Here is a 144,179-nt window from a genome sequence, read left to right on the forward strand (position 1 = left end):
ACCTCTTTTGCATGGCTGCCACTTCCCCAGGACTTCTCCGGTGTCTTCACCTGGAGGGCAGCGGCCTTTAATCTCTTCTTTATGGCCGCCACCCATCCAGGACTTTTCCGGTGTCTTCTTACTTTGGCAGGTCTTCTGTGCTGCCAAAGGGCTCCACTGGCTGTTGCATTAGCCCCCTCTAGAAAGAGCCCAGCGCCACTACCGCCTGCACTGGCCAGCCATCTTGGTGCACCCAAATGAAGCCACAGTGAGTACATCTGCTCCTACTGATGCTGCGCAACAAGTTGGAACTACCTATCTCTACAATGGCGGATTTGTGAGGTAATACGGTAACTTTCTCAGTAACCTAAACCCCAAAAGTACCTATCTTGGAACAAAAGCAACCTAATAAAACAAACCCAAGTCTAAATTCATCCACTACCCTGAGTTATGCCTTCCCAAAAATCCATTATAGAGAACAGCAGAAAAGTGGTCCTAAATGAGAGTGTCAGAATAAACTGACATTTGGAAATTCAGATTACTTCCAAAACCTATTTATTTGTTTTTTCCATGAAATTTGGAATGCAGCACGAGCGACAGTTCTACCCGCCCATGCTAAATTTCAGCACAGTACCTCCGATAACTTTGGAGGTGTAGCCCCTTAAACACCATGCCCTTCCTCGGGAGTTCTCTATGGGAGAATTCAGTTTTTTTAAATTCAGCCTTAATATAAGGGCACGACTGTGCCCTTATAATATACATAGTGACACGGAAACTTATACACAGACAGACATATACAGTTACAAAGACATATACAGGTACACAGAACATATAGTTACACAGACACATGTATACAGTTACAGACACATATAGTAACAGTGATACATATATACAGACATATTTATATATATATACAGTAACTCAGACATACATATTGTTTCAGACACAAAACTACAGTTACAGATACATATAAACAGTTACATAGACACATATATACAGTTACACAGATACACCAGTTGTCTTCTGATTCTGATGCCCTCAGCCAGACTGCTGCTGCATAACTACACTCAGGTGATAGTTTAACATGTGTTTCTGGCATACCTTTACTCAGTCTGTCTCAGTCTCTGGTCTATAACTACCTGTACAATTATCTGCCTCAGGTTACTTTACTGCCCGTTGCTACTCCAGCTTAACTCTCTGCAGCCACCATGTTTCTTACTTAAGCTCCTACTATCTTGAGCTTATGTCTTGGGGGGCATCTAAGTACTTGTGAGAATATAAAACTCTATGGAAATGGCAGCTGCTATAGGTGAAGACCTCTCTAGCTTGATTCTAGGAATTCATGTGGTTTCCTAGGTGAGCCCTAACAGTATGAATGTATAGCAGGAACATATTATCACACCTCTGCAGGCCTAGAACAAGGGTCCAGCCTGGGAGTTACCAGTAATTAATAATAATTAATTACCTGTCCTGTGTTTTCTTATCTTGTGCTTCTCCTCCAGGTCCAAGCTTTGCTCCTGTGGTGTCAGCAGAGGCAGGTGACTCAACTTGTTTCTTTAGTATATGTTTTGTGGTAAAGATGACCTCACAGTTGTCCCAAGTAGACGTTTGGACTGAAGGTGACCTTCTAATAGTCCAGCAATGTAGTATGCTTGGCTGTTGACCTCACATTTTGTTCATTGGAGAAGGCCCACCTGGAAAAAGTTAGAGGTGTGATAATATGTTCCTGCTATACATTATACATGCACATATACAGGTAGTTTTGCCTAAGTAAAATGTCCATACCTAACATAAATATTTTACTTCACCCTATCTTGAGTAAATGTTTTGTGGTAAAGACAACTTCACAGTTGTCCTGAGGTGAAATTACGGGTGAATAATTCATAAATGAATATTGCTTGGCTGTTGACCTCACATATTGTTGGATGGAATGGTCCCACTTGGACAAACCTAGAGTTTTAATAATGTTCCTGCGATGCAGTAAAATGCATATATATCACATTACACCTCTCTCTGTTTGCAGGTTGATTTAACACCGATACTGGAATTAGGCAAAAGAGATTTTGTAGTATAAGATTGGGGACAAAACGCCAAATCACAAATAGTCACATTTCCCACCTCAATCCAAAAGTGTCTTTAAACACCCACAGGTCTCATGTTTGGGAAATGTGAGTGCAATGCTGTTTAGGACTTTGACACCGAAGCCCAATATCTACATAAAAACAGGGAGAGTGAACCCAATAAATATCCTGCACAGAAAAGAGACAGAAAGGAACTAATGGCACTAAAAAATAAAGGCAAATCACTGCAGCCCACTAGAAAAAACATGGTGTTTTTAAAAAAAGAAAGTTACACACATATGTAATTATGCAGACATATACACAGACACAAATATACAGTTTCAGAAACCTATATACACATACACATTTATACAGTTACACTGAAACAAACATAGGTACAGACATACAGCATATACAGTTACATAAAAACATGTACAAACACATAAACAGTATACAGTTACACAAAAACATATACAGACAGATATGTACAGTTACACAGACACATATATACTGTAGGTACACAGAAACATTTATCCAGTGACACAGGCACATACACAGATATATATATATATATATATATATATATATATATATATATATATATACTGTATATATATATTCCTTAGACAAAAAACCTTACGGTTTCACATGTCCCATTAAGGATTCTTAGACATGATCTGAAATTTCACAAAACCTACTGAATTTTTGCCACTTAAACTAAAAAAAAAAATGAAATTCTGATCACCTTAATGGAAGTGTTCCTTGCGCAAAAAAATATGGTATGCCATCACACCCTGTGGTTAACTGCAGATTCAGTACTCTCACAGAGTGAAATTGCTGTCACTCACAAAATGGTGTAAATGCTAATTCACAAAATTGTGTGCTTATTGGAATACACACATGCAGTCTATGTAGCGAATTTAGACTTGGGTTTGTTTTATTCGGTAGCTATTATTCAGGGTATGGCCCCCCAAAAAATCAACAACTAGCAGCGCGCTTTGGACACCCAGTACTGGTTGTGCTAAATACATGGGACAAACGACATAGGGTCCTCCATATTAAGCACAACCAGCACCAGGCTTTTTAGAACCAGTCCTGGTTGCCAAAATACAGGAGGACAAAAGATGTAGGGGGCCCCCGTATTCAGCGTAACCAGAAATGGGCTTTGAGTCGGTCCTGGAAATACAGGTGAAAAATATGCAAAGGGTCCATATGTATTTACCAGAGATAGCACCAAACTTTTTCTAGCGGGGGCTAATTCCACAGCAAGGAAAGCGCTTTTACTGGGACCCCCGGCCGAAGCATCAACAATGACCGCTAGTCAGCCCCCAGGCCGGGAATGCCTGGGGACTTCCTCCAATAAAGGGTTCACCCTCTCCAGGGCACCCCAAGCCCAGGCTGGTGGGTGCCGGGTTGATTATGTAATGTTTAGTGCATAAGAAAGATATAATTTATTGTCTTTTACAGAAGCACTACAGGCCCCAGCAAGTCTTCCCCACATGCTGGTACTTAGAGAACCACAAGTACCAACAAGCACGGCATAAAGAGCTCCGCTGATACCTATAGTATCCCTGTAAAAGAAATTTATAGAAAAAACACAGACACCGATTGTTTTAAAATTTTATTTTTCTGTACGATCACCTGGGGGATGGCAGCCTTTAAGCTCTTTTGCATGGCTGCCACTTCCCCAGGACTTCTCCGGTGTCTTCACCTGGAGGGCGGCGGCCTTTAAGCTCTTCTTTAAGGCCGCCACCCATCCAGGACTTTCCCGGTGTCTTCTTTCTTTGGCAGGTCTTCTGTGCTGCCAAAGGGCTCCCCTGGCTGTTGCATTAGCCCCCTCTAGAAAGAGCCCAGCGCCACTACCGCCTGCACTGGCCAGCCATCTTGGTGCACCCAAGAGAAGCCACAGTGAGTACATCTGCTCCTACTGATGCTGCGCAACAAGTTGGAACTACCTATCTCTACAATGGCGGATTTGTGAGGTAATACGGTAACTTTCTCAGTAACTTAAACCCCAAAAGTACCTATCTTGGAACAAAAGCAACCTAATAAAACAAACCCAAGTCTAAATTCATCCACTACCCTCAGTTATGCCTTCCCAAAAATCCATTATAGAGAACAGCAGAAAAGTGGTCCTAATTGAGAGTGTCAGAAAAAACTGACATTTGGAAATTCAGATTACTTCCAAAACCTATTTATTTATGTTTTTCCATGAAATTTGGAATGCAGCACGAGCGACAGTTCTACCCGCCCATGCTAAATTTCAGCACAGTACCTCCGATAACTTTGGAGGTGTAGCCCCTTAAACACCATGCCCTTCCTCGGGAGTTCTCTATGGGAGAATTCAGTTTTTTTAAATTCAGCCTTAATATAAGGGCACGACTGTGCCCTTATAATATACATAGTGACACGGAAACTTATACACAGACAGACATATACAGTTACAAAGACATATACAGGTACACAGAACATATAGTTACACAGACACATGTATACAGTTACAGACACATATAGTTACAGTGATACATATATACAGACATATTTATATATATATATACAGTAACTCAGACATACATATTGTTACAGACACATAACTACAGTTACAGATACATATAAACTGTTACATAGACACATATATATATACAGTTACACAGATACACCAGTTGTCTTCTGATTCTGATGCCCTCAGCCAGACAGCTGCTACATAACTACACTCAGGTGATAGTTTAACATGTGTTCCTGGCATACCTTTACTCAGTCTGTCTCAGTCTCTGGTCTATAACTACCTGTACAATTATCTGCCTCAGGTTACTTTACTGCCCGTTGCTACTCCAGCTTAACTCTCTGCAGCCACCTCGTTTCTTACTTAAGCTCCTACTATCTTGAGCTTATGTCTTGCGGGGCATCTAAGTACTTGTGAGAATATAAAACTCTATGGAAATGGCAGCTGCTATAGGTGAAGACCTCTCTAGCTTGATTCTAGGAATTCATGTGGTTTCCTAGGTGAGCCCTAACAGTATGAATGTATAGCAGGAACATATTATCACACCTCTGCAGGCCTAGAACAAGGGTCCAGCCTGGGAGTTACCAGTAATTAATAATAATTAATTACCTGTCCTGTGTTTTCTTATCTTCTGCTTCTCCTCCAGGTCCAAGCTTTGCTCCTGTGGTGTCAGCAGAGGCAGGTGACTCAACTTGTTTCTTTAGTATATGTTTTGTGGTAAAGATGACCTCACAGTTGTCCCAAGTAGACGTTTGGACTGAAGGTGACCTTCTAATAGTCCAGCAATGTAGTATGCTTGGCTGTTGACCTCACATTTTGTTCATTGGAGAAGGCCCACCTGGAAAAAGTTAGAGGTGTGATAATATGTTCCTGCTATACATTATACATGCACATATACAGGTAGTTTTGCCTAAGTAAAATGTCCATACCTAACATAAATATTTTACTTCACCCTATCTTGAGTAAATGTTTTGTGGTAAAGACAACTTCACAGTTGTCCTGAGGTGAAATTACAGGTGAATAATTCATAAATGAATATTGCTTGGGTGTTGACCTCACATATTGTTGGATGGAATGGTCCCACTTGGACAAACCTAGAGTTTTAATAATGTTCCTGCGATGTAGTAAAATGCATATATATATCACATTACACCTCTCTCTGTTTGCAGGTTGATTTAACACCGATACTGGAATTAGGCAAAAGAGATTTTGTAGTATAAGATTGGGGACAAAACACCAAATCACAAATAGTCACATTTCCCACCTCAATCCAAAAGTGTCTTTAAACACCCACAGGTCTCATGTTTGGGAAATGTGAGTGCAATGCTGTTTAGGACTTTGACACCGAAGCCCAATATCTACATAAAAACAGGGAGAGTGAACCCAATAAATATCCTGCACAGAAAAGAGACAGAAAGGAACTAATGGCACTAAAAAATAAAGGCAAATCACTGCAGCCCACTAGAAAAAACATGGTGTTTTTTAAAAAAGAAAGTTACACACATATGTAATTATGCAGACATATACACAGACACAAATATACAGTTTCAGAAACCTATATACACATACACATTTATACAGTTACACTGAAACAAATATAGGTACAGACATACAGCATATACAGTTACATAAAAACATGTACAAACACATAAACAGTATACAGTTACACAAAAACATATACAGACAGATATTTACAGTTACACAGACACATATATACTGTAGGTACACAGAAACATTTATCCAGTGACACATGCACATACACAGATATATATATATATATATATATATATATATATATATATATATACTGTATATATATATTCCTTAGACAAAAAACCTTACGGTTTCACATGTCCCATTAAGGATTCTTAGACATGATCTGAAATTTCACAAAACCTACTGAATTTTTGCCACTTAAACTAAAAAAAAAATGAAATTCTGATCACCTTAATGGAAGTGTTCCTTGCGCAAAAAAATATGGTATGCCATCACACCCTGTGGTTAACTGCAGATTCAGTACTCTCACAGAGTGAAATTGCTGTCACTCACAAAATGGTGTAAATGCTAATTCACAAAATTGTGTGCTTATTGGAATACACACATGCAGTCTATGTAGCGAATTTAGACTTGGGGTTTGTTTTATTCGGTAGCTATTATTCAGGGTATGGCCCCCCAAAAAATCAACAACTAGCAGCGCGCTTTGGACACCCAGTACTGGTTGTGCTAAATACATGGGACAAACGACATAGGGTCCTCCATATTAAGCACAACCAGCACCAGGCTTTTTAGAACCAGTCCTGGTTGTCAAAATACAGGAGGACAAAAGATGTAGGGGGCCCCCGTATTCAGCGTAGCAAGAAATGGGCTTTGAGTCGGTCCTGGAAATACAGGTGAAAAATATGCGAAGGGTCCATATGTATTTACCAGAGATAGCACCAAACTTTTTCTAGCGGGGGCTAATTCCACAGCAAGGAAAGCGCTTTTACTGGGACCCCCGGCCGAAGCATCAACAATGACCGCTAGTCAGCCCCCAGGCCGGGAATGCCTGGGGACTTCCTCCAATAAAGGGTTCCCCCTCTCCAGGGCACCCCAAGCCCAGGCTGGTGGGTGCCGGGTTGATTATGTAATGTTTAGTGCATAAAAAAGATATAATTTATTGTCTTTTACAGAAGCACTACAGGCCCCAGCAAGTCTTCCCCACATGCTGGTACTTAGAGAACCACAAGTACCAACAAGCACGGCATAAAGAGCTCCGCTGATACCTATAGTATCCCTGTAAAAGAAATTTATAGAAAAAACACAGACACCGATTGTTTTAAAATTTTATTTTTCTGTACCATCACCTGGGGGATGGCAGCCTTTAACCTCTTTTGCATGGCTGCCACTTCCCCAGGACTTCTCCGGTGTCTTCACCTGGAGGGCAGCGGCCTTTAATCTCTTCTTTATGGCCGCCACCCATCCAGGACTTTTCCGGTGTCTTCTTACTTTGGCAGGTCTTCTGTGCTGCCAAAGGGCTCCACTGGCTGTTGCATTAGCCCCCTCTAGAAAGAGCCCAGCGCCACTACCGCCTGCACTGGCCAGCCATCTTGGTGCACCCAAATGAAGCCACAGTGAGTACATCTGCTCCTACTGATGCTGCGCAACAAGTTGGAACTACCTATCTCTACAATGGCGGATTTGTGAGGTAATACGGTAACTTTCTCAGTAACCTAAACCCCAAAAGTACCTATCTTGGAACAAAAGCAACCTAATAAAACAAACCCAAGTCTAAATTCATCCACTACCCTGAGTTATGCCTTCCCAAAAATCCATTATAGAGAACAGCAGAAAAGTGGTCCTAAATGAGAGTGTCAGAATAAACTGACATTTGGAAATTCAGATTACTTCCAAAACCTATTTATTTGTTTTTTCCATGAAATTTGGAATGCAGCACGAGCGACAGTTCTACGCGCCCATGCTAAATTTCAGCACAGTACCTCCGATAACTTTGGAGGTGTAGCCCCTTAAACACCATGCCCTTCCTCGGGAGTTCTCTATGGGAGAATTCAGTTTTTTTAAATTCAGCCTTAATATAAGGGCACGACTGTGCCCTTATAATATACATAGTGACACGAAAACTTATACACAGACAGACATATACAGTTACAAAGACATATACAGGTACACAGAACATATAGTTACACAGACACATGTATACAGTTACAGACACATATAGTAACAGTGATACATATATACAGACATATTTATATATATATACAGTAACTCAGACATACATATTGTTTCAGACACAAAACTACAGTTACAGATACATATAAACAGTTACATAGACACATATATACAGTTACACAGATACACCAGTTGTCTTCTGATTCTGATGCCCTCAGCCAGACTGCTGCTGCATAACTACACTCAGGTGATAGTTTAACATGTGTTTCTGGCATACCTTTACTCAGTCTGTCTCAGTCTCTGGTCTATAACTACCTGTACAATTATCTGCCTCAGGTTACTTTACTGCCCGTTGCTACTCCAGCTTAACTCTCTGCAGCCACCATGTTTCTTACTTAAGCTCCTACTATCTTGAGCTTATGTCTTGGGGGGCATCTAAGTACTTGTGAGAATATAAAACTCTATGGAAATGGCAGCTGCTATAGGTGAAGACCTCTCTAGCTTGATTCTAGGAATTCATGTGGTTTCCTAGGTGAGCCCTAACAGTATGAATGTATAGCAGGAACATATTATCACACCTCTGCAGGCCTAGAACAAGGGTCCAGCCTGGGAGTTACCAGTAATTAATAATAATTAATTACCTGTCCTGTGTTTTCTTATCTTGTGCTTCTCCTCCAGGTCCAAGCTTTGCTCCTGTGGTGTCAGCAGAGGCAGGTGACTCAACTTGTTTCTTTAGTATATGTTTTGTGGTAAAGATGACCTCACAGTTGTCCCAAGTAGACGTTTGGACTGAAGGTGACCTTCTAATAGTCCAGCAATGTAGTATGCTTGGCTTTTGACCTCACATTTTGTTCATTGGAGAAGGCCCACCTGGAAAAAGTTAGAGGTGTGATAATATGTTCCTGCTATACATTATACATGCACATATACAGGTAGTTTTGCCTAAGTAAAATGTCCATACCTAACATAAATATTTTACTTCACCCTATCTTGAGTAAATGTTTTGTGGTAAAGACAACTTCACAGTTGTCCTGAGGTGAAATTACGGGTGAATAATTCATAAATGAATATTGCTTGGCTGTTGACCTCACATATTGTTGGATGGAATGGTCCCACTTGGACAAACCTAGAGTTTTAATAATGTTCCTGCGATGCAGTAAAATGCATATATATCACATTACACCTCTCTCTGTTTGCAGGTTGATTTAACACCGATACTGGAATTAGGCAAAAGAGATTTTGTAGTATAAGATTGGGGACAAAACGCCAAATCACAAATAGTCACATTTCCCACCTCAATCCAAAAGTGTCTTTAAACACCCACAGGTCTCATGTTTGGGAAATGTGAGTGCAATGCTGTTTAGGACTTTGACACCGAAGCCCAATATCTACATAAAAACAGGGAGAGTGAACCCAATAAATATCCTGCACAGAAAAGAGACAGAAAGGAACTAATGGCACTAAAAAATAAAGGCAAATCACTGCAGCCCACTAGAAAAAACATGGTGTTTTTAAAAAAAGAAAGTTACACACATATGTAATTATGCAGACATATACACAGACACAAATATACAGTTTCAGAAACCTATATACACATACACATTTATACAGTTACACTGAAACAAACATAGGTACAGACATACAGCATATACAGTTACATAAAAACATGTACAAACACATAAACAGTATACAGTTACACAAAAACATATACAGACAGATATGTACAGTTACACAGACACATATATACTGTAGGTACACAGAAACATTTATCCAGTGACACAGGCACATACACAGATATATATATATATATATATATATATATATATACTGTATATATATATTCCTTAGACAAAAAACCTTACGGTTTCACATGTCCCATTAAGGATTCTTAGACATGATCTGAAATTTCACAAAACCTACTGAATTTTTGCCACTTAAACTAAAAAAAAAAATGAAATTCTGATCACCTTAATGGAAGTGTTCCTTGCGCAAAAAAATATGGTATGCCATCACACCCTGTGGTTAACTGCAGATTCAGTACTCTCACAGAGTGAAATTGCTGTCACTCACAAAATGGTGTAAATGCTAATTCACAAAATTGTGTGCTTATTGGAATACACACATGCAGTCTATGTAGCGAATTTAGACTTGGGTTTGTTTTATTCGGTAGCTATTATTCAGGGTATGGCCCCCCAAAAAATCAACAACTAGCAGCGCGCTTTGGACACCCAGTACTGGTTGTGCTAAATACATGGGACAAACGACATAGGGTCCTCCATATTAAGCACAACCAGCACCAGGCTTTTTAGAACCAGTCCTGGTTGCCAAAATACAGGAGGACAAAAGATGTAGGGGGCCCCCGTATTCAGCGTAACCAGAAATGGGCTTTGAGTCGGTCCTGGAAATACAGGTGAAAAATATGCAAAGGGTCCATATGTATTTACCAGAGATAGCACCAAACTTTTTCTAGCGGGGGCTAATTCCACAGCAAGGAAAGCGCTTTTACTGGGACCCCCGGCCGAAGCATCAACAATGACCGCTAGTCAGCCCCCAGGCCGGGAATGCCTGGGGACTTCCTCCAATAAAGGGTTCACCCTCTCCAGGGCACCCCAAGCCCAGGCTGGTGGGTGCCGGGTTGATTATGTAATGTTTAGTGCATAAGAAAGATATAATTTATTGTCTTTTACAGAAGCACTACAGGCCCCAGCAAGTCTTCCCCACATGCTGGTACTTAGAGAACCACAAGTACCAACAAGCACGGCATAAAGAGCTCCGCTGATACCTATAGTATCCCTGTAAAAGAAATTTATAGAAAAAACACAGACACCGATTGTTTTAAAATTTTATTTTTCTGTACGATCACCTGGGGGATGGCAGCCTTTAAGCTCTTTTGCATGGCTGCCACTTCCCCAGGACTTCTCCGGTGTCTTCACCTGGAGGGCGGCGGCCTTTAAGCTCTTCTTTAAGGCCGCCACCCATCCAGGACTTTCCCGGTGTCTTCTTTCTTTGGCAGGTCTTCTGTGCTGCCAAAGGGCTCCCCTGGCTGTTGCATTAGCCCCCTCTAGAAAGAGCCCAGCGCCACTACCGCCTGCACTGGCCAGCCATCTTGGTGCACCCAAGAGAAGCCACAGTGAGTACATCTGCTCCTACTGATGCTGCGCAACAAGTTGGAACTACCTATCTCTACAATGGCGGATTTGTGAGGTAATACGGTAACTTTCTCAGTAACTTAAACCCCAAAAGTACCTATCTTGGAACAAAAGCAACCTAATAAAACAAACCCAAGTCTAAATTCATCCACTACCCTCAGTTATGCCTTCCCAAAAATCCATTATAGAGAACAGCAGAAAAGTGGTCCTAATTGAGAGTGTCAGAAAAAACTGACATTTGGAAATTCAGATTACTTCCAAAACCTATTTATTTATGTTTTTCCATGAAATTTGGAATGCAGCACGAGCGACAGTTCTACCCGCCCATGCTAAATTTCAGCACAGTACCTCCGATAACTTTGGAGGTGTAGCCCCTTAAACACCATGCCCTTCCTCGGGAGTTCTCTATGGGAGAATTCAGTTTTTTTAAATTCAGCCTTAATATAAGGGCACGACTGTGCCCTTATAATATACATAGTGACACGGAAACTTATACACAGACAGACATATACAGTTACAAAGACATATACAGGTACACAGAACATATAGTTACACAGACACATGTATACAGTTACAGACACATATAGTTACAGTGATACATATATACAGACATATTTATATATATATATACAGTAACTCAGACATACATATTGTTACAGACACATAACTACAGTTACAGATACATATAAACTGTTACATAGACACATATATATATACAGTTACACAGATACACCAGTTGTCTTCTGATTCTGATGCCCTCAGCCAGACAGCTGCTACATAACTACACTCAGGTGATAGTTTAACATGTGTTCCTGGCATACCTTTACTCAGTCTGTCTCAGTCTCTGGTCTATAACTACCTGTACAATTATCTGCCTCAGGTTACTTTACTGCCCGTTGCTACTCCAGCTTAACTCTCTGCAGCCACCTCGTTTCTTACTTAAGCTCCTACTATCTTGAGCTTATGTCTTGCGGGGCATCTAAGTACTTGTGAGAATATAAAACTCTATGGAAATGGCAGCTGCTATAGGTGAAGACCTCTCTAGCTTGATTCTAGGAATTCATGTGGTTTCCTAGGTGAGCCCTAACAGTATGAATGTATAGCAGGAACATATTATCACACCTCTGCAGGCCTAGAACAAGGGTCCAGCCTGGGAGTTACCAGTAATTAATAATAATTAATTACCTGTCCTGTGTTTTCTTATCTTCTGCTTCTCCTCCAGGTCCAAGCTTTGCTCCTGTGGTGTCAGCAGAGGCAGGTGACTCAACTTGTTTCTTTAGTATATGTTTTGTGGTAAAGATGACCTCACAGTTGTCCCAAGTAGACGTTTGGACTGAAGGTGACCTTCTAATAGTCCAGCAATGTAGTATGCTTGGCTGTTGACCTCACATTTTGTTCATTGGAGAAGGCCCACCTGGAAAAAGTTAGAGGTGTGATAATATGTTCCTGCTATACATTATACATGCACATATACAGGTAGTTTTGCCTAAGTAAAATGTCCATACCTAACATAAATATTTTACTTCACCCTATCTTGAGTAAATGTTTTGTGGTAAAGACAACTTCACAGTTGTCCTGAGGTGAAATTACAGGTGAATAATTCATAAATGAATATTGCTTGGGTGTTGACCTCACATATTGTTGGATGGAATGGTCCCACTTGGACAAACCTAGAGTTTTAATAATGTTCCTGCGATGTAGTAAAATGCATATATATATCACATTACACCTCTCTCTGTTTGCAGGTTGATTTAACACCGATACTGGAATTAGGCAAAAGAGATTTTGTAGTATAAGATTGGGGACAAAACGCCAAATCACAAATAGTCACATTTCCCACCTCAATCCAAAAGTGTCTTTAAACACCCACAGGTCTCATGTTTGGGAAATGTGAGTGCAATGCTGTTTAGGACTTTGACACCGAAGCCCAATATCTACATAAAAACAGGGAGAGTGAACCCAATAAATATCCTGCACAGAAAAGAGACAGAAAGGAACTAATGGCACTAAAAAATAAAGGCAAATCACTGCAGCCCACTAGAAAAAACATGGTGTTTTTTAAAAAAGAAAGTTACACACATATGTAATTATGCAGACATATACACAGACACAAATATACAGTTTCAGAAACCTATATACACATACACATTTATACAGTTACACTGAAACAAATATAGGTACAGACATACAGCATATACAGTTACATAAAAACATGTACAAACACATAAACAGTATACAGTTACACAAAAACATATACAGACAGATATGTACAGTTACACAGACACATATATACTGTAGGTACACAGAAACATTTATCCAGTGACACAGGCACATACACAGATATATATATATATATATATATATATATATATACTGTATATATATATTCCTTAGACAAAAAACCTTACGGTTTCACATGTCCCATTAAGGATTCTTAGACATGATCTGAAATTTCACAAAACCTACTGAATTTTTGCCACTTAAACTAAAAAAAAAATGAAATTCTGATCACCTTAATGGAAGTGTTCCTTGCGCAAAAAAATATGGTATGCCATCACACCCTGTGGTTAACTGCAGATTCAGTACTCTCACAGAGTGAAATTGCTGTCACTCACAAAATGGTGTAAATGCTAATTCACAAAATTGTGTGCTTATTGGAATACACACATGCAGTCTATGTAGCGAATTTAGACTTGGGGTTTGTTTTATTCGGTAGCTATTATTCAGGGTATGGCCCCCCAAAAAATCAACAACTAGCAGCGCGCTTTGGACACCCAGTACTGGTTGTGCTAAATACATGGGACAAACGACATAGGGTCCTCCATATTAAGCACAACCAGCACCAGGCTTTTTAGAACCAGTCCTGGTTGCCAAAATACAGGAGGACAAAAGATGTAGGGGGCCCCCGTATTCAGCGTAACCAGAAATGGGCTTTGAGTCGGTCCTGGAAATACAGGTGAAAAATATGCGAAGGGTCCATATGTATTTACCAGAGATAGCACCAAACTTTTTCTAGCGGGGGCTAATTCCACAGCAAGGAAAGCGCTTTTACTGGGACCCCCGGCCGAAGCATCAACAATGACCGCTAGTCAGCCCCCAGGCAGGGAATGCCTGGGGACTTCCTCCAATAAAGGGTTCCCCCTCTCCAGGGCACCCCAAGCCCAGGCTGGTGGGTGCCGGGTTGATTATGTAATGTTTAGTGCATAAAAAATATATAATTTATTGTCTTTTACAGAAGCACTACAGGCCCCAGCAAGTCTTCCCCACATGCTGGTACTTAGAGAACCACAAGTACCAACAAGCACGGTATAAAGAGCTCCGCTGATACCTATAGTATCCCTGTAAAAGAAATTTATAGAAAAAACACAGACACCGATTGTTTTAAAATGTTATTTTTCTGTACCATCACCTGGGGGATGGCAGCCTTTAAGCTCTTTTGCATGGCTGCCACTTCCCCAGGACTTCTCCGGTGTCTTCACCTGGAGGGCGGCAGCCTTTAAGCTCTTCTTTATGGCCGCCACCCATCCAGGACTTTCCCGGTGTCTTCTTTCTTTGGCAGGTCTTCTGTGCTGCCAAAGGGCTCCCCTGGCTGTTGCATTAGCCCCCTCTAGAAAGAGCCCAGCGCCACTACCGCCTGCACTGGCCAGCCATCTTGGTGCACCCAAGTGAAGCCACAGTGAGTACATCTGTTCCTACTGATGCTGCGCAACAAGTTGGAACTACCTATCTCTACAATGGCGGATTTGTGAGGTAATACGGTAACTTTCTCAGTAACTTAAACCCCAAAAGTACCTATCTTGGAACAAAAGCAACCTAATAAAACAAACCCAAGTCAAAATTCATCCACTACCCTCAGTTATGCCTTCCCAAAAATCCATTATAGAGAACAGCAGAAAAGTGGTCCTAATTGAGAGTGTCAGAAAAAACTGACATTTGGAAATTCAGATTACTTCCAAAACCTATTTATTTATGTTTTTCCATGAAATTTGGAATGCAGCACGAGCGACAGTTCTACCCGCCCATGCTAAATTTCAGCACAGTACCTCCGATAACTTTGGAGGTGTAGCCCCTTAAACACCATGCCCTTCCTCGGGAGTTCTCTATGGGAGAATTCAGTTTTTTTAAATTCAGCCTTAATATAAGGGCACGACTGTGCCCTTATAATATACATAGTGACACGGAAACTTATACACAGACAGACATATACAGTTACAAAGACATATACAGGTACACAGAACATATAGTTACACAGACACATGTATACAGTTACAGACACATATAGTTACAGTGATACATATATACAGACATATTTATATATATATATACAGTAACTCAGACATACATATTGTTACAGACACATAACTACAGTTACAGATACATATAAACTGTTACATAGACACATATATATACAGTTACACAGATACACCAGTTGTCTTCTGATTCTGATGCCCTCAGCCAGACAGCTGCTACATAACTACACTCAGGTGATAGTTTAACATGTGTTCCTGGCATACCTTTACTCAGTCTGTCTCAGTCTCTGGTCTATAACTACCTGTACAATTATCTGCCTCAGGTTACTTTACTGCCCGTTGCTACTCCAGCTTAACTCTCTGCAGCCACCTCGTTTCTTACTTAAGCTCCTACTATCTTGAGCTTATGTCTTGCGGGGCATCTAAGTACTTGTGAGAATATAAAACTCTATGGAAATGGCAGCTGCTATAGGTGAAGACCTCTCTAGCTTGATTCTAGGAATTCATGTGGTTTCCTAGGTGAGCCCTAACAGTATGAATGTATAGCAGGAACATATTATCACACCTCTGCAGGCCTAGAACAAGGGTCCAGCCTGGGAGTTACCAGTAATTAATAATAATTAATTACCTGTCCTGTGTTTTCTTATCTTCTGCTTCTCCTCCAGGTCCAAGCTTTGCTCCTGTGGTGTCAGCAGAGGCAGGTGACTCAACTTGTTTCTTTAGTATATGTTTTGTGGTAAAGATGACCTCACAGTTGTCCCAAGTAGACGTTTGGACTGAAGGTGACCTTCTAATAGTCCAGCAATGTAGTATGCTTGGCTGTTGACCTCACATTTTGTTCATTGGAGAAGGCCCACCTGGAAAAAGTTAGAGGTGTGATAATATGTTCCTGCTATACATTATACATGCACATATACAGGTAGTTTTGCCTAAGTAAAATGTCCATACCTAACATAAATATTTTACTTCACCCTATCTTGAGTAAATGTTTTGTGGTAAAGACAACTTCACAGTTGTCCTGAGGTGAAATTACAGGTGAATAATTCATAAATGAATATTGCTTGGGTGTTGACCTCACATATTGTTGGATGGAATGGTCCCACTTGGACAAACCTAGAGTTTTAATAATGTTCCTGCGATGTAGTAAAATGCATATATATATCACATTACACCTCTCTCTGTTTGCAGGTTGATTTAACACCGATACTGGAATTAGGCAAAAGAGATTTTGTAGTATAAGATTGGGGACAAAACGCCAAATCACAAATAGTCACATTTCCCACCTCAATCCAAAAGTGTCTTTAAACACCCACAGGTCTCATGTTTGGGAAATGTGAGTGCAATGCTGTTTAGGACTTTGACACCGAAGCCCAATATCTACATAAAAACAGGGAGAGTGAACCCAATAAATATCCTGCACAGAAAAGAGACAGAAAGGAACTAATGGCACTAAAAAATAAAGGCAAATCACTGCAGCCCACTAGAAAAAACATGGTGTTTTTTAAAAAAGAAAGTTACACACATATGTAATTATGCAGACATATACACAGACACAAATATACAGTTTCAGAAACCTATATACACATACACATTTATACAGTTACACTGAAACAAATATAGGTACAGACATACAGCATATACAGTTACATAAAAACATGTACAAACACATAAACAGTATACAGTTACACAAAAACATATACAGACAGATATGTACAGTTACACAGACACATATATACTGTAGGTACACAGAAACAATTATCCAGTGACACAGGCACATACACAGATATATATATATATATATATATATATATACTGTATATATATATTCCTTAGACAAAAAACCTTACGGTTTCACATGTCCCATTAAGGATTCTTAGACATGATCTGAAATTTCACAAAACCTACTGAATTTTTGCCACTTAAACTAAAAAAAAAATGAAATTCTGATCACCTTAATGGAAGTGTTCCTTGCGCAAAAAAATATGGTATGCCATCACACCCTGTGGTTAACTGCAGATTCAGTACTCTCACAGAGTGAAATTGGTCACTCACAAAATGGTGTAAATGCTAATTCACAAAATTGTGTGCTTATTGGAATACACACATGCAGTCTATGTAGCGAATTTAGACTTGGGGTTTGTTTTATTCGGTAGCTATTATTCAGGGTATGGCCCCCCAAAAAATCAACAACTAGCAGCGCGCTTTGGACACCCAGTACTGGTTGTGCTAAATACATGGGACAAACGACATAGGGTCCTCCATATTAAGCACAACCAGCACCAGGCTTTTTAGAACCAGTCCTGGTTGCCAAAATACAGGAGGACAAAAGATGTAGGGGGCCCCCGTATTCAGCGTAACCAGAAATGGGCTTTGAGTCGGTCCTGGAAATACAGGTGAAAAATATGCGAAGGGTCCATATGTATTTACCAGAGATAGCACCAAACTTTTTCTAGCGGGGGCTAATTCCACAGCAAGGAAAGCGCTTTTACTGGGACCCCCGGCCGAAGCATCAACAATGACCGCTAGTCAGCCCCCAGGCAGGGAATGCCTGGGGACTTCCTCCAATAAAGGGTTCCCCCTCTCCAGGGCACCCCAAGCCCAGGCTGGTGGGTGCCGGGTTGATTATGTAATGTTTAGTGCATAAAAAATATATAATTTATTGTCTTTTACAGAAGCACTACAGGCCCCAGCAAGTCTTCCCCACATGCTGGTACTTAGAGAACCACAAGTACCAACAAGCACGGTATAAAGAGCTCCGCTGATACCTATAGTATCCCTGTAAAAGAAATTTATAGAAAAAACACAGACACCGATTGTTTTAAAATGTTATTTTTCTGTACCATCACCTGGGGGATGGCAGCCTTTAAGCTCTTTTGCATGGCTGCCACTTCCCCAGGACTTCTCCGGTGTCTTCACCTGGAGGGCGGCAGCCTTTAAGCTCTTCTTTATGGCCGCCACCCATCCAGGACTTTCCCGGTGTCTTCTTTCTTTGGCAGGTCTTCTGTGCTGCCAAAGGGCTCCCCTGGCTGTTGCATTAGCCCCCTCTAGAAAGAGCCCAGCGCCACTACCGCCTGCACTGGCCAGCCATCTTGGTGCACCCAAGTGAAGCCACAGTGAGTACATCTGTTCCTACTGATGCTGCGCAACAAGTTGGAACTACCTATCTCTACAATGGCGGATTTGTGAGGTAATACGGTAACTTTCTCAGTAACTTAAACCCCAAAAGTACCTATCTTGGAACAAAAGCAACCTAATAAAACAAACCCAAGTCTAAATTCATCCACTACCCTCAGTTATGCCTTCCCAAAAATCCATTATAGAGAACAGCAGAAAAGTGGTCCTAATTGAGAGTGTCAGAAAAAACTGACATTTGGAAATTCAGATTACTTCCAAAACCTATTTATTTATGTTTTTCCATGAAATTTGGAATGCAGCACGAGCGACAGTTCTACCCGCCCATGCTAAATTTCAGCACAGTACCTCCGATAACTTTGGAGGTGTAGCCCCTTAAACACCATGCCCTTCCTCGGGAGTTCTCTATGGGAGAATTCAGTTTTTTTAAATTCAGCCTTAATATAAGGGCACGACTGTGCCCTTATAATATACATAGTGACACGGAAACTTATACACAGACAGACATATACAGTTACAAAGACATATACAGGTACACAGAACATATAGTTACACAGACACATGTATACAGTTACAGACACATATAGTTACAGTGATACATATATACAGACATATTTATATATATATATATACAGTAACTCAGACATACATATTGTTACAGACACATAACTACAGTTACAGATACATATAAACTGTTACATAGACACATATATATACAGTTACACAGATACACCAGTTGTCTTCTGATTCTGATGCCCTCAGCCAGACAGCTGCTACATAACTACACTCAGGTGATAGTTTAACATGTGTTCCTGGCATACCTTTACTCAGTCTGTCTCAGTCTCTGGTCTATAACTACCTGTACAATTATCTGCCTCAGGTTACTTTACTGCCCGTTGCTACTCCAGCTTAACTCTCTGCAGCCACCTCGTTTCTTACTTAAGCTCCTACTATCTTGAGCTTATGTCTTGCGGGGCATCTAAGTACTTGTGAGAATATAAAACTCTATGGAAATGGCAGCTGCTATAGGTGAAGACCTCTCTAGCTTGATTCTAGGAATTCATGTGGTTTCCTAGGTGAGCCCTAACAGTATGAATGTATAGCAGGAACATATTATCACACCTCTGCAGGCCTAGAACAAGGGTCCAGCCTGGGAGTTACCAGTAATTAATAATAATTAATTACCTGTCCTGTGTTTTCTTATCTTCTGCTTCTCCTCCAGGTCCAAGCTTTGCTCCTGTGGTGTCAGCAGAGGCAGGTGACTCAACTTGTTTCTTTAGTATATGTTTTGTGGTAAAGATGACCTCACAGTTGTCCCAAGTAGACGTTTGGACTGAAGGTGACCTTCTAATAGTCCAGCAATGTAGTATGCTTGGCTGTTGACCTCACATTTTGTTCATTGGAGAAGGCCCACCTGGAAAAAGTTAGAGGTGTGATAATATGTTCCTGCTATACATTATACATGCACATATACAGGTAGTTTTGCCTAAGTAAAATGTCCATACCTAACATAAATATTTTACTTCACCCTATCTTGAGTAAATGTTTTGTGGTAAAGACAACTTCACAGTTGTCCTGAGGTGAAATTACAGGTGAATAATTCATAAATGAATATTGCTTGGGTGTTGACCTCACATATTGTTGGATGGAATGGTCCCACTTGGACAAACCTAGAGTTTTAATAATGTTCCTGCGATGTAGTAAAATGCATATATATATCACATTACACCTCTCTCTGTTTGCAGGTTGATTTAACACCGATACTGGAATTAGGCAAAAGAGATTTTGTAGTATAAGATTGGGGACAAAACACCAAATCACAAATAGTCACATTTCCCACCTCAATCCAAAAGTGTCTTTAAACACCCACAGGTCTCATGTTTGGGAAATGTGAGTGCAATGCTGTTTAGGACTTTGACACCGAAGCCCAATATCTACATAAAAACAGGGAGAGTGAACCCAATAAATATCCTGCACAGAAAAGAGACAGAAAGGAACTAATGGCACTAAAAAATAAAGGCAAATCACTGCAGCCCACTAGAAAAAACATGGTGTTTTTTAAAAAAGAAAGTTACACACATATGTAATTATGCAGACATATACACAGACACAAATATACAGTTTCAGAAACCTATATACACATACACATTTATACAGTTACACTGAAACAAATATAGGTACAGACATACAGCATATACAGTTACATAAAAACATGTACAAACACATAAACAGTATACAGTTACACAAAAACATATACAGACAGATATTTACAGTTACACAGACACATATATACTGTAGGTACACAGAAACATTTATCCAGTGACACATGCACATACACAGATATATATATATATATATATATATATATATATATATATATACTGTATATATATATTCCTTAGACAAAAAACCTTACGGTTTCACATGTCCCATTAAGGATTCTTAGACATGATCTGAAATTTCACAAAACCTACTGAATTTTTGCCACTTACACTAAAAAAAAAATGAAATTCTGATCACCTTAATGGAAGTGTTCCTTGCGCAAAAAAATATGGTATGCCATCACACCCTGTGGTTAACTGCAGATTCAGTACTCTCACAGAGTGAAATTGCTGTCACTCACAAAATGGTGTAAATGCTAATTCACAAAATTGTGTGCTTATTGGAATACACACATGCAGTCTATGTAGCGAATTTAGACTTGGGGTTTGTTTTATTCGGTAGCTATTATTCAGGGTATGGCCCCCCAAAAAATCAACAACTAGCAGCGCGCTTTGGACACCCAGTACTGGTTGTGCTAAATACATGGGACAAACGACATAGGGTCCTCCATATTAAGCACAACCAGCACCAGGCTTTTTAGAACCAGTCCTGGTTGTCAAAATACAGGAGGACAAAAGATGTAGGGGGCCCCCGTATTCAGCGTAGCAAGAAATGGGCTTTGAGTCGGTCCTGGAAATACAGGTGAAAAATATGCGAAGGGTCCATATGTATTTACCAGAGATAGCACCAAACTTTTTCTAGCGGGGGCTAATTCCACAGCAAGGAAAGCGCTTTTACTGGGACCCCCGGCCGAAGCATCAACAATGACCGCTAGTCAGCCCCCAGGCCGGGAATGCCTGGGGACTTCCTCCAATAAAGGGTTCCCCCTCTCCAGGGCACCCCAAGCCCAGGCTGGTGGGTGCCGGGTTGATTATGTAATGTTTAGTGCATAAAAAAGATATAATTTATTGTCTTTTACAGAAGCACTACAGGCCCCAGCAAGTCTTCCCCACATGCTGGTACTTAGAGAACCACAAGTACCAACAAGCACGGCATAAAGAGCTCCGCTGATACCTATAGTATCCCTGTAAAAGAAATTTATAGAAAAAACACAGACACCGATTGTTTTAAAATTTTATTTTTCTGTACCATCACCTGGGGGATGGCAGCCTTTAACCTCTTTTGCATGGCTGCCACTTCCCCAGGACTTCTCCGGTGTCTTCACCTGGAGGGCAGCGGCCTTTAATCTCTTCTTTATGGCCGCCACCCATCCAGGACTTTTCCGGTGTCTTCTTACTTTGGCAGGTCTTCTGTGCTGCCAAAGGGCTCCACTGGCTGTTGCATTAGCCCCCTCTAGAAAGAGCCCAGCGCCACTACCGCCTGCACTGGCCAGCCATCTTGGTGCACCCAAATGAAGCCACAGTGAGTACATCTGCTCCTACTGATGCTGCGCAACAAGTTGGAACTACCTATCTCTACAATGGCGGATTTGTGAGGTAATACGGTAACTTTCTCAGTAACCTAAACCCCAAAAGTACCTATCTTGGAACAAAAGCAACCTAATAAAACAAACCCAAGTCTAAATTCATCCACTACCCTGAGTTATGCCTTCCCAAAAATCCATTATAGAGAACAGCAGAAAAGTGGTCCTAAATGAGAGTGTCAGAATAAACTGACATTTGGAAATTCAGATTACTTCCAAAACCTATTTATTTGTTTTTTCCATGAAATTTGGAATGCAGCACGAGCGACAGTTCTACCCGCCCATGCTAAATTTCAGCACAGTACCTCCGATAACTTTGGAGGTGTAGCCCCTTAAACACCATGCCCTTCCTCGGGAGTTCTCTATGGGAGAATTCAGTTTTTTTAAATTCAGCCTTAATATAAGGGCACGACTGTGCCCTTATAATATACATAGTGACACGAAAACTTATACACAGACAGACATATACAGTTACAAAGACATATACAGGTACACAGAACATATAGTTACACAGACACATGTATACAGTTACAGACACATATAGTAACAGTGATACATATATACAGACATATTTATATATATATACAGTAACTCAGACATACATATTGTTTCAGACACAAAACTACAGTTACAGATACATATAAACAGTTACATAGACACATATATACAGTTACACAGATACACCAGTTGTCTTCTGATTCTGATGCCCTCAGCCAGACTGCTGCTGCATAACTACACTCAGGTGATAGTTTAACATGTGTTTCTGGCATACCTTTACTCAGTCTGTCTCAGTCTCTGGTCTATAACTACCTGTACAATTATCTGCCTCAGGTTACTTTACTGCCCGTTGCTACTCCAGCTTAACTCTCTGCAGCCACCATGTTTCTTACTTAAGCTCCTACTATCTTGAGCTTATGTCTTGGGGGGCATCTAAGTACTTGTGAGAATATAAAACTCTATGGAAATGGCAGCTGCTATAGGTGAAGACCTCTCTAGCTTGATTCTAGGAATTCATGTGGTTTCCTAGGTGAGCCCTAACAGTATGAATGTATAGCAGGAACATATTATCACACCTCTGCAGGCCTAGAACAAGGGTCCAGCCTGGGAGTTACCAGTAATTAATAATAATTAATTACCTGTCCTGTGTTTTCTTATCTTGTGCTTCTCCTCCAGGTCCAAGCTTTGCTCCTGTGGTGTCAGCAGAGGCAGGTGACTCAACTTGTTTCTTTAGTATATGTTTTGTGGTAAAGATGACCTCACAGTTGTCCCAAGTAGACGTTTGGACTGAAGGTGACCTTCTAATAGTCCAGCAATGTAGTATGCTTGGCTGTTGACCTCACATTTTGTTCATTGGAGAAGGCCCACCTGGAAAAAGTTAGAGGTGTGATAATATGTTCCTGCTATACATTATACATGCACATATACAGGTAGTTTTGCCTAAGTAAAATGTCCATACCTAACATAAATATTTTACTTCACCCTATCTTGAGTAAATGTTTTGTGGTAAAGACAACTTCACAGTTGTCCTGAGGTGAAATTACGGGTGAATAATTCATAAATGAATATTGCTTGGCTGTTGACCTCACATATTGTTGGATGGAATGGTCCCACTTGGACAAACCTAGAGTTTTAATAATGTTCCTGCGATGCAGTAAAATGCATATATATCACATTACACCTCTCTCTGTTTGCAGGTTGATTTAACACCGATACTGGAATTAGGCAAAAGAGATTTTGTAGTATAAGATTGGGGACAAAACGCCAAATCACAAATAGTCACATTTCCCACCTCAATCCAAAAGTGTCTTTAAACACCCACAGGTCTCATGTTTGGGAAATGTGAGTGCAATGCTGTTTAGGACTTTGACACCGAAGCCCAATATCTACATAAAAACAGGGAGAGTGAACCCAATAAATATCCTGCACAGAAAAGAGACAGAAAGGAACTAATGGCACTAAAAAATAAAGGCAAATCACTGCAGCCCACTAGAAAAAACATGGTGTTTTTAAAAAAAGAAAGTTACACACATATGTAATTATGCAGACATATACACAGACACAAATATACAGTTTCAGAAACCTATATACACATACACATTTATACAGTTACACTGAAACAAACATAGGTACAGACATACAGCATATACAGTTACATAAAAACATGTACAAACACATAAACAGTATACAGTTACACAAAAACATATACAGACAGATATGTACAGTTACACAGACACATATATACTGTAGGTACACAGAAACATTTATCCAGTGACACAGGCACATACACAGATATATATATATATATATATATATATATATATACTGTATATATATATTCCTTAGACAAAAAACCTTACGGTTTCACATGTCCCATTAAGGATTCTTAGACATGATCTGAAATTTCACAAAACCTACTGAATTTTTGCCACTTAAACTAAAAAAAAAAATGAAATTCTGATCACCTTAATGGAAGTGTTCCTTGCGCAAAAAAATATGGTATGCCATCACACCCTGTGGTTAACTGCAGATTCAGTACTCTCACAGAGTGAAATTGCTGTCACTCACAAAATGGTGTAAATGCTAATTCACAAAATTGTGTGCTTATTGGAATACACACATGCAGTCTATGTAGCGAATTTAGACTTGGGTTTGTTTTATTCGGTAGCTATTATTCAGGGTATGGCCCCCCAAAAAATCAACAACTAGCAGCGCGCTTTGGACACCCAGTACTGGTTGTGCTAAATACATGGGACAAACGACATAGGGTCCTCCATATTAAGCACAACCAGCACCAGGCTTTTTAGAACCAGTCCTGGTTGCCAAAATACAGGAGGACAAAAGATGTAGGGGGCCCCCGTATTCAGCGTAACCAGAAATGGGCTTTGAGTCGGTCCTGGAAATACAGGTGAAAAATATGCAAAGGGTCCATATGTATTTACCAGAGATAGCACCAAACTTTTTCTAGCGGGGGCTAATTCCACAGCAAGGAAAGCGCTTTTACTGGGACCCCCGGCCGAAGCATCAACAATGACCGCTAGTCAGCCCCCAGGCCGGGAATGCCTGGGGACTTCCTCCAATAAAGGGTTCACCCTCTCCAGGGCACCCCAAGCCCAGGCTGGTGGGTGCCGGGTTGATTATGTAATGTTTAGTGCATAAGAAAGATATAATTTATTGTCTTTTACAGAAGCACTACAGGCCCCAGCAAGTCTTCCCCACATGCTGGTACTTAGAGAACCACAAGTACCAACAAGCACGGCATAAAGAGCTCCGCTGATACCTATAGTATCCCTGTAAAAGAAATTTATAGAAAAAACACAGACACCGATTGTTTTAAAATTTTATTTTTCTGTACGATCACCTGGGGGATGGCAGCCTTTAAGCTCTTTTGCATGGCTGCCACTTCCCCAGGACTTCTCCGGTGTCTTCACCTGGAGGGCGGCGGCCTTTAAGCTCTTCTTTAAGGCCGCCACCCATCCAGGACTTTCCCGGTGTCTTCTTTCTTTGGCAGGTCTTCTGTGCTGCCAAAGGGCTCCCCTGGCTGTTGCATTAGCCCCCTCTAGAAAGAGCCCAGCGCCACTACCACCTGCACTGGCCAGCCATCTTGGTGCACCCAAGAGAAGCCACAGTGAGTACATCTGCTCCTACTGATGCTGCGCAACAAGTTGGAACTACCTATCTCTACAATGGCGGATTTGTGAGGTAATATGGTAACTTTCTCAGTAACCTAAACCCCAAAAGTACCTATCTTGGAACAAAAGCAACCTAATAAAACAAACCCAAGTCTAAATTCATCCACTACCCTGAGTTATGCCTTCCCAAAAATCCATTATAGAGAACAGCAGAAAAGTGGTCCTAATTGAGAGTGTCAGAAAAAACTGACATTTGGAAATTCAGATTACTTCCAAAACCTATTTATTTATGTTTTTTCCATGAAATTTGGAATGCAGCACGAGCGACAGTTCTACCCGCCCATGCTAAATTTCAGCACAGTACCTCCGATAACTTTGGAGGTGTAGCCCCTTAAACACCATGCCCTTCCTCGGGAGTTCTCTATGGGAGAATTCAGTTTTTTTAAATTCAGCCTTAATATAAGGGCACGACTGTGCCCTTATAATATACATAGTGACACGGAAACTTATACACAGACAGACATATACAGTTACAAAGACATATACAGGTACACAGAACATATAGTTACACAGACACATGTATACAGTTACAGACACATATAGTTACAGTGATACATATATACAGACATATTTATATATATATATACTGTAACTCAGACATACATATTGTTACAGACACATAACTACAGTTACAGATACATATAAACTGTTACATAGACACATATATACAGTTACACAGATACACCAGTTGTCTTCTGATTCTGATGCCCTCAGCCAGACTACTGCTGCATAACTACACTCAGGTGATAGTTTAACATGTGTTCCTGGCATACCTTTACTCAGTCTGTCTCAGTCTCTGGTCTATAACTACCTGTACAATTATCTGCCTCAGGTTACTTTACTGCCCGTTGCTACTCCAGCTTAACTCTCTGCAGCCACCTCGTTTCTTACTTAAGCTCCTACTATCTTGAGCTTATGTCTTGGGGGGCATCTAAGTACTTGTGAGAATATAAAACTCTATGGAAATGGCAGCTGCTATAGGTGAAGACCTCTCTAGCTTGATTCTAGGAATTCATGTGGTTTCCTAGGTGAGCCCTAACAGTATGAATGTATAGCAGGAACATATTATCACACCTCTGCAGGCCTAGAACAAGGGTCCAGCCTGGGAGTTACCAGTAATTAATAATAATTAATTACCTGTCCTGTGTTTTCTTATCTTGTGCTTCTCCTCCAGGTCCAAGCTTTGCTCCTGTGGTGTCAGCAGAGGCAGGTGACTCAACTTGTTTCTTTAGTATATGTTTTGTGGTAAAGATGACCTCACAGTTGTCCCAAGTAGACGTTTGGACTGAAGGTGACCTTCTAATAGTCCAGCAATGTAGTATGCTTGGCTGTTGACCTCACATTTTGTTCATTGGAGAAGGCCCACCTGGAAAAAGTTAGAGGTGTGATAATATGTTCCTGCTATACATTATACATGCACATATACAGGTAGTTTTGCCTAAGTAAAATGTCCATACCTAACATAAATATTTTACTTCACCCTATCTTGAGTAAATGTTTTGTGGTAAAGACAACTTCACAGTTGTCCTGAGGTGAAATTACGGGTGAATAATTCATAAATGAATATTGCTTGGCTGTTGACCTCACATATTGTTGGATGGAATGGTCCCACTTGGACAAACCTAGAGTTTTAATAATGTTCCTGCGATGCAGTAAAATGCATATATATCACATTACACCTCTCTCTGTTTGCAGGTTGATTTAACACCGATACTGGAATTAGGCAATAGAGATTTTGTAGTATAAGATTGGGGACAAAACGCCAAATCACAAATAGTCACATTTCCCACCTCAATCCAAAAGTGTCTTTAAACACCCACAGGTCTCATGTTTGGGAAATGTGAGTGCAATGCTGTTTAGGACTTTGACACCGAAGCCCAATATCTACATAAAAACAGGGAGAGTGAACCCAATAAATATCCTGCACAGAAAAGAGACAGAAAGGAACTAATGGCACTAAAAAATAAAGGCAAATCACTGCAGCCCACTAGAAAAAACATGGTGTTTTTAAAAAAAGAAAGTTACACACATATGTAATTATGCAGACATATACACAGACACAAATATACAGTTTCAGAAACCTATATACACATACACATTTATACAGTTACACTGAAACAAACATAGGTACAGACATACAGCATATACAGTTACATAAAAACATGTACAAACACATAAACAGTATACAGTTACACAAAAACATATACAGACAGATATGTACAGTTACACAGACACATATATACTGTAGGTACACAGAAACATTTATCCAGTGACACAGGCACATACACAGATATATATATATATATATATATATATATATATATATATACTGTATATATATATTCCTTAGACAAAAAACCTTACGGTTTCACATGTCCCATTAAGGATTCTTAGACATGATCTGAAATTTCACAAAACCTACTGAATTTTTGCCACTTAAACTAAAAAAAAAATGAAATTCTGATCACCTTAATGGAAGTGTTCCTTGCGCAAAAAAATATGGTATGCCATCACACCCTGTGGTTAACTGCAGATTCAGTACTCTCACAGAGTGAAATTGCTGTCACTCATAAAATGGTGTAAATGCTAATTCACAAAATTGTGTGCTTATTGGAATACACACATGCAGTCTATGTAGCGAATTTAGACTTGGGTTTGTTTTATTCGGTAGCTATTATTCAGGGTATGGCCCCCCAAAAAATCAACAACTAGCAGCGCGCTTTGGACACCCAGTACTGGTTGTGCTAAATACATGGGACAAACGACATAGGGTCCTCCATATTAAGCACAACCAGCACCAGGCTTTTTAGAACCAGTCCTGGTTGCCAAAATACAGGAGGACAAAAGATGTAGGGGGCCCCCGTATTCAGCGTAACCAGAAATGGGCTTTGAGTCGGTCCTGGAAATACAGGTGAAAAATATGCAAAGGGTCCATATGTATTTACCAGAGATAGCACCAAACTTTTCCTAGCGGGGGCTAATTCCACAGCAAGGAAAGCGCTTTTACTGGGACCCCCGGCCGAAGCATCAACAATGACCGCTAGTCAGCCCCCAGGCCGGGAATGCCTGGGGACTTCCTCCAATAAAGGGTTCACCCTCTCCAGGGCACCCCAAGCCCAGGCTGGTGGGTGCCGGGTTGATTATGTAATGTTTAGTGCATAAGAAAGATATAATTTATTGTCTTTTACAGAAGCACTACAGGCCCCAGCAAGTCTTCCCCACATGCTGGTACTTAGAGAACCACAAGTACCAACAAGCACGGCATAAAGAGCTCCGCTGATACCTATAGTATCCCTGTAAAAGAAATTTATAGAAAAAACACAGACACCGATTGTTTTAAAATTTTATTTTTCTGTACCATCACCTGGGGGATGGCAGCCTTTAAGCTCTTTTGCATGGCTGCCACTTCCCCAGGACTTCTCCGGTGTCTTCACCTGGAGGGCGGCGGCCTTTAAGCTCTTCTTTAAGGCCGCCACCCATCCAGGACTTTCCCGGTGTCTTCTTTCTTTGGCAGGTCTTCTGTGCTGCCAAAGGGCTCCCCTGGCTGTTGCATTAGCCCCCTCTAGAAAGAGCCCAGCGCCACTACCGCCTGCACTGGCCAGCCATCTTGGTGCACCCAAGAGAAGCCACAGTGAGTACATCTGCTCCTACTGATGCTGCGCAACAAGTTGGAACTACCTATCTCTACAATGGCGGATTTGTGAGGTAATACGGTAACTTTCTCAGTAACCTAAACCCCAAAAGTACCTATCTTGGAACAAAAGCAACCTAATAAAACAAACCCAAGTCTAAATTCATCCACTACCCTGAGTTATGCCTTCCCAAAAATCCATTATAGAGAACAGCAGAAAAGTGGTCCTAATTGAGAGTGTCAGAAAAAACTGACATTTGGAAATTCAGATTACTTCCAAAACCTATTTATTTATGTTTTTTCCATGAAATTTGGAATGCAGCACGAGCGACAGTTCTACCCGCCCATGCTAAATTTCAGCACAGTACCTCCGATAACTTTGGAGGTGTAGCCCCTTAAACACCATGCCCTTCCTCGGGAGTTCTCTATGGGAGAATTCAGTTTTTTTAAATTCAGCCTTAATATAAGGGCACGACTGTGCCCTTATAATATACATAGTGACACGGAAACTTATACACAGACAGACATATACAGTTACAAAGACATATACAGGTACACAGAACATATAGTTACACAGACACATGTATACAGTTACAGACACATATAGTTACAGTGATACATATATACAGACATATTTATATATATATATACAGTAACTCAGACATACATATTGTTACAGACACATAACTACAGTTACAGATACATATAAACTGTTACATAGACACATATATACAGTTACACAGATACACCAGTTGTCTTCTGATTCTGATGCCCTCAGCCAGACTGCTGCTGCATAACTACACTCAGGTGATAGTTTAACATGTGTTCCTGGCATACCTTTACTCAGTCTGTCTCAGTCTCTGGTCTATAACTACCTGTACAATTATCTGCCTCAGGTTACTTTACTGCCCGTTGCTACTCCAGCTTAACTCTCTGCAGCCACCTCGTTTCTTACTTAAGCTCCTACTATCTTGAGCTTATGTCTTGGGGGGCATCTAAGTACTTGTGAGAATATAAAACTCTATGGAAATGGCAGCTGCTATAGGTGAAGACCTCTCTAGCTTGATTCTAGGAATTCATGTGGTTTCCTAGGTGAGCCCTAACAGTATGAATGTATAGCAGGAACATATTATCACACCTCTGCAGGCCTAGAACAAGGGTCCAGCCTGGGAGTTACCAGTAATTAATAATAATTAATTACCTGTCCTGTGTTTTCTTATCTTGTGCTTCTCCTCCAGGTCCAAGCTTTGCTCCTGTGGTGTCAGCAGAGGCAGGTGACTCAACTTGTTTCTTTAGTATATGTTTTGTGGTAAAGATGACCTCACAGTTGTCCCAAGTAGACGTTTGGACTGAAGGTGACCTTCTAATAGTCCAGCAATGTAGTATGCTTGGCTGTTGACCTCACATTTTGTTCATTGGAGAAGGCCCACCTGGAAAAAGTTAGAGGTGTGATAATATGTTCCTGCTATACATTATACATGCACATATACAGGTAGTTTTGCCTAAGTAAAATGTCCATACCTAACATAAATATTTTACTTCACCCTATCTTGAGTAAATGTTTTGTGGTAAAGACAACTTCACAGTTGTCCTGAGGTGAAATTACGGGTGAATAATTCATAAATGAATATTGCTTGGCTGTTGACCTCACATATTGTTGGATGGAATGGTCCCACTTGGACAAACCTAGAGTTTTAATAATGTTCCTGCGATGCAGTAAAATGCATATATATCACATTACACCTCTCTCTGTTTGCAGGTTGATTTAACACCGATACTGGAATTAGGCAATAGAGATTTTGTAGTATAAGATTGGGGACAAAACGCCAAATCACAAATAGTCACATTTCCCACCTCAATCCAAAAGTGTCTTTAAACACCCACAGGTCTAATGTTTGGGAAATGTGAGTGCAATGCTGTTTAGGACTTTGACACCGAAGCCCAATATCTACATAAAAACAGGGAGAGTGAACCCAATAAATATCCTGCACAGAAAAGAGACAGAAAGGAACTAATGGCACTAAAAAATAAAGGCAAATCACTGCAGCCCACTAGAAAAAACATGGTGTTTTTAAAAAAAGAAAGTTACACACATATGTAATTATGCAGACATATACACAGACACAAATATACAGTTTCAGAAACCTATATACACATACACATTTATACAGTTACACTGAAACAAACATAGGTACAGACATACAGCATATACAGTTACATAAAAACATGTACAAACACATAAACAGTATACAGTTACACAAAAACATATACAGACAGATATGTACAGTTACACAGACACATATATACTGTAGGTACACAGAAACATTTATCCAGTGACACAGGCACATACACAGATATATATATATATATATATACTGTATATATATATTCCTTAGACAAAAAACCTTACGGTTTCACATGTCCCATTAAGGATTCTTAGACATGATCTGAAATTTCACAAAACCTACTGAATTTTTGCCACTTAAACTAAAAAAAAAATGAAATTCTGATCACCTTAATGGAAGTGTTCCTTGCGCAAAAAAATATGGTATGCCATCACACCTGTGGTTAACTGCAGATTCAGTACTCTCACAGAGTGAAATTGCTGTCACTCACAAAATGGTGTAAATGCTAATTCACAAAATTGTGTGCTTATTGGAATACACACATAGTCTATGTAGCGAATTTAGACTTGGGGTTTGTTTTATTCGGTAGCTATTATTCAGGGTATGGCCCCCCAAAAAATCAACAACTAGCAGCGCGCTTTGGACACCCAGTACTGGTTGTGCTAAATACATGGGACAAACGACATAGGGTCCTCCATATTAAGCACAACCAGCACCAGGCTTTTTAGAACCAGTCCTGGTTGCCAAAATACAGGAGGACAAAAGATGTAGGGGGCCCCCGTATTCAGCGTAACCAGAAATGGGCTTTGAGTCGGTCCTGGAAATACAGGTGAAAAATATGCAAAGGGTCCATATGTATTTACCAGAGATAGCACCAAACTTTTTCTAGCGGGGGCTAATTCCACAGCAAGGAAAGCGCTTTTACTGGGACCCCCGGCCGAAGCATCAACAATGACCGCTAGTCAGCCCCCAGGCCGGGAATGCCTGGGGACTTCCTCCAATAAAGGGTTCACCCTCTCCAGGGCACCCCAAGCCCAGGCTGGTGGGTGCCGGGTTGATTATGTAATGTTTAGTGCATAAAAAATATATAATTTATTGTTTTTTACAGAAGCACTACAGGCCCCAGCAAGTCTTCCCCACATGCTGGTACTTAGAGAACCACAAGTACCAACAAGCACGGTATAAAGAGCTCCGCTGATACCTATAGTATCCCTGTAAAAGAAATTTATAGAAAAAACACAGACACCGATTGTTTTAAAATTTTATTTTTCTGTACCATCACCTGGGGGATGGCAGCCTTTAAGCTCTTTTGCATGGCTGCCACTTCCCCAGGACTTCTCCGGTGTCTTCACCTGGAGGGCGGCGGCCTTTAAGCTCTTCTTTATGGCCGCCACCCATCCAGGACTTTCCCGGTGTCTTCTTTCTTTGGCAGGTCTTCTGTGCTGCCAAAGGGCTCCCCTGGCTGTTGCATTAGCCCCCTCTAGAAAGAGCCCAGCGCCACTACCGCCTGCACTGGCCAGCCATCTTGGTGCACCCAAGTGAAGCCACAGTGAGTACATCTGTTCCTACTGATGCTGCGCAACAAGTTGGAACTACCTATCTCTACAATGGCGGATTTGTGAGGTAATACGGTAACTTTCTCAGTAACCTAAACCCCAAAAGTACCTATCTTGGAACAAAAGCAACCTAATAAAACAAACCCAAGTCTAAATTCATCCACTACCCTCAGTTATGCCTTCCCAAAAATCCATTATAGAGAACAGCAGAAAAGTGGTCCTAATTGAGATTGTCAGAAAAAACTGACATTTGGAAATTCAGATTACTTCCAAAACCTATTTATTTATGTTTTTCCATGAAATTTGGAATGCAGCACGAGCGACAGTTCTACCCGCCCATGCTAAATTTCAGCACAGTACCTCCGATAACTTTGGAGGTGTAGCCCCTTAAACACCATGCCCTTCCTCGGGAGTTCTCTATGGGAGAATTCAGTTTTTTTAAATTCAGCCTTAATATAAGGGCACGACTGTGCCCTTATAATATACATAGTGACACGGAAACTTATACACAGACAGACATATACAGTTACAAAGACATATACAGGTACACAGAACATATAGTTACACAGACACATGTATACAGTTACAGACACATATAGTTACAGTGATACATATATACAGACATATTTATATATATATATATACAGTAACTCAGACATACATATTGTTTCAGACACATAACTACAGTTACAGATACATATAAACAGTTACATAGACACATATATACAGTTACACAGATACACCAGTTGTCTTCTGATTCTGATGCCCTCAGCCAGACTGCTGCTGCATAACTACACTCAGGTGATAGTTTAACATGTGTTTCTGGCATACCTTTACTCAGTCTGTCTCAGTCTCTGGTCTATAACTACCTGTACAATTATCTGCCTCAGGTTACTTTACTGCCCGTTGCTACTCCAGCTTAACTCTCTGCAGCCACCATGTTTCTTACTTAAGCTCCTACTATCTTGAGCTTATGTCTTGGGGGGCATCTAAGTACTTGTGATAATATAAAACTCTATGGAAATGGCAGCTGCTATAGGTGAAGACCTCTCTAGCTTGATTCTAGGAATTCATGTGGTTTCCTAGGTGAGCCCTAACAGTATGAATGTATAGCAGGAACATATTATCACACCTCTGCAGGCCTAGAACAAGGGTCCAGCCTGGGAGTTACCAGTAATTAATAATAATTAATTACCTGTCCTGTGTTTTCTTATCTTGTGCTTCTCCTCCAGGTCCAAGCTTTGCTCCTGTGGTGTCAGCAGAGGCAGGTGACTCAACTTGTTTCTTTAGTATATGTTTTGTGGTAAAGATGACCTCACAGTTGTCCCAAGTAGACGTTTGGACTGAAGGTGACCTTCTAATAGTCCAGCAATGTAGTATGCTTGGCTGTTGACCTCACATTTTGTTCATTGGAGAAGGCCCACCTGGAAAAAGTTAGAGGTGTGATAATATGTTCCTGCTATACATTATACATGCACATATACAGGTAGTTTTGCCTAAGTAAAATGTCCATACCTAACATAAATATTTTACTTCACCCTATCTTGAGTAAATGTTTTGTGGTAAAGACAACTTCACAGTTGTCCTGAGGTGAAATTACGGGTGAATAATTCATAAATGAATATTGCTTGGGTGTTGACCTCACATATTGTTGGATGGAATGGTCCCACTTGGACAAACCTAGAGTTTTAATAATGTTCCTGCGATGTAGTAAAATGCATATATATATCACATTACACCTCTCTCTGTTTGCAGGTTGATTTAACACCGATACTGGAATTAGGCAAAAGAGATTTTGTAGTATAAGATTGGGGACAAAACGCCAAATCACAAATAGTCACATTTCCCACCTCAATCCAAAAGTGTCTTTAAACACCCACAGGTCTCATGTTTGGGAAATGTGAGTGCAATGTTGTTTAGGACTTTGACACCGAAGCCCAATATCTACATAAAAACAGGGAGAGTGAACCCAATAAATATCCTGCACAGAAAAGAGACAGAAAGGAACTAATGGCACTAAAAAATAAAGGCAAATCACTGCAGCCCACTAGAAAAAACATGGTGTTTTTAAAAAAAGAAAGTTACACACATATGTAATTATGCAGACATATACACAGACACAAATATACAGTTTCAGAAACCTATATACACATACACATTTATACAGTTACACTGAAACAAACATAGGTACAGACATACAGCATATACAGTTACATAAAAACATGTACAAACACATAAACAGTATACAGTTACACAAAAACATATACAGACAGATATGTACAGTTACACAGACACATATATACTGTAGGTACACAGAAACATTTATCCAGTGACACAGGCACATACACAGATATATATATATATATATATATATATACTGTATATATATATTCCTTAGACAAAAAACCTTACGGTTTCACATGTCCCATTAAGGATTCTTAGACATGATCTGAAATTTCACAAAACCTACTGAATTTTTGCCACTTAAACTAAAAAAAAAATGAAATTCTGATCACCTTAATGGAAGTGTTCCTTGCGCAAAAAAATATGGTATGCCATCACACCCTGTGGTTAACTGCAGATTCAGTACTCTCACAGAGTGAAATTGCTGTCACTCACAAAATGGTGTAAATGCTAATTCACAAAATTGTGTGCTTATTGGAATACACACATGCAGTCTATGTAGCGAATTTAGACTTGGGGTTTGTTTTATTCGGTAGCTATTATTCAGGGTATGGCCCCCCAAAAAATCAACAACTAGCAGCGCGCTTTGGACACCCAGTACTGGTTGTGCTAAATACATGGGACAAACGACATAGGGTCCTCCATATTAAGCACAACCAGCACCAGGCTTTTTAGAACCAGTCCTGGTTGCCAAAATACAGGAGGACAAAAGATGTAGGGGGCCCCCGTATTCAGCGTAACCAGAAATGGGCTTTGAGTCGGTCCTGGAAATACAGGTGAAAAATATGCAAAGGGTCCATATGTATTTACCAGAGATAGCACCAAACTTTTTCTAGCGGGGGCTAATTCCACAGCAAGGAAAGCGCTTTTACTGGGACCCCCGGCCGAAGCATCAACAATGACCGCTAGTCAGCCCCCAGGCCGGGAATGCCTGGGGACTTCCTCCAATAAAGGGTTCACCCTCTCCAGGGCACCCCAAGCCCAGGCTGGTGGGTGCCGGGTTGATTATGTAATGTTTAGTGCATAAGAAAGATATAATTTATTGTCTTTTACAGAAACACTACAGGCCCCAGCAAGTCTTCCCCACATGCTGGTACTTAGAGAACCACAAGTACCAACAAGCACGGCATAAAGAGCTCCGCTGATACCTATAGTATCCCTGTAAAAGAAATTTATAGAAAAAACACAGACACCGATTGTTTTAAAATTTTATTTTTCTGTACCATCACCTGGGGGATGGCAGCCTTTAAGCTCTTTTGCATGGCTGCCACTTCCCCAGGACTTCTCCGGTGTCTTCACCTGGAGGGCGGCGGCCTTTAAGCTCTTCTTTAAGGCCGCCACCCATCCAGGACTTTCCCGCTGTCTTCTTTCTTTGGCAGGTCTTCTGTGCTGCCAAAGGGCTCCCCTGGCTGTTGCATTAGCCCCCTCTAGAAAGAGCCCAGCGCCACTACCGCCTGCACTGGCCAGCCATCTTGGTGCACCCAAGAGAAGCCACAGTGAGTACATCTGCTCCTACTGATGCTGCGCAACAAGTTGGAACTACCTATCTCTACAATGGCGGATTTGTGAGGTAATACGGTAACTTTCTCAGTAACCTAAACCCCAAAAGTACCTATCTTGGAACAAAAGCAACCTAATAAAACAAACCCAAGTCTAAATTCATCCACTACCCTGAGTTATGCCTTCCCAAAAATCCATTATAGAGAACAGCAGAAAAGTGGTCCTAATTGAGAGTGTCAGAAAAAACTGACATTTGGAAATTCAGATTACTTCCAAAACCTATTTATTTATGTTTTTTCCATGAAATTTGGAATGCAGCACGAGCGACAGTTCTACCCGCCCATGCTAAATTTCAGCACAGTACCTCCGATAACTTTGGAGGTGTAGCCCCTTAAACACCATGCCCTTCCTCGGGAGTTCTCTATGGGAGAATTCAGTTTTTTTAAATTCAGCCTTAATATAAGGGCACGACTGTGCCCTTATAATATACATAGTGACACGGAAACTTATACACAGACAGACATATACAGTTACAAAGACATATACAGGTACACAGAACATATAGTTACACAGACACATGTATACAGTTACAGACACATATAGTTACAGTGATACATATATACAGACATATTTATATATATATATATATACAGTAACTCAGACATACATATTGTTACAGACACATAACTACAGTTACAGATACATATAAACTGTTACATAGACACATATATACAGTTACACAGATACACCAGTTGTCTTCTGATTCTGATGCCCTCAGCCAGACTGCTGCTGCATAACTACACTCAGGTGATAGTTTAACATGTGTTCCTGGCATACCTTTACTCAGTCTGTCTCAGTCTCTGGTCTATAACTACCTGTACAATTATCTGCCTCAGGTTACTTTACTGCCCGTTGCTACTCCAGCTTAACTCTCTGCAGCCACCTCGTTTCTTACTTAAGCTCCTACTATCTTGAGCTTATGTCTTGGGGGGCATCTAAGTACTTGTGAGAATATAAAACTCTATGGAAATGGCAGCTGCTATAGGTGAAGACCTCTCTAGCTTGATTCTAGGAATTCATGTGGTTTCCTAGGTGAGCCCTAACAGTATGAATGTATAGCAGGAACATGTTATCACACCTCTGCAGGCCTAGAACAAGGGTCCAGCCTGGGAGTTACCAGTAATTAATAATAATTAATTACCTGTCCTGTGTTTTCTTATCTTGTGCTTCTCCTCCAGGTCCAAGCTTTGCTCCTGTGGTGTCAGCAGAGGCAGGTGACTCAACTTGTTTCTTTAGTATATGTTTTGTGGTAAAGATGACCTCACAGTTGTCCCAAGTAGACGTTTGGACTGAAGGTGACCTTCTAATAGTCCAGCAATGTAGTATGCTTGGCTGTTGACCTCACATTTTGTTCATTGGAGAAGGCCCACCTGGAAAAAGTTAGAGGTGTGATAATATGTTCCTGCTATACATTATACATGCACATATACAGGTAGTTTTGCCTAAGTAAAATGTCCATACCTAACATAAATATTTTACTTCACCCTATCTTGAGTAAATGTTTTGTGGTAAAGACAACTTCACAGTTGTCCTGAGGTGAAATTACGGGTGAATAATTCATAAATGAATATTGCTTGGCTGTTGACCTCACATATTGTTGGATGGAATGGTCCCACTTGGACAAACCTAGAGTTTTAATAATGTTCCTGCGATGCAGTAAAATGCATATATATCACATTACACCTCTCTCTGTTTGCAGGTTGATTTAACACCGATACTGGAATTAGGCAATAGAGATTTTGTAGTATAAGATTGGGGACAAAACGCCAAATCACAAATAGTCACATTTCCCACCTCAATCCAAAAGTGTCTTTAAACACCCACAGGTCTAATGTTTGGGAAATGTGAGTGCAATGCTGTTTAGGACTTTGACACCGAAGCCCAATATCTACATAAAAACAGGGAGAGTGAACCCAATAAATATCCTGCACAGAAAAGAGACAGAAAGGAACTAATGGCACTAAAAAATAAAGGCAAATCACTGCAGCCCACTAGAAAAAACATGGTGTTTTTAAAAAAAGAAAGTTACACACATATGTAATTATGCAGACATATACACAGACACAAATATACAGTTTCAGAAACCTATATACACATACACATTTATACAGTTACACTGAAACAAACATAGGTACAGACATACAGCATATACAGTTACATAAAAACATGTACAAACACATAAACAGTATACAGTTACACAAAAACATATACAGACAGATATGTACAGTTACACAGACACATATATACTGTAGGTACACAGAAACATTTATCCAGTGACACAGGCACATACACAGATATATATATATATATATATATATACTGTATATATATATTCCTTAGACAAAAAACCTTACGGTTTCACATGTCCCATTAAGGATTCTTAGACATGATCTGAAATTTCACAAAACCTACTGAATTTTTGCCACTTAAACTAAAAAAAAAATGAAATTCTGATCACCTTAATGGAAGTGTTCCTTGCGCAAAAAAATATGGTATGCCATCACACCCTGTGGTTAACTGCAGATTCAGTACTCTCACAGAGTGAAATTGCTGTCACTCACAAAATGGTGTAAATGCTAATTCACAAAATTGTGTGCTTATTGGAATACACACATGCAGTCTATGTAGCGAATTTAGACTTGGGGTTTGTTTTATTCGGTAGCTATTATTCAGGGTATGGCCCCCCAAAAAATCAACAACTAGCAGCGCGCTTTGGACACCCAGTACTGGTTGTGCTAAATACATGGGACAAACGACATAGGGTCCTCCATATTAAGCACAACCAGCACCAGGCTTTTTAGAACCAGTCCTGGTTGCCAAAATACAGGAGGACAAAAGATGTAGGGGGCCCCCGTATTCAGCGTAACCAGAAATGGGCTTTGAGTCGGTCCTGGAAATACAGGTGAAAAATATGCAAAGGGTCCATATGTATTTACCAGAGATAGCACCAAACTTTTTCTAGCGGGGGCTAATTCCACAGCAAGGAAAGCGCTTTTACTGGGACCCCCGGCCGAAGCATCAACAATGACCGCTAGTCAGCCCCCAGGCCGGGAATGCCTGGGGACTTCCTCCAATAAAGGGTTCACCCTCTCCAGGGCACCCCAAGCCCAGGCTGGTGGGTGCCGGGTTGATTATGTAATGTTTAGTGCATAAAAAATATATAATTTATTGTCTTTTACAGAAGCACTACAGGCCCCAGCAAGTCTTCCCCACATGCTGGTACTGAGAGAACCACAAGTACCAACAAGCACGGTATAAAGAGCTCCGCTGATACCTATAGTATCCCTGTAAAAGAAATTTATAGAAAAAACACAGACACCGATTGTTTTAAAATTTTATTTTTCTGTACCATCACCTGGGGGATGGCAGCCTTTAAGCTCTTTTGCATGGCTGCCACTTCCCCAGGACTTCTCCGGTGTCTTCACCTGGAGGGCGGCGGCCTTTAAGCTCTTCTTTATGGCCGCCACCCATCCAGGACTTTCCCGGTGTCTTCTTTCTTTGGCAGGTCTTCTGTGCTGCCAAAGGGCTCCCCTGGCTGTTGCATTAGCCCCCTCTAGAAAGAGCCCAGCGCCACTACCGCCTGCACTGGCCAGCCATCTTGGTGCACCCAAGTGAAGCCACAGTGAGTACATCTGTTCCTACTGATGCTGCGCAACAAGTTGGAACTACCTATCTCTACAATGGCGGATTTGTGAGGTAATACGGTAACTTTCTCAGTAACCTAAACCCCAAAAGTACCTATCTTGGAACAAAAGCAACCTAATAAAACAAACCCAAGTCTAAATTCATCCACTACCCTCAGTTATGCCTTCCCAAAAATCCATTATAGAGAACAGCAGAAAAGTGGTCCTAATTGAGAGTGTCAGAAAAAACTGACATTTGGAAATTCAGATTACTTCCAAAACCTATTTATTTATGTTTTTCCATGAAATTTGGAATGCAGCACGAGCGACAGTTCTACCCGCCCATGCTAAATTTCAGCACAGTACCTCCGATAACTTTGGAGGTGTAGCCCCTTAAACACCATGCCCTTCCTCGGGAGTTCTCTATGGGAGAATTCAGTTTTTTTAAATTCAGCCTTAATATAAGGGCACGACTGTGCCCTTATAATATACATAGTGACACGGAAACTTATACACAGACAGACATATACAGTTACAAAGACATATACAGGTACACAGAACATATAGTTACACAGACACATGTATACAGTTACAGACACATATAGTTACAGTGATACATATATACAGACATATTTATATATATATATACAGTAACTCAGACATACATATTGTTTCAGACACATAACTACAGTTACAGATACATATAAACAGTTACATAGACACATATATACAGTTACACAGATACACCAGTTGTCTTCTGATTCTGATGCCCTCAGCCAGACTGCTGCTGCATAACTACACTCAGGTGATAGTTTAACATGTGTTTCTGGCATACCTTTACTCAGTCTGTCTCAGTCTCTGGTCTATAACTATCTGTACAATTATCTGCCTCAGGTTACTTTACTGCCCGTTGCTACTCCAGCTTAACTCTCTGCAGCCACCACGTTTCTTACTTAAGCTCCTACTATCTTGAGCTTATGTCTTGGGGGGCATCTAAGTACTTGTGAGAATATAAAACTCTATGGAAATGGCAGCTGCTATAGGTGAAGACCTCTCTAGCTTGATTCTAGGAATTCATGTGGTTTCCTAGGTGAGCCCTAACAGTATGAATGTATAGCAGGAACATATTATCACACCTCTGCAGGCCTAGAACAAGGGTCCAGCCTGGGAGTTACCAGTAATTATCTTGTGCTTCTCCTCCAGGTCCAAGCTTTGCTCCTGTGGTGTCAGCAGAGGCAGGTGACTCAACTTGTTTCTTTATTATATGTTTTGTGGTAAAGATGACCTCACAGTTGTCCCAAGTAGACGTTTGGACTGAAGGTGACCTTCTAATAGTCCAGCAATGTAGTATGCTTGGCTGTTGACCTCACATTTTGTTCATTGGAGAAGGCCCACCTGGAAAAAGTTAGAGGTGTGATAATATGTTCCTGCTATACATTATACATGCACATATACAGGTAGTTTTGCCTAAGTAAAATGTCCATACCTAACATAAATATTTTACTTCACCCTATCTTGAGTAAATGTTTTGTGGTAAAGACAACTTCACAGTTGTCCTGAGGTGAAATTACGGGTGAATAATTCATAAATGAATATTGCTTGGGTGTTGACCTCACATATTGTTGGATGGAATGGTCCCACTTGGACAAACCTAGAGTTTTAATAATGTTCCTGCGATGTAGTAAAATGCATATATATATCACATTACACCTCTCTCTGTTTGCAGGTTGATTTAACACCGATACTGGAATTAGGCAAAAGAGATTTTGTAGTATAAGATTGGGGACAAAACGCCAAATCACAAATAGTCACATTTCCCACCTCAATCCAAAAGTGTCTTTAAACACCCACAGGTCTCATGTTTGGGAAATGTGAGTGCAATGTTGTTTAGGACTTTGACACCGAAGCCCAATATCTACATAAAAACAGGGAGAGTGAACCCAATAAATATCCAGCACAGAAAAGAGACAGAAAGGAACTAATGGCACTAAAAAATAAAGGCAAATCACTGCAGCCCACTAGAAAAAACATGGTGTTTTTTAAAAAAGAAAGTTACACACATATGTAATTATGCAGACATATACACAGACACAAATATACAGTTTCAGAAACCTATATACACATACACATTTATACAGTTACACTGAAACAAACATAGGTACAGACATACAGCATATACAGTTACATAAAAACATGTACAAACACATAAACAGTATACAGTTACACAAAAACATATACAGACAGATATGTACAGTTACACAGACACATATATACTGTAGGTACACAGAAACATTTATCCAGTGACACAGGCACATACACAGATATATATATATATATATATACTGTATATATATATTCCTTAGACAAAAAACCTTACGGTTTCACATGTCCCATTAAGGATTCTTAGACATGATCTGAAATTTCACAAAACCTACTGAATTTTTGCCACTTAAACTAAAAAAAAAATGAAATTCTGATCACCTTAATGGAAGTGTTCCTTGCGCAAAAAAATATGGTATGCCATCACACCCTGTGGTTAACTGCAGATTCAGTACTCTCACAGAGTGAAATTGCTGTCACTCACAAAATGGTGTAAATGCTAATTCACAAAATTGTGTGCTTATTGGAATACACACATGCAGTCTATGTAGCGAATTTAGACTTGGGGTTTGTTTTATTCGGTAGTTATTATTCAGGGTATGGCCCCCCAAAAAATCAACAACTAGCAGCGCGCTTTGGACACCCAGTACTGGTTGTGCTAAATACATGGGACAAACGACATAGGGTCCTCCATATTAAGCACAACCAGCACCAGGCTTTTTAGAACCAGTCCTGGTTGCCAAAATACAGGAGGACAAAAGATGTAGGGGGCCCCCGTATTCAGCGTAACCAGAAATGGGCTTTGAGTCGGTCCTGGAAATACAGGTGAAAAATATGCGAAGGGTCCATATGTATTTACCAGAGATAGCACCAAACTTTTTCTAGCGGGGGCTAATTCCACAGCAAGGAAAGCGCTTTTACTGGGACCCCCGGCCGAAGCATCAACAATGACCGCTAGTCAGCCCCCAGGCAGGGAATGCCTGGGGACTTCCTCCAATAAAGGGTTCCCCCTCTCCAGGGCACCCCAAGCCCAGGCTGGTGGGTGCCGGGTTGATTATGTAATGTTTAGTGCATAAAAAATATATAATTTATTGTCTTTTACAGAAGCACTACAGGCCCCAGCAAGTCTTCCCCACATGCTGGTACTTAGAGAACCACAAGTACCAACAAGCACGGTATAAAGAGCTCCGCTGATACCTATAGTATCCCTGTAAAAGAAATTTATAGAAAAAACACAGACACCGATTGTTTTAAAATTTTATTTTTCTGTACCATCACCTGGGGGATGGCAGCCTTTAAGCTCTTTTGCATGGCTGCCAGTTCCCCAGGACTTCTCCGGTGTCTTCACCTGGAGGGCGGCAGCCTTTAAGCTCTTCTTTATGGCCGCCACCCATCCAGGACTTTCCCGGTGTCTTCTTTCTTTGGCAGGTCTTCTGTGCTGCCAAAGGTCTCCCCTGGCTGTTGCATTAGCCCCCTCTAGAAAGAGCCCAGCACCACTACCGCCTGCACTGGCCAGCCATCTTGGTGCACCCAAGTGAAGCCACAGTGAGTACATCTGTTCCTACTGATGCTGCGCAACAAGTTGGAACTACCTATCTCTACAATGGCGGATTTGTGAGGTAATACGGTAACTTTCTCAGTAACTTAAACCCCAAAAGTACCTATCTTGGAACAAAAGCAACCTAATAAAACAAACCCAAGTCTAAATTCATCCACTACCCTCAGTTATGCCTTCCCAAAAATCCATTATAGAGAACAGCAGAAAAGTGGTCCTAATTGAGAGTGTCAGAAAAAACTGACATTTGGAAATTCAGATTACTTCCAAAACCTATTTATTTATGTTTTTCCATGAAATTTGGAATGCAGCACGAGCGACAGTTCTACCCGCCCATGCTAAATTTCAGCACAGTACCTCCGATAACTTTGGAGGTGTAGCCCCTTAAACACCATGCCCTTCCTCGGGAGTTCTCTATGGGAGAATTCAGTTTTTTTAAATTCAGCCTTAATATAAGGGCACGACTGTGCCCTTATAATATACATAGTGACACGGAAACTTATACACAGACAGACATATACAGTTACAAAGACATATACAGGTACACAGAACATATAGTTACACAGACACATGTATACAGTTACAGACACATATAGTTACAGTGATACATATATACAGACATATTTATATATATATATACAGTAACTCAGACATACATATTGTTACAGACACATAACTACAGTTACAGATACATATAAACTGTTACATAGACACATATATATACAGTTACACAGATACACCAGTTGTCTTCTGATTCTGATGCCCTCAGCCAGACAGCTGCTACATAACTACACTCAGGTGATAGTTTAACATGTGTTCCTGGCATACCTTTACTCAGTCTGTCTCAGTCTCTGGTCTATAACTACCTGTACAATTATCTGCCTCAGGTTACTTTACTGCCCGTTGCTACTCCAGCTTAACTCTCTGCAGCCACCTCGTTTCTTACTTAAGCTCCTACTATCTTGAGCTTATGTCTTGCGGGGCATCTAAGTACTTGTGAGAATATAAAACTCTATGGAAATGGCAGCTGCTATAGGTGAAGACCTCTCTAGCTTGATTCTAGGAATTCATGTGGTTTCCTAGGTGAGCCCTAACAGTATGAATGTATAGCAGGAACATATTATCACACCTCTGCAGGCCTAGAACAAGGGTCCAGCCTGGGAGTTACCAGTAATTAATAATAATTAATTACCTGTCCTGTGTTTTCTTATCTTCTGCTTCTCCTCCAGGTCCAAGCTTTGCTCCTGTGGTGTCAGCAGAGGCAGGTGACTCAACTTGTTTCTTTAGTATATGTTTTGTGGTAAAGATGACCTCACAGTTGTCCCAAGTAGACGTTTGGACTGAAGGTGACCTTCTAATAGTCCAGCAATGTAGTATGCTTGGCTGTTGACCTCACATTTTGTTCATTGGAGAAGGCCCACCTGGAAAAAGTTAGAGGTGTGATAATATGTTCCTGCTATACATTATACATGCACATATACAGGTAGTTTTGCCTAAGTAAAATGTCCATACCTAACATAAATATTTTACTTCACCCTATCTTGAGTAAATGTTTTGTGGTAAAGACAACTTCACAGTTGTCCTGAGGTGAAATTACAGGTGAATAATTCATAAATGAATATTGCTTGGGTGTTGACCTCACATATTGTTGGATGGAATGGTCCCACTTGGACAAACCTAGAGTTTTAATAATGTTCCTGCGATGTAGTAAAATGCATATATATATCACATTACACCTCTCTCTGTTTGCAGGTTGATTTAACACCGATACTGGAATTAGGCAAAAGAGATTTTGTAGTATAAGATTGGGGACAAAACGCCAAATCACAAATAGTCACATTTCCCACCTCAATCCAAAAGTGTCTTTAAACACCCACAGGTCTCATGTTTGGGAAATGTGAGTGCAATGCTGTTTAGGACTTTGACACCGAAGCCCAATATCTACATAAAAACAGGGAGAGTGAACCCAATAAATATCCTGCACAGAAAAGAGACAGAAAGGAACTAATGGCACTAAAAAATAAAGGCAAATCACTGCAGCCCACTAGAAAAAACATGGTGTTTTTTAAAAAAGAAAGTTACACACATATGTAATTATGCAGACATATACACAGACACAAATATACAGTTTCAGAAACCTATATACACATACACATTTATACAGTTACACTGAAACAAATATAGGTACAGACATACAGCATATACAGTTACATAAAAACATGTACAAACACATAAACAGTATACAGTTACACAAAAACATATACAGACAGATATGTACAGTTACACAGACACATATATACTGTAGGTACACAGAAACATTTATCCAGTGACACAGGCACATACACAGATATATATATATATATATATATATACTGTATATATATATTCCTTAGACAAAAAACCTTACGGTTTCACATGTCCCATTAAGGATTCTTAGACATGATCTGAAATTTCACAAAACCTACTGAATTTTTGCCACTTAAACTAAAAAAAAAATGAAATTCTGATCACCTTAATGGAAGTGTTCCTTGCGCAAAAAAATATGGTATGCCATCACACCCTGTGGTTAACTGCAGATTCAGTACTCTCACAGAGTGAAATTGCTGTCACTCACAAAATGGTGTAAATGCTAATTCACAAAATTGTGTGCTTATTGGAATACACACATGCAGTCTATGTAGCGAATTTAGACTTGGGGTTTGTTTTATTCGGTAGCTATTATTCAGGGTATGGCCCCCCAAAAAATCAACAACTAGCAGCGCGCTTTGGACACCCAGTACTGGTTGTGCTAAATACATGGGACAAACGACATAGGGTCCTCCATATTAAGCACAACCAGCACCAGGCTTTTTAGAACCAGTCCTGGTTGCCAAAATACAGGAGGACAAAAGATGTAGGGGGCCCCCGTATTCAGCGTAACCAGAAATGGGCTTTGAGTCGGTCCTGGAAATACAGGTGAAAAATATGCGAAGGGTCCATATGTATTTACCAGAGATAGCACCAAACTTTTTCTAGCGGGGGCTAATTCCACAGCAAGGAAAGCGCTTTTACTGGGACCCCCGGCCAAAGCATCAACAATGACCGCTAGTCAGCCCCCAGGCCGGGAATGCCTGGGGACTTCCTCCAATAAAGGGTTCCCCCTCTCCAGGGCACCCCAAGCCCAGGCTGGTGGGTGCCGGGTTGATTATGTAATGTTTAGTGCATAAAAAAGATATAATTTATTGTCTTTTACAGAAGCACTACAGGCCCCAGCAAGTCTTCCCCACATGCTGGTACTTAGAGAACCACAAGTACCAACAAGCACGGTATAAAGAGCTCCGCTGATACCTATAGTATCCCTGTAAAAGAAATTTATAGAAAAAACACAGACACCGATTGTTTTAAAATGTTATTTTTCTGTACCATCACCTGGGGGATGGCAGCCTTTAAGCTCTTTTGCATGGCTGCCACTTCCCCAGGACTTCTCTGGTGTCTTCACCTGGAGGGCGGCAGCCTTTAAGCTCTTCTTTATGGCCGCCACCCATCCAGGACTTTCCCGGTGTCTTCTTTCTTTGGCAGGTCTTCTGTGCTGCCAAAGGGCTCCCCTGGCTGTTGCATTAGCCCCCTCTAGAAAGAGCCCAGCGCCACTACCGCCTGCACTGGCCAGCCATCTTGGTGCACCCAAGTGAAGCCACAGTGAGTACATCTGTTCCTACTGATGCTGCGCAACAAGTTGGAACTACCTATCTCTACAATGGCGGATTTGTGAGGTAATACGGTAACTTTCTCAGTAACTTAAACCCCAAAAGTACCTATCTTGGAACAAAAGCAACCTAATAAAACAAACCCAAGTCTAAATTCATCCACTACCCTCAGTTATGCCTTCCCAAAAATCCATTATAGAGAACAGCAGAAAAGTGGTCCTAATTGAGAGTGTCAGAAAAAACTGACATTTGGAAATTCAGATTACTTCCAAAACCTATTTATTTATGTTTTTCCATGAAATTTGGAATGCAGCACGAGCGACAGTTCTACCCGCCCATGCTAAATTTCAGCACAGTACCTCCGATAACTTTGGAGGTGTAGCCCCTTAAACACCATGCCCTTCCTCGGGAGTTCTCTATGGGAGAATTCAGTTTTTTTAAATTCAGCCTTAATATAAGGGCACGACTGTGCCCTTATAATATACATAGTGACACGGAAACTTATACACAGACAGACATATACAGTTACAAAGACATATACAGGTACACAGAACATATAGTTACACAGACACATGTATACAGTTACAGACACATATAGTTACAGTGATACATATATACAGACATATTTATATATATATATACAGTAACTCAGACATACATATTGTTACAGACACATAACTACAGTTACAGATACATATAAACTGTTACATAGACACATATATATACAGTTACACAGATACACCAGTTGTCTTCTGATTCTGATGCCCTCAGCCAGACAGCTGCTACATAACTACACTCAGGTGATAGTTTAACATGTGTTCCTGGCATACCTTTACTCAGTCTGTCTCAGTCTCTGGTCTATAACTACCTGTACAATTATCTGCCTCAGGTTACTTTACTGCCCGTTGCTACTCCAGCTTAACTCTCTGCAGCCACCTCGTTTCTTACTTAAGCTCCTACTATCTTGAGCTTATGTCTTGCGGGGCATCTAAGTACTTGTGAGAATATAAAACTCTATGGAAATGGCAGCTGCTATAGGTGAAGACCTCTCTAGCTTGATTCTAGGAATTCATGTGGTTTCCTAGGTGAGCCCTAACAGTATGAATGTATAGCAGGAACATATTATCACACCTCTGCAGGCCTAGAACAAGGGTCCAGCCTGGGAGTTACCAGTAATTAATAATAATTAATTACCTGTCCTGTGTTTTCTTATCTTCTGCTTCTCCTCCAGGTCCAAGCTTTGCTCCTGTGGTGTCAGCAGAGGCAGGTGACTCAACTTGTTTCTTTAGTATATGTTTTGTGGTAAAGATGACCTCACAGTTGTCCCAAGTAGACGTTTGGACTGAAGGTGACCTTCTAATAGTCCAGCAATGTAGTATGCTTGGCTGTTGACCTCACATTTTGTTCATTGGAGAAGGCCCACCTGGAAAAAGTTAGAGGTGTGATAATATGTTCCTGCTATACATTATACATGCACATATACAGGTAGTTTTGCCTAAGTAAAATGTCCATACCTAACATAAATATTTTACTTCACCCTATCTTGAGTAAATGTTTTGTGGTAAAGACAACTTCACAGTTGTCCTGAGGTGAAATTACAGGTGAATAATTCATAAATGAATATTGCTTGGGTGTTGACCTCACATATTGTTGGATGGAATGGTCCCACTTGGACAAACCTAGAGTTTTAATAATGTTCCTGCGATGTAGTAAAATGCATATATATATCACATTACACCTCTCTCTGTTTGCAGGTTGATTTAACACCGATACTGGAATTAGGCAAAAGAGATTTTGTAGTATAAGATTGGGGACAAAACACCAAATCACAAATAGTCACATTTCCCACCTCAATCCAAAAGTGTCTTTAAACACCCACAGGTCTCATGTTTGGGAAATGTGAGTGCAATGCTGTTTAGGACTTTGACACCGAAGCCCAATATCTACATAAAAACAGGGAGAGTGAACCCAATAAATATCCTGCACAGAAAAGAGACAGAAAGGAACTAATGGCACTAAAAAATAAAGGCAAATCACTGCAGCCCACTAGAAAAAACATGGTGTTTTTTAAAAAAGAAAGTTACACACATATGTAATTATGCAGACATATACACAGACACAAATATACAGTTTCAGAAACCTATATACACATACACATTTATACAGTTACACTGAAACAAATATAGGTACAGACATACAGCATATACAGTTACATAAAAACATGTACAAACACATAAACAGTATACAGTTACACAAAAACATATACAGACAGATATTTACAGTTACACAGACACATATATACTGTAGGTACACAGAAACATTTATCCAGTGACACATGCACATACACAGATATATATATATATATATATATATATATATATATATATATATACTGTATATATATATTCCTTAGACAAAAAACCTTACGGTTTCACATGTCCCATTAAGGATTCTTAGACATGATCTGAAATTTCACAAAACCTACTGAATTTTTGCCACTTAAACTAAAAAAAAAATGAAATTCTGATCACCTTAATGGAAGTGTTCCTTGCGCAAAAAAATATGGTATGCCATCACACCCTGTGGTTAACTGCAGATTCAGTACTCTCACAGAGTGAAATTGCTGTCACTCACAAAATGGTGTAAATGCTAATTCACAAAATTGTGTGCTTATTGGAATACACACATGCAGTCTATGTAGCGAATTTAGACTTGGGGTTTGTTTTATTCGGTAGCTATTATTCAGGGTATGGCCCCCCAAAAAATCAACAACTAGCAGCGCGCTTTGGACACCCAGTACTGGTTGTGCTAAATACATGGGACAAACGACATAGGGTCCTCCATATTAAGCACAACCAGCACCAGGCTTTTTAGAACCAGTCCTGGTTGTCAAAATACAGGAGGACAAAAGATGTAGGGGGCCCCCGTATTCAGCGTAGCAAGAAATGGGCTTTGAGTCGGTCCTGGAAATACAGGTGAAAAATATGCGAAGGGTCCATATGTATTTACCAGAGATAGCACCAAACTTTTTCTAGCGGGGGCTAATTCCACAGCAAGGAAAGCGCTTTTACTGGGACCCCCGGCCGAAGCATCAACAATGACCGCTAGTCAGCCCCCAGGCCGGGAATGCCTGGGGACTTCCTCCAATAAAGGGTTCCCCCTCTCCAGGGCACCCCAAGCCCAGGCTGGTGGGTGCCGGGTTGATTATGTAATGTTTAGTGCATAAAAAAGATATAATTTATTGTCTTTTACAGAAGCACTACAGGCCCCAGCAAGTCTTCCCCACATGCTGGTACTTAGAGAACCACAAGTACCAACAAGCACGGCATAAAGAGCTCCGCTGATACCTATAGTATCCCTGTAAAAGAAATTTATAGAAAAAACACAGACACCGATTGTTTTAAAATTTTATTTTTCTGTACCATCACCTGGGGGATGGCAGCCTTTAACCTCTTTTGCATGGCTGCCACTTCCCCAGGACTTCTCCGGTGTCTTCACCTGGAGGGCAGCGGCCTTTAATCTCTTCTTTATGGCCGCCACCCATCCAGGACTTTTCCGGTGTCTTCTTACTTTGGCAGGTCTTCTGTGCTGCCAAAGGGCTCCACTGGCTGTTGCATTAGCCCCCTCTAGAAAGAGCCCAGCGCCACTACCGCCTGCACTGGCCAGCCATCTTGGTGCACCCAAATGAAGCCACAGTGAGTACATCTGCTCCTACTGATGCTGCGCAACAAGTTGGAACTACCTATCTCTACAATGGCGGATTTGTGAGGTAATACGGTAACTTTCTCAGTAACCTAAACCCCAAAAGTACCTATCTTGGAACAAAAGCAACCTAATAAAACAAACCCAAGTCTAAATTCATCCACTACCCTGAGTTATGCCTTCCCAAAAATCCATTATAGAGAACAGCAGAAAAGTGGTCCTAAATGAGAGTGTCAGAATAAACTGACATTTGGAAATTCAGATTACTTCCAAAACCTATTTATTTGTTTTTTCCATGAAATTTGGAATGCAGCACGAGCGACAGTTCTACCCGCCCATGCTAAATTTCAGCACAGTACCTCCGATAACTTTGGAGGTGTAGCCCCTTAAACACCATGCCCTTCCTCGGGAGTTCTCTATGGGAGAATTCAGTTTTTTTAAATTCAGCCTTAATATAAGGGCACGACTGTGCCCTTATAATATACATAGTGACACGGAAACTTATACACAGACAGACATATACAGTTACAAAGACATATACAGGTACACAGAACATATAGTTACACAGACACATGTATACAGTTACAGACACATATAGTAACAGTGATACATATATACAGACATATTTATATATATATACAGTAACTCAGACATACATATTGTTTCAGACACAAAACTACAGTTACAGATACATATAAACAGTTACATAGACACATATATACAGTTACACAGATACACCAGTTGTCTTCTGATTCTGATGCCCTCAGCCAGACTGCTGCTGCATAACTACACTCAGGTGATAGTTTAACATGTGTTTCTGGCATACCTTTACTCAGTCTGTCTCAGTCTCTGGTCTATAACTACCTGTACAATTATCTGCCTCAGGTTACTTTACTGCCCGTTGCTACTCCAGCTTAACTCTCTGCAGCCACCATGTTTCTTACTTAAGCTCCTACTATCTTGAGCTTATGTCTTGGGGGGCATCTAAGTACTTGTGAGAATATAAAACTCTATGGAAATGGCAGCTGCTATAGGTGAAGACCTCTCTAGCTTGATTCTAGGAATTCATGTGGTTTCCTAGGTGAGCCCTAACAGTATGAATGTATAGCAGGAACATATTATCACACCTCTGCAGGCCTAGAACAAGGGTCCAGCCTGGGAGTTACCAGTAATTAATAATAATTAATTACCTGTCCTGTGTTTTCTTATCTTGTGCTTCTCCTCCAGGTCCAAGCTTTGCTCCTGTGGTGTCAGCAGAGGCAGGTGACTCAACTTGTTTCTTTAGTATATGTTTTGTGGTAAAGATGACCTCACAGTTGTCCCAAGTAGACGTTTGGACTGAAGGTGACCTTCTAATAGTCCAGCAATGTAGTATGCTTGGCTGTTGACCTCACATTTTGTTCATTGGAGAAGGCCCACCTGGAAAAAGTTAGAGGTGTGATAATATGTTCCTGCTATACATTATACATGCACATATACAGGTAGTTTTGCCTAAGTAAAATGTCCATACCTAACATAAATATTTTACTTCACCCTATCTTGAGTAAATGTTTTGTGGTAAAGACAACTTCACAGTTGTCCTGAGGTGAAATTACGGGTGAATAATTCATAAATGAATATTGCTTGGCTGTTGACCTCACATATTGTTGGATGGAATGGTCCCACTTGGACAAACCTAGAGTTTTAATAATGTTCCTGCGATGCAGTAAAATGCATATATATCACATTACACCTCTCTCTGTTTGCAGGTTGATTTAACACCGATACTGGAATTAGGCAAAAGAGATTTTGTAGTATAAGATTGGGGACAAAACGCCAAATCACAAATAGTCACATTTCCCACCTCAATCCAAAAGTGTCTTTAAACACCCACAGGTCTCATGTTTGGGAAATGTGAGTGCAATGCTGTTTAGGACTTTGACACCGAAGCCCAATATCTACATAAAAACAGGGAGAGTGAACCCAATAAATATCCTGCACAGAAAAGAGACAGAAAGGAACTAATGGCACTAAAAAATAAAGGCAAATCACTGCAGCCCACTAGAAAAAACATGGTGTTTTTAAAAAAAGAAAGTTACACACATATGTAATTATGCAGACATATACACAGACACAAATATACAGTTTCAGAAACCTATATACACATACACATTTATACAGTTACACTGAAACAAACATAGGTACAGACATACAGCATATACAGTTACATAAAAACATGTACAAACACATAAACAGTATACAGTTACACAAAAACATATACAGACAGATATGTACAGTTACACAGACACATATATACTGTAGGTACACAGAAACATTTATCCAGTGACACAGGCACATACACAGATATATATATATATATATATATATATATATATATATATACTGTATATATATTCCTTAGACAAAAAACCTTACGGTTTCACATGTCCCATTAAGGATTCTTAGACATGATCTGAAATTTCATAAAACCTACTGAATTTTTGCCACTTAAACTAAAAAAAAAATGAAATTCTGATCACCTTAATGGAAGTGTTCCTTGCGCAAAAAAATATGGTATGCCATCACACCCTGTGGTTAACTGCAGATTCAGTACTCTCACAGAGTGAAATTGCTGTCACTCACAAAATGGTGTAAATGCTAATTCACAAAATTGTGTGCTTATTGGAATACACACATGCAGTCTATGTAGCGAATTTAGACATGGGGTTTGTTTTATTCGGTAGCTATTATTCAGGGTATGGCCGCCCAAAAAATCAACAACTAGCAGCGCGCTTTGGACACCCAGTACTGGTTGTGCTAAATACATGGGACAAACGACATAGGGTCCTCCATATTAAGCACAACCAGCACCAGGCTTTTTTAGAACCAGTCCTGGTTGCCAAAATACAGGAGGACAAAAGATGTAGGGGGCCCCCGTATTCAGCGTAACCAGAAATGGGCTTTGAGTCGGTCCTGGAAATACAGGTGAAAAATATGCAAAAGGTCCATATGTATTTACCAGAGATAGCACCAAACTTTTTCTAGCGGGGGCTAATTCCACAGCAAGGAAAGCGCTTTTACTGGGACCCCCGGCCGAAGCATCAACAATGACCGCTAGTCAGCCCCCAGGCAGGGAATGCCTGGGGACTTCCTCCAATAAAGGGTTCCCCCTCTCCAGGGCACCCCAAGCCCAGGCTGGTGGGTGCCGGGTTGATTATGTAATGTTTAGTGCATAAAAAATTTATAATTTATTGTCTTTTACAGAAGCACTACAGGCCCCAGCAAGTCTTCCCCACATGCTGGTACTTAGAGAACCACAAGTACCAACAAGCACGGTATAAAGAGCTCCGCTGATACCTATAGTATCCCTGTAAAAGAAATTTATAGAAAAAACACAGACACCGATTGTTTTAAAAAAAAATTTTTCTGTACCATCACCTGGGGGATGGCAGCCTTTAAGCTCTTTTGCATGGCTGCCACTTCCCCAGGACTTCTCCGGTGTCTTCACCTGGAGGGCGGCGGCCTTTAAGCTCTTTTTTATGGCCGCCACCCATCCAGGACTTTCCCGGTGTCTTCTTTCTTTGGCAGGTCTTCTGTGCTGCCAAAGGGCTCCCCTGGCTGTTGCATTAGCCCCCTCTAGAAAGAGCCCAGCACCACTACCACCTGCACTGGCCAGCCATCTTGGTGCACCCAAGTGAAGCCACAGTGAGTACATCTGTTCCTACTGATGCTGCGCAACAAGTTGGAACTACCTATCTCTACAATGGCGGATTTGTGAGGTAATACGGTAACTTTCTCAGTAACCTAAACGCCAAAAGTACCTATCTTGGAACAAAAGCAACCTAATAAAACAAACCCAAGTCTAAATTCATCCACTACCCTCAGTTATGCCTTCCCAAAAATCCATTATAGAGAACAGCAGAAAAGTGGTCCTAATTGAGAGTGTCAGAAAAAACTGACATTTGGAAATTCAGATTACTTCCAAAACCTATTTATTTATGTTTTTCCATGAAATTTGGAATGCAGCACGAGCGACAGTTCTACCCGCCCATGCTAAATTTCAGCACAGTACCTCCGATAACTTTGGAGGTGTAGCCCCTTAAACACCATGCCCTTCCTCGGGAGTTCTCTATGGGAGAATTCAGTTTTTTTAAATTCAGCCTTAATATAAGGGCACGACTGTGCCCTTATAATATACATAGTGACACGGAAACTTATACACAGACAGACATATACAGTTACAAAGACATATACAGGTACACAGAACATATAGTTACACAGACACATGTATACAGTTACAGACACATATAGTTACAGTGATACATATATACAGACATATTTATATATATATACAGTAACTCAGACATACATATTGTTACAGACACATAACTACAGTTACAGATACATATAAACTGTTACATAGACACATATATATACAGTTACACAGATACACCAGTTGTCTTCTGATTCTGATGCCCTCAGCCAGACAGCTGCTACATAACTACACTCAGGTGATAGTTTAACATGTGTTCCTGGCATACCTTTACTCAGTCTGTCTCAGTCTCTGGTCTATAACTACCTGTACAATTATCTGCCTCAGGTTACTTTACTGCCCGTTGCTACTCCAGCTTAACTCTCTGCAGCCACCTCGTTTCTTACTTAAGCTCCTACTATCTTGAGCTTATGTCTTGCGGGGCATCTAAGTACTTGTGAGAATATAAAACTCTATGGAAATGGCAGCTGCTATAGGTGAAGACCTCTCTAGCTTGATTCTAGGAATTCATGTGGTTTCCTAGGTGAGCCCTAACAGTATGAATGTATAGCAGGAACATATTATCACACCTCTGCAGGCCTAGAACAAGGGTCCAGCCTGGGAGTTACCAGTAATTAATAATAATTAATTACCTGTCCTGTGTTTTCTTATCTTGTGCTTCTCCTCCAGGTCCAAGCTTTGCTCCTGTGGTGTCAGCAGAGGCAGGTGACTCAACTTGTTTCTTTAGTATATGTTTTGTGGTAAAGATGACCTCACAGTTGTCCCAAGTAGACGTTTGGACTGAAGGTGACCTTCTAATAGTCCAGCAATGTAGTATGCTTGGCTGTTGACCTCACATTTTGTTCATTGGAGAAGGCCCACCTGGAAAAAGTTAGAGGTGTGATAATATGTTCCTGCTATACATTATACATGCACATATACAGGTAGTTTTGCCTAAGTAAAATGTCCATACCTAACATAAATATTTTACTTCACCCTATCTTGAGTAAATGTTTTGTGGTAAAGACAACTTCACAGTTGTCCTGAGGTGAAATTACAGGTGAATAATTCATAAATGAATATTGCTTGGGTGTTGACCTCACATATTGTTGGATGGAATGGTCCCACTTGGACAAACCTAGAGTTTTAATAATGTTCCTGCGATGTAGTAAAATGCATATATATATCACATTACACCTCTCTCTGTTTGCAGGTTGATTTAACACCGATACTGGAATTAGGCAAAATAGATTTTGTAGTATAAGATTGGGGACAAAACGCCAAATCACAAATAGTCACATTTCCCACCTCAATCCAAAAGTGTCTTTAAACACCCACAGGTCTCATGTTTGGGAAATGTGAGTGCAATGCTGTTTAGGACTTTGACACCGAAGCCCAATATCTACATAAAAACAGGGAGAGTGAACCCAATAAATATCCTGCACAGAAAAGAGACAGAAAGGAACTAATGGCACTAAAAAATAAAGGCAAATCACTGCAGCCCACTAGAAAAAACATGGTGTTTTTTAAAAAAGAAAGTTACACACATATGTAATTATGCAGACATATACACAGACACAAATATACAGTTTCAGAAACCTATATACACATACACATTTATACAGTTACACTGAAACAAATATAGGTACAGACATACAGCATATACAGTTACATAAAAACATGTACAAACACATAAACAGTATACAGTTACACAAAAACATATACAGACAGATATTTACAGTTACACAGACACATATATACTGTAGGTACACAGAAACATTTATCCAGTGACACAGGCACATACACAGATATATATATATATATATATATATATATATATATACTGTATATATATATTCCTTAGACAAAAAACCTTACGGTTTCACATGTCCCATTAAGGATTCTTAGACATGATCTGAAATTTCACAAAACCTACTGAATTTTTGCCACTTAAACTAAAAAAAAAATGAAATTCTGATCACCTTAATGGAAGTGTTCCTTGCGCAAAAAAATATGGTATGCCATCACACCCTGTGGTTAACTGCAGATTCAGTACTCTCACAGAGTGAAATTGCTGTCACTCACAAAATGGTGTAAATGCTAATTCACAAAATTGTGTGCTTATTGGAATACACACATGCAGTCTATGTAGCGAATTTAGACTTGGGGTTTGTTTTATTCGGTAGCTATTATTCAGGGTATGGCCCCCCAAAAAATCAACAACTAGCAGCGCGCTATGGATACCCAGTACTGGTTGTGCTAAATACATGGGACAAACGACATAGGGTCCTCCATATTAAGCACAACCAGCACCAGGCTTTTTAGAACCAGTCCTGGTTGCCAAAATACAGGAGGACAAAAGATGTAGGGGGCCCCCGTATTCAGCGTAACCAGAAATGGGCTTTGAGTCGGTCCTGGAAATACAGGTGAAAAATATGCGAAGGGTCCATATGTATTTACCAGAGATAGCACCAAACTTTTTCTAGCGGGGGCTAATTCCACAGCAAGGAAAGCGCTTTTACTGGGACCCCCGGCCGAAGCATCAACAATGACCGCTAGTCAGCCCCCAGGCCGGGAATGCCTGGGGACTTCCTCCAATAAAGGGTTCCCCCTCTCCAGGGCACCCCAAGCCCAGGCTGGTGGGTGCCGGGTTGATTATGTAATGTTTAGTGCATAAAAAAGATATAATTTATTGTTTTTTACAGAAGCACTACAGGCCCCAGCAAGTCTTCCCCACATGCTGGTACTTAGAGAACCACAAGTACCAACAAGCACGGCATAAAGAGCTCCGCTGATACCTATAGTATCCCTGTAAAAGAAATTTATAGAAAAAACACAGACACCGATTGTTTTAAAATTTTATTTTTCTGTACCATCACCTGGGGGATGGCAGCTTTTAAGCTCTTTTGCATGGCTGCCACTTCCCCAGGACTTCTCCGGTGTCTTCACCTGGAGGGCGGCGGCCTTTAAGCTCTTCTTTATGGCCGCCACCCATCCAGGACTTTCCCGGTGTCTTCTTTCTTTGGCAGGTCTTCTGTGCTGCCAAAGGGCTCCCCTGGCTGTTGCATTATCCCCCTCTAGAAAGAGCCCAGCGCCACTACCGCCTGCACTGGCCAGCCATCTTGGTGCACCCAAGTGAAGCCACAGTGAGTACATCTGTTCCTACTGATGCTGCGCAACAAGTTGGAACTACCTATCTCTACAATGGCGGATTTGTGAGGTAATACGGTAACTTTCTCAGTAACCTAAACCCCAAAAGTACCTATCTTGGAACAAAAGCAACCTAATAAAACAAACCCAAGTCTAAATTCATCCACTACCCTGAGTTATGCCTTCCCAAAAATCCATTATAGAGAACAGCAGAAAAGTGGTCCTAATTGAGAGTGTCAGAAAAAACTGACATTTGGAAATTCAGATTACTTCCAAAACCTATTTATTTATGTTTTTTCCATGAAATTTGGAATGCAGCACGAGCGACAGTTCTACCCGCCCATGCTAAATTTCAGCACAGTACCTCCGATAACTTTGGAGGTGTAGCCCCTTAAACACCATGCCCTTCCTCGGGAGTTCTCTATGGGAGAATTCAGTTTTTTTAAATTCAGCCTTAATATAAGGGCATGACTGTGCCCTTATAATATACATAGTGACACGGAAACTTATACACAGACAGACATATACAGTTACAAAGACATATACAGGTACACAGAACATATAGTTACACAGACACATGTATACAGTTACAGACACATATAGTTACAGTGATACATATATACCGACATATTTATATATATATATATATACAGTAACTCAGACATACATATTGTTACAGACACATAACTACAGTTACAGATACATATAAACTGTTACATAGACACATATATACAGTTACACAGATACACCAGTTGTCTTCTGATTCTGATGCCCTCAGCCAGACTGCTGCTGCATAACTACACTCAGGTGATAGTTTAACATGTGTTCCTGGCATACCTTTACTCAGTCTGTCTCAGTCTCTGGTCTATAACTACCTGTACAATTATCTGCCTCAGGTTACTTTACTGCCCGTTGCTACTCCAGCTTAACTCTCTGCAGCCACCTCGTTTCTTACTTAAGCTCCTACTATCTTGAGCTTATGTCTTGGGGGGCATCCAAGTACTTGTGAGAATATAAAACTCTATGGAAATGGCAGCTGCTATAGGTGAAGACCTCTCTAGCTTGATTCTAGGAATTCATGTGGTTTCCTAGGTGAGCCCTAACAGTATGAATGTATAGCAGGAACATATTATCACACCTCTGCAGGCCTAGAACAAGGGTCCAGCCTGGGAGTTACCAGTAATTAATAATAATTAATTACCTGTCCTGTTTTCTTATCTTGTGCTTCTCCTCCAGGTCCAAGCTTTGCTCCTGTGGTGTCAGCAGAGGCAGGTGACTCAACTTGTTTCTTTAGTATATGTTTTGTGGTAAAGATGACCTCACAGTTGTCCCAAGTAGACGTTTGGACTGAAGGTGACCTTCTAATAGTCCAGCAATGTAGTATGCTTGGCTGTTGACCTCACATTTTGTTCATTGGAGAAGGCCCACCTGGAAAAAGTTAGAGGTGTGATAATATGTTCCTGCTATACATTATACATGCACATATACAGGTAGTTTTGCCTAAGTAAAATGTCCATACCTAACATAAATATTTTACTTCACCCTATCTTGAGTAAATGTTTTGTGGTAAAGACAACTTCACAGTTGTCCTGAGGTGAAATTACGGGTGAATAATTCATAAATGAATATTGCTTGGCTGTTGACCTCACATATTGTTGGATGGAATGGTCCCACTTGGACAAACCTAGAGTTTTAATAATGTTCCTGCGATGCAGTAAAATGCATATATATCACATTACACCTCTCTCTGTTTGCAGGTTGATTTAACACCGATACTGGAATTAGGCAAAAGAGATTTTGTAGTATAAGATTGGGGACAAAACGCCAAATCACAAATAGTCACATTTCCCACCTCAATCCAAAAGTGTCTTTAAACACCCACAGGTCTCATGTTTGGGAAATGTGAGTGCAATGCTGTTTAGGACTTTGACACCGAAGCCCAATATCTACATAAAAACAGGGAGAGTGAACCCAATAAATATCCTGCACAGAAAAGAGACAGAAAGGAACTAATGGCACTAAAAAATAAAGGCAAATCACTGCAGCCCACTAGAAAAAACATGGTGTTTTTTAAAAAAGAAAGTTACACACATATGTAATTATGCAGACATATACACAGACACAAATATACAGTTTCAGAAACCTATATACACATACACATTTATACAGTTACACTGAAACAAATATAGGTACAGACATACAGCATATACAGTTACATAAAAACATGTACAAACACATAAACAGTATACAGTTACACAAAAACATATACAGACAGATATTTACAGTTACACAGACACATATATACTGTAGGTACACAGAAACATTTATCCAGTGACACAGGCACATACACAGATATATATAAATATATATATATATATATATATATATATATACTGTATATATATATTCCTTAGACAAAAAAACCTTACGGTTTCACATGTCCCATTAAGGATTCTTGGACATGATCTGAAATTTCACAAAACCTACTGAATTTTTGCCACTTAAACTAAAAAAAAAATGAAATTCTGATCACCTTAATGGAAGTGTTCCTTGCGCAAAAAAATATGGTATGCCATCACACCCTGTGGTTAACTGCAGATTCAGTACTCTCACAGAGTGAAATTGCTGTCACTCACAAAATGGTGTAAATGCTAATTCACAAAATTGTGTGCTTATTGGAATACACACATGCAGTCTATGTAGCAAATTTAGACTTGGGGTTTGTTTTATTCGGTAGCTATTATTCAGGGTATGGCCCCCCAAAAAATCAACAACTAGCAGCGCGCTTTGGACACCCAGTACTGGTTGTGCTAAATACATGGGACAAACGACATAGGGTCCTCCATATTAAGCACAACCAGCACCAGGCTTTTTAGAACCAGTCCTGGTTGCCAAAATACAGGAGGACAAAAGATGTAGGGGGCCCCCGTATTCAGCATAGCCAGAAATGGGCTTTGAGTCGGTCCTGGAAATACAGGTGAAAAATATGCGAAGGGTCCATATGTATTTACCAGAGATAGCACCAAACTTTTTCTAGCGGGGGCTAATTCCACAGCAAGGAAAGCGCTTTTACTGGGACCCCCGGCCGAAGCATCAACAATGACCGCTAGTCAGCCCCCAGGCCGGGAATGCCTGGGGACTTCCTCCAATAAAGGGTTCCCCCTCTCCAGGGCACCCCAAGCCCAGGCTGGTGGGTGCCGGGTTGATTATGTAATGTTTAGTGCATAAAACAGATATAATTTATTGTCTTTTACAGAAGCACTACAGGCCCCAGTAAGTCTTCCCCACATGCTGGTACTTAGAGAACCACAAGTACCAACAAGCACGGCATAAAGAGCTCCGCTGATACCTATAGTATCCCTGTAAAAGAAATTTAGAGAAAAAACACAGACACCGATTGTTTTAAAATTTTATTTTTCTGTACCATCACCTGGGGGATGGCAGCCTTTAAGCTCTTTTGCATGGCTGCCACTTCCCCAGGACTTCTCCGGTGTCTTCACCTGGAGGGCGGCGGCCTTTAAGCTCTTCTTTATGGCCGCCACCCATCCAGGACTTTCCCGGTGTCTTCTTTCTTTGGCAGGTCTTCTGTGCTGCCAAAGGGCTCCCCTGGCTGTTGCATTAGCTCCCTCTAGAAAGAGTGCAGCGCCACTACCGCCTGCACTGGCCAGCCATCTTGGTGCACCCAAGTGAAGCCACAGTGAGTACATCTGTTCCTACTGATGCTGCGCAACATGTTGGAACTACCTATCTCTACAATGGCGGATTTGTGAGGTAATACGGTAACTTTCTCAGTAACCTAAACCCCAAAAGTACCTATCTTGGAACAAAAGCAACCTAATAAAACAAACCCAAGTCTAAATTCATCCACTACCCTGAGTTATGCCTTCCCAAAAATCCTTTATAGAGAACAGCAGAAAAGTGGTCCTAATTGAGAGTGTCAGAAAAAACTGACATTTGGAAATTCAGATTACTTCCAAAACCTATTTATTTGTTTTTTCCATGAAATTTGGAATGCAGCACGAGCGACAGTTCTACCCGCCCATGCTAAATTTCAGCACAGTACCTCCGATAACTTTGGAGGTGTAGCCCCTTAAACACCATGCCCTTTCTCGGGAGTTCTCTATGGGAGAATTCAGTTTTTTTAAATTCAGCCTTAATATAAGGGCACGACTGTGCCCTTATAATATACATAGTGACACGGAAACTTATACACAGACAGACATATACAGTTACAAAGACATATACAGGTACACAGAACATATAGTTACACAGACACATGTATACAGTTACAGACACATATAGTTACAGTGATACATATATACAGACATATTTATATATATATACAGTAACTCAGACATACATATTGTTACAGACACATAACTACAGTTACAGATACATATAAACTGTTACATAGACACATATATACAGTTACACAGATACACCAGTTGTCTTCTGATTCTGATGCCCTCAGCCAGACTGCTGCTGCATAACTACACTCAGGTGATAGTTTAACATGTGTTCCTGGCATACCTTTACTCAGTCTGTCTCAGTCTCTGGTCTATAACTACCTGTACAATTATCTGCCTCAGGTTACTTTACTGCCCGTTGCTACTCCAGCTTAACTCTCTGCAGCCACCTCGTTTCTTACTTAAGCTCCTACTATCTTGAGCTTATGTCTTGGGGGGCATCTAAGTACTTGTGAGAATATAAAACTCTATGGAAATGGCAGTTGCTATAGGTGAAGACCTCTCTGGCTTGATTCTAGGAATTCATGTGGTTTCCTAGGTGAGCCCTAACAGTATGAATGTATAGCAGGAATATATTATCACACCTCTGCAGGCCTAGAACAAGGGTCCAGCCTGGGAGTTACCAGTAATTAATAATAATTAATTACCTGTCCTGTGTTTTCTTATCTTGTGCTTCTCCTCCAGGTCCAAGCTTTGCTCCTGTGGTGTCAGCAGAGGCAGGTGACTCAACTTGTTTCTTTAGTATATGTTTTGTGGTAAAGATGACCTCACAGTTGTCCCAAGTAGACGTTTGGACTGAAGGTGACCTTCTAATAGTCCAGCAATGTAGTATGCTTGGCTGTTGACCTCACATTTTGTTCATTGAAGGCCCACCTGGAAAAAGTTAGAGGTGTGATAATATGTTCCTGCTATACATTATACATGCACATATACAGGTAGTTTTGCCTAAGTAAAATGTCCATACCTAACATAAATATTTTACTTCACCCTATCTTGAGTAAATGTTTTGTGGTAAAGACAACTTCACAGTTGTCCTGAGGTGAAATTACGGGTGAATAATTCATAAATGAATATTGCTTGGCTGTTGACCTCACATATTGTTGGATGGAATGGTCCCACTTGGACAAACCTAGAGTTTTAATAATGTTCCTGCGATGCAGTAAAATGCATATATATCACATTACACCTCTCTCTGTTTGCAGGTTGATTTAACACCGATACTGGAATTAGGCAAAAGAGATTTTGTAGTATAAGATTGGGGACAAAACGCCAAATCACAAATAGTCACATTTCCCACATCAATCCAAAAGTGTCTTTAAACACCCACAGGTCTCATGTTTGGGAAATGTGAGTGCAATGCTGTTTAGGACTTTGACACCGAAGCCCAATATCTACATAAAAACAGGGAGAGTGAACCCAATAAATATCCTGCACAGAAAAGAGACAGAAAGGAACTAATGGCACTAAAAAATAAAGGCAAATCACTGCAGCCCACTAGAAAAAACATGGTGATTTTTAAAAAAGAAAGTTACACACATATGTAATTATGCAGACATATACACAGACACAAATATACAGTTTCAGAAACCTATATACACATACACATTTATAGAGTTACACTGAAACAAATATAGGTACAGACATACAGCATATACAGTTACATAAAAACATGTACAAACACATAAACAGTATACAGTTACACAAAAACATATACAGATATATATTTACAGTTACACAGACACATATATACTGTAGGTACACAGAAACATTTATCCAGTGACACAGGCACATACACAGATATATATATATATATATATATATATATATATACTGTATATATATATTCCTTAGACAAAAAACCTTACGGTTTCACATGTCCCATTAAGGATTCTTAGACATGATCTGAAATTTCACAAAACCTACTGAATTTTTGCCACTTAAACTAAAAAAAATGAAATTCTGATCACCTTAATGGAAGTGTTCCTTGCGCAAAAAAATATGGTATGCCATCACACCCTGTGGTTAACTGCAGATTCAGTACTCTCACAGAGTGAAATTGCTGTCACTCACAAAATGGTGTAAATGCTAATTCACAAAATTGTGTGCTTATTGGAATACACACATGCAGTCTATGTGGCGAATTTAGACTTGGGGTTTGTTTTATTCGGTAGCTATTATTCAGGGTATGGCCCCCCAAAAAATCAACAACTAGCAGCGCGCTTTGGACACCCAGTACTGGTTGTGCTAAATACTTGGGACAAACGACATAGGGTCCTCCATATTAAGCACAACCAGCACCAGGCCTTTTAGAACCAGTCCTGGTTGCCAAAATACAGGAGGACAAAAGATGTAGGGGGCCCCCGTATTCAGCGTTACCAGAAATGGGCTTTGAGTCGGTCCTGGAAATACAGGTGAAAAATATGCGAAGGGTCCATATGTATTTACCAGAGATAGCACCAAACTTTTTCTAGCGGGGGCTAATTCCACAGCAAGGAAAGCGCTTTTACTGGGACCCCCGGCCGAAGCATCAACAATGACCGCTAGTCAGCCCCCAGGCCGGGAATGCCTGGGGACTTCCTCCAATAAAGGGGTCCCCCTCTCCAGGGCACCCCAAGCCCAGGCTGGTGGGTGCCGGGTTGATTATGTAATGTTTAGTGCATAAAAAAGATATAATTTTTGTCTTTTACAGAAGCACTACAGGCCCCAGCAAGTCTTCCCCACATGCTGGTACTTAGAGAACCACAAGTACCAACAAGCACGGCATAAAGAGCTCCGCTGATACCTATAGTATCCCTGTAAAAGAAATTTATAGAAAAAACACAGACACCGATTGTTTTAAAATGTTATTTTTCTGTACCATCACCTGGGGGATGGCAGCCTTTAAGCTCTTTTGCATGGCTGCCACTTCCCCAGGACTTCTCTGGTGTCTTCACCTGGAGGGCGGCGGCCTTTAAGCTCTTCTTTATGGCCGCCACCCATCCAGGACTTTCCCGGTGTCTTCTTTCTTTGGCAGGTCTTCTGTGCTGCCAAAGGGCTCCCCTGGCTGTTGCATTAGCCCCCTCTAGAAAGAGTGCAGCGCCACTACCGCCTGCACTGGCCAGCCATCTTGGTGCACCCAAGTGAAGCCACAGTGAGTACATCTGTTCCTACTGATGCTGCGCAACATGTTGGAACTACCTATCTCTACAATGGCGGATTTGTGAGGTAATACGGTAACTTTCTCAGTAACCTAAACCCCAAAAGTACCTATCTTGGAACAAAAGCAACCTAATAAAACAAACCCAAGTCTAAATTCATCCACTACCCTGAGTTATGCCTTCCCAAAAATCCTTTATAGAGAACAGCAGAAAAGTGGTCCTAATTGAGAGTGTCAGAAAAAACTGACATTTGGAAATTCAGATTACTTCCAAAACCTATTTATTTGTTTTTTCCATGAAATTTGGAATGCAGCACGAGCGACAGTTCTACCCGCCCATGCTAAATTTCAGCACAGTACCTCCGATAACTTTGGAGGTGTAGCCCCTTAAACACCATGCCCTTCCTCGGGAGTTCTCTATGGGAGAATTCAGTTTTTTTAAATTCAGCCTTAATATAAGGGCACAACTGTGCCCTTATAATATACATAGTGACACGGAAACTTATACACAGACAGACATATACAGTTACAAAGACATATACAGGTACACAGAACATAAAGTTACACAGACACATGTATACAGTTACAGACACATATAGTTACAGTGATACATATATACAGACATATTTATATATATATACAGTAACTCAGACATACATATTGTTACAGACACATAACTACAGTTACAGATACATATAAACTGTTACATAGACACATATATACAGTTACACAGATACACCAGTTGTCTTCTGATTCTGATGCCCTCAGCCAGACTGCTGCTGCATAACTACACTCAGGTGATAGTTTAACATGTGTTCCTGGCATACCTTTACTCAGTCTGTCTCAGTCTCTGGTCTATAACTACCTGTACAATTATCTGCCTCAGGTTACTTTACTGCCCGTTGCTACTCCAGCTTAACTCTCTGCAGCCACCTCGTTTCTTACTTAAGCTCCTATCTTGAGCTTATGTCTTGGGGGGCATCTAAGTACTTGTGAGAATATAAAACTCTATGGAAATGGCAGCTGCTATAGGTGAAGACCTCTCTAGCTTGATTCTAGGAATTCATGTGGTTTCCTAGGTGAGCCCTAACAGTATGAATGTATAGCAGGAACATATTATCACACCTCTGCAGGCCTAGAACAAGGGTCCAGCCTGGGAGTTACCAGTAATTAATAATAATTAATTACCTGTCCTGTGTTTTCTTATCTTGTGCTTCTCCTCCAGGTCCAAGCTTTGCTCCTGTGGTGTCAGCAGAGGCAGGTGACTCAACTTGTTTCTTTAGTATATGTTTTGTGGTAAAGATGACCTCACAGTTGTCCCAAGTAGATGTTTGGACTGAAGGTGACCTTCTAATAGTCCAGCAATGTAGTATGCTTGGCTGTTGACCTCACATTTTGTTCATTGGAGAAGGCCCACCTGGAAAAAGTTAGAGGTGTGATAATATGTTCCTGCTATACATTATACATGCACATATACAGGTAGTTTTGCCTAAGTAAAATGTCCATACCTAATATAAATATTTTACTTCACCCTATCTTGAGTAAATGTTTTGTGGTAAAGACAACTTCACAGTTGTCCTGAGGTGAAATTACGGGTGAATAATTCATAAATGAATATTGCTTGGCTGTTGACCTCACATATTGTTGGATGGAATGGTCCCACTTGGACAAACCTAGAGTTTTAATAATGTTCCTGCGATGCAGTAAAATGCATATATATCACATTACACCTCTCTCTGTTTGCAGGTTGATTTAACACCGATACTGGAATTAGGCAAAAGAGATTTTGTAGTATAAGATTGGGGACAAAACGCCAAATCACAAATAGTCACATTTCCCACATCAATCCAAAAGTGTCTTTAAACACCCACAGGTCTCATGTTTGGGAAATGTGAGTGCAATGCTGTTTAGGACTTTGACACTGAAGCCCAATATCTACATAAAAACAGGGAGAGTGAACCCAATAAATATCCTGCACAGAAAAGAGACAGAAAGGAACTAATGGCACTAAAAAATAAAGGCAAATCACTGCAGCCCACTAGAAAAAACATGGTGATTTTTAAAAAAGAAAGTTACACACATATGTAATTATGCAGACATATACACAGACACAAATATACAGTTTCAGAAACCTATATACACATACACATTTATACAGTTACACTGAAACAAATATAGGTACAGACATACAGCATATACAGTTACATAAAAACATGTACAAACACATAAACAGTATACAGTTACACAAAAACATATACAGACAGATATTTACAGTTACACAGACACATATATACTGTAGGTACACAGAAACATTTATCCAGTGACACAGGCACATACACAGATATATATATATATATATATATAAATATATATATATATATATATATATATATATATATATATATATATACTGTATATATATATATAGTCCTTAGACAAAAAACCTTACGGTTTCACATGTCCCATTAAGGATTCTTAGACATGATCTGAAATTTCACAAAACCTACTGAATTTTTGCCACTTAAACTAAAAAAAAAATGAAATTCTGATCACCTTAATGGAAGTGTTCCTTGCGCAAAAAAATATGGTATGCCATCACACCCTGTGGTTAACTGCAGATTCAGTACTCTCACAGAGTGAAATTGCTGTCACTCACAAAATGGTGTAAATGCTAATTCACAAAATTGTGTGCTTATTGGAATACACACATGCAGTCTATGTAGCGAATTTAGACTTGGGGTTTGTTTTATTCGGTAGCTATTATTCAGGGTATGGCCCCCCCAAAAAACAACAACTAGCAGCGGGCTTTGGACACCAAGTACTGGTTGTGCTAAATACATGGGACAAACGACATAGGGTCCTCCATATTAAGCACAACCAGCACCAGGCTTTTTAGAACCAGTCCTGGTTGCCAAAATACAGGAGGACAAAAGATGTAGGGGGCCCCCGTATTCAGCGTAACCAGAAATGGGCTTTGCGTCTGTCCTGGAAATACAGGTGAAAAATATGCAAAGGGTCCATATGTATTTACCAGAGATAGCACCAAACTTTTTCTAGCTGGGGTTAATTCCACAGCAAGGAAAGCGCTTTTACTGGGTCCCCCAGCCGAAGCATCAACAATGACCGCTAGTCAGCCCCCAGGCCGGGAATGCCTGGGGACTTCCTCCAATAAAGGGTTCCCCCTCTCCAGGGCACCACAAGCCCAGGCTGGTGGGTGCCGGGTTGATTATGTAATGTTTAGTGCATAAGAAAGATATAATTTATTGTCTTTTACAGAAGCACTACAGGCCCCAGCAAGTCTTCCCCACATGCTGGTACTTAGAGAACCACAAGTACCAACAAGCACGGCATAAAGAGCTCCGCTGATACCTATAGTATCCCTGTAAAAGAAATTTATAGAAAAAACACAGACACCGATTGTTTTAAAATTTTATTTTTCTGTACCATCACCTGGGGGATGGCAGCCTTTAAGCTCTTTTGCATGGCTGCCACTTCCCCAGGACTTCTCTGGTGTCTTCACCTGGAGGGCGGCGGCCTTTAAGCTCTTCTTTATGGCCGCCACCCATCCAGGACTTTCCCGGTGTCTTCTTTCTTTGGCAGGTCTTCTGTGCTGCCAAAGGGCTCCCCTGGCTGTTGCATTAGCCCCCTCTAGAAAGAGTGCAGCGCCACTACCGCCTGCACTGGCCAGCCATCTTGGTGCACCCAAGTGAAGCCACAGTGAGTACATCTGTTCCTACTGATGCTGCGCAACATGTTGGAACTACCTATCTCTACAATGGCGGATTTGTGAGGTAATACGGTAACTTTCTCAGTAACCTAAACCCCAAAAGTACCTATCTTGGAACAAAAGCAACCTAATAAAACAAACCCAAGTCGAAATTCATCCACTACCCTCAGTTATGCCTTCCCAAAAATCCATTATAGAGAACAGCAGAAAAGTGGTCCTAATTGAGAGTGTCAGAAAAAACTGACATTTGGAAATTCAGATTACTTCCAAAACCTATTTATTTATGTTTTTTCCATGAAATTTGGAATGCAGCACGAGCGACAGTTCTACCCGCCCATGCTAAATTTCAGCACAGTACCACCGATAACTTTGGAGGTGTAGCCCCTTAAACACCATGCCCTTCCTCGGGAGTTCTCTATGGGAGAATTCAGTTTTTTTAAATTCAGCCTTAATATAAGGGCACGACTGTGCCCTTATAATATACATAGTGACACAGAAACTTATACACAGACAGACATATACAGTTACAAAGACATATACAGGTACACAGAACATATAGTTACACAGACACATGTATACAGTTACAGACACATATAGTTACAGTGATACATATATACCGACATATTTATATATATATATATATATATATATATATATACAGTAACTCAGACATACATATTGTTACAGACACATAACTACAGTTACAGATACATATAAACAGTTACATAGACTTATATATACAGTTACACAGATACACCAGCTGTCTTCTGATTCTGATGCCCTCAGCCAGACTGCTGCTGCATAACTACACTCAGGTGATGGTTTATCATGTGTTCCTGGCATACCTTTACTCAGTCTGTCTCAGTCTCTGGTCTATAACTACCTGTACAATTACCTGCCTCAGGTTACTTTACTGCCCGTTGCTACTCCAGCTTAACTCTCTGCAGCCACCTCGTTTCTTACTTAAGCTCCTACTATCTTGAGCTTATGTCTTGGGGGGCATCTAAGTACTTGTGAGAATATAAAACTGTATGGAAATGGCAGCTGCTTTAGGTGAAGACCTCTCTAGCTTGATTCTAGGAATTCATGTGGTTTCCTAGGAGAGCCCTAACAGTATGAATGTATCGCAGGAACATATTATTACACCTCTGCAGGTCTAGAAAGAGGGTCCAGCCTGGGAGTTACCAGTAATTAATAATAATTAATTACCTGTCCTGTGTTTTCTTATCTTGTGCTTCTCCTCCAGGTCCAAGCTTTGCTCCTGTGGTGTCAGCAGAGGCAGGTGACTCAACTTGTTTCTTTAGTATATGTTTTGTGGTAAAGATGACCTCACAGTTGTCCCAAGTAGACGTTTGGACTGAAGGTGACCTTCTAATAGTCCAGCAATGTAGTATGCTTGGCTGTTGACCTCACATTTTGTTCATTGGAGAAGGCCCTCCTGGAAAAAGTTAGAGGTGTGATAATATGTTCCTGCTATACATTATACATGCACATATACAGGTAGTTTTGCCTAAGTAAAATGTCCATACCTAACATAAATATTTTACTTCACCCTATCTTGAGTAAATGTTTTGTGGTAAAGACAACTTCACAGTTGTCCTGAGGTGAAATTACGGGTGAATAATTCATAAATGAATATTGCTTGGCTGTTGACCTCACATTGTTGGATGGAATGGTCCCACTTGGACAAACCTAGAGTTTTAATAATGTTCCTGCGATGCAGTAAAATGCATATATATCACATTACACCTCTCTCTGTTTGCAGGTTGATTTAACACCGATACTTTAAAGCCACATTTCCCACCTCAATCCACAAGTGTCTTTAAACACCCACAGGTCTCATGGTTGGGAAATGTGAGTGCAATGCTGTTTAGTACTTTGACACCCAAGCCCAATATCTACATAAAAATAGGGAGAGTGAACCCAATAAATATCCTGCACAGAAAAAAGAGACAGAAAGGAACTAATGGCACTAAAAAATACAGGCAATCACTGCAGCCCACTAGAAAAAAACATGGTGTTTTTAAAAAAAGAAAGTTACACACATATGTAATTATGCTGACATATACACAGACACAAATATACAGTTTCAGAAACCTATATACACATACACATTTATACAGTTACACGGAAACAAAAATAGGTACAGACATACAGTATATACAGTTGCATAAAAACATGTAGAAACACATATACAGTATAGTTACACAAAAACATATACAGACAGATATTTACAGTTACACAGACACATATATACTGTAGGTACACAGAAATAATAATCCAGTGACACAGGCACATACACATATATAGGACCTAAAGGCACTGAAAAGTAAAGGCAAATCACTGCTGCCAACTATGGTTTTAAAAAAAGAGAAAACAATAGAAACAACTATTTAGATCTAGAAGTTGCCATCCATCCATACATAATCCATCCATGTAGAGTTTCTAGTCACCCTAGGCAAAGCTACGTAAATGCCACCCTTGCTCCCCCCAATACCCTCGGTCCAGCACCCAACCTTTCAACATACCTTTCCACTCCTGCACCCTAGCCGCACACATTCACAATTCAGACTTGCAAATGCTAAAAAAGGTGCACTGAGAAAAAACACATTTGAACTAAAAAAAAAATGCAACTCTGTCAACCCTAATTCCATGCACTAAAGTTCATCAGTTTGTACGAGCATAACACAATCCTGATGCCCTGAAATGAATTAAGCATGCTGACACAGTTCTGTGGATTCTGGGCCTAATTCACTACGGATCGCTATTGCAGTGGCAGCTACGATTATGCACGCAGTTCCACTGCTATAATATGTTAATCCATTGCAATCGCTATGCCGTCGCAGCACTACACAAAGACACCCACTTTACCTTACACACATCCGTAATGTTTACAAGACTGCGAAACCATCTGTACAATCGAGTACCATCGCAGCCTCATGCACACTTGCTCAAGGTCTGACACTACTGAGAAATTGCTAACTTCAGTGAACGCTATGAGACCTCAGACTGGGTAAAGCATTGCAGTGGATAATTACTGCATGCCCACGAAACAGCGTTAAAACACATAATGCTGACCATCCCTCCGTCAACACCCACAAATGGCACTTCCGGTCAGTCACTTTGTGAAGGATCTGCGTAGTCACTGCAATCGCAGCCCTGATCGCAGAGGGCGGTTCACGCATGCGCACTGTGATTCATATGCAATACTCAACATATGGACGATTGCGTGCAAATTAGCAACTGCGATCCTTGCTGAATCAGGCATTGTGTTTGATACATTACACAAGGCTGTATAATGGATCTGATTTGCATCTACACACTCTGTGTAAGGGAGTTATACCTAAGATAACCGACACATACATACAGAGGTACACATACTGGGTATCTATATGGATAGCAATTCAATTGCTTCGCTGTTCGGGCGCCATTTAGTAATTATTGCACCTAAAAGCACATGGTTTAGTTGCGCAAAGCTGACAAACCCATCTAAAGATGTGGTTATGGCGCCCAAATAGTAATTTGAGAAGCCTAAAGAAGTGATGCAGCTGACCGTTCTGGGCTAAATGTCGTGATTCCTGGTAATTATCTTCCAATCCTGCCCACTTAACTGGGAATTGGGCAGGATGCGGCACATAAATCCACTCTTCAAGGAAAAATCGTGAGCCTACCACACCTTCTGGGAGAGTAGACAAGTGTGAATAGAGCTGTACAATATTTGTTTTCTACATGCAAAAGCAGACAGTATTATCCCTGCATGCAAAACAAATACATTTGTGCCCCTTGCAATGCAACATGGTTTGTTCCACAAGCAAACTGCTCCTTTTTTTGATTCGATCCTAACTCTAAATCAGCCCCTATATGTTAAATATCAATGCTGGTCCACACTCATAGAGGGGATGTAGTCAGCATCCCGGCGTGCAGGATGCAGACGGTCTAAATACCGGTGCTGAAATCCCGACAGCAACAGGATCCTGGCTCCAGTATCCTGGTCGCTGGCATCCCGAAGGTAAGTATCGGGAGTTAAGGCAGGGTTAGCTTTAGGCACTAGGTGAATGTTAGGGTTAGGCACTAAGGGGGGTTAGGTTTAGGGTGCGCTGAGGTTATGTTTAGGCACAAGGGAGGGAGGGTTAGGGTAGGGTTAGGGTTACTATTCTTACATATGGGTGTCAGGATTCTGTCTGGATGCCGCTGTCGGTAATCTTACCAGCAGCATCCTGACCGCCGAGAATACATACCCAACACCCCCTAGAGCACAGGGCTCGTACAGGTGAAATCCTCTGTTAAAAAATATTTTTCCTCTCCTAACCAGTAACATACTGGGATACATTAATGATTACTTACAAAAAGCAAATAGTGTGAACTGCCAATGCTTCTTTATATACACAGTCCGCCTTCTTGTTCATCTAACACGTTAAGGCGTATATATACACTCAAAAATCTTGGAAACATGCACGTAAAAACAGTTGGCACGAACATTTGCAGGTTTGCAGATAGGCTTTTCAATACTTTAACACGTCACAACAAAGTCTAACATGAGACCACTTCGGAAATATTCCCCTTCACATTTTCTCCCCAGAAATACTCAATATAGCAGTGATCTCACTGAGTGCAACAAATTGTGGGTCCCAGGGACTATTACTGCTGTGGTATATGCCAGTGACTACCTCATAGACTATTACTGGTGTGGTATATGCCAGTGACTGCCTCAGGGAAGCGGCTATGTAATACCATACAACTCATAAGCAAATGCAGTAGGAGGTGTTTGATGTAAATAGACACCTCCTGACTGCATCACAGATCAGAGTTCTGCGTCCTAAGAAGCAGCATTGAATATTCTGCAAAACCATTGGCAATCTGAGTAACCATGAGATTACTTAGATTGCCCCTTGCAGCTCTGGTACCAAGTCCATTAAGTCGCAGACCCAGGTTTTGGCACTCTCAAGACAATGTTTCTGGGAATGGAGGCTGTCCCCACCCACTAGCCGTCCCTAAACTGCCTCAACCTGTTAATCAGGTTGGGGGAACTGCAGAGTTCTTGCAGAGGGAGACTTGCACATGTGCAATACAGATCCTGCGCATGCGCAGGTCTCTCATGATTGTAGTATGTAAACCATCGGGTTTGCATACTACTCTGAATCAGGTCCTATCTCATGTGCTATTACTGTTGTGGTATATACCAGTGACTATCTCATAGACTATTAGTGTTGTGGTATATACCAGTGACTATCTCATAGATTTATTACTGCTGTGGTATATTCCAGTGACTATCTCATAGCTATCTCATAGACTATTACTGTTGTGGTATATACCAGTGACTATCTCATAGATTTATTACTGCTGTGGTAAATCCCAGTGACTATCTCATAGCTATCTCATAGACTATTACTGTTGTGGTATATACCAGTGACTATCTCATAGATTTATTACTGCTGTAGTATATTCCAGTGACTATCTCATAGCTATATCATAGTCTTTTAGTGTTGTGGTATTTTCCAGTGACTATCTCATAGCTATCTCATAGTCTATTAGTGTTGTGGTATATACCAGTGACTATCTCATAGCTATCTCATAGACTATTAGAGTGGTATATACCAGTGACTATCTCATAGATTTATTACTGCTGTGGTATATCCCAGTGACTATCTCATAGACTATTACTGTTGTGGTATATACCAGTGACTATCTCATAGATTTATTACTGCTGTAGTATATTCCAGTGACTATCTCATAGCTATATCATAGTCTATTAGTGTTGTGGTATTTTCCAGTGACTATCTCATAGCTATCTCATAGTCTATTAGTGTTGTGGTATATACCAGTGACTATCTCATAGCTATCTCATAGACTATTAGAGTGGTATATACCAGTGACTATCTCATAGCTATCTCATAGACTATTACTGTTGTGATATATACCAGTGTCTATCTCATAGATTTATTACTGCTGTGGTATATTCCAGTGACTATCTCATAGACTATTACCATTGTGGTATATACCAGTGACTATCTCATAGATTTATTACTGCTGTGGTATATTCCAGTGACTATCTCATAGACTATTACTTTTGTGGTATATACCAGGGACTATCTGATAGCTATCTCATAGACTATTAGTGTTGTGGTATATAACTGTGACTATCTCATAGATTTATTACTGCTGTGGTATATTCCAGTGACTATATCTTAACTATTTCATAGACTATTACTGTTGTGGTATATACCAGTGACTATCTCATAGCTATCTTATAGACTATTAAGTGTTGTGGTATATACCAGTAACTATCTCAGTGGTTCCCAAACTGTGTGCCGTGGCACCCAGAGGAGCATCAGGACACTTGCAGGGGTGCCTCAGGTTGGTGGTACAGCACCAAATCAAATTATGAATGGTCAATGTAATGTAAATATATGGACAAACCTGTCCACCAACACATAACTGAACGAAAGGATGAGAGGTAAGCACAATTTACCTCACTTTACTACTTTACTACATATTTTTCTGAATTTCTCAGTAACAAACTTTTGGCTTCGGGGTGCCGTAAAAACTATGCTAATACTGTAGGGTGCCGTGATTCAAGAAAGTTTGGGAACCATTGGACTATCTAATAGATTTATTACTGCTGTGGTATATTAAAGTGACTATCTCATAGCTATATCATAGACTATTACTGTTGTGGTGATATATACCAGTGACTATCTCATAGGGGGAAAGGGTATTCCAGTGACTATCTCATAGGGGCATGTGGCAGATTTTGGTGGAATAAAAGGGGCATGGATGAGTCTGGTGGCATAAAAGTGGCATGTGGAGAAGTGTGATGGCCTACTAGGTGCATGTTGCATGGTCTTGTGGCCTAAACTGGAAACGTGTTGTAGTCTGGTGGCATAAAATGCACATGTATAGAATTCTGATGGCATAAAAGTGGCACCAGGAGGGGTCTGGTGGTATAAAAGGGGTATGTTGAGTACTGTGATGGCATATTAGGGGCAATCATACAGCAGAAGAGCGTAGACTATTTATGATTTGTTCGTCCACCTCAAATTAGCCTAATATGCTAGCCATGTTGTCTTTGGTGAAATTCAGTTAAAAGGGAAAAGGTGGGCCGCAGTTACATAGACATTCTCAGGCTGCCGTGGCTTCACGCTACATCTCTGGTGGTATATATCACTAAGTACCTCTTTACTGACTACCTCAATACACTATGTGCTATAAATCACTGACTACTGCCTTACACTATGTGGTACTGTATATATAAGGCTGGATTAACAATGGGGCCGATGGAGCGGCAGTTCCAGGCCCACCATCAAAATAGGCCCCACAGCAGCATGACAGAATACTTTTTTTCTTACTGTTACAGAATACTGCAGAGGCTGCGCCCCGCTCCTTCCGACAGCAGGCCGCCGGCATAGCGGCGGTGCAGTGGAAGGCTTCACTAGCCCTCCATGCACCACATACACAGTCACTCGGCACCTCCTACGCGCCGTGAGATGTAATGCGTTTGATGTCATGGATGTGTTGCCCCACCACTGTGCTTTTGAAGCAGCCTGGCCATGTCCACAGTCCAACCAGCACAGGCACAGCAGTTCCGTGAATGCAACCTGGCAGCATGTCTGATCCTCCTCATACGCGCACACAGGGAAGGTTTCTGAGTACCTGGAAACCCCCCCTGGCCGCCAATCCATCGCCATGCAGCTAAAGGATTTTTTTTTTTCCTAATGAGAAGGAGCAGCCGGAGGTCAGACAATTGTGTCGCTGGCTGGAAGAAAGCTGACTGCACAGTTCCCGTCCACATTGACATGCACCAGGTCCAGCCATCGCAGAGGAGAACAGAAAGGCAGAAGGAGCATGGTGGGAGGAGCTAGAAGGACAAACTGCATGAAGGCACATAGCCTGAAGCAAGAGGTTAGTCATTGTACAGGGGCTACTGTACTGGGCTACATAGGGGCAGGGAGATTCTCACCTCCACCATCTGGGTCCGGGGCACATGAAGAAACACATGAGTCAGCTGATGCAGTGTGACTGCACACTGGGGAGTCTTCTGCTGCTGCCTGGCTGTGTCACAGAACTGGCTACTATGCCTCTGGAAGCAGCAAATGTAAGTGAAATGTACAAGAGGCTTGTAATTTGATTGTTCCAGTAGCTGCTCCTAATTCACAGGGGAGGCACAGTATGCACAGTCAGTAGCAGCAATCCTCCATTCCTACACAATCAGACTCAGACCTCTCGGGTGTGGGTAAAAGACGGAAACATAGTAAATGCATTGAAAAAGCCAGAAACTATGAAAAGTGTATTGAAAAAGCCGGAAACCCTAATATATGCATTGAAAAAGCCGGAAACCATGAAAAGTGTATTGAAAAACAAGGAAATCTTATTAAATGTATTGAAAAAGCCGGAAACCATAGTAAATGTATTGAAAAAGCCGGAAATCTTATTAAATGTATTGAAAAAGCCGAAATTCTTATTAAATGCATTGAATAAGCCGGAAACCATAGTAAATGCATTGAAAAACCCGGAAATGTTATTAAATGCATTGAATAAGCCGGAAACCATAGTAAATGTATTGAAAAAGCCGGAAATCTTATTAAATGCATTGAAACAGCCGGTAACCATAGTAAATGTATTGAAAAAGCCGGAAATCTTATTAAATGCATTGATTAAGCCAGAAACCATAGTTAATGCATTGAAAAAGCCGGAAATGTTATTAAATGCATTGAATAAGCCGGAAACCATAGTAAATGTATTGAAAAAGCCGTAAATCTTATTAAATGCATTGAAACAGACGGAAACCATAGTAAATGAATTGAAAAAGCCGGAAATCTTATTAAATGCATTGAAAAAGCCGGAAACCATGTAAAGTGTATTGAAAAAATCTGGAAATCATATTGAGGGCCAGATCCAACTAGGTGTAAAAAGATGCAGTTTGTCAAAGTTTACACTTGCGCAAACTTTTCACCAAAAATGTGTATCATGCTATCCAATTAGCCGCGGCTTTTCGTATATGCAAATTTTTTACATTTTTTAATACATGTGCTATAATTTCCGGCTTTTTCAATACATGTAATATGATTTCCGGCTTTTCTAAAACATTTACTATGATTTCTGGCTTTTCTAATACAATTACTATGGATTTCCGGCTTTTCTAATACATTTACTATGATTTTTGGCTTTTCTAATATATTTACTATGATTTCCGGCTTTTATAATGCATTTACTATGGATTTCCGGCTTTTTCAATACATGTAATATAATTTCCGGCTTATCTAATACATTTACTATGGCTTTCCGGCTTTTTCAATGCATTTACTATGTTTCCGGCTTTTACCCTCTTCCGACCTCTTCCCAGCCTGTCACCAAATGCAGAGCAGCAACAGGTTCCGGGAGCATTCTCCCAGCAGTCTCAGGCCCATTCATGATGTGGAATTGACTCCAGTCCAAAATATTCCCCATTCAGTTTTTTACTCTCCCACCCCCTGCCCACCTGCATGACATCATTGGGGGAGGGGGGCTGTGAACAGTGTCAGTCTGGCTGAGGTGTAATTGTCACCTATTATACATGTTACTAACTTACATGAAGCTAAAGGTGGAGACATGTCATAGCCAGTCCCAAAGTCTGTGTGTTCCCCTTTACCAGCTCCCTGACCCCTCCATACCCACCCAATACGAATCTGAATTACCTCCCTCACACTTTCATAGATTCCACTTCTCTGCTTCAATTCCCTGACTACTTCATGCTCTCTACAACCTCTCTGCACTACCAACGTGACCCCTCCATACCCACCACTATCTCTCTTCACTACCCTCTGACCCCTCCATGCCCACCATTACCTCTGCATTAATGCCCCTGACATCTCCATGCCCACTTCTACCTCACTGCATTACCCCTTCCCTGACATATTTATGCCCACTACTACCTCTTTGCATTACCCCAATGACCTCTCAATGCCAACCACTACCTCTCTGCCATACTGCTCAAACCTCTCCATACCCAACACTACCTCTCTGCATTACATAATTGATTTTTCACTAACTAGCACTACATCACGTAGCCCTAAATAATTGACCCTCCATACCAAGCACTACAACACAGATCACTCCATATCAAGCAGTGCACCTTCTTCCACTTTTCCAGATAAAGCAAGGTGCTGGGTCTGCCTCCTGTTTATTCATAAACCAATCATAATTCAGCTTTTATGCCCAGAAAAACCAAGTTATCTTCAAGCAGCAATTTTCTATAACAAATTATAACTTGATTCAAAGTGACAAGTTTAAATGATAACAAAATCAAATTGTGACCATCTTCAGTTGTCATAATGTATTTGGGACTTACAAACTTGATCTGCACACACCAGCTAGTGTAGTGATGTAGTGTAGTTATGTAGTGTAGGGAGGCAGTGTAGGTATATAGCCTGGGAAGGCTGTGCAGTGATATAGTGCAGGAATGTATCATAGTGATGTAGTGTGGGGAGATAGCATAGTGATGTAATGTGGACAGGGCCGGCCCCACCATTAGGCAGCTGCCTCAGGCGCCGGCCACTGGAGGGCGCCACTCGCCGTCCTGTTGTGTTACTGAGCAGTGACAGACCTCCTGCCATGGCACTTGTAAAGCCAGGCTATGGCTGCCGAACCTGTAAAGCCAGTAGTGACAGACCCCGTCACATCCCTACTGTGTACAGTACAGTCCGAGCGGCGCCTGCAGCACTTGTAAAGCCAGCAACGGCCACCCCTCTGTCAGTGATTGAGACAGTGTGCAGCAGCAGCGCTGTACACTTTCTCATTTCCCGCCCCCCTGGCTCTCTATACTTCCCCTTTTGCTCCTCCTCTCTTCCTCTCAGAGATGAGCGGGGAATAGATGACGCCCGCGCTGGGAGAGGGACTGTATTTGAGTGGACTCATGTGTAATCAGTATGTATGTTTTGTAATGACAGTGACTTGCGGGATGTCCGTGTCTTAATTTTTTATTAACTGTCCAAGTGCCACCTAAAACTTTGTTACATGTCGGTATTTGATTTGGAGGAAGGCACCGACCACCGTTGCAATTCATTTAGGTAGTAGTGAGTATCTGGACTCCTATAAAAAAAAAAATATATATATAAATATATATATATATATATATATATATATATATATAGTTCCTAAAATTAGGGGTGCACTCACCAGACTGTAAGTTGCAGTAAAAAAGGCTGTTATTCCATAATATCAGAGCATGATAACATCAACGTTTCGGTCCCTTCTGGGCCTTTGTACCTTGACAAAGGTCCAGAAGAGAACGAAACGTTGGTGTTGTCATGCTCTGATATTATGGAATAAAAGCCTTTTTTACTGCAACTTAAAGAGTGGTGAGTGCACCCCTAATTTGAGGAACTATGCATGCTGGATGTGGACCTATCTACACCATATTGTGGTAAGCACCCTGGCATATTGGCTGTACATAAGAGCTGTGTGGACACATTATGAATATATATATATATATATATATATATACATATATTTATATATTAACATGCAATTTGTCATACATTGCTTATATATATATCAGTGATCGCGGTGAGCGAAAAAACTTTAAAAAACTGGGGTCCTATTCCTCTTTTTCTGGGTCCCTTCACATTATATTGATACAATTCAGGGGGAAGGTAGCAGTTGGGGTATAGAGGGTTAAGGGTAAGCAGTAGTTGGGGTAGAGCTGGATACAGAGGCAGGGAGAAGTGGGGGTAAGGACAGGTAGTGCTTGGGGCAGGGAGGAGGTATGTGCAGACAGCAGTTAGAAACGTGATGGGGGCAAGGATAGAGCTAGGGGCAGACATTGCTAAGGGTAGGGGGGTAAGAGTAGAAATCATCTAGGACAACATTGGAGCAAGGAGGGGTTTGGGGCAGGCAGCACTGGGGACAGTGCTTTGGGGGTAGGGAGGAGGTAGATAGCAGCTAGGACAGTACTGGGTTGCAAGGATTACGTTAGGGGCAGGCACTATGGGGATAGGGAGGGGGCAAGGGTAGAAAGCAGCTGGGCAGGACTGAGGGGCAAGGATGGGGTTAGGTGAGGAGTAGGGAAGGGGTAAGGGTAGATAGCAGATGGATAGATAGTACAGGCAGTACTGGGAATAGGCTCTAAGGCACTGCAGGCACACACTACTGCAGGGGAGACACATCTACACATACAGGGTCATAGCCTTAAGCCTAACCATCTCTCCTGGCATAGATGCAATGTAGGGGAGTGCAGGCAGGCAGACAGACCAGACCACACATCATGGGGCAGTGACAGAGAGCAGCGCTTACCTTTGCGGAGAAGGAGGGTGGCTGCACAGTACTGGGTGAGTCGGGACAGTCTCTGCGGCTGGGATCAGCGCGTCCTGTGGAGGATGCAGAGGCACCACAGGAGACCGACCAGAGCTGGAGGAAAGAGATGAGCAGATCGACGCGCTGCGCTGGCTGGCTCAGAGAGGGGGAGGAAGACAATGTAGGCTGCAATTGGCTAAAGAGACAAAGCCAGTGATTGGCTGGAGGTGCTGCTGCTGTTTCTCCAGGGGAGTGGGCGGAGCCTGGCTGTCCTGGTGTCTGGTCGGAGCTGCCTGGAGATTGGGTGAGTTGCAGGGACTAGATGTAGATCAGGAAATGCTGCCGGTGGCAATTGGTTGTGAGGACGCCGCCACCGGCGATGATAGGCTGCAAATAGCGCATCCTGCGGGACCCTCTTGGTTTTAAAAATTGGGTCCCCAACAGCCTGTAGCACGTAAATACGCTCTATAGCGCATATTTTGCAAACCCTGTATATATATATATATATATATATATATATATATATATCCAAAAAGGATCAGCACTCACTTGGAAGACCCAGACATGTTGCCTAGGGTGATCATTCACTGGTACCCAATAAGGTACCAAAATACAAAGCATTTGAAAAAAAGAACGCATTCACCAGGGCTTCTCTTCAGGTTACAAAGCCCTGGTGGGTACGTTCTTTTTTCAAGTGCTTTATGTATATATATATATATATATATATATATATATGTATATATATATATATATATATATATATATATATATATATAATATTACATAACATAAGTTATCCTCATTGAATACAATTTCTATATGGGGGGAGGGTTGTGTAGCTGTGCCTGGAGTGCCTGCAAACCTTGCACCGGCCCTCAATGTGGAGAGGTAGCGTAGTGATGTAGTGTGGAGAGGTAGCGTAGTGATGTAGTGTGGAGAGGTAGCGTAGTGATGTAGTGTGGAGAGGAAGCACAGTGATGTAGTGTGGAGAGGTAGCTTAGTGATGTAGTGTGGAGAGGTAGCGTAGTGATGTAGTGTGGAGAGGTAGCGTAGTGATGTCGTGTGGAGAGGTAGCTTAGTGATGTAGTGTGGAGAGGTAGCGTAGTGATGTACTGTGGAGAGGTAGCGTAGTGATGTACTGTGCCACCACACCCCCAATGTTCACTCGGCAGAACATCTCACAATAGACCCTTGATAAAGTTCAGCTCCAGGCAGTGCTAGATTAAGGTTGATATGGGCCTGGAGCTGAAATTTATGAAGGGCCTATTGTGTGCCACTGTGGGGGAGGTGGTGATTGGAGCTGTGGTGGTGGAGACTAGTCATGTGGAGGTGTGACCAGTGCTGTGTGTATGTGGTCTGCATGGGGAATGTGACTAGTGCCATGGAAGACATAGCTAGCGCCTACCTTTAGCCAGTTTTCTTTATAGTGCAGCTACTGTATAACAATTTTTTTTTTTGCGAACTGTATTGTCTGCCTTTTTTTGAGGGCCAGAATAGTTTAGATTAATAAAAAAGAAAAATATCTAAAACTGTTCACTGTTTATTGCCATATTTCTAGAAGTGTTTATCACACATCACTAGCCACTGAAGCAAATGATATATGAACTGCTTTATCTGTAGCCTTTTTCAAAAAATAAATAGCTGCAATGGCAATACTGGTCTAGGGTGTTAAGGGTTAATGTACTGCTTTGCAGATGTGTATGGGTGGAGTACCCTCCCTTGGAGCAGCACTATTAAATTAAATAGCCCACCATCAAATATATATATATATATATATATATATATATATATATATATATATATATATAGCAATTCCAATGGTCCGGCACTCTCCGTACAACCAGCAAATATGACTGGTGCCCTCATAAATAAAGACAACAGAGAACAAGAGGTGCGGCACTCAGCTCCATAAATGAACACAACTACACAAGTTTGGTCATCAACGTTTCAGTGTTCACGACACTATCATCAGGATACAAAGATTAAAAGACGTCTTACCTTAAGTAGACACATCACCCAAGTGCACACATCGCACCGTAGACAGGACCGCACACCCCTCCGGCGACGTTCAAAGAAGTCATCACGCACAGACGCAACCGTGCACTGTGCTGACAACAAGTGGACCATCACCATAGGAACTGTATAACAAAACACAGGAACAAATCAATACACACCAATCACATGGTATCAAAAGACAAAACAAACATAATAAATCAGGCATTGAATACATACAAACAGATGGATTCATTTAAACCCCTAGGTGCAACTACATCCAGGCGGTGGATCCAGCGAGATTCACAGCGTAGGGGCATCAGATCATGGTTCCCACCCCGCATCGGTGTGGGAACGTGATCTATCATCCTATATTTTAAACTAGCCAAATTATGTTTGAATTCAACAAAGTGCCGTGTGACAGGTTGGTCACTACTGCCACTGAGGAGTGCTGCCCTAATCGAAGAATGGTGGGTAGCCATCCGTTCTTTGAATTTACGTTGTGTCTTCCCAATATAGGATAATCCACATGGGCAAATAATCTGATAAATAACGTAAGAACTATTACATGTCAGTTGAAAACGAACAGAATATTTTTTACCAGTATGCGGATGACAGAACGTGTCACCCTGGATCAAATAATGGCAGGTAACACAGCCACAACGAAAGCAGCCTAATTTTTTGTTCACCTGATAAAATGCAGAAAAACTATCTACTTTCTGTTTACAAGTAATGTCCGATTTCACCAAAAGGTCACGGAGACTGCTACCACGTGAAAAACATGGCAGCAAACGGGTGGTGGATAGGCCTAAGAAAGAATCAGATGTAATAATGGGCCGATGTTGCTTAACCGCATTTTTAATAACTGGTGACAACACATTGTACTGATTAACCCATGGGAACTATTTTTGTGGTCTTTGCCTTTGTCAGGGCACCTCTAAAAAGATATTTTTTGACTCAGCATCAATTTATTGCACTTCATTATTATTTTTGTTTTTCTTTTTAATTTTCTGTATTTTTATTTTGGTAATTGTTTGGAACAAATTTGATTTATATCTGCTTCTTGCGTAATCAAGCCTCTTGTTAGGAGATAATATGGCTGAGTCCCAAGGCGAATTACCTTTTAACCCATTATTATTTCCGGCTGGTGATGTATTCAGCTATTCCGATTCTGATGCCGATGTTATTTTAGAGAAAGAACATATGGGTGAACACAGTGATTCAATCTCCCCTGAAAGTATCTATAAAGATTGGTTTAAACTGAAAAAGAGAGAGATTGACTTTCAATATCATGGTATCTCCCTGAGTGATTACTTCAGGGCTAAAATGATCCCCAGAGGCTTTCGCATGAAAAATTGTCCAACGATTGGGAGGTATGATCCGCAATTCTGTAAACGCTGAATTGCGATTTTAAACTAATGCTCCTTCGATCTCATGCTCCTTGTGATTGAGCATTCTCGCAAGGAGCTTATGTTGGTTAAAGATAAAATAACAACATTTGAAGTTGAGCATTTACCTCCCTTGTCTCTTGATAAAGTGACAGATTGGGAAGCTAAATTGAATAATCAGATCACCCTATACAGGAGGAATCTGTTAAAGTTCAAAAAGGATAAATTATCAAAAGTTGAAGCATATTATGAACAACATCGCATGTAACAGTGGTTATCAGGTGGTGGACAACAAGAATTTAAAAGACCTTTTTTTAGGAGATGGTATCCCAAGCAATTGGGTGATACAGAATCCTCCTATGACTCTAACAGTGGAGTCAGTGACACTGAACCTTCTACCAGTAAACAAAGGGTCCCTTTTAGGAACATCGACCCATTAAAATCCATCGCAAACACAGCAAATTCAACAGAAGGGGCCGCCAAAATCGGCGGACGTGCACGTGGAAGAAAACCTCCTCTGTCCAAAAATAAATAAATTTTAATTTATCTTCCCATAGACTATCACCGAGCGAGACGAGTTTACTCATGAAGGGTTTGTCCTTCATCCCTAGTGTACCCTTCAATGATTTTCAATGGCAAATTGAAAAGTATCAGCTGCAGCGGCAATTGAAAATGAAAGAATATTTTTTTAAACCTGAAAATGTATCAGTGAATAAATCATGTTCCATTCCACCACAGTTACATAAGATTCTACCACAATCCACGTTTGAACCTGTCTCCATTAATGCTAGCATCAAAACTTTTGTCCATTTATTGGAGGATGAGGTCTCTAATATTGTTAAAACATCACAATACCATCATCCGAATTTGAACAAAGATGAACGGCGAGCATTAAAGGAGTTGTCTAATAATGTGAGTTTGATCATATGCCCCGCTGATAAGGGGGGTGCAATTGTTCTGCAGGATCGTGATGACTATACACGTGAAGCTATGCGCCAATTAAATTACATATCTGTTTATCAGAAGCTGCAAGGTGACCCCACGAGCACCTTTAAACAGGAATTAAAATTGATCCTTGATACAGCACTAGAGCATCAAATTATTGATAAAGAGTTACATAAAGCCTTGTTGCCAGAATTTCCCCTAGAACCTTTATTCTATACCTTACCCAAGGTGCATAAGGGGGTCAATCCTCCACCTGGCCGCCCTATTATTGCGGCCCGAGGCTCATTAGCACAACCTATATCAATTTTTTTGGAAACAATATTACAGCCTGTAGTACAAAGTCATGAGAACTGTTTATTGGATACTACATCTTTCCTTAATAAATTAAAAGGTCTAGGACAGATTCCTGTGGATACCAGGTTAATCTGTGTGGATGTTACCAGTTTATATACGGTCATTCCACATGGTGCTAGCATGAGAGCTACGAGGGCGTTGCTGACTGCTAGTGGCTTATATGATGCTGCCTTTATTAACTTTTGCCTTTTGTTATTGGAATTTATTTTAACTAATAATTTATTTTTCTTTGATGGTACCTTTTATAGGCAGGTCAATGGATGTGCCATGGGTTCTGCGTGGCACCTAGCTATGCCAATGCTTATGTGTTCGATGTGGAGCGTCTGTTGTTCTTTGGTGACCCTTTGATATCGTCTAAGATTATATTATATACTAGGTATATAGACGATATCTTTGTGGTTTGGAAGGACACAGATATTGCTTTTTCAGAGGTGATTGAAGCCCATAATGCCAGTGATTGTCCGGTTAAACTGACTGTTAGGTTGAGTCAGACACAAATTGACTTTCTGGATGTTCTGATCAGGAGGGATGGTACCCAACTATCTACATCTGTTCATTATAAGGATACAGATCGTAACACTTTGTTGCAGGCTCAGAGTTGCCATCCCTTTAATTTAAAGAAAGGGTTACCATATTCCCAAATGATCAGAATCAGAAGAATCAATTCTGATTTGCAGATGGCTGAGTGCCAAATCAATCTCCTTATTGATAAGTTTGTTGATAGGGGTTATTCCAGAGATGTGTTGATGCAGACTAAGGATACAGTTATGTGTTTTGAGAGGGAATCACTGCTTAACAAGAATACGAATACCAGTTCTGAGGCCATGTTCCCATGGGTTAATCAGTACAATGTGTTGTCACCAGTTATTAAGAATGCAGTTAAGCAACATCGGCCCATTATTACATCTGATTCTTCCATAGGCCTATCCACCACCCATTTGCTGCCATGTTTTTCACGTGGTAGCAATCTCCATGACCTTTTGGTGAAATCGGACATTACTTGTAAACAGAAAGTAGATAGTTTTTCTGCATTTTTTCAGGTGAACAAAAAATTAGGCTGCTTTCGTTGTGACTGTGTTACCTGCCAGTATTTGATCAAGGGTGATACGTTCTGTCATCCGCATTCTGGTAAAAAATATTCTATTCATTTTCAACTGACATGTAATAGTTCTTACGTTATTTATCAGATTATTTGCCCATGTGGATTATCCTATATTGGGAAGACACAACGTAAGTTCAAAGAACGGATGGCTACCCACCATTCTTCGATTAGGGCAGCACTCCTCAGTGGCAGTAGTGACCAACCTGTCACACGCCACTTTGCTGAATTCAAACATAATTTGGCTAGTCTAAAATATAGGATGATAGATCACGTTCCCATACCGATGCGGGGTGGGAACCGTGATCTGATGCCCCTATGCTGTGAATCTCACTGGATCCACCGCAAGGATTTAATTTCACCTAGGGGTTTAAATGAATCCATCTGTTTGTCTATATTCAATGCCTGATTTATTATGTTTGTTTTGTCTTTTGATACCATGTGATTGGCGTGTATTGATTTGTTCCTGTGTTTTGTTATACAGTTCCTATGGGTATGGTCCACTTGTTGTCAGCACAGTGCACGGTTGCGTCTGTGCGTGATGACTTCTTTGAACGTCGCCGGAAAGGTGTGATACAAAAAATAAACCTTCAATTTACATCTGCGCATGCGCTGCATGCAAACACTCGCCATCTATGCCCTTGAACAGAGACCTGTCTGTCTCAGAATCAGGCCCATTATGTGTATGGATGGATGGATGGATTGCTGATGCGAACGGTACTCCAAGGTATAGTTCAAAAGGGTTTGATATATTAATTAGAGCGTTACAATGTTGACAATCATCATATACAGTAAATGATGTTGACAGCAGCTAGTTGACACGGATGTTATGTCGACATTGTTATAATGCAGGTTTTCTTCTCCTGTCCCTAACCCTAACGGCAACTCTAACCCTGCTGGAAATGTCACCTTATGACAAAATCAACATTTACAATGTCTATATTCTGATAATGTCGATATTTTGCAGGCGGCACTGTTATTGAGGTTATCAATGCTGTTGATATTGTAAATGTTGATCACCAACATTGTTTAATTTCTGTCACTCTACCTACATTGGACTACTGGAACGTCCATCTTTTTTAAATATATATTTTAAATAAATATATCGGAGCTACACAGACAGCAGATAAAGAGAGGTCATATATTCAAACACACATATACTACATACACACATATGTACATACTGTACATGTGTGTGTGTGTGTGTGTGTGTATATATATATATATATATATATATATATATATACACATATATATGTGTGTGTACTGTATATGTATATATATATTTATATATATACATATATATATAGATAGATAGATAGATATAGAGAGAGATAGGTACATAGATATAGACATATCTTCGAGTGAGAGACAGACAGACAGACATACAGTCAGAATAGAACCAGACATTACACTGACCTGTTGATTTATGTGACAGCTGCCTTGTGCCTTTGTGTTCCTCAGCCTGGTATTTCCAACAGCAGCTCAGCCTGTGCGGCTCCCAGATCCCATCGGTTGACAAGGGAGAGAGATGGGTGGGGCTTCGGATGGTCACGGGTCGCCTGGGCTTCGCACTGCCGCTGGTGGGCGGGGCTTCTGACTACCGTGGGTGGGCGGGGCTTCAGCTAATGTGGGTGAATAGATGGGCGTGGCTAATGACTATCGGAGGAGAGTGGGTGGGGCTTTGCAATGCTGGTGGAGGGAACAGGAAAAAAAATTCCTGTCAGCACTTTCTAGACTACACTACACTGGTTCATGTGGGCCTATTTTCATTGGGGACCTGGAGCTGTAGCTCCACCAGCCCCATTGTAAATCCGGCCCTGGCTCCAGGCCCATGTGGACCTTAATCTGGCACTGCTTACACTATGTGGTACTGTATATATAACTGACTACCTACTTACACTATGTCAGGCCTGGCCAACCTGTGGCTCTCCAGCTGTTGTAAAACTACAAGTTCCAGCATGCCTTGCCAGATTTTTAGCATTCCCTAATAGCAAAACTGTGGCAGGGCATGCTGGGAATTGTAGTTTTACAACAGCTGGAGAGCCACAGGTTGGCCAAGCCTGCACTATGTGGTACTGTATACATAACTGACTACCTACTTACACTATGTGGTACTGTATATATAACTGACTACCTACCTACTTACACAATGTGGTACTGTATATATAACTGACTACCTCTTTAGACTATGTAGTACTGTATATATAACTAACTGCCTCCTTACACTATGTGGTACTGTATATATAACTGACTGCCTCCTTACACTATGCGGTACTGTATATATAACTGACTACCTCCTTAGACTATGTGGTACTGTATATATAACTGACTACCTCTTTAGACTATGTAGTACTGTATATATAACTAACTGCCTCCTTACACTATGTGGTACTGTATATATAACTGACTGCCTCCTTACACTATGCGGTACTGTATATATAACTGACTACCTCCTTAGACTATGTGGTACTGTATATATAACTGACTACCTCCTTAAACTGTGGTACTGTATATATAACTGACTGCCTCCTTACATTATGTGGTACTGTATATATAACTGACTGCCTCCTTACACTGGAGGGCAATGTACTAAGCTCCAAAAAGTGATAAATTGGAGAGTGATAAACTACTAGCCACTCAGCTCCTGTCATGTTACAGGCTATTTGAAAAATGACAGTTAGGAGCTTATTGGTTGATACTTCATCACTCTCCAATTTATCACTTTCCAGAGCTTAGACATATACTGTATAACACATAGTGAGGCAGATGTACTGACTACCTCCTTACACTATGTGGTATATATGACTGACTACCTCATCACACTATGGGGCATATTCATTTGGGAGCGGGGTTTAGTTAGGTAAAAAATCTTGCTCCTAATTTGGAATTACTCCTGATATCAGCGGTATCTCCCTCAAAAAAAGTGGTTGCAGGGTTTTCGGCTCTAAAAAACCCTGCGGCATGTGAAAAAAAAAAAAAAAACTTGCATGTCAGGACTCTTCGGCTCCCGGTGGCCTCTCCTCCTTCTTATCACTGGGGAGGGGGCTGCTGAAAGCCTCCGGGGGTGCTGGGTAGTGCAAGGGCTGCTGGGAGATGTAGTTCTCCTAGCTCTCGGTACAGGGGGGTGTACATTCACACGGGGGGGGGTAACTCACACACACACTCACTCATACAGACAAGCACTCATACACTGACATACTCACCGCTGCTGCAGGAGACCGGGACCCGACGCTGGAGGAAGAAGACAGCGCTGCAGACGGTGTGTAAGGACTAATTAAGTTAATTAAAAACTTCCAATTGCTTAATTAGTCTTTATGGGGTGTTCCGCCAGGTCCCAGAACAAGTCCCGTTGGTTTTTCTTAAAATTTACAATTGTAGGAGAAATCAGACTTAATCTGGAGGTGCGCTAACAAATACCTCCTGGTGCTCAATATCTAAATAATCCTGCACCTAATTGAAGAGTAAACTTTTGCTATGATCGCATCTAATTGAATATGCCCCTATGTGGTATATAGCATAGCACTGACTACCTCATTACACTGTGACTCTGGTATATATACAATAGAATATAATACTTACCATAGGTGTGGAGGTGGAAGGACTTGCGGTCTGTCCGTCAATGGTGGACACTGGATAGTGAAAGAGCCTTTCGAGTAGGCGTGGTTACAACAATGGGCGGGGTAGACGATGAGCGCGCGTTCCTAGCGGTCGGCGGAGCCAGTCTGTAGAAGCGCCCCCTAGCAACCAGTGTTTGTCTCGCGCTGCACTGTCTCAGCTGATAGATGATCGGTGTCGGTGATCCTGGTGGTGGTGGCGCAGCTGCTGCTACTGCTCGGTCAGTCATTGGTGAACATAGGAGTGGGCGGTGCCGATGCTGCTGAGCGGAGGACTGTACGGGGGTAGGCGCTTATTGTTATCACTCACCCAGGGGTCCTGGAACGGAAGCCGGGTCGGTGTGTTGGCTCGCAGATAGCCGCTCCTCTCCAGCCTCACCCTTTCCGCTCTCTAGCATGGCCCATCACTGCGCGGATAGCGGTGTGGTTGGAACTGGGCTAATAAGTGGGAGGGACCTTGCCTGGAGTAAAGGAGTGGGGGAGCCCTACCCAGGTTAAAGGAGTGGGGATGCCCTGCCCGGTGTAACGGCGTTGGAGGGGGGGTGTCCTTCCCGGGGTAAAGGAGAGCGATGCGGAGTAACAATGGCTTGGTGCACTGCGGTGCCTGTGGCTGGAGCTGTGTGTAGTGTCATAATCAGAACTTGGTGTACTATGACGTCACAACAGGAATAGTTATCACGTGACACACCTATGTACTACGATAAATACTTGTCATATAGTTGATACTGTACATGTAACGCATGCAGTTAATTAATAGGCTGCTCATTTTATTGCGTATAGTATTAAGTGAGACTTATCTTACCTAAAAACATTCATATACAGGATGAAGGAGTGCAACTATAAGGAGCACTAATGTCTATATAAATTACTTTCCTCAACCCGGGAATTATTGAGGTTATATAAGGACACCAATGTGCATGGACTGGATAATATTTTTTTAACCAAATCACAGGTTATATCTCAAGGAAATTGATGACAAAGAGTACTGACTGCACTACCTACAGGAGCATGCAAACTATATATGAACCCTCTATTCCTGTCCTCCCTTATTCTTTAGTATATTACATTGGCTGTATGATAGTGTATATTTTGTGTTATGTCAAATATACAACTATATGATTTAAAAACAATAATATTGTTAATATAACAATAATATTAACAATATATTAATATGAAACAACAAAATAATTGCAACCACACGCCATTATCTGGTTTGGATCAATACATTTATTAAAATAACTGAAACTTTAATAAAAGCACATCTGATTTATTTTTTTGTAGTCCACACTTTGGACCTGCTTCAGACCTGCTCACTAAGCTGCGGCCGCTTGCACTGACCGATAGCAGCCTGTCTGCGCATGCGTATAATTCGCAGTGCGCATGCGCAAACCAGTCTCAGTGATGGGGAATCGTGCCCTCGTAGTACACAGACTGCCCTCTACTTTGAGTGACAGAATGTGCCGTTTGTGGGTGGTAACGGGAAGGTGCTTGGGAACGGGGGAGTGGATTTGTGAACGCAGGCATGTCTGGCTGTCAGAACGTAGTTTAATGGGTGTGCATAATTAGCAGAGTAGCGTCATTGAACACGTCACTTGGTTGTTTTTTAGCCTGAACTGCTCGCAGTGCTTGCGGGAGGGTAGAGTCAACCAGAAGCGCTGCGATCGCTTCCGATGGTCTTCGATGTACCAATGTTTTAAGACACCTCCTGGAGATGACGTGCACTAGTGGGCGTCTAAATACACGCTAATGGGCGTCTACTTTGACAATTGATCGCTCGCCAAAAAATAGTGAGCGTGCACATGCCTTGCCGAGCAAGCGGCTGCCTTGACGACACTTTGCAAAATGTAAATACGCTGGGAGCGAGCGCCCGCAATTAGCGAGCATATCTGGATGAGCTCCTTTATCTTTAAGCACAAACTCTCCATTTATTTTAAACAAGATTTTGCTGAACCATCTGAAAACATTTTATGTTGCACATAATAAATGTGATATGTATGCTGTCTTTTCCTGAATTATGCGCACATTGTGACTTTGCTTACTTGCTTGTTCTCTATAATGTCACCCTGGACTAGGGGGTTGATTAATATAATACTGATGTGGTTGGATACCAAGTTAGGCAGGGTGCACACTAGTCAATTTAGCTCTCGTTGCATCAACGCGCAATATAACGGTAGTGTATCGGCAGGTGTGTATACCTGATATGCCTGTGAAGTATGTAGTTCACAGATATATGAGGTCTGCCCGGCAGCATAGCCGATGCTGATATATCTTGCAGATATATTGGTACGTCTGGCTGTGTGCACAGGCGACCTGCTGACTACCCGTGCACTGGCTGCAGGAGACCGCCGACTCTGACATCTCAACAGGATGGGAAATTTAAATGCCCGCCCCGTTATGATGTCAGCCCAGACACTTCAGAGTTGCCGATTGGTAAGTGTTTATAGCTTACCAATCATCTGCTCTGACGGGAGATCGGTGTGCCGATTGATCCATTCCGTCCTCACTGTATGTACCCAGCTTAAGACATGACTTAACTTTATCTTAGTAACACTTTGTGTTTATTTGCTGAAGGTAGAGATTTGATATAATGAACAACCAGGCTTCAGTATAGGTTATTGATATTATATAGTGAGGTTTTCATCTGCTATAGCGAATGATGACATGCCTGGCAGTAATAGAAGTGTGCTGGGGTAACAGGCCATAAGAGATGTGTTCTGATTTTATTGGGGACTAGCACTGGCAGAGAGGTTTATGGCAGCTGTGCCTTCTGTTTTGGGGTACCAGGTTGGTATTGTCTAAGTTCAAGTTCCTTGTTGCATAACACGGGGGCACAGATCCGTCACTGCGCATAGGTCATATAGGCAAATGCCTAAGGCGCCATTGCTCCAAGGAGGTGCATAGCATGTATAATGGCCAGTAACCATGCTGTTAGAGTGACACCAGCTAAAATCTTGCCTAGGACACAAAATTGGACAGGGCCAACTCTTCGTGTTCTGAACTTGGTGCAGAAGTTGCAACCGTGTGTCGGCCAGTTGTGCTTTCATTTATGTTATGTAACTATTCACCTTTGCTTCATACCTGTACAAAGATATTCTGATATAAACAACATACAAGATAATATTGCAACCTCAAAAATGTATCACAATGAATATCTATCTGCTAGAATATTAACAAAATACAAGATTTACGTATAAAAGATGTATTTATTGTATCCATCCACAAGGTTTACGTTGACAAATATCAACTTTGTCTTACTTTTATTTTTTTTTAATCAAGAAAATTCTATTTTGCTAATCTACCTGTATCTCGAGTACCCATATAATGCATTTGAAGTGACTGTCACAGTAAACAATTGCACCAACAGATGCTATCTTGGGATGTTGTGATATTTATATACCAACCCTTACATCCTGCTTATGCCAGCAGCTCAGCAAGTCATACACTGTAATTTCTACTTGTACAGTGCATGCTGGTTACGTGTTCCGTTCCAGCACTTGGCACTAGTATTATGTCCCAAGAACCTTCTAGTATACACAACTCAAACATTCCCCCAGTTAACGGAGAGAACTCTGAAGGTCATGCCATTTGTGACCAGCTACTCAACACTTGTGCCTATCAAAGCGAGGGGCCAGGAACCGTTTGTATGTGGCGACGTGTGTGGCTATTTTTTTTTTTTCAAAGAATCTTGTTTCAGGATCATCACTGATGAAAAATAACAACAAAAGACCCACTAGCTCTGTGTCTGTGCGTACTGCGTATTACGGTTGAAGTTTATCTTTCTGCATTTCTTGATGTGACTAAAATGATGACATTATCATAAATTCAATATTGTTGATAGGGAGAATGGGGATTTAGTTAGTTTTTGGTAAATTGTTCATTGAGCTTGTGATGGATGCTTCTTCATTCCTCTAACATTATATATATTAGAATAATAGGTGTATCCACATATTTGGCTTATGCCCTATATACTCATTTACCTACTGCAAAGTTATCTTACATAATAATTGACATGGGGTCTGGAAAATTTTTTTATGAAAACTGGAGGGTTAAGATCACTTTTAAAAGGTTAATAAACACTGATCTAGTTTCCTGGGGGGACATCACAGAATTTATAAAATACTATGGAGTCCTAAATAACAGTTACTTGGATTATATTTAATACATTGGAACTTTCCCTGGTTTAATATTGTACCGATGGGGTAATATTTATTCTTTTGCACTGTATGTGGTGAATGACTTGTACTGGTGTGACTGTATTCCTCCTTTTCTAGATGTTAGATATATGTTAATACGAGTAATGTGTTTACTTTTTTTAAACATTATATTTTTACCTTCATCAACAATTACTACTCGATTCATAGTAATGTCCCCCCACCTGCTTCCCTCATGTGTTTCCCTTCTCCCTCTCATTTTATTTTATTTTGTTTAATTTTATTATAGTTTGTCTTGTTTCATTTCAGTTTAAATCATATCATTTACATTGAACAAAGGCCCTCATTCAGAGCCGCTCGCTATATGCGGTCATTCGTTTTCTAAAAAGGGGTGGCTATTCGAATGAACCGCTCGCACTTTGCGGTCTGTTCACGCCTCTAAGTCTGAACGAGCGAGCAAAACATGCGAACGTAAATTTGAAAAATACACTCCCTGGTCGCTCGCACCATACGTCATGTCCGCTATTTATTAGATTAATCGAGTACATCGACCAGCGTATGAACTGCTCGCTATTCTTGTGGTTGGTTTTTTCAACCACTATTTTGCGAGCAGTTCTGACTATAAAACAACCAAGTGACGTTGTCAATGACGCTGCTGGATTAATTATGCACTCCCTTAAAATGCCCGTTTTGACCTTTAAGCACACCTGCGATCGGATTTCCTCTCCCCGTTTTCAAGCACTTTCCCCTGTTATCACCCACATACACCTCATTCTGTCACTCAAATTATCAGGCATTCGCTATTTTGCAAGCACATGAATTTCGACCGCACTGACTGGTTCGCGCATGCGTATAACGATCCGTACGCATGCGCAGTTGGGCAAACATCGCTCGGAGCGAACGAACTGCCGCTTACGAGTGGCTCTGAATCAGGCCCAAAATTCAGTTTGTCCCATTCCATTTCACTCTAACTTTATGTCATTCAATGTAATACAATCTCCTTAACCGGCATTGTATGATCCAGTTTATGTTCATTCAAATTTACTTTTGTAATCTATTTAAATCATTGCATGGTTAGTTTATTGGTTGCTTGATTATATTGTAAGACTCTGAGTTTATTTGCATATAAATTCACTGCTTAAATTTTGTTGATTTTAAATGACTCAGATAATAACATAATATCGTGCTCTGAACGTAGATCAGCTAAAGACAATTGTTTTTGTCAAATTTTCTTCATGAAAAATGTTCTGTAATGCACCTTGTACTATATTATTTTCTCTTAATTTGTATTTCCCTATTTTGAAAATCTTAATAAAAAGATAAAAAAAACATATTTTATCACATTTTTCACACATAAGGAAAAAAGGCTACAGAAAAGAGAAGGGGACAATGGGAGCATAATATAGGGCACGCCAAGGCCAAAGGAAGGGGTATACAACATACAGAATAAACCTATACCCTATCTCAAGTACTCATATAATGCATTTGAAGTGACTGTCACAAACAATTGCACCAATAAATGCTATCTTGGGATGTTGTGATATTTATATACCAACCCTTACATCCTGCTTATGCCAGCAGCTCAGCAAGTCATACACTGTAATTTCTATACAACATACAGAATACACCTATACCGGGATAGGCATGAATACATAATAATGATATAAATGATGCAGGAAACCACAGTACCGTATATACTTGAGTATAAGCTGAGTTTTTCAGCACATTTTTTGTGCAGAAAAAGTACCCCCTCGGCTTATACTTGAGTGAAGTGTAGCGCTGACCGGATGGAGTCAGTGCTACACTTCACGCAGCCACCGGAGCTGGCAGCTGCGTGTTTGTTGTAATCAGCAGCCGCTGAGAGTCTGTCAGACTCTCAACGGCTGCTGCTCCCTCTGCAGGAGCCATCTTCCGGCTCCCGCAGTGGGTAACGGGAGAGATGTCTTGAGTATTGACGTCTCTCCAATGCAAAGCGGCCGGAGGAGCTGTTAGCGGCGGGACCAGGAGCGGGTGTTTCAGGTAAGTGATTTTTTTTTATATTCTTATTACATCTCTCTCTACTGGGGGGGGACTACTGGGGGAACTACCAGGGGGCAATTACTACAGGGGGCACTAAAAGGGACTACCACTGGGGTACTGCCAGGGGGGGATTATTACTGGGGGCACTACCAGGGGGGATTACTATTGGGGGCACTGAAAGGGGGGATTACCACTGGGGGCACTACCAGGGGGGATTACTACTGGGGCACTGAAAGGGGGCATTACCACTGGGGGCACTACCAGGGGGGGATTACTACTGGGGGCACTGAAAGGGGGCATTACCACTGGGGGCACTACCAGGGGGGATTACTACTGGGGGCACTGAAAGGGGGGATTACCACTGGGGGCACTACCAGGGGGGATTACTACTGGGGGCACCACCAGGGGGAATTACTACTGGGGGCACTACCAGCTGCTGCATTTCCCACCCTAGGCTTATACTCGAGTCAATAAGTTTTCCCAGTTTTTTGTGGTAAAAGTAGGTACCTCGGCTTATGTTCGGGTCGACTTATACTCGAGTATATACGGTAAGTGCTTTATGAAATCTACAGATGTGTAGATATACGAACTCTACCTGGAAAGGAAGCACACAGCAAAGAGGGCAGTAGCTAAGTTCCACTTCTCAGTTACGAGGACGAGCGGAATCCAGGATGCTAGGATCGATGTCCTACAATGTGAGGAGGGGATTCCCTGTGTTTCTCGGTGTTCACCTCTACTGAATCATTTCATAAGAGGAGATGAGGCTGAGAATGAATATTTACAAGCTGCTGTCTCAAATTCAAAATTTTTCCGTATCTTACCCTTTGTGATGTGCAATGGCATCTTGTGTGGCTATCAAAATATGACCTAAAAGGTACCAGTCATTTGATGTCATCTCCCCCGTATATAGTAATAAAACAAAGTGACTAACGGGAAGCAGGTAAAGTCACAACTATTACAGGTTGAGTATCCCATATCCAAATATTCCGAAATATGGAATATTTTTAGCATGACTGAGATGGTGAAAACTTAGATTTTTGATGGTTCAATGCACACAAACTTTGTTTAAGGCACAAAATTATTACAAATAAAGTATAAATTGACCTATAGGCTGTGTGTATATGGTGTATATGACACAAATACATTTCATGCATGTACACAAACTTTGAGGCACAAAATTATTGAAAATATTGTATAACATTACCTTCAGGCTGTGTGTATAAGGTATATATAAATCATAAATGCATTCTGTGTTTAGATTTGGGCACTATACCTAAGACATTTTAATATGGTATGCAATTATTCCAAAATAAGGAATATTCCGATATCCAAAAAACCCCTGGTCCCAAGCATTTTGGATATGGGAGACTCAACCTGTACTTTCTTAAGATAAAAACTGCCAGCCAAATAGCCTGGAGTAGTGGACAGTTCTAAAAATATAGAAAATTACCCCACCTGTCCACAATAAGAAAATATTGATTGAGAGGGACATATTTTATGCTTTCTATCTGGGGTAAGATACACTCTGGATTCATTTATAAAATATTTCTCAAAAATGTATACACAGGGACACTTTGAAGCAGTGCAAAATATTATTGCCCAAACCGCCTTCGACAATGGCTGAGATAAGTCACTCTCCCAGATAAGTCCTCTTAGTGTGACAGGCAAGCTTGCCTCTTTTAGCATCCAAAACTTGGAAGTGATACCACCAAGTTGTACCCCTTTTGTGTCAAGAAACAGTAATTGGCACAAACTCACATGCAGGAAAAACCATCATACAAAGAGGGACAGGCAAGACACCCTGCAGCCAGTGTTTGAATTGCAAATATTTATATAAATCCAGAGCCAGAATATTGTAAACAGACTGTAAATATGAGAATGTAGGCAACCCATTTTCAGACATAGCATCCACCAATGTGGATAGACCGCAGCTGGCCCAAGAATCTAACTGTAAATCTAGCATCAAATTAGCTATGCCAGGCAAGGAGATGGTAACAAGATATTGTCTGAGGCGGACACCAGCCAATGCCAAGCCAGTATAGCAGGCAAAACTGCCTTAGATAGTCCCAAACCTCAAGGATTAATAGATCCAGGGAGCCATGAAAGTTTAAAGGTTTGTGTAAAGTCTCTAAGAACACCCAAGATTTAGAAGTCTCATCAAACCAATCTCTGGCTTGACTCAACAAACATACAGATTGATATTTTTCCCAATTGGGAAATGCTAATCCTCCCTCCAGGTTGGGCAGGGATAACTTTCCTGTAGCTAATCTGGATCTATGGCCACTCCATACATAGTTTGTGAACAAAGAATATCATTTATTGAATTTAAGAATTTGTCTAGAGATAGTGTAGAATAAATATTATTACAGTTTTGGCTGCAGGACCACCTTGGTCGCAGCTAGCTTACCCAACCATGATACCTCCTGAAACATCCAATCTTTAGTGCTCTTATCAAAAACCTTAAGAAGCGGGTTATAATTACAGGCCATGAGATCCTGCTTACAAGATATATAAACCACCAGATAACTAAGAGATTGGGTTTGCGGCATATGTATAAGTGGAACGCAGATTAACCAATATAGGCCCATATTCAATTTGGGAGCAAAAAGTCTGTGTTGGACTTTTCGCTCCACATCTGAGCTTTTCCTGGGATAAAGTATTGGGCGTGTGCCCGATTTATCCCCGTATTCAATTCAAAATCAGTGAAAACGGGACCCGGCGAATTGGAATGTACGAAAAAAAACGAGAATTTTCAGGGAAAAATTGTAGGACCCCCTTAAAGATGTCCAGACAAGGGGGATCACTATTGGTACCCCCATTTTTGCCTGCAAAAGAAAGTCGATTTTTAAATAGCCGCGGCAGGTGTTTTTTCCCGATAAGAAATGATGCAGAAGAGCACTTAGGTTACTTTTTTCATTTTTTTAAGTGGTCCCATGCAATTTGGGGTACATGAAAATGGGTACTAGCATATATGTTTAAGTCCCTAAAGTCATTTTTTAAAAATTCTGCAAAAATGCATCTGCCGCTAATAATCTATTTTAGAATACACCTGCCGCATACTTGCAGAATAGCCCTGAACCTATTTCCCTATTTTTAAACACTGTTGTACCTTTTTTTTTATTTCACCCCGAATTTTATATTTCTTTTTTTGGGTTGTCCCTATTTATTTTTAAAACTTTTTTTGACACAGTTTATTTTTAAATGTAATTCCCAGGGGTGCAGGCTAATTTTTTTAAGCCTGCACCCCTAAACCCCAATTCTGTACTTCTTTTCGCCATGTATAACATGGTGAAAAGTTATCCCCGTTTTTTTTTCAGAAACTTTTCGAACCTGCGATAAGTCTTTGAAATTGAATACAGGGATAATTGAAATAGGCGAAAATGACGTCATCGGCAATAAATGATCGCCGATTCCAACTTTTTGCAGCCTATTTGAATACCCCCCATAGAGTGTGATATATATAAGGGAAGGGCCTCAGTTTTATTAGTATTTCTTTTGTAAAAGGAGACTTGCGAAAAATCTTTAAACACTGAATGTAAAGATGGGAGGGATAACTCTGGGTTTGAAAGGCAGAGCAAGATATTTCTGCGAACATACATCTTGTGTGAGGCACTGCCTCTCTGGGGGACTTGGATGGAATCCATGTTCCTAATTTTTGCAGCTAGAGGCTCCATTACAAGCATAAAAATCAGAGGAAAGTGGACGACCCTGGCAAGTACCATTGAATAAAGTAAAACCAGCAGAAAGAAAACTATTTACAAATATTCTCGCCAAAGGGAAGTATAAGGCTAGAATTGAGACAAAAATCCAACCTCCAAACCCAAAATGGAGTAGGACAGCTTTAAGGTAACCCCAATGGAGACTGTCAAAAGTAGAGGCTCCCTGCATGTCTCGCAATACTCTATGATATTAAGGACATGGCAGAAGTTATCCGGAGCCTGTCTGCCCATAATGAAAACCTCCTGGTCCGCATGTATCAATGAGGGAAGTAAAGGACATAGGACCTGATTCAGCAAGGAACACAACTGCTAATGAAATTGCTAATACGTACGCATTTCCACTGCAAAAAATTATGCTACTGCATTGTGATCGCTATGCCCTCATAGCACTAGTACCATCGGACCCTCGCGCACACTTGCACAAGCCCTGACCTTACTCAGAAATTGCTAATTTCAGTGCACGCTATCAGGCCTCAGGCTGCGTAGAGCATCGTAGTGGATAATTTATGTACACCCCTGCAATGGCATTCAAACGCCCTGGCATTCCTGCGTTTTGCCGACCACCCCCGTCACCACCCACAAACGGCACTTCCTGTCAACCACTCTGCGATGGGTCTGCGTAGTCACTGCGATTGTAGTCCCAATCACAGTGGCCTGTTCACGCACATGCACTGCAATGCATACAAATGCGCAGAATGCAACAATCGCCAGATTGCGTGCGTATTAGCAACTGCGATCCAAGCTGAATCAGGCCTATAATCTTATAGCAACCAATTTAGCTTACAGTTTAACATCCGTGTTCAACAAGACTATGGGATGGTAATTTTGAACAGAGGTTGGAGCCTTCTCAGGTTTGGGGAGAGAGCGAGAATCTGTACTTCTAACATCTCTTGGGGGAACGTCCCTTACAAGCCTCTTTGAACGCAGACACCAACACCAAATCTCCCGTAAAGGTCTTCTAAAAATTAAAAATATAAATAAATAGCTCATTCAACCTCTTCCACCGACCAAGGGGAATCCAGGGAGAGATAGAATTTGGGACCATGAGAAGGAAGATTTATCCCTTTCAAGAACTCTTCAATACCCTCACAGGGGGCTTGGGGGTATTAGAATCGATCTCAAGGTTGTACAAACGAGAATAGTAGTCAGTGAACATATTTTCAATCACTAGAGGATCAGAAACCTTAACCCCTTTGGAATTAAATTTGTTCTGCACTCTTTCTCTTGTTTGCTTTCCCCTTATCCTGCATACCAATAGTTTATTGGCTCGGTTACCAGAAACAAAGAATTTTTAGATGAGGCGAGAAAGATGGTCTTCCTAAAGAGTAAAAATTAACTTTCTCCTTCGCTTGGAGTAATTTTTTAAATTGTCCCCTATTATTAGGGTTTGCTTTATGCCCCTCCTCCAGCTTAGCAACTACAGATTCTAATTCTAGACTATGTTGAATATGAGCCTAGACACTGCCTGAATTGCAGCACCTCCAACCACTGCCTTCAAGGAACACCAGAAATTATAGACAGGCATCATCAGGTTTATTGGTGTCTAGAAAAAAGAACATTGATTGCTGGAGAGCCTGTTTAGATTCTACTTGTGATAGCAATAGTCATTTAGTCACCATGGGGGACATACCTAACACTAGCATCAGGTGCAATGGAACAATTTTATTTTGGGGGCAACAAAAAATCATTTTGATGCCTCTGCCGCTCACCACCTCCATCCCTCCAACTTACCTGGCTGTTGCTGGGCACGCAGGGAAAGAAGCGACACCACAGATGGTCAGGGGCTGTGCTTTATAGCAATAGGCTGCACAGTAATGTGCGGTCTTTTAAGATCACACATTACACCTCCATCATGCAGTGCAGGGGCTGTGTAGCCTATTGCTTTAATGCACAGCCCGTGACCATCCACTGAGCCTTTCAAATGTTTTTGGGGGTGAGCTACACCCCCCCACCTTCCATTCCGACACCTATGACTAATATCTCAGACAAGAAACAAAGGGGAATGATCTGACCATCACATTGGTAAAATATAAAATTTCTTAATAGAGTGCAAAGTCCACTTATCACAGGGCTAAGTCAATCCTAGAGTATGAGTTATGCACATGTGAAAAGAATAAATAGTTCCTAGGTGCCGGTGTTTAGCTCCACACATCGTAGCTCGTACTCTGCTATGAGTTGTCGGAAACCTGTAGAAACTCATGGAGTTGACAAGTGCAAGGAGAAATAGTTTGAGACCTTTCCAGTACTGGATCTAGAACCATATATAAATTATCAAGTAATAACACAGCTGACAGGTGTTAGGTGCATAAATTGACACCAATGTGATCTCTATCCAATCTAAACAGCCATTTAGAATTAAATACCTGCCATTTAAATCTGTGTTTGCTTGCCAGTACAAAGGGGCAATGTTTAGATATCAGAATGGCCACACCTGCTTTTTTATGTATACTGTTTGCTGTATAGCAGAAAGGGAAGCTTGGATTGGTGAACATTGGTGGAGCAGATTGTTGGAAGTGAGTTTCCTGAACTGCAAATGCATGTACTTTCAGTCTGTCAAAATGGTTCAGAGTGGGTTTCCGTTTGTGCGGAGAGTTAGCCCTTGTATTAATTGATACAATACTCACCATTATAAAACATACATGAGAAGATTGAAGAGCCAACAAAAGTGAAAAGGGAAGAAGGAAAAAATAACAAAAACAACTCAATTTGGCTTCACTTGAAGCCAAGAGTGGCCACCAAACCATGACAGGCCTGTCTCCTATCACATAAAAGCTTAACTTCCCATAAAAATGTATAACATCAACTAACCAAAGCAACTCAAAATTAACATATGGTGACAGGTAGAAAGTCGAGCTGAAAATATGGGGTATGCAGTATCAAAGCTAACTAACTAGGACAGGTTAAATTCATTGCTCTAGGCTCTAGCTGGCCCGTATAGGAGGATAGCTAACTACAAAGTATCCAGTCGGGACTCCAATTTGTACAGAAATAAAGTATGCAATGCTCAGCATTTGAAATCTGTACTGGATAACATAGTGAACAAAACGATACACTAAGGGAACTATAAGGAATGACCAAATGTAACAATGTCAAATACCTGTAAGGAAAAATTGCATAGCAGCCTTGTCAAATGAGATACAGCTGAAAAGATAAATGCAAGTATCTGCAACAAGGAACCTGACTTCATCCCATTGGTCTCAATATGGCCAGTACTGCTGAACCATAGGGCTAGAACTGGATTGCGGAGAAGTCCCAACCAGATTCCATGTGGCCAGTACTTTTGTGCTTTCCTACAAAGAAGAGATCATGACTGTGGAGCCATTGTGAGAGACAAGCAACTTGGTTGGGAATCCCCAATGGTAGAGGATGTTAGCTTTCCGTAAAGCAATGGTGATGGGCTGGAGGGTTCAACACCTAGCTAGGGTGGCTAGCGAGAGGACTCTGAATACTTTGAATACTTGAAGTTGGCTCAAGATCACTGCTGACTCTTCTGATGGCCTAGTTACCTTATGAATTGCCTCCTTAATATGAAACTAATGCATCCTCACAATTTAATATTGTTGTGGAGTAATCTGTATTCCAAATCATGAATTTTTTCTTTAAGAGCCACTACCTCTGTCTGCAGTGTTTAAAGTAGAATGATCAGGTCATTATGGGAGCCACAACTTTCTTCCAATTTAGTTTCCAGGTGATCTGTCTGACCTCCCAAATCATCTATAGATTGCTGACAAGACTGGAGGGTTGCTCTAAATTCAGCCACTACTTCCTCTTTAAAAAGGGACAAAAGGTGTTTCATGGAGTCCAACATGAGGGCCTTACTGTCACTAATCTGTCACAGCGGAGAGCCAGAAGCAGAAGACGTGAAGATGTCAACGGAGTTAGTAGATTGACACTTCCTCTGTGAAGTAGAATCTCCCGTGCTTTTATACTTGGATGCCTGGGGGGAAGGTTTGAAAACAGCCACCTGTGAGACTGTACAGGACAACTTTGCTCTGTAGGGGCCATAGTAGATAGGCAATAACAATGAAAACTTCAGAAACCAGACTAAGAGGTGTGGCAATAATACAAGTAGTGTTATTGAGTACAGGCCATTAGATAGAAGACATTCTGGCAGGTAACCCCAACACCTGTACAACTACATAACAGCTGGAAGGGTTGTACCATATAGGGACAGTCCATAAGACTCCTTGTGTGCAATATAGCCAGCTGTGTGACCAGCCCTCAGCAGTGCCAAAGAAAGCAGTTAATCAGGGCAGCAACCCATAGAAGGAATAGACAATGAGGAGATCTTCACATTCACCCGGCAGCCTTGTAAGAGACAGCCTTCTCAGGGGACACAAATAGTGCGGGCACTTAGAAGGGATGCAGGTGCTGCAGAGAACCCTGTGTCTGCAGGTAATGGAGTTCACAAGTTAGTTGCCGTCCTAAGCTGGAGCGCTGAACCCATCAGCAAGCCGCTGAGAGCTGCCAGAGGACTTCTGCAGCCTGTAACGAGACTTGACACCACCTCCCTGCACTGCTCCTCCTGTGAAGGTCATACATTTAACATTGAAATACAGGAAGACAGCTTAGGCACATCTGCATCTGTTGACATCCAGGCCACTCCACAATGTGCTCAATTTTGAAAAACCCAGCAAATTAGTTTAGTTGCACTCAAGCCGTCAGTAAATGGTTCCACATAGCGTAAATAGCGTATACGAAACCAAATGCAAATATTTGCCTGTTTTCGGCGCTGTACGAATCTATGTGACCACTGCCCCTCTCCATACATGTGGTGTGCACTTGCACCAGCGCTATCCTTGGTGCAGGAGATCCTTCTGAAAATAGACTTATCTTTGTGCCCTCACAGCTCCTTATAGGTCACAATTCTGTCAGCAGTCCCACGTTACACTTGTGCAAACACCCATTTACCATAGCAGTTATGCCCTTTCAGTCAGTGGAGATGTGAATTATTGGGTACGACTCTGAATTTCCCATAGATATCTGCATTTGGCTCCACAGCATGCACAGTACACAGAAAAATGGGCAGATCCATTCACATAATGTTCATCTCTCAAGCAGCTCCTTTGTTGTTATAATTAATAGTGCTCCCGGCAGGATTTGGGACAGGCAGGGTGCAGGAGTGCGGGGACCAGACGGTGAAGGGAACATGGCCCCACTGACGTCACTGTTGGGGGCGATGTGGCCCCACCGATGTCACTAAATAAGGTGTGCCCAGCCAGCAGTGTCACTAATGGGGGGTGCCCAGCACCTACGGAGCTCACCCTTAATATGAATAGATGCCGGCATCTATTCATGCGGCAGAAGAACAGAAGTGGCCAGGCTGTTTTAGCAGGGTGCCGCTAAAAAGGGCAGGGCTTATTTTGCCCTTTAAAAATTGGGGCAGGGCGCAGCACCCTGCTAAAACAGCCTAGCGTTAACACTAATTAAACTAGCAACCCCTGAAGAAGTCTATTTGGACGAAATGCATTGGGACCCCTGTTCCAGCTCCTCTCCACGCTACTGATTATTCAGATAAGCATTCCTTTATCTTACTTCTATGTTTTTTAAACCCTTTGTGTACCTTGTATTCCTCATGAACTAAGTATTATTAAAAAAAACACTTGTTGAAGCTCCTTTGAGTAAGGGTCATTTTCTGCTTATTTTAAGCTGACCTACTCCACCTGCACATGCTAATGCTGGGGCCATTGTAGGAGTTTGAAGAGGCGACTTAGTACTTTATGCAGAGATTCAAGTAACATTCTGGTATGCATTCTTAACTGTTTATCACACTATTCTATTTGGACATAAAATTACTACACTGTGGGCCAAATGTAATAGGGTGTCAGTTTTAGTAACAGTACAAACTCGCAATTTCTCGCACTTTTAAAAAGTGCGAGTTTGTACTGAAACTCGCAAATTCAATAGCCTGCGAACTTTTCAGCTCGAGGCTACTGCATTTGCGAGTGCAGGCGAGTTTAGGACTATGTAAACTGACACCTTTTAATGCGAGTAGCATTAAAAGGTGTGAGTTTTAGAGAAGCCATCACAGATCAGTGAGATCCGTGATGGCTTCTGTGTGTGTTAAAAAACCCCCCTCCCCAAAAGCATAACCAGCCCCGGGCTTTATAAAGCCTGTTCTGGTTCTAAAAATACAGGGGCCAAAATGCGTGGGGGGCCCCTCTATATTAAGAACCAGCACAGGGCTTTGTTGAGCTGGTCCTGGTTCTGGAAAATCAGGGGACAAAATGAGTAGGGGTCCCCTGAAAATTCCAGAACCAGCACCGAACTCTGTCTAGCGGGGGCATAATGCCACAGCCAGGGAAAACCTTTCACCGGTTTCCCCGGCCAAAGCATTAGCCCTGACCGCTAGTCAGTCCAGGCCGGGGATCCCTGGGGAGTTGAGGACCCCTCCAATAAAGGGGTCCCTCTCTCCAGGGCACCCCAAGCCTACACTGATAGCCCGGGGCAATCCCCGGCACCCTAGGGCGGTGGGTGCCGGGTTGATAGTGTAAAGTGTAAAACTAAATTTTCCATATTGTCTTTATTTGTAGAACCACAAGTACCAGCAAGCCTCCCCTGCATGCTGGTATTTGGAGAACCACAAATATCATCATGCGGGGCATTACGGGCCCGCTGGCACTTGTAGTTCCACAACTAAAGAAATACGTAAATAAACAAACTGACAGTGAAAGTATAATTTTAATAAAAAATACATGCACACTCACACTCACACATACTCACCTAGTATCCAAAGTAATCCATAGGGGTGGACCTGAAAAAAAAATTAAATTCTCACCTCTACTATGCGTCAATCACGTCCTCTTCTGCAAGTAGGCAATCCAGGGGTTAAAATAAAAAAACGCCAAAAAACCGAACCATACAGACCGAGCAAAGGTATGTGTGTACACATACCTTTGCTCCGCGTAAATGACCGGGGCACACGTGTGCCCCGTCAGTGAAGGGGCCGCCAGCCAATCAGGGAGCATCTCCGTCGGAGCAGCTCCCTGATTAGCTGAATGCGGCCAGCCTGTGTGTCCCATAGCCGTCTATGGTGAGAAATCCCCATAGACGTCTATTGTGGGAACCGCTACATCGTAGCCGCAAGATTAATTGATGTTAATCTTGTGGTTACATCAATGATACAATGTCGCGATGTGTGGTTCTACAAATAAAGATAATATGGAAAATTAAATTTTACACTTTACACTATCAACCCGGCACCCATCGCCCTAGGGTGCCGGGGAAAGCCCCGGGCTATCTGTCTAGGCCTGGGGTGCCCTGGAGAGGAGTACCCCTTTATTGGGGGGTACCCAACTCCCCAGGTATCCCCGGCCTGGACTGACTAGCAGTCAGGGATAATGCTTTGGCCGGAGAAACCGGTGAAAGGTTTTCCCTGGCTGTGGCATTATCCCCCTGCTAGAAAGAGTTCAGTGCTGGTTCTGGAATTTTCAAGGGACCCCTACTTGTTTTGTCCCCAGATTTTCCAGAACCAGGACCAGCTCAACAAAGCCCTGTGCTGGTTCTTAATATACAGGGGCCCCCTACGCATTTTGGCCCCTGTATTTTTAGAACCAGAACAGGCTTTATAAAGCCCGGGGCTGGTTATGCTTTTGGGGAGGGGGTGCACATAATTTTTTTTTTATTTTATAACATTTAACATAAGTACACACAGAAGCATGTACATATCTCATGGTTATGTGCATGTTTCTGTGTTAATCTGACCTGCTCAGGATGAACTCGCTAGCCTGAAACAGGTCTATTATTTGGGGACTTTTGGTAATCTTTTTTTTGCAAGTCTGAAACAGACACTCTATTACATTGGGCGAGTTGATTGTTTTCAATGTGAAAACATCTGGATGCGAGTTTGAGAATGGAGAGTTTTAGTAACTCTGAAAAATGCGAGTTTTAGTGAACAGACACCCTATTACATTGGAGAGTTGTGAAAAATTGCGAGTTTAGCACCAAACTCGCAATTTACCAAAACAGACTACCTATTACATTTGGCCCTATATGTGCTTGTTCTAGCTCGATGCGAGCCAATCTTATTTAAGGTTCCTGGTCACCCTGAAGCTGTGAATACACCCCACCATATGAGGTCCCAGCAAAAGACTTACAGATAAGCGTTAAAGATTTATTTTCTGGTATGCACATTTATATTCGAGCAGGTGCTAAAAACATTTTGAAATACTACACTATTAGGCGCATGTTCTTTCCATACCCTATTTCCAGATCACATTCACCCTGACTGCCATTCAGGAATACGGGAAGACTGCTGCCACCTTCACCAGAGGGATTTAAGTGTCTCACCTGTTAGCACTAACTGGACTTTATTTTTGCACTACGTTGCAATATCACTTGTGACTTGAACCAGAGCGCCCTTCTACACATCCTATACATATATATATATATATATATATATATATATATTAGAATCAATGTTGATTTCACTATATATATATATATATATATACTAGGGATGTGCAGGCTCGGATAGGTTCGAGTTTGCACGTGGAGTTCGGATTTTTCCCTCCAAAAAAACGGAACTCAGAACGAGGCAAAACGTCATCTTACATGGACGAACATCATCATTCCTGGACAAAAGACCAGGAATGATGATGTTCGTCCATGTAAGATGACGTTTTGCCTCGTTCTGAGTTCCGTTTTTTTGGAGGGAAAAATCCGAACTCCACGTGCAAACTCGAACCTATCCGAGCCTGCACATCCCTAATATATACACAATTTAGTTTATGTGTGTGTGAATTTTATAGCAGTATTTAAACTGGTTTACACGCCACCTGATGTCCCACCCCACCACCTCTGCTCCGTCCATCCCGGGGGGGGCCCTGCCTATTTTACCAGTACCAGGCCCCACAATTTCTGATGGCAGCCCTGACGGCGTCGCAATCAATCCAGCTTTTGAGCAGGTGCACTGGCCGTCGTCACTTTGTCAGATATGCTGGTTCTATGCCAATGACTGCTGTGTACCATTCAGGTAGGTATTCAAGGATAGCAGCACAGGAAAGATATTAAGGCACCAGGAACAACAGGAACAACTGTTGTTCCTGGTGCTTTCATATCTTTCCTGTGCCGCTATGATATCACATTCCAACCTGAATATACATATAGAGGTAGTGATTTAATTTGCCTTCTATTTTAGACACTACATATAAGAGTTAATAAGAGAGAGTTACACACTTATATATATGCTATGATATGCTGTTTTTATTGAGATAACATATGGTATGAATAAACGTAATTGATTGAATTTGCACTCCAGCGCAGAATCTTTTTTCTTTATTGTTCAAGTTTGTGAGGTTGGCAACACCTCATACTATTCTGCTGCAGGTGTGCATAGAGGATCTATCAGCAGTTGGTCATCAGGCGCTGAGATTTTTTACTAGTACTTTAAGCCCATTTTCCAACACTTTTTAGATTTTCACCCCAAAAATGACATGTCATTATTAGGGTGAATTAAGCTCAATTAATTTTTGTTTACCTAATTAGTCATTAGGGGGATGTCCAAAAGGTTCTGAACCAATGGCCAGATTCACTACGGATATCAATTCTGCGTACGCATGCAGTTCAACTGCAATAGCAAGCTAATCTACTGTGATCACAATGCACAACATAAGGACGCCCACTTTACCTCACACACATCTGTAATGTTTAGCAGAATAGCGAAACCACTTGTACAATCGAGTACCATCGCAGCCTCATGCACACTTGCACAAGCCCTGACCTTACTCAGAAATTTCCAACTTCAGCACGGGATATAGTTGGCATCCCGGCGTTCGGGATGCCGATGGTCTGAATACCGACACCAAAATTCTGACAGGTCGGGATCATGGCACCAGTATCCCCACTGCCGGCATCCCGAAAGTAAGTATCAAAGTGTTAGGGGGAAGTCAGGGTTAGGTAGTGGGGTTAGGGTTAGGCACTAGAGGCAGGGCTACGGTTAGGCACCGGGGATAGAGGGTTAGGGTGCAGGGAGGGGGAGGTTAGGTTTAGTCACTAGGGGGAAAGGTTAGGTTTAGGCATCGGGAAGGGGGTTTTAGGTTTAGGGTGCAGGGAGGGGGAGGTTAGACTTAGGCACTAGGGGGTAGGTTAGGGTTGGCACCGGGGAGGGAGGGTTAGGGTAGAGGTTAGTGGGAGACTCCGTTAGTTCTTATGGGATACTGGCTCTTGGGATGCCGCTGTCAGTATTCTGACCTGTGGCATCTGGACAGCCGGGATTTCATACCCAACCCCTTCAGCACGCACTATCAGGCCTCATGCTGCATATAGGATAATTTATGCATGCCCCTGCAACGGCATTCAAATGCCCTGGCATGCCTGCATTTTGCAGACCACCCCCCATAACCACCCACAAACGGTACTTTCTGTCAATCACTCTGTGATGGGTCTGCATAGTCACTGCGATTGCAGTCCCGATCGCAGTGGCCATTTTGCGCAAGCGAACTGTGATGCATACTCATGCACAGAGCAAAGCAATCGGCAGATTGTGTGCGTATTCACAGTTGTGTACTGTAGTGAATCAGGCCCCAAATCCTCACATTTTTAGCAACAAATAGAGATTTTGCACATTTTATCACCTGTTCTGAGATGTTGAAAACTTTTTGCCTGTTTCTGCCTATGGAGTTTTTGCACATGCGAACAATTTGCAAGCAATTGGATAGCATGATACGCATGTATGCACTGGAGAACACTTTTCATCAAACGCAACTTTTCGCACCTAATTGAATATGGCCCTAAGTATAGATTTGGAAATCATGGAAATATGTGTAACAGGCTGACAACCCATGAGGAAGAAGATGTAGTGATGAGGATACATTGCCAGTTCTCTAGTTTTGGTGGAGTCTAAGCAGTCACACTCCCTTTCTAGGTACGCACACATTCTGGAAGCGCAGGGGTCAAAACTTTGGTGCCAGAGGAGCCAACATTAGCTGATGACACACCATACTTGAACATGATCATCAGTGGCATAACTAGGGTATTTGGAGCCCAGGGCAAAATTAAAAATTGAGGCCCCGCACCTCTGTGCGTGTGCACCAAAAAATGGACGTGGCCGTTTAAAAATGTGGCGTGTCAACATGACACACACCCCTTTCTCATCACTCTGAACATTGCTTTCCATTCCATTTGCACCTTAATGCAGTGCCCCTTATAGAGTCCCCCCTATGCAGTGCCCCCAGTAGTGGCCTCCCAGTAGTGCCCCTTATACAGTACCCCAAATATGCAATGTCCCCAGTAGTGGTCCCTCTTATGCAGGCCCCCAATAGTGGTCCCCCTTATGCAGCCCCCCATTAGTTCCCCTTATACAGTGCCCCCAGTTGTGGTCCCCACTATACTGGCCCCCAGTAGTGCCCCTTATACAGTGCCCCCAATAGTGGTCCCCCTTATGCAGGCCCCAGCAGTGATCCCCCTTATGCAGTACCCCATGTAGTGTTCCCCCTTATGCAGGGCCCCAGTAGGGATCACCCATATCCAGTGATCCTTATACAGTGCCCCCTGTAGTGGTCCTCCCTATTCAGTGCCCCCAGTAGTGGTCCCCCCTATGCAGTGCACCTTATATAGTGCCACCAGTAGTAGTCCCCCCATGCAGTGCCCCCAATAGTGGTACCCCCTATGCAGTGCCCTTAATAGTGGTCCCCCCTGATGCAGTGCCCCCAGTAGTGCAGACACACAAGTTATATAAAAAAAAACCCCACTTACTTGAATCCCCGCTCAGGCCTTCTGCCGCCATCTGCACCTTGGTCTTCCCGGGCTGGAATGCTCTGCATTATGGGAGAGATGGCATGACATCATGAAGTCTCTCCCATAACTCACAGCTGCAGCTGGAAGGCGGAGCTCATGAGTGAACTCCAGCCCAACTTTTGCAGTGGGTGCAGCTGCAGCCAATGAGAGTCTGTCTGACTCTCATTGGCTGCTGAAACATACACATTACCACTGCATTGGCGGCAATGTGTGTAAATGCACTGGCTAGCCTGAGCCCACCTCCCACCCTTCATCTGGCGCTATTGGGTAACTGCTCAGGGGCATCCCACGGCACCCAGGGCACGAGCCCCAGCGGCCCTGCCCCAGTTACGCCAGTGATGATCATATATGTCACTGACATTTAAGCTTATGTTATAGTGTACTGACAAATGATCTTTGTAAAGACCTGCCCACAAAAGAGGAAACATGAATTCAACATAAAAACACAAATAGGAAACAGATACAAATGAATTAACCAACACACAAATCTTATTCCCATATGCCTAGTCTAAACCTCTTGTATAGAAGATATACTGTATTTTCCATCCTTATTCACAAATCAATGTACAGGTTTTCTCGATTTACATGTATGAGTTTGCTCTAACTGCATGAAAATAACAGAAAATAAAAAGGCTAGGGGGATATTTTTTAACATTTATGCTTCTTTCACTTACTGTACATAATCAAAATAATATTAACATATATTCCAATATACAGTATTTACCCTAAATATTAGAGATCTCAGTACAAATGTCCAAGAAAGATGAAGTTTTGCATCGTTCTGAGATCTGAACTTGGTGGGAAGATCCAAGCATCCGAGCCAAAACGAAACTGCTCATCTCTAATAAAAATATACTCAGTCATTCATTTATTCACTTTATGTATAATGTAGCATGTCCAACTAAAGTATAAAACTCGTCCATAATTGTGAAAAGACACCAATGTGTAGTGTAGATGACAGGTTCATTAGTGTATTTTATGTTACAGGGGGTAAATTATATTGTGTGCAGATTTCTTTGCTTCTACCCAAACTAACCAAAGAGGACATGTGTCTATGTCTGTGTGGTAAGGAATATAGGGCCTGATTCATGTGCAGGGGAGGAATTGGGGGGAAGAGGGTGCAGGGATGGTGGTCAGACAACATGGGATCTTCTCGCTTGACGCCGTTGTCCTAGGACCGCCGGCCAATCTCTACAGATACGCCAATCTGAGAGTCGCCGCCTGTGACTTTTACACTTTAAATCAACATGTGGTTAATTAAACCTGATAGTTGCCTCCATCAAACGGGAACTTTAGTATTAAATACAGGGTAAGCATGTACGTTTACCTGCTATACGATTATGCACACTTAGTAAAAATAGGTAACGTGGGTCAAATGAGGCCTTGGCTCATAAAAACACAGTTCCAGAACTAGAATTAATGTTATAACTCAAGAAAATCTTCAAAGCTTAGTTACAAAAATTGCAAGATATAATAGTGTTAATAAAAGGTTGCACACAAATTACTTACAAATTCAGAAATAAAATAAAAGGGAATAAACAAACCACGTTGACTAAGTGGTGCGAGACGGGGCAGTCTCAATGATGAACTCTGGATCACTCTGTAATGCACGATAGCCCCTCAGAAATGAATGCTGACCCAGAAGTCAGATACAGCTTTATGCCTGTTTCTCCAGACACCCCCCTCATCTCCCCCCTGAGCTGATTTTAACCCTTGTCAACTCAGAGGGCATTGTCCCTCTAACTATAGTTCCAGATATTTGAGCAGGGGTATTTCATTTAATTAATCATTGCTCACTCCATCCTGTTTGGAGCTCAGAGATTAGGCCTGTGTCCACAGAGCTGGACACTTCTTTCAGCTGGCTAGGGGAAAGATTTGATACCTTGCTATTTGGTCTATCTCTCCTTGGCCTGAAAGCCTGACCCCCTGTGGGGTTATAACCAGACACCACCCTTCGATCTCTGCTTCAAGTGAGGAAACCACAGACAATAACAACTTGTACCCTGAGCCTAGGTCATTAAGCAAACACTAGCCAGTCCATTACCTCTCAGCTATACAATTTGAAAAACATTCTCCTACAGAAAATAGATAGATGGTACATACACTGTACACAGCACCATTGGACATTTATGGCTGGGCAGGAACACAGAACTTCCTTAACCTATCTTTCAACCTGTTCAAAGGCTTGTCATTTTCTACACACAGATAACATTCCATAACAAGTTAAAGAGACAAACAAAACAAGTTACTTGTTTATACCATTTGCATTCGGCGAAGTTATGCCCATGCGGATTTAAAACCGTCTTTTCGCGACACCTCCCAATTTAGTTCAGCACGGGGCAGAGGCAATGCATGCCTCAGTCACGTGTGCTGTGCCCTAACAGCTGTCAGTACCCTGCCTGGATGGGTTGAGCTACCAGTTCATCCATCCAGGGCAAGGGATAGGCATCAAACACTGTGGGCTTACTCAGACTCCTGAAGCCCACCCAGAACCTGGTGCCTTTGTCCCTCTGTCTTGTCTTCACAGAACTGGGGCTTACCATTTCCATATAAAGCATCTGAGAACAAACATCGTCCATGTCTCCTTCCCTGGGACCTATATCAAGATAGAGAGCACAACCAGACACCATATTTTTACAAATGTGGTTATCGTTCTCCTTGGTTGCTGGCTTAGGGGATGGTGTTTCAAAGAGTAATAGTTGAGACTCTGACAGACCCTTCTTAGCAGTGTCAGCCAAGGCATTACTATCTATCATTACCTGCATGTCCTGAACTGGCAGCTCCAGGGGGCTGGACAAATCTCCCCCCTCTGAAACCATCTCAGTACAAGGCAACATTTGACAATCTGCTGTTGCTGGTACTCCAGAAATCCTACATGTCCCATCAGAAACATAAGTGCAACATAACTTGTTCACTACAGATTTAGACATCATGTCTTGGGGACCTGACTCATCTGTCCCTAGTTTAAGACAAGCAATCTCCATACTATCAAGAGTAGATTCTAGCACATGACTTACTATATCAGGCCCCTCTTTGCCCATGGTGACCAGTCTAATGAGCTCCACTCTTGGGGGCAGGGGTGCTACCTGCAGTGTGTCAGCAGCCACAAATTTTGGTACACCCATGGCTGCTAAAAAATCCCTGTTCATGCTTCTAGGGATGGCTACAACACGGGAGAGAGAAGGTTCAGCATTATCACACAGTGGGACATACATCAACCTCCCTTTCACACCCAATCCTATCCTGACCCTGGGCTGGGTTGGCACCAGCCCTTCCCTGGCACAAATAATCTTCCTCCCAGCACAGCTTTTCATAAATGGCTGCACTGAGAGGCTGATCTGTTTGTATGCTTAGGAAGTCCAGGGATGGGTCAGCCTCTTCATCCATCTGAATAGCTAAGCTTGTCCCAGAGGGCTCAAGAGGTGGGCAGAGATCTGCTTTTGTGTGTGTGAGTGAACTGATGGCAAGAGGGGGTCAGGGGGGAGTCTGCAGAATCACACAGGTCTCCCTCACAGACTTGAGTAGGCTGTATGACCTCAGTGGCCACTGACACCTCCCTCAGCATCACATCACCTTAGTCCTGGCTCACACTCTGACTGCCTGTCTCTGACACATGTTCCCCTGCAAAAGTATTACCACCAATACCACAGATATTCACCAAAGTATTTGTTAGTTCAGAGGAAAGTTCAGTATAGCATAAGGGTTCCAGAGGCCATTTCTCAACAAAGACCCATAATAGCATCTTTACCCATGCCCAGATGAGCATCCAAGGGTACCTGAGGGGAAGTGGTGTTAGCAGACTTCTTGACAACAGAACATTCCTTTGGGACCTTCAAATACCTTCCCAGATCTGTCCTCAGCAAACCATTAGTAGGCAAATGCCTCTTTCCTAATGCCTTGCCCTGCTTCCCAATCTAGATACTCTTGACCTGGAGGACAGATAGTTTTACCTTCTAACCCAGGAGCATGGGTGACAGTACTCTTCCTAAACATATCAGTATTAGGGTTTTTTTCATCATTCCACACTATATCGGGTTCCTTGCATTAGTCCCTATAATTGTGAGGGTCACGTCTGGCACCTATCCCTATCACATTGGACCATGCACAATGGTCACCAGGCATTTCAGGTGCTTTACACAGAGGCACATCATTGGAAGATATAACAGCTGCTTTTCTGAGGGGGAATAGGGAGGGGTCAGTCCTCTGCTCTGCTTGAAAGGCTACAATCTGTACTGTACTCAGTGGGGGGTTGTGGTTCCTGTGTGTGTGAATGATTCCACTGAAACTGCCCACACTAAAGTCAGCAACGACCTCCTTGCTGCCAAATCTAAAGGCCACTACTCTGCTCATTCTCCTTGACCTTTCTGCTGCTTTTGACACTGTGGACCACCCTCTCCTGCTGCAAATCCTTCACTCTCTTGGTCTCTGTGACACCGCTCTCTCCTGGCTGTCCTCCTACCTCTCTGACCGATCCTTTTCTGTCTCCTCTCATGGCTTAACTTCTCCCCCTCATCCTCTCCCAGTAGGTGTTCCCCAAGGTTCTGTTGTTAGACCACTCCTTTTTTCCCTGTATACATCCTCTTTAGGTAAACTCATCAGCTCTTTTGACCTCCATTATCATCTCTATGCTGATGATACCCAGATCTACCTTTCCTCCCCTGAATCTCTCCCTCTCTCCTCACTCATATCTCCAAATGTCTCTCTGCTATCTCTTCCTGGATGTCCAAGCAATTTCTTAAACTTAATATGTCTAAGACTGATATGATCATCTTCCCACCATATATGCCACCATGACACATGGCTGTTTGTTAGCATTTATATAGAGGCTTTTTCTGCTTTAACTGTTTTCGCACTGTAATATATGCATACGCATGTGTTTGTAATATATGCATATGCACAAGGTTGGACTGGCCCACAGGGGTACAGGGGAAATCCCTGGTGGGCCCCACTGCCTGTGGGCCCACACTTCCTCCTCTAGTTTTCAAATTCCAGACCTCAAATGATAGATTGTCACTCTATTAGATGGTCAGTTACCTGCTGGAGCAGGACCACTGATCAGCATGGTTCTCTTCTACAGAAACTATACCAGAATTTGCCTAATGGTTAGCCAAGAATCTGTGATGGATGACCACACCCCCTCTGGTGGAAGACCACTGCCCTTAAGCATGGGCCCATACCAATACATAACCCCAGTGGGCCCTTCAAGTCCCAGTCCAACACTGCATATGCATATATCATGCTACCTTGGCATGCAGGCACACCGTCACTTAATGGAGTTGCAAGAGAAAAGCCACACGATCCTTTACCTGCCCCAAGACAGCAAAAATGCAGATTCAATGCCAATCTTGCAATAGTAAGGAAAGAATGCATGTTAAATCATGGGTACAAACATGGCCTTATATAGCGATTCACATAGTACCAGGCATTTGAGAATGGTCTTGTCCTATCAGTGATGCATTGGCCTTTATATTTATTGTTAATGTGGTAATGTATGGTAGCAAATGGCAATTGATTATATATTTAAAAACACTTGTACACAGACAAAATAAGAAAAAAAATAGAATAAAAAAAAATTGGGTTACATTGTTAATCTCTAAATAATTTTGATTGTAAAAAAAAAATGACTCAGAAGCCACACATCATCACCTTGCATCATAGATAATTTTTGCCAGACCCGTGATTGACGGATGACAAACGAGTCATGTGCACTTCCTGCAAATTTGGCATTCAGGGAAAGGATCTGGAGGGAGGCACTTCAATGAAAATGTTTACGGTTCCTAAACATGCTTTCTTGGGCAGCTGGAGGCCCAATTGGTATGTGAGTGCCATGCACTACCCCTATCACATGTGGGAAGCCAGCAATAGCCATAAACTGCTGCTTCACCACACCAAGGGTTTCCATATCCAAAGGCATACGTATTGGCTGATACGACCAAGAAAATTCAGAATTACGTGCCTCAGGATCCTAGAAAATGATGGCTGGGAAATCCCACCAACCACACCCAAGGTGGTTTGAAAGGATCCTGAGGCACAACAATGTAACACCGACAACAACTGGGTGAGTGATGGTATTGCTGTAGGAATGTTTGTTTGACTTTCTAGATCACACTCTATTATCGATAGAGTATCTAGCATAACCTGGGGCCGTAGATGATATTGCCGCAAAACAACATTGTTAGGCATTCCAAACAGGGTGACACGTGTTCGAAATATCTGGAGCCTTGCACGCCTACTCTGCTTATGCCTTGGAGGATGAGCAGATTGGTAGGGGTGTGACAGTACGGAGTATATCATTTGACCAAATGTTATCTGAAAAATAGTTTGTTCAAACTGTAAAGAAAAAAGCCAAACTTATCTTTAGTGCTTTTTTGAAATTATCTTACAGGGGTTGCATTTGCCATTCTTATAGTTTTGCTAAAACAAAAAAAAATATTCCATTTAAAAAAAAAAACATAACCAAATAAAAAGTAAACATTACATGGCAAGATAATGACACTGTAAATTAAATACAATATAAAACAGTCAATATGTAACCCTGGCATGCAAACACACATTGACTTATGGGAGTTGAAAGAGTAAGGCCACATGACTTACCTGCCCAAGAAACCAACCTGTAAAGGACTGTTTGAAAGCAAATATGGCAAACCTTTAAGAGTGCAAACAAAAATCAGTCAATATGTAACCCTGGCATGCAAACACACCTTGACTTATGGAGTTGAAAGAGTAAGACCACATAATGACTTACCTGCCCAAGAAAAACGACCTGAAAAGGACTGTCTGAAAGCAAATGTGGCAAACCTTAAGGATGAAAAAGGATGGGGGATTTAACCCCCTATTGTTCCTCAGCACACTGAATAGTACTTGCAACAATATATGAAGACTGCATGGTCATAGAAATTCAGAGATATTGGTTGCATGCATTTGCAAATACATGGGATGCTGCTAGGCCTCGTCACGGCTTCTCTGTCACTAGCAGTCCCTAACACTAAGGGGATCATGTCAGGGGCACAGTGCACCCCGAAAAACATCCAGCCCAGGACACCCCCAGGGCATCACATGAAAATTGGAAAAAGGGTGATAGTGCAGTGTAAAGTATAGATGTGTAAGACTAATTAATGAGTGTTTGAAAAAAGTGGTTAAAATATATGTGAAATATTACATGAAAAAAATACAAACATAACAAGTGATGTGAAAAGCAACCTTTAAGAGTGCAAACAAAAATCAGTCAATATGTAACCCTGGCATGCAAACACACCTTGACTTATGGGAGTTGAAACAGTAAAGCCACATAATGACTTACCTGCCCAAGAAAAACGAAATAGCAAGCTCTAGACAACATGCAAAAATTATCCAAAGACATCAAAGAACGCACACCAAATAGAAGTAAAAACGGACCCTTAAATAGCAAGTCACAGATCACCAAGTGACAACTGGTTCTGTCACTTCAACAGTGATGCGTTCGCATCTATAAATATTGATGCATATGCTTCTACAGACAATGTTACTGTAGAAGCATATGCTTCTACAGTAATATTTACAATGGAGCCCACAGAACATCTCTCTGAGACTCCTGGAGAATTGTGTAAGTTAGACCATACTAATGGTTTGGAATTGATACAAATATAATTGTGAGCAATGTAATCATTGTCATGTAAGCTAAACCTGAATTTTTTATTTTACAATGTTTGTTTAAAGACACTCAGGATGTGGAGAATACTTCACAAGATGAAGTGGAAGGGATGAGCCACCGCTGGAGAAGGCTTAGGCAGCTGGCATTCTCTAGGAAGGACATGGCGGTTTTAATTGGTATGGCCATGGACCGCATAGTCAATGCACCCAGAAATATGGGGGCAGCACAAAAAGAAAGCATCTGGGTGGAGATTGCCAATGCTGTCAACTTGGAGGGGTCCATCGTCTGGAGTACTAGAGAAGTCAAGAGACGGTAAGTTTGACAAACTGAGTAAATTTCAAAATTATGAAGTTAGTTTATTTTAAAATTATTTAACAAACATTCACATGGGCTGACTTCAAGTACAGGCTGAAGGGAAAGATGGTGGATTGGGAGGCCCATGCCAGGGGTACAGGTGTTGGGCCCACCCCAGAGTCCCTTGAATACACTGCATTAGAGGAAATGGGTCTGGGGCGTATTGAAAAGGGGGAGGTGATAGGCGTGTCCAACATGGACACTGACATGGCTAACATTACAGCCCCGCATGGTGTTGAGGGTATTTTTTTAATCATTTTTTTTGGTTTATTATTTTACACATTGAAACGTTGATTGTGGCCCACATTAATATAGTCAATATTGTTTATTTTAGGCATTTCTTCTATTTTTTACAAGAACAACGTGATGCTGAGCCTGCTCCAGAGTCTATTTCTGGGCCCAGCCTGTCAGGAGTGTTTGCAGGGGATGAAGCAACACTTACACCTGCAAACCCCGCTCCTGACACCCCTCTCCTAAGGCCCGAGGTCCTTCTCACCGAGCTTTTGGATGAAACACACCGGAACACCGCCATCTTTAAAAATCTAGAGGCAGGCTTGGTGAGAATGGGTGAGGCCCAGGAGCAGACAGCTGAGGCCAGGAATGGACAGCTGGGGCCCTGGAATGGATGGCTGGGGCCCTGGAACATCTAGCCATAGCCATGGAGCAGGCAAACATCATCAACAGCGATGGCATGTGGGATCGCACCTCCCTTCAAGCAGCAACATCAATGCCCACCACCTCTGGAATACCAACAGCCAGCCCCGACCCTATGGCCACAGTTGACCCTATCCCATCCACCTCACACAAGGCCAGTCGGCGTATAACACTAGTCGACTGGTACAAATCTTTCCCTTCAGTCTAGGTCTTAAAAGCCAAAAAATTACAGCATTGGCAGTCTTGTGCTACCCCCCATATTTTACCAATCAAAGCCTCCCTTTCCTTCATATACAATTTTTTATTTCTTTTGGTGTTTTATTTATAATGTGGATTTGAACATTATGTGTTTGACAATGTTTACATTCCAAAATATCAAAAAATAAATAAAAAAGAAAACCAAAAGAAAATGCTTCTGACTCATTTAAAAAAATAATTATCACACTAGCTGCATCTGCTCTGTTACTAGGCTATCCCTGCAGACTCTCTCACCCTGCCAAACACCAAACCTGTCTCCACAGACACTGAGGCTGCAGCCGCTGCTGGTGTTGCCTGAGGCTGAGGGCGAGGAAGGGACTCGGAGCTGCTCTCTCTCTCTTTTGCTACCAAAAGGTCAGTCAGTCTTCTTTGGTAGGGTGCTGAGGGGCAGAGCCTGAGCTACTCTTCAGCTTTGTAGCACCATCACCATTGGATGTCTTGGAAGCTTTCTTCATCAGCTGCATCTTGCAGCAAAAAACACTAGCCGCATCTGCTCTATTACTAGGCTGTCCACACAGACTCTCTCACCCTGCCAAATGCAAGACCTCTCTTGCAGGCTCTTTCACCCTGTCACCCACCAAACCTGCCCTACAGACTCTCACCTTATCATCATGCTGTGGTAGAGTACTGAGGGGCTGAGCCTGAGCTACTGCTCAGCTTGGTAGCACCAGCATCATTGGTTCTCTGGTCAGCTCTCTTCATCAGCTGCATCCGGCGGCAAATCACACTAGTCATATCTGCTATGTTACTAGGCTGTCCCCACAGACTCTCTCACCCTGCCAAACACAAGACCTCTCTTGCAGGCTCTCTCACCCTGTCACCCACCAAACCTGCCCTACAGACTCTCTCCCTATCTTCTACCACACCAGTACCTGCAGGCTCTCTCACCCTGCCAAATACCAGACCTGTCTCCGCAGACACTGAGGCTACAGCTGCTGCTGGCATTGCCTGAGGGAGAGGGAGGGACTAGGAGCTGCTCTCTATCTTCTCTTTTGCTTCCAACAGGTCAGGTCCATCTTCTGTGGAGGCTGGAAATTAATATGTTTTCTTTTTTTCCAATGGTGGCCAATATGGTATACATTCAGTATCCCAACAAAGGGGATGCCGGCGCTTAGAATACCATCTCGGGAATCCTGACACCTGTCAGAATCCTGGCACCAACATCCTGACCACCTGTGTCCCAAAGGCAAGTAGAGGGTTTAGTGGGAGGGTTAGGCACTAGGGGGAGGTTAGGTTTAGGCACTCGAGGGGGTTTAGGTTTAGGCACTGAGTAAGGAGGGTTAGGGAGAGGGGAGGGTCAGGATACCAACCGATAGGTGTCAGTATCCTAACCCTGTCGGGATGCCGGCAGCGGGAATTTGTCGGGATCCCTAGCGCCGGCATCTCATAAAAGTATTAATTATGGATATAGTTGGGGTTTTTTTTCGGGGGGGGCTTTTCAAAATTTCTTGAACAGAGGGCCTGATTCAGACCTTGACGCTATTTGCGGCCGCTTGCTGGCTAAAAGGGGCCGGCTATTTAAATCATGTCCTCGCACTGCATCGTGTAAAGCAGCCCACTAAGTAGTAGTGAGCAGTCGCACTATGCGCTCGCATCTGTATAAAGACACTCCTTTGCCACTCGCAACACACGTCATCTCCGGCAGTTGTTGGATTAATCGGGAACATCAAGAGCCATCGTAGCTGCTCGCAGCACTTGTGGTAGCCTTTTCCCACCACAACATTGCGAGCAGTTCAGGCTAAAATACAACCCAGTCATGTGTGTAATGGCGCTACTTTGCTAATTATGCACACCCATTAAACGCCGTTCTGGCGGTCAGGCATGCCTGCGTTTGCACATCCACACCTCCATTTACAAGCACCTTCCCCCATTACCACACACAAATGGCACTATCTGTCACTCGAAATAGTGGTCCAACTGCGGGCTATGGGCGAGCATTTTCCCATCGCAATGACTGGTTCACACACATGCATTGCGACTCATACGCTTGCGCAGATTGCGAAAAATCGCTCAATGAGAGCGAGCGCAGCATAGCGTCTGGGTCTGAATCATGCCCAGAGTGCTAGTAGAACTTGGGCCGGCCCAATATAGAGCTAACACAATTTTATTATATTGCTCATTGTATACATTGAGGCATTCTATCTGAGAGATACATACCTGAACTGGCCCTAGGAGGGAATGCCTGGGCTCCTCTTCTGTATATGCACAGATATAAAGGGATATAACAGAAAATTGCAGGACATATTAATCAATCTGCATCAGTTACTACCTCTCAGACAAGTAGTGGTGGATTTATTACATGGAGTGGCTGTAGACAAGCACCAAAGGTGGGATGTAATAGAGATCGTGTCTGCTGCAGGTGCGGGATGCAGACTGATCTCGATAATTTTTTTAAGTTGCAGTCATTTACAAGGCAAAACCGGTTTGGGTTGCTTTGTAAATGACTGCAACTTTAAAAAAAATGATCAAGATCAGTCTGCATCCCGCACTTCCGGCAGACTTGATCTCTATTACATCTCGCCCCAAGTACATCCTGGGATACCTCCACATTCCCTTCATGTCTCTCAGGTGTTAGCCAATTTTTACCATCAGTTTAAACAGAGACTCCAGAGTTTTGGGTATTCTCACATGCACCTTTTAATCTTGTAATCTCTCAGAGAGAACCAAGCAAAATGTATTATTGTATCAGGGGCATATTTGTAATGGGTGCAGGGTGTGCAGTTCAAATGGGCCCCTGGGTCCAGGGGGTGCCTGCACTGCACACCCTGCACCCATATTCTACTTACCTCTCTGGAGTCCCATGTCGGCGCGGGTGTCAGCACTGTAAAAATGGCTGGAAACTTGCCGCTGTGGCCATTTTCCCATCGTTTTGCGCATGCCCAGTACCAGAAAAATGGCTTCTGCAGCCATTATCCTGGTGACCTTCTCATGCACTCTAGACTCTGTGCACACTCTCATGCCCAGAGTATATAAGTGCGGCGCTTGCCGCGCTGTGTGCAGTGCACTGCTGGCCACCGGAGTGAGAGAAGGGGACACGTGATGGAGACTGCACATGGGCCCCCTCCTGTCTAGAAATGCCACTGCATTGAATAGTGTAACATTTAAACTTTTGCAGCTATTCCTGACCTTGCTGGGTCACACTTCAGTTCACCCCTCTGTATTGGTCATTGTTTTTACAGGTGCTCTTGTTATGAGTGTTGGATTGGAAAGTTAGCATGGCCCTGGAAAAATTCTGAAAAAAATGCTGTCAGATAGACCAACACAAATGGGTGGGGCCAACACAAAAGTGGGTGGAGTTAGCAAACCATTTTTCTAGCCACATTGATGATAGGCAAGCCCAGTGCAAGATGCAAAAGTAGGCTGAGTCACAAAAATGTCAAACCTTTAAAATACTTCTTTACAATATCCCAGAGACTAATATACAATAACAAGAGTATCCTAGAGACAGATTTACAATATGGAGGGGATTATTACAGAGGCCAGTGTGCAACACAAAGAACATTGAAGTAGATATACATTACATCCTATTGTGTACAAACTATACAGGGAGCATCCTTGTGACCACCGTACAATACAGACAACACTCTAAAGTCCACCATACAATACATACATACTGGACTATTACTTCATCTGACTATCTCACACATACACACTGGACAATTATCGCAGTAAATATATTGAACTATTAATAAGGGAGAAAAAGTTCATACACACTTTATTTTTTAAATAAAAAAACTTGTTGCTATAAATAATAATTGGGAATTCTAAACCAGTGTTTACCAAACTATTTTGAATCACAGCGCCCTATAGTATCAGCATTGTTGTCACAACTCCAATAAAGGAAATATTTTGTTTTTTTTAGAAATTCAGCAATAATTATTAAATTAAGTAAATTTTGCTTAACTGTCATCCTTAGCTTCAATTCTTTGGTGGTAGTCAGGGTTGCACTCACTTCTGTTTGTTCATCTACTTGTATTGTATGATTAGCAGTCACCAGCACTGGTTTTGCCTATCACATGGACCATAAATAATATGGTCCAGGACCACCAACCCATGGCACTCCTGCAAGGGCACCCAGTTTGGGATCCACTGGTCAATATTCATTATAAAATTGGTTTCATAAACTGCTAAGTATTACATTTTTATGCACAACTGTTGAAACTTCATGCACAATTTATTTTGCATAATTTGAAATGTATCTCTGTAATGAGAATTGATTAGGAACCTTTGACCTCACTCATAAATATATTATGTTGCAATTAACTATTAAATATATTTTGTTACAAGTCGCCAGCGCACCTTGTTATTTACCGCTGCTTCAGGTGTCTCTCCTTCTCCGGGTTGCCAGCCACACACCTGGAATTCTGTTTCTGGACAACATACATGCCATACCTGGGACGGCACCTTCAGTTGCTAGGAGATTTTAACGCCGGACCGCGGCACCTGATACTGGATAATGTCTCCTCCTCACCTGTGGATTCCATTAATCAGCACCTTTCTTAAGCCTGCTGGTTCATTGTCAGATTGCTGGCTATAGTGTGTCTGACGTGTCCTCCCAGTTCCTGCTAGTGGTGTTCCTGCCCGTCTGAGCCTGTTTCTACCTTCCTTTGTTGATTCTCATCCTGAACTCTCATTCCGCCATCTAGAGTTCTGTTGTGTCATGAGCTGCAGTGTTCTGTGGGTCATTCCATCACTGTGTCTCTGCCTTTTATGTGGCCACAGTATTCCATTTCACAGCCTGCATACACATCTGCTCTCAAGCCGCACCTCGGCTGTCTAGGATGCATCCCGGCCCTCCAGGCCACATCGCACAGCTTGCATACACATTGGCTCTTAAGCCACACATCAACCCTCAAGGTCGCATCCTGGCTACCAAAGCTGAATCTCATAGCCTGTATTCACATTGGCTCTCAAGCCACACCTTGACTGTCCTAGCCACACCTTGACCCTCAAGGTTGCATCTCGGTCCTCAAGGCTGCATCTCATAGTCTGCATTCACATCGGCTCTCAAGTCACACCTTGGCTGTCCTAGCCGCACCTCGACCCTCAAGGTTGCATCCCTGCCCTTTAGGCTGCACCTCCCAGTCTGCATTCACATCGGCTCCCAAGCCACACCACAGCTGCCAATGCCCCAGCTTGACCCTCAAGGTCGCATCCTGGCCCTCAAGGCCACTCCTCAGTCTGAATTCACATCAGCTCTCTAGCCACACCTCAGCTTCCAAAGCCAGAACTCGACCCTCAAGGCCACATATCAGCTCTCTAGGCTGCGCCTCACAGCTTGCATTCACTATAGCCCTCAAGGCTGCACCGCGGCTACCTTTGGCCTACCTTGAAAGACTCTCACCTAATCTTTGTCTGTATCCATCAGTTGCGTAACATCCTGTAGCCTTAGGATAACCGTGTAAACCTCTACAATCCTGAGTATAAGACCAGGGAACTGCCTAAGTACTGGTGAACATGTCGTGTTCTATGGGAAATGTGGGTGGTTGCTATTGGCAGAAGACCTCATCTGAGTGGTACTAGGGGTCTTACACAGTGATTGCTAAGAGACTGTAACATATGTAAGTTGTGATTTACTTAGTTACCTAACCTGAATACCTGTGATCTGAAGTGGGACCCTCCCTTTTTGTTGCTCAATACAGTGCTATTACTTACAAGGAATATACATCTTTATATGTTCTGTTTTCAAATGTACTACTGTGTATTTTTCCAATACCTATTCTGGTCTGAAGTGGGACCCTCACTATGCATAGCTATGCTAAGTGGAATGAAACCTTGGGGGGCTTGGTCACATCACAACCTGTGGAATTGCTTCCCCTTGGCTACCGTCATATGAATTTGATCCACCAATCATTGCAGTGGGCATATGATTAATGTTAATTTAATTTGTCCACTCTAAGGATTGGTAAATATAATACATATCCAAGGGGAAGCAACACCACAGGCTTTAATCTGACGAAGACCCCCTAGATGAAATACATATCTTCCTCCTTCAATCCAGATGCTGCCAGCTCTGATGGCACACAGTGACCGACATCAAAGCTCATATTAAAAATATCTACACTTCACCAGGTATTGCTTTGCTCTCTCAAATTACTCTCTCATCAGTAGCCACATTACATGTCCTGCAATATCTCCTGACACCAGGACATGTACGTTGTATGCATACTGACAGCAGAAGCACTAATCTTACTTTTTTCCATAACAGCAGCCTCCCACTGTCCTTTGATCTATCATCCTTTGTGCAAGAAAGTAGAAGTAGAAAGTAGAACCCAGACAACTTAGGCATACTGGACTATTACTACATCTCACTCATATACAGTGGACAATTAGGGATGTATCTAAAAGGTTGATGTTGACATTCAGAATGTTGACACCACAAAGTAAACAGTTATCATGTTAACATGGTTAAATTGCCAACAGATGTATCATTATTCTTAGAATGTCGACAGATGAAATGTTGACATTGTCAGATGGGAAGGTTAGGGTTAGGTTAAAAAGGGAGGATAGGGTTAGACACTGTCACAGAGCATCAAACACTGGCTGTTACTTATCAGGACCAGCAGTGCTGGGGAGTAGATAGAGAACCCTTTTTCATCAAACTTAATTTGACAGGTACCACACCCCCAACCATGCCCCTAACCCCTCCCCCTGGCACTCCCACTTTTCCTCCCTTTTTGATATCGTTTAATATAAAATGTATATGAATTTATAGCATTTAATATTAAATGATATCTTTTGGATAGTGTTTTATATCTGTTTGGAACAGCGGGTGAAAAAGGAACGAGTGGTGATTACTATGAACAACAGGTGAAAAAGGCACAAATGGTGCTTACTACAAACAATGGATGAAAAACAAAGGCATAAGGTTTCCCTACAAAGTACACATGCATACCAGGGCATTAATCAGTGAGAGAACATGTCAGTAAGCCTAATTACCACTGCGCTATTTCTTCAGGTAGGCCTGCATAATCAGCAGGGGGATTACTTGTTCCTGTTATTCTTACATATGGTATGGTAGTGAACAAGTCAGGACATGTCACGGTTATTATTAAGGCCATGGGAATACATGTGTGTCTACCTAAATATGATGAATGGTATAAGTTTTTATGGCTCTGCATATGTTTGCCTGCTGGAAGATGTTTGTGTACAGCATATGTGGGCCACAAATTCTGTTTCACGCTTGACAATACTGTAATTAAAAGGATGCATTCTGGAGGATGGGGTTGAGGATGAAGCTGTGAAAAAAACATGAACGGATATTTATTTCAAATTACATTTTAATATTGAACATGACCAGATTTAAATTTCATTAGCGTTATTAGACAACCTTTAATTTCAATTGATAAGTGGTGTAAAATAAGTTTAAACCAAATAATTGTTTTAAGCATTTGACAGCATATCAGTAGTAAGATATTATGCAGCAGGTCTGATTAAATTGAAATAGTGCGTTGTTAGGAGGTCTTTAATTTCAAATGGTTACTGTTAAAAAATATGTTGTATATTCACTGAACTATTTTGGAATATTCAGTTAAGCATAAAAAAAATCCTGGTGTTTATAAAATGCATCATTTAGAAAATCTAATGGTACTCTCTATTATATTTAGTATTTGTGAATTTACATTACCGCTAACTAGCCTATGAAAGTTTAAAAATTAAAATATCAAGAGCGCTGACTAATCTCTAAATAATTTACAACATGCCGTGTAATGTTGTATATTATGAAACCACTTGTGTAATTTAGAAAGAAAATGATAAATACATTGCGCGCATATATCTATATATAGATATAGAAATCACAGGAGCTCTGCACTCACCATAATAACTAATAATAATAAAAATAATAATAATAATAATAATAATAATAAACATAATAAACAGTGGGGTTTTGGTTCATGAATTGATCAATGCATTTAAGCTTGCAGCCCATCATCACGGGACCCCACTTTACTGCAAGTCCCTACTCTATTGCTCAGAATTATAACATGGACATAGCCATCACATTAGTGTTAAACTCAGGGTATGCTATCAAGGTTTAAAGCTCACAGCAACTTTGCTTTTAAATGTGAGACAGTTACCAAGCACACCTGTTGCAAAGCACCTAGGAAAACAGCTGACACAAGTTAGATAACTAGTTAAGAGGGGTGCATGAGAAAATGTGATCACAAAAATGATTAATTATAAAAATTAATCATAATAAACAAAAAGCACTAATCCACGGCACTCACCATTCCTTGTTTTGGGGTGCAACATTGCATGTGACCACATTGTTTAAATAGAAATCACAGGGGCTCTGCACTCACCATAATAACTAATAATAATAATAATAATAATAATAATAATAATAAACATAATAAACAGTGGGGTTTTGGTTCATGAATTGATCAATGCATTTAAGCTTGAAGCCCATCATCACGGGACCCCACTTTACTGCAAGTCCCTACTCTATTGCTCAGAATTATAACATGGACATAGCCATCACATTAGTGTTAAACTCAGGGTATGCTATCAAGGTTTAAAGCTCACAGCAATTTTGCTTTTAAATTAGAGTCAGTTACCAAGCACACCTGTTGCAAAGCACCCTCTGCACACAGAAGTCCCTACCAATCACCACAGTTTTAAAAAAATCCTGGAGGTAGAGCATATGGATACAGAGCTATGTAAGTATTACCAATATTGTCTATTTTGAAAATATTTTTATATACAAATATTTACTCTGTTTTTAAATGTAATATTTTATTTTATATATATATATTTTCTGGATATATGGATTTCTGACTTTGTTTATGCGGTTAATTTTTATTAACCTTTTGTGATTATAGCTTTCTCATGCACCCCATGTGCATACTCGTTTATATTAACCTGTGTCAGCTGTCTTTTTGGTAGTGTGATAGAAGCTATGTCAGGTGACTGCCTTACATTTAAAAGCCATTAGCTGGCAGGTGAGCTTTAAACCAGGTAACATTTTTTCAGTCTAAACTATGTGATAGCAGCTAACAGGTTTCCATCAGTGTGACTGATAGTGTAGGACCTGCAGAAAGTGGGGTCCTGTGATGTGGGCTGCGTGCTTAAATGCATTGATCAATCCATGAACTAAATCCCCATTATTTATTTACTTATTTATACATCATTGTGAGTGTTTAATCATGGTGAGTGCTGGGTTTTCTGTTTTTATTTATTTAAGCAATGTGGTCACAGGCCACTTGCACCCCAGTCCTGGGAATGGCGAGTGCAGGTCTGCACCCCAGATCTAGGAGTGGCGAGTGCAGTGGATTTCTGACTTTGTTTATGCGGTTCATTTTTATTAACCTTTTGTGATCATAGCTTTCTCATGCACCCCATGTGCATACTCGTTTATATTAACCTGTGTCAGCTGTCTTTTTGGTAGTGTGATAGAAGCTATGTCAGGTGACTGCCTTACCTTTAAAAGCCATTAGCTGGCAGGTGAGCTTTAAACCAGGTAACATATTTTCAGTCTAAACTATGTGATAGCAGCTAACAGGTTTCCATCAGTGTGATGGATAGTGTAGGACCTGCAGAAAGTGGGGTCCCGTGATGTGGGCTGCGTGCTTAAATGCATTGATCAATCCATGAACTAAATCCCCATTATTTATTTACTTATTTATACATCATTGTGAGTGTTTAAACATGGTGAGTGCTGGGTTTTCTGTTTTTATTTATTTAAGCAATGTGGTAACAGGCCACTTGCACCCCAGTCCTGGAAATGGCGAGTGCAGGTCTGCACCCCTGATCTAGGAGTGGCAAGTGCAGTGGATTTCAGACTTTGTTTATGCGGTTCATTTTTATTAACCTTTTGTGATCATAGCTTTCTCATGCACCCCATGTGCATACTCGTTTATATTAACCTGTGTCAGCTGTCTTTTTGGTAGTGTGATAGAAGCTATGTCAGGTGACTGCCTTACCTTTAAAAGCCATTAGCTGGCAGGTGAGCTTTAAACCAGGTAACATTTTTTCAGTCTAAACTATGTGATAGCAGCTAACAGGTATCCATCAGTGTGACGGATAGTGTAGGACCTGCAGAAAGTGGGGTCCCGTGATGTGGGCTGCGGGCTTAAATGCATTGATCAATCCATGAACTAAATCCCCATTATTTATTTACTTATTTATACATCATTGTGAGTGTTTAAACATGGTGAGTGCTGGGTTTTCTGTTTTTATTTATTTAAGCAATGTGGTCACAGGCCACTTGCACCCCAGTCCTGGGAATGGCGAGTGCAGGTCTGCACCCCAGATCTAGGAGTGGCGAGTGCAGTGGATTTCAGACTTTGTTTATGCGGTTCATTTTTATTAACCTTTTGTGATCATAGCTTTCTCATGCACCCCATGTGCATACTCATTTATATTAACCTGTGTCAGCTGTATTTTTGGTAGTGTGATAGAAGCTATGTCAGGTGACTGCCTTACCTTTAAAAGCCATTAGCTGGCAGGTGAGCTTTAAACCAGGTAACATTTTTTCAGTCTAAACTATGTGATAGCAGCTAACAGGTTTCCATCAGTGTGACGGATAGTATAGGACCTGCAGAAAGTGGGGTCCCGTGATGTGGGCTGCGTGCTTAAATGCTTTGATCAATCCATGAACTAAATCCCCATTATTTATTTACTTATTTATACATCATTGTGAGTGTTTAAACATGGTGAGTGCTGGGTTTTCTGTTTTTATTTATATATATATATATATATATATATATATATTTATATATATGGATATGGATATGTTGGTGTTGGTTATAATGTGTGATTTGTCTTTTGCGGACAATTGCGGATGTGCTGTTTATAGATGTTACAGTGCATATTCTCATGTTATAGCAACAGTGTTCTATTCAGCGTGTATACTAACATTTTGGTGCAGTTAAATCTCCTTTGTATCGCTTTGTGTATAATTAAGTTATATTATAAATACCATATTAAATATTAATTTAAAATAGAATTAACATATTGTGACCATTCCCCTAAGCAATCTATATGCTTATACCGCATGTTTAAATTGTTCTGACATCGGTCAGTTTATATATATATATATATATATATATATATATAAAAACTATGTATTATATACAAATATCACCACCATTTGTAAATGCATTATTAGTATTATTAAATATAGAAATATGCTTGATTTTGTGTAGAAAATTGGCTTTTATTATGTATATGAGGTAATTTTAAACGTGACACACAGAAATTATGCACAGCAGCAAATGCGATCAGCGTGTGCTTTATGATTTTATTAACCAATATATAGAAGGCATATTAAAACAGAACAGAGTAGGTAGTGAAGCAAATGCATTCATACAGTCCCACGTATTCAGTATAAAAAAGAAATGATTAATAATGACATGACGCGGATTGAACCGCCTTGCAGTGCGTAGATTGCAGTGCTGTAAAAATACATACAAGCATTTAAAAGTAAAGAGCGCTGTTTGGGCTTTAATAAATGCAAGAAGGCAGAAACAGCTTAGACTAGGATGGCAAGGCAATCGTAGGTTTAGCGAACAGAATGACAACGTACCATTGCAACGCATAGATAGATGATCATCACTGATGGACCATGTCGTAGCACCACCTGAACCTGTCGGTCTGGAATCTCCTGGTAATAATGAGGAGCCGCACCCTGTTTTTTTAGGCAGATATTAATGAAACCCCCCAATTTCAGGGCATCTGAAATCCACCATAATTTCTGGTTTGTCAATTTGGATAGGGTTACATAAGACATTATGAAGGCGATACACGATGCAATACAGGCCATGCTCGAAAGCTACATGGTTAATGTCAACCCTAATGACCATGTGCAGTTAAGGTTGGAGGGAGGAGGTTTACACAATGCCATTTATTCACATTGTAGGCCGCACGATACATTAAAAGCCATCAGTTTTTTAATCAGATAACATACACCCTGCAAAGTAATTCTGAGGTTTTATTTGATACAAAGTTGAAATTTGTGATCTCTGTTTTCAAGAATCGCGTAGTAGGCGCCCTGACGGGCTGACACCTGCGGACAATACAACACAGCCTTATTATTGAGAAACACAGGCATTTGTGATACGATTTTAATAACAGCTGTAACAATCTGTGTCTGGCGGCTTGTCTCTGCAACTTCTGGACAATGGTAATGCCACAGATCTTGTCATACACGATTGAGCTCTCAAGCTTCATAAAGCTTTGAATCTTCCAAAGCAATCAGCTTTAGCGATGTTGCTTGTTTTGAAAATCACTTAAAAGCAACAATTGAAATACTTTATTACAGTAGCGGGGACTGGCCTTACTATTGTACAGACTGTCAATACAAAGATGACATACTGTTCATCTTATGGCATGATGACCATTACTACGATATATTAGACATAAAAGCGTTTGTGAGTGCTGGATTCTTCTGCAAGTTTTGCAACACAGTGTACCACCACAGAAATAATCACAACAGGGAAGGTGGCACTAAGATGCCTTGTGTGTAGGGTGTTTTGCAGGTCAACTGATGGTTTAGAAGAGCACAAGGCTCTAGCGTTGTCTTCCAAAACACTTTGCCTTGAAAAATTGTATTGCAATCGCTGTGGTTTGTACACCAGCCCCAGCCACAAGTGTCGGGGAATGACATGCCCGGTTTGCAAAGTGTGCATTGGCAGTTTTGCAGGTCATTTGTGTTATATACAAAACATTAAACCTGCGGAGCCTACTAAAAATATATATTTTTTTATTTTGAATGCATGCAGGAGATGGGTGTACTCTTACCAAATTACTGTTACACGTTAACACTAGTGGATGAACAATCCTTGAAGTTTCAGGGTGTTGCTTGTTTCAAAGTATTTGTAAAAACATTCATGAGACCAAAATTTAGAGGTACACATTCATAGCCCATAATGCTAGGCATTATGATGGATACTTTGTAATGCGCTAGATGATTAAGGAGAAATTTAAAACATATGTGCTGGTGCAGGGTGGTAAACTGATGTGCATTACGGTTCTTTTTTTAATGATAAGATTATTGACTCTTTACATTTATTGCCCATGTGCCTCAGTTGTTTACCAAAAGCAATGGGTTTTGAGGGCTCAAAAGGCAATTTCCCGCATTTTTTAACACCGCCACTAACCAAAATTATATAGGCATCATGCCGGATATCCAGCATTTTGGCATGCAATATATGATGGAATCAGAGTTGGTTGAATTCAAAGAGTGGTATGAGAAATACAAGCATCAGCCATTTATCTTCAAGGATGAACTTAAATGCTATTGCAAGGAGGATGTGGTAATATTACAGAGGGCTTGTAAGACGTTCCAAGATGCCATTTTATCAATGACTGAACAGGATGTTGTATATAAGAAAAAGGGCCCTGTAATTGTTAAGAGGCACGTTGACCTCTTTCAACTTACCACATTAGAATCGGTTTGCATGGCCATGTTCCAATGTAAATTTTTAAAGGAAAACACATTGGCGCTTGTACCGGACGATAACAATCACAAGACTCAGAAGCGTTACTCAACACCGGCCATACAGTGGCTAATGTACATAGTGCATATAGAGGGCATAGATATAAGACACGTGTTACAAGGGGGTGAGAAGAAAGTCGGTAGCTACTACCTGGACGGATACGCCATTATCGATGATGTACAAACGGCGTTTGAGTTCCAAGGTTGTTTTTATCAAGGTTGTAGTGCTTGTTACAACCACGATGATGAAAACAAAGTGACTCAAATGACCTATGGCCAGTTGAGTCACAAGACACAGGTGAGAATTAACTTTCTTCAACTGTGCAGATTTCATGTGCGTGTTATTAGGGAGTGCGAGTGGAAAAAAATGTTACAAGAGGATGCGCGTCTACAGGCATTTCTTAAGGGCAGAGATTTGCCCAAACCCTTGGACCCGTGAGCGTCGCTTTACGGCGGTTGTACACAAAACGCAACAGGACGAGCGCATACACTACTATGATTTTACCAGTCTGTACCCATTTTTCAACAAAACCAAATCATATCCTATAAAACATCCCAGGATCATTTATAAAGATTTTGGTGATATCACAACATATTTTGGTATCGCTAAAGTAAAAGTGTACCCGCCACACAGGCTTTTCTTTCCGGTTCTACTGGTTAAAATGCTCAGTAAACTAATGTTTCCTTTATGTCGCACAGACAGACCCATGGATAGACAGACCAGTGTGAACATGACGATGAGGAATTGAGCCCTCGTTGGTACGTGGTGCACCGTAAAGTTAAATTTAGCCATTGACAAGGGTTACAAAGTGTGTAAAATCAATGAGGTGTGGCATTTTGATAATCACTCTGACAATTTGTTTTCAGGGTACATTAAATTACATCTCAGGGACAAACAAGAGGCATCCGGTTATCCCGAATGGTGTACAGACTCTGAGAAATGCCAAGCATATATAGATGCCTATCAAAAAAATGAAGGGGTGTCTTTATGACTGGATCATATTCATATCAGTCAGTCCAACGCCAGCTATCTCAGCTCTTCCTTAATAGTCTTTGGGGAAAATTTGCCCAGAGGTATAACACGTTTTTGCCCCACTATGAGGTGTCTGCTATAGACGTCATAGATGACGATACGGTGATGGTAAATTGGAATACGCCAAAGATCATTACACCAACTTGCGTATTTGTAATATTTTTAAAGCCGCAATAACGACGGCGTATGCCTGTATTGAGCTGTACAATCTGCTGGATAGGCTGGAAGAACGTTGTCTTTCCCACGATACAGACTCTGTCATTTTTGTCAGCAGGCCCAGGGGTTTGGAATCCGCCATTGGGTGATTATCTAGGTGAACTGACTAGCAAAAACCCAGCTGGTGCGCATATAACAGAGTTTGTCTTAGCAGGGCCCAAGTCACACGGATTTCACTTAAATTATGGAGAGACCAGTTTAAAAGTTAAAGGGTTCACGCTCAACATTGATAATACGCAACATGTCAACTTTGACAGCCTGAAAGAACTGGTCTTAGATTATCATTTAAACCACGAAGGCGAATACCAGAAAAATATTGTGATTTTCCAGCCCGGTATAGTGCGTTTTAAAAGGTATTGGCAGATTGAAATGCGAGTGTTGCAGAAAACGCAAAAGTGCGTTTACACTAAATGGAGGCTTACAGATAACCCGTTTGGGTTTTAAGATGGATATAAGGCTGCAACATCCCTTTTCATGTATTTTAGCAGGCCCCTCCAATTCGGGTAAAAGTTATTTTGTGAAAATGCTGCTGCAAAATTTCGCTACACACCTATCGCACGTTCCTGATAATATTGTTTGGTTATACGCTTGCTGGCAATCAATGTACAATCATCTGCTGCGCAATTACCCCGGTATGTGTTTTATAGAGGGGCTACCTGAGACTTTTAACGATGACCAACTTTTCCCACCCGATAAGGTTAATTTAGCAGTGGTTGATGATCTGATATAATCGGCTTGTAATAATTTAGAGATTGAGAAAGATTTCACAAAGTATGTACACCATAGAAATCTCAGTATCATGTACCTTGTGAAAAATGTGTTTTTCCAGGGTAAAAAGAGCAGAACTATACATTTAAATACAACCTAGATTGTAAGCTCCTAGGAGCAGGGTCCTCCTCCCCTCTGTCTCACAGCCTTCTTCTCTAGCACTTCTATGACAGCCTTCACCTTCAGAGCTGTACTGTGTATGGAGAATTGTGTTGCTAATTGTTACTTGTATACTGTTTATATTTTGGTTACTGTATTGTAATGTAATGTTCTATGTACCCTTTACTGTATGCACAGTGCTGTGGACCACATGTGGTGCCCTATAAATAAAATGTAATAATAATAATAAAATATATGTTCTATTCAGAAACCCTAGGGATAAATTGCAAGTGACGATGCTGGCTAGGCAGATTTATCCCGGTAAATCAGGTTCTTTTTAGAGGCTTTTGAAGACGCGACCAGAGCTGCTTATGGGTATTTACTTGTTGATTTAAGAAACAACACGCTTGATGAGTACCGTTTACGAAGCGGGTTATTCCCGCCGGATAGACCGGTCGTGTATGTGCTTAAAGAGCATGCTTCTAAAAAGCTGTAATTCTTCAAATTTTAGTCATTCGCCATAGCGCCACCAACAGCCAGCACATCGGCACATTTACGTCATAATTGGGTGCTTTTCAAAGTGTTAATAAAGGCGACACCGACTCAAAGAAATGCTATTTTATCCATGACTTCAAACGATTTGGTGACGGCAATTTGTGAGATTGCACTCAACACGCTTAAAGGTAAAATACAGTTGTCACAACGACAGTTGAATTACCTTAAAAAGAAGTGCAACCTTATAAAATCGCTTTGTAATAAGAAATGCACCATTGGTAAAACAGTCTGGCGGATTTATTGGCTCGGTGCTTGGTTTTGCTATACCATTAATAATGGGTATTCTGTCTAATCGTTGATGGAATACGCTGAGAAAATGTATCTGGTGCCTCAGCAGCAGATAGAGCGCTTGCGCAACAAACCTGGTAACGATGATATATGTAAAACAGCGGTGCAAGGCCTAGATGCAGAGATCAAAAACATACTACAGAATAATGATTTATCGGAGTATGATAAGGCTAAACGTTACACAGCCGCATTGCAGAAATATCTGGTGTTGAGTAAACAGTCTGATCGAAAGGTGCCAACTTTAACTCTCTTAACGCCTGAAATGCCAGCTGTTCCTCAAACGACTAACTCTGGTTAGTCAGATGGTTCTGACGCCATTTATCAAGACGTTTTGGATGGTGTTAATGACCGGTATAGGAAGAACAATGAGATACTTTTAAATAAAATGACAGGGCCTAAACACATCACAAACTGGAACACTAAAGGTGAGTATCTGTATAAAGGTATTGCTGTCCAGGGCTCCAACTTGCTGGATTTAATAAGAAGCGTCACTCAAAGCCACAAAATGCCGAATGGGTGGGCGGAGATTATGCAAGCCATGGCGGTATTAAATATACCGTCCACCGTGGTCAGCAATCCATCCAATAGGATGCACCTAGACTGTTTAAAGGCAGAAACATATACCAATGGTGATGGCTATTTATCAACCCTGCCATTGCTACAATTGCATAAAAACAGACGCTTAAATGTTTTAAGCACCCCTGGATTAATAGCGACTCACGGTTCTTAATGCCTAGGAAAAGAACTGTAGAAATGTTTTAGGATTCCCCGTGGTTGAGTCTATAATCTATTTGCATTGTATATTGTTTTTAAACATCTGTATTGTAATAAAGTTTAAAAATGTTTGTTTATTATGACGTTGAATCATTGTACATAAAATGCATCAAACAGCATCCTGATTACAATTGCTATGATGTTGCAATGATGATGTATCTGTAAATATACTTGTTATGTTACAATAAAATATGTTTATGATTTAGTACGGTCTGTTTTGTTCTTTGTTTCTAAACGGTGTTTATGGAAGAAGCTCACAACAACATAATGTTTAAAACCATTGTTTATTATAGTTATGAAACATTGCACATAAAATGTTTCAAATGCAGGGATGATTACAAGTTACACATTTCTGTATACATTTATCCGTATAGTGGCTCAAACAATGGCTTTTCGGCAGACACCTTACAAACATTGCAACTAAACGGTCATTACATTTTGTATCATTACTAAATCGGGACAGAATTTCCTCATATTTGTAGTTTTTACACATCAAAAATATAAAGTAAATACAATATTGTCTTCATACAGCGCTTGAAAAGTCTTGTAACTGGCGGTTTTGGTGACAAATGCTTTTTGAATTAAAATGTAAAAACTTTATGATAGTCTTTGGGAAAATAATGAGGCTGTAAGAATCAAAGAAATAACAAATCCCCGCTTCATTAAAATAAACGGCCAACCAGTGTACGCCAGGCTGTACGCTACTATGCGTATTGATTACAAATGCGCAGGGGTAACGCATCAGTTTATTGGTAGGCAACATATCCCATGCCTAGGTTCCTTTAAAATAATGGCGCGTGCTTGGTTCCATGTACAGAATACAATTTATCTGTAGCGTGTTTATTTTCTTTATTATTTTTGTGGGGTTTATTTATCATGTAATGATAATCATTAAAAGATTCAATAAATATTAAAACAGTTTCTTTCACTTTTAGGTAATCATACAGCACATTGCGCCTTTGATTAATCTCAATGATATTATCAAATAGAAAGTAAATGATTACATTGACTTTACGATCCAACGCTTCCACAAAGTGGAACTCGGCATGTAGATTGCCTGTTCTTATCAGGGAAAGGTGTTCTCCACACTCCTGCTCCGGCGACAGATCAAAAGCAAATAGTGTGTAGCCGTTGAGGTACTCTTCATGGTTGACAAGTATTCTGGCATCAGATTTCTGCTTATTTGGGATCTACATGAGCGACATATACTCTCTTACAGCATTACCGCGTTCAAAGTCTGGTTGAAATGGTTTTGCCGGGTGCGGCGTTCCATCCAGATAAAGTGATGCAAAGTTCAAATTTTTATGTTCAAAACAAAGGGGGTTCTGATCAAGGGCTCCTGAAAATGCTTAGTTGTCCACAAACACGACTATGACCATTTTCGGCACTTGACCTAAAAATAGATTTTCTAGATTAAACACTCTACTGCCTGCGGGTACGCTGTTGATTTTCATTCCAACGCTGGCCAAATCGCATATTTCACATTGCCCTTTAGCAGGGCCTGCGTGTGCCCAATGCACATTGCCGGTGAGACCTGCACCCTTTGTTTATGGTGAGCTTAATCTTCAGGTCAACTGCATTTAAAATTAGTTTATGTTGGTGGAAATGGTCGCAGTGATGCCGGCCTAGCAATTCAACCATGCGACTCTGAGTGGTTGCTCCTGTGCATTTTTTGAAACCAGTATTCGGGCCGTACAGCACCCTGTTGTTATGCTCTCCAGCCACATCTTTATAAAATAACCCTGTGGTGTGCTTTGTTGACAAAGTGTCGGAGCTATAATTCAATATAGTCTCAATGTACGCGCGGTAGGCGTAAAGATTGTTGGAGTGTGATATGAGTCTGTCGCCCAAAGTGACTTCCTCTTTGCTGAATAAAGTCACTATGGGGTCATTGGGCTATCGCCGTGTTATCGGTTCATACGATCTTGCACATCAAGTACAGTAGGGTGTTGTTCAGATCGTAGTAGTGTTCTCCGCTGGCCGCTATATAAAATTCAAGCGGCACTGTGTCGGATAACGCCGCTAAAGGTAGAACTTTGACGCATAGGCTTTTCTCTATGCTAGTTTGTGTCGGGGGCACATCAAAATTCGATGGACTCGGAGTGTATGAAAGCCATGTTGATTAAAAAATATCACCAACACCGTGCTTCGGTTTTCTCTTCTTCTTTAAGCTGTGGCATCTCTGGGTTTTTATTTAAAAAGGGGATGCCCCAAGGAGGAAGTGCTATCATGCACTTCTGTTTTCTTTTAGACACACCTTTACTTGTATATATTATTTCTGAACCATCTTGATTGGATTGATTTGTCTCGTGTATTTTATTCACCACTGACGTCATGGCTTGTTCGATAATGTCTTTCGTGATATTATGCACTGCAGTCTTCACGTGCGGTTTAGCTAACTCTAGACCTCTCCGGAAAAGAGGCACAGCTTTTCTGAAAAGGCTTTGAAAAATGCCGCCTTATCCGCATCCATACATGTAAGTGCTGCCGTGAAAACCGGGTAATCCATTACCGGCTTGTGTTTTATAATATTGCATGCATAGCGCCGGATCACCATAATTTTTAACAGTGACCATTCTATCCGGTTAATAAAAATAATTTTTGCGACATCTGAAGTGTAGTTTTACGATCGCTTTCCCAAACTTAAATGATATGTTCTCATTCTGGTCGTTCTTTATCTCTACAGTAATCGTGTCAAAATGCGCTTTGCAAAAAGGTACATAATCGGGCTTCTCGTATCGAATTGTGACCATTTTGTTGTTATGCCCCTTAATTTCAACAGTCTGTAGCAACGGTGCATAACTATCACCGACCCTCTGGTGTTCGATAATGTCTGTGTACACCGTTGATGTGGCGCATGACTTTTAAAACCTAATTTTAGGTTGTAAACACAGTATTCTTGTCAGCTTAACACCGGCTGTGAGCTGGTACATTGGCTTATTGTCAAAGGATATGGTGCGTTCGAGGGGATCGTACCATAGTTTTAACTCTCGATCCAGATTATGTCAATCAATTTCAGCGTTGAATGCTTCGAGTAACACATCGATTGATTCATAAAAACTGGGTTTAATGCACACCCTCATGACATCCGTGTTTGGCCCATCCCACCTTGTGATTTTCAACACATAATCGCGTATATCGATTGTATTCCATGTGTGCGGGTATTGTGTTTCTGTAAGATCTACATCCCATTCGCCGCATAAGTGTATCGGCTTTGCAAAATTTGTGTATAGTTAGAAATCTGGTTTTACGGGAATGTGTCCGCTGAGGTTTTGCTGGGCAATATTATGTAGAACGCCTTGTCATCCATCTCTCTCCTTGTTTAGAGCGTGATGCGCTTTATATATCTTTTATCTCAGACGCTGCGACCCAACTGTTAAATTTTGCGGGGTAACTGTGCCACTTGACCTACGCGTACTTCCGACTGCTGACCATCTTATTTTTTAAAATCTTTTCCACTTTGTAAATTCTGTTATAGTTTTTGGGAATGCTTTGAAGTTCTTCGGGGTAAAAACTGCCTGTTATAACTTCGCCATACAGATCCGCGAACGTATAAAGCGGCTTAAGGGCCTGATTCAGAGCCGGACGCTATTAGCGGTCGCTCATTCAGAAAAAGGGGGTGGCTATTCAAATAAACCGTTCGATCTTTGTGGTCTGTTGCCACCTCTATGTCTGAACAAGCGAACAAAACATGCGGTCGTTTATTTGAAAAATAAGCCCCCTGGCCGCTCGCATCATACGTCATGTCCGCTATTTATTATATTAATCGAGTACATCGATCAGCGTATGAACTGCTCGCTATTCTTGTGGCTGGTTTTTCCTACCACTATATTGCGAGCAGTTCTGACTATAAAACAACCAAGTGACGTGGTCAATGATACTGCTGTATTAATTATGCACACCCATAAAACGCCCATTTTGACCTTTAAGCACGCCTGCGTTCTGAATTCCACTCCCCATTTTCAAGCACCTTCCCCTGTTACCACCCACATATGCCTCCTCTTGTCACTCAAAACAGCAGGCATTCGCTATATAGTGAACAAACGATTTTCGGCTGCACTGACTGATTCGTGCAGGCGTATTACAAACCGTACGCATGTGCAGATTTGCGAACATCGCTCTGAACGAGCGTATGGCCGCTTACGAGTGGCTCTGAATGAGGTCCTAAGTCCTTTATTGTTCACATCCTGTATGATGAATATTTCCTCAGAATAATTCTGTTCATAGTCTTTCTGAAATATAGCCTTACATTTGGAGATGCGTACGTGCTCACTGACTGCTAATCGAGGAGGTATTATATTAGTTTTAAAGTATTCACCGTACATCGTCTTTTAATATGCTCAAAGCATTAGAGGCATTCACATCACACGGCGTACACTTAATCGTTCTATGATACGTGTTATTATAGCTGTATATGAAGTCCCGTTAAACATCTATATAT

Source organism: Taudactylus pleione, unplaced genomic scaffold (assembly GCF_031769625.1).
Source record: "Taudactylus pleione unplaced genomic scaffold, aTauple2 ptg000032l, whole genome shotgun sequence".
Lineage (NCBI taxonomy): Eukaryota > Metazoa > Chordata > Amphibia > Anura > Myobatrachidae > Taudactylus > Taudactylus pleione.